The 119,854-nt window shown below is 46.7% G+C and overlaps 1 protein-coding gene across 4 annotated transcripts; it reads right to left on the bottom strand.

The window, feature by feature from the left end:
* Window positions 1–11,790: 11,790 nt before the first annotated feature.
* SH2D3C (SH2 domain containing 3C) lies at window positions 11,791–84,313 on the bottom strand. Of its 4 annotated transcripts, XM_028715005.2 has the most exons (12): window positions 84,188–84,313; window positions 78,307–79,558; window positions 54,990–55,029; window positions 26,002–26,130; window positions 24,293–24,741; window positions 20,934–21,058; window positions 19,539–20,110; window positions 17,293–17,408; window positions 16,756–16,927; window positions 15,991–16,102; window positions 14,054–14,260; window positions 11,791–13,190 (listed from the first exon to the last, which is right to left on the bottom strand). In XM_028715005.2, exons 1-12 carry the CDS (start codon window positions 84,222–84,224, stop codon window positions 13,015–13,017), a joined length of 3,387 nt encoding a protein of 1,128 aa, XP_028570838.2. In that variant the 5' UTR covers window positions 84,225–84,313; the 3' UTR covers window positions 11,791–13,014. The 4 variants fall into 4 exon arrangements, with proteins under 4 accessions (XP_028570838.2, XP_028570840.1, XP_077778212.1 ...); XM_028715006.2 differs by lacking the exons at window positions 78,307–79,558; window positions 84,188–84,313 and adding an exon at window positions 73,918–74,080 and having other exon boundaries at window positions 11,799–13,190; XM_028715007.2 differs by lacking the exons at window positions 54,990–55,029; window positions 78,307–79,558; window positions 84,188–84,313 and adding an exon at window positions 40,359–40,564 and having other exon boundaries at window positions 11,798–13,190.
* Between the last annotated feature and the right edge of the window lie 35,541 nt (window positions 84,314–119,854).

Here is a 119,854-nt window from a genome sequence, read left to right on the forward strand (position 1 = left end):
TGTGCCTTTCATTGTCCCCTTGGTGTCTTCTGAGGTTGGCAGCTGCTGTCCTTGCTCCTCTGGGTCAGAATTGGTGTCCCATGTGTGGCAGCAATTTGCAGCTCAGGACTGTCCTGCTCCTGAGACTCACCTTCCTCCCCTGTGCAATCTTTCTCCTCCCCAGGGGCATAGCTGTCAACTTTCAGATTTGAAAATAAGGGATCAGCAGCCTCGAAAATAAGGGACCAGCTGCCTCACCTGTCCCGGGGACAGTCTACGGGATATCTAACATTCCGGGATAGCAGCGGGAAACGGCGCTGGAATAAGGGAATTTCCTGCAAAAAAGGGGGAGGTTGACAGCTATTCCCAGGGGCTCCCCACCTGTCTGTGTTGCCGTTCCTCCACAGTCCGCTCAGCTCCACTGAGAAGCTCCATCTTTGCTTGGAGCTGCTCTCCATTCTCTGCACTTGCTACAGATGTACTTTTGCGTGTTCTGCAGCAAAAAGACAAACATGGCACAGGTGTTGCAGATCAGCTCCCATAGTCTGTTTCTTGCTATCATGTCAAAAGCAGACTTGAAGTTTATAAAAGCTGTGTAAAGTGCCCCACCATCAGGAGAATATTTTTCTGATGCTGTAAAACCAATCCCTGGTCAATGGATGAGCAGCCAGACCTAAAACATGCTTGCTCTTCCTCCAGGAAATTTTCTTCCTCCATCTAACTAAAAAGTTTCCCAAAAGATGGCTAGCATACAATTTACTGATGATACTTAAGAGACTGATTGGTCTAGAATTCCCTTTTTTGTAAATTGGGATAATGATTGCAAGTCCCCAGTCTGGTGGAGCACATGTAGTATGATCAATAAATGTGAACAGGACAGCAAAAACTGGTGCCCACCACTCCAAGTTTGACTTTAGTAATTTGAGGGGTGGGTGTGGGTATGTAATTACTACCTGGGGGCTTTGCCCAATTTAAGTCCAGAGGTGAACCTGCCAATTTCAGATAATGAAACAGGGCCACAGTATGCTCCCAGAATTTGAAAGTGGTCGACGCCTTTTGGCAAAAAGCTTTTAATCTGACCTCCAAAATTGCCAACAATATATCCTTCCTGATTTGGCACTTGCTTTCTTATCCCTAGATTTGACCCCAAACTCCACCCTTAAATCTAAAGAATTAATTTCCTTCCTGTTCACAACAGTTATTGCCCAGCGATGGAAGGAAACCTCTAATATACCAACTGAGGTTGGGTAATAATATCTGGAACATTGCTCTATCAGGCATGTACAACACATAGATCGCAAGCCCCCAGTTGACCGCGGGGTTGTTTCTGGTCGATCTCAGGGTCTTTCTCTGCAACCTTGAGATCCACATCAGCTGCAAGGCTCCCTTTGATGGGGGGGGGGGGGGGAGAGAGATCACACACTGGTTTGGGGGTGGGGGGAGGAGAGGGACAGCTGTGATCATAGATCGCAGGCTACTTGGAGTTGGACATGCCTGGACTACAGCATTACACTACACAGCATTAGCCTTCATACGAGTAAAACTAAACTGGAGATAAAAAAGATAGCTTCCAAACAGCTACTCATCTTCACGTTACCTGCACCCCTCTCTATGTCTATTGTACAAGAATGCAGAATGTATCATAGCCTAAGAAGAAATCAGGAGGTCTGCAAGAGAGGCTACACACTGGGCTGCCTTCCCCTCCTTTCTCACCTGTCTATAAAGGCTGGCTGGCTCCCTCCCTGACCTAGCTGTGCTCTGGTATCCAGGCAGAGAGGTGGATGCTGGTCAGCAGAACAGGCTCTGTGACCTCAGTGAGTAGCTAAGGGAGGCATTGTGAGTTCCTCATTCAGGGGCTGTTTGAAAGGCCAGGCTGGCACCCTACAAGCTAGCGATGGTGTCCAGGCAGAGAGAGGCTGGTCAGCGGGACAGCCTTTGGTGGGGACAGCCTATGCAATTTTACTGAATGAGACTCTTCTAAGGTCAGGCTGCTGCTGCTGCTGCTGCACCACCAGCACCAGGTAGAGATGCAGGCCCCTGAATGAGTGTCTCTAAGACTTGCCTGCCTGCAAGTTAGGCCCCCACTTGCAGCGAGTGTACCCTGATGCTCTGGTGTCAGTCTGCAGCGGAGAGGTGGGAACTGCTGTTGCTGCCTCTTGCCCTGGCTTAAAGCTTAAAAGTTAGAATATCCATTAGAGGCAGTGCTCAAGGTGAACTCTGCTTCTCCAGCTCCTCCTTTGCAGATGAGGGAATGGTGAGGGGGGGGTGCCCACCCATGTGGATGCGAGCCAGATGGTCCTGCTAACAGCTGGGGTAATCCACATGGGTGAGGAGGGAGAGGGGTGCCAGCCTCTGCCCAAATTGGGCTGCTGGCTTCAGCTGGGGAGGGGGCATCAGCCGAAAGAAGCTTTTGGAGTGTTTTTTAGGCATTTCCTCCAGGGTTATTTTGTTCCCTCGGATGCCTCAGATGCCCCCTTTCTCTGCTTTTGGTGCTTCCTTTTGGGGCTTTTGTATTTTTTTCTTAGGGGGTTCTCTTTTTGGGGGTTAGGTATGCCTATCCCTTTTATGGCCAGGTCTCCCCTATCTTGCTTCCCACGGGTGGGTGGAATTTCTGGATTCCTTTAGGGATAGGTTCCAGGGTCTTCATCCATCTCAGGCATTCACCCAAGTCTGGAAGAAAAGAAATGGAGGTACAATCATTGTTTTCAATGCAACTAGTTTGTCTATAATGGAGAGTCTTAATTTATTCCAATGTTTTATATCCATATTTAGAGCTTTCCAAACTGTACTATAATTAAACTGATACAACTTGTTTGTTCAAGTTTTGGGTAATTTGCACCCCCAGATATCTAAAACTTTTCCTAGCTTTTGGAATCTTCAACATTGCTGTAAAAGTCTACTGCATGTGAATGGGGTGGTGTATGAAAAAGCATTACCTCTGCTTTCTTAAAAGTATCTTGCAATCCTGAGACCCTGGAGAACTGTTCCTACTCTGTACATAGATTTTGCCTGCTGTGATAGGGTCAGTGGTGCATAAAATTATATCCTCTGCAAAGAGGCCTGAATTTTGTTCATTTCTGTTTGCAACCATTCCTGTACGAGTAGGCCCCAGGGTGGTTTGGGGTTCTACCTTCTGGAGGACCAGAAGCATTTCCTTGTTTGTGGCTAATAGCATAGGGACAGAGCTCCCAATCTGGACAGAGGGGTTCCTCTGTTCCTGTGGAATGGGGGCTAAGGTTCCACGATGGTAGAGGCCCACTCTGGCTAAAGATTTAGGCACCGGCTAAATCTTATACCTGTTAAGCTCACCTGTTTCTACAATTCGGTGAGATACAACAGCGACAAAAATCATCATTCCTCTAAGAACAATTACTGTCTCAGGCTCTCAAACAAGAGCAGAATCTAACCAAACAGCTTTTGGTTCTGGATCAATGTGGATCCTTTATGGATATTTACTTATTTATCTACTGTTTTTCCTCCCAAGCTGATGTTTTGTGTTGTTGTTCCCTGGAAACTCTTGGTTCGTAAGCTGCTTTGGACAAACGCAATGTAGTACCAAAAATAAATATGTGATCTTGAAAGAGCCTCAGACTTTATCTGAGGCACATCTACTGAAAGATACATTCAAGACTAAGTCCCACTGAAGGCCATTGAATGGGCCTTAGTCATTGCTTATCTAAACCCCATGGGGGGTACTGGGACCTTGACTAATGTGTGGAGGGTGCCCAGTGGCTTTTTAAGGGAATTTGCTCTTCTCCGTAAGTTATTCAAAGATTTCATCCATTCCCCGGCTATAAATCCTTACCTTCTCAGCTGGCTTCTCTGTCTGCTTCATGGGACAATGAAGCAGAACAGGTGAACATCTAGATGGCACAATTTCCTACCTGCCATGTTGATAGGAATGCTGACACAAAAACCACAATTATCTAATCTGAGAGCACGCCTCACACTGCTTACTGAACGACGTCCGGTAAGAAGTGGGCAACGGAATAGCGATGATGCAAAGTTGTTTCTTGCTGTCTCTACGGTAACCCTGCAGCATGTGAGGAGGGGGCTAGGAGAATATCAGAATGAGATTATGTCATCATGGAAGGTAGAAGAGCAACCCAGGGATGAGAAAAGGGTGATCAGTTCACCCTTCCTGGTTGACCATTCATCTTCACAAATGCTCCCTACACATTTTAAAACATAGTCACCTGAATTTTCCTTTGGAGTTTGTTACTATCTTCCATGGAGACGATGTTGGAGAAAGAGAACTGCACTCTGGAGATGGCCAGCCGAGAGGAAGTTGTAGGAAGTACTCAAACCGTACGGTTCCTGCCTTTGTAACTGATCCCCATGATATCAAAGTAAGCTCCAGTAGACAAGAGGGGAAGACTCAAGAGCAGCAGGTGCAGACTTAGAGCACTCCAAGCAGGCTTTGGAAGGCACAGCACATCGAATGATTCCTGCCCTCCCCAGAGGAGGAGGAGACGAGTGGTGGTGATAGGTGTCTCCCAACTGAGGGGAACAGAGGCAGCAGTGTGCAGAGGAAACAGGATGTCCCGGGAGGTGTGCTGTCTTCCAGGTGCAAAAATTGACGATGTGGCGGAGAAGTTGCCAAGTGTTATCATGCCCACTGACCACTACCCCTTCCTTCAGATTTATGTGGGTACAAATGATACTGCCACACAGAGCCTTTAACGTATAGCAAGGGACTATGAGACTCTGGGCATGGAGCTGAAGAGCCTTGGGGCACAGGTGGTCTTTTCATCACTCCTTCCTGTTGAAGGTCGTGGCCCAGGAAGAGAGAGGGGCTGTGTTGTGAGGCACCAACTGTGTGTCTCGAACCCCACTCACCAATGCTATAAAGGCATCCAGGAGGACAAGGAACACAACTTTGAGGCAGTGTGGCATGACAAAAGCCACCTGAACAAATATTAGCTCCTCAACTAACCAACCAAGGTGTTTATCCCCTGAGTACTGCTAGGATTATAAAATTGTCATCTCCAGCGAGATAAGAAATGTTGTTATCCTGGATGCCAAAAGAATATGAAGAAGTTAGAAGTAACTTATGACTCCGTGGCCCTCCTAAAATCACACCTAAAACTAAACAAGATAGCTTCCAAACAGCTACCCATCTTCACGTTACCTGCACTGCTCTCCATGTCTATTGTACAAGAATGCAGAATGTATCATAGCCTAAGAAGAAATCACAAGGTCTGCAAGAGAGGCTACACACTGGGCTGCCTTCCCCTCCTTTCTCACCTGTCTATAAAGGCTGGCTGGCCCCCTCCCTGACCTAGCTGTGCTCTGGTATCCAGGCAGAGAGGTGGATGCTGGTCAGCAGAACAGGCTCTGTGACCTCAGTGAGTAGCTAAGAGAGGCATTGTGAGCTCATTCAGGGGCTGTTTAAAAGGCCAGGCAGGCACCCTACAAGCTAGCTATGGTGTCCAGGCAGAGAGAGGCTGGTCAGTGGGACAGCCTTTGGTGGAGACATCCTATGCAATTTTACTGAATGAGACTCTCCTAAGGCCAGGCTGCTGCTGCTGCTGCACCACCAGCACCAGGTAGAGATGCAGGCCCCTGAATGACTGTCTCTTAAGAATTGCCTGCCTGCCTACAAGTTAGGCCCCCTCTTGCAGCGAGTGTGCCCTGATGCCCTGGTGTGAGTCTGCAAGGAAGAGGTGGGAACCGCTGTTGTTGCCTCTTGCCCTGGCTTAAAGCTTAAAAGTTAGAATATCCATTAGAGGCAGTGCTCAAGGTGAACTCTGCTCCTCCTTTGCAGGTGGAATGGTGAGAGGGGGTGCCCACCCATGTGGATGCGAGCCAGATTAGCAAGGCCTCTGCTCAAATCCTCTATACCACAATCCAACAGGACGATTTCAGCCTCATTGGCCTTCCCTGGCTCGTTTTCTCCACCTACAGCACCAAATTCCCTCAGCTTGTCCAGGAGACACCCAAAGGAGCCATGTTGGGTTGTCCTCCCCCCGCTCCCAGCGTCCTCAGGATGCTGAGACCAAACCAATGAGCAAGTCTGATACGGGGACGTTTTGCCTGAGGCTGCATCTTGAATTGGGGATGGTGGCAGGTCAGGGTGAACAAGAGTGCCATCAACAGGGACAGGATTGGGGTGAGACACATAAGGGGGAGGGTCATATTCTTCAGGATCAGAAAGTACCGGGGGCAAGGACACAGGGTTTATGCAGTGGAGTCTTTTCTAAGGCTGACAGAAACTTACAAGGCTTCGTCAAAGCAGGTTTCAACATCAAATCATGAAACAATTCTCCATAGTCATGTTCATCCCATTTCCCAGTGTTCCTAAGGAACTCCAACAATTTCAAAATAATGCCGCGATCTATCATTCCGAAATCAGGCCAAACAACAAGTTCACTGAGGTCATAAAGGGGCCATTCTTGCTGGCAAAATTGCCTTAATTTTTGCTTGGTCAAGTTGCCCCCCAGCCCTCCCGCTACAATGGACCAATTATTTAGTGGAATTGCACCCATCCGTGCCGCCCACCCTGCACCCATCCTTGCCCCTTCGGGGGCAGTAGCCAGCGCCCACCCACCCTGTACCCATCCCTGGGTGGTAGATCACTGACTGCTTTTGATATTGGATTGTAGATCACAGGCTACTTGAAGCTGGACATGCCTGCTTTATCAGAACGCCTCACATACCATTGGCGACTAATCAAAGGCATCTGCCAAGAATATACCTTTGATACAATCTGGTCTCCCTTTTTCTCTTTTATTGAAGAGGAACAGGATATTTTAATGCCTTCATTACAGAGGTGTCTGTGGAGGGGATATATTCACTGAAAATGTTAGGTTTTTTTCGTTTCTTTTTCAAAAAAGCCTACCTGTTTGTTAAGTCTGGCACAGAGGTCCTTCTCCGAATAGGCTTAATAAAATGTAGGCTTAATAAAAATTACTATTATTTATAAGCTGCCATGTGACTGGGTTGCCCAGAGAGACATGTTTTAGACATTTAAATATATACCAGTATATATTTCCCAGAATTTTAACTGATTTTATATGTACTGTTTTTGTATTTTTACTGTTGCTACAATAATTGCTTTTATTTCTGATGTTTTTGATATAAAGTGATTCCCAAGATTACTTGCCAACAAAGGTCCGTATAGTTAAAGCTCTGGTTTTCCCAGTAGTGATGTATGGAAGTGAGAGCTGGACCATAAAGAAGGCTGATCGCTGAAGAATTGATGCTTTTGAATTATGGTGCTGGAGGAGACTCTTGAGAGTCCCATGGACTGCAAGAAGATGAAACCTCTCCATTCTGAAGGAAATCAGCCCTGAGTGCTCATTGGAAGGACAGATCCTGAAGCTGAGGCTCCAATGCTTTGGCCACCTCATGAGAAGAGAAGACTCCCTGGAAAAGACCCTGATGTTGGGAAAGATGGAGGGCACAAGGAGAAGGGGAGGACAGAGGACGGGATGGTTGGAGAGTGTTCTAGAATCTACCAGCATGAGTTTGACCAAACTGCGGGAGGCAGTGGAAGACAGGAGTGCCTGGCGTGCTCTGGTCCAGGGGGTCACGAAGAATCAGACATGACTAAACGACTAAAAAACAACAACAATTCCCAAGACTTCACAGGGATATGGGAATCTAATCCATGTGTGCTACTTTGTCAACCTCTGGATCTATTTTCCAGAAAGTAGCTGAGTCATGAGTCTATGATGCAGCAATTAACTTCTGCCAGTTCAATCTTGTCGCAGGACCACCCCCCCCAATCATTCAGTTTGTACAAACTCTGACACACACTCATACATGACATACGCTACGCTTCTGTTATAAATTCATAGAAAATCAACCATACATCGGATCTGCACCGTTCCACTTTTATTTTACTCCATGAAGAAAGGGCTACAAAATGGGGAAGGTTTGATACAGGGCAGCCATAATCTCTTGAGCATACCAGCACATACACAGGAGCCCTGCCCAGTTGCTATGCCAACCCTGATGGTCCTAGACAGAAGACCATCAAGGTCACAAAGGACTTGCATATGGGAGTGGATCTCAACACGGACTGAAACAAAGGACAATGATAAGCTCTTCCCTCTGGGGGCAGGAAACTGCAAACTCCCCTTTGTCACCTGGAAAGGACTCATGGGGAGGGGGAAAGGAGGAACCAGCCAGGTGACAAGATACTCAGGTTACCTCCACAACTCCTCCTTCAACCCCTCCTTTTTGTGATGTGTCAATGATGTAGTCGTGATGTAATTGTGATGTAGTTCTAGGGGTGTAGCTTGGGGGATTAGTAACTAATACAAGTTGTTCTGGGCTTCCATTTTGTTTCACCTGGTGGCAGGTGGGAGTCCTGTCGCAACAGTCTTCAATAAAGTCCAAGCCTACTAGCTACTGTTTTGCTCTGGTATTCCTGGCTGGTGTCCTTGTTTTTTTGTCCAAGGGAGCCCTTGGATTTCTCCGTTAACAATCTCAACGCCTGTTTCTTTTTCCCCTTAATTTAATTTTCATATTCCTTCTTTAGGGACAACCATTCCATAGGTAAAGATGACATATCTAGCTTTCTCAACAAGAGATTTCTTCATATCTAAACACCCTTTGTCAAACTAAGGTTTAGACATGTGGGGGTGGGGGTGTTTAGTGGTTATTGCATAAGAATTTTGCAGATATGTAATTAGGTTCTGATAGGAATGTAAAACATATTCTGGTGATCTTACAGATAGCAGGGAGTCTCTTAAAATGAGGCAGATTTCCAAGTATACCAGGTGGAATGAGGCCTGCTCTAATTTAGCAGTCCCATTGACACAAGCAAATCTTAAATCTGCCTCCAATCTTGACACTGGTTCACAGTCAGCATATAAACCTTGCGCATTAATATTTAAGATTACAATTAAAGGAAAGTGATCACTTTCAGTACTTACAGCCTTCTTAAAACTTGGCACCAGATTTAGAGATACCATTACATGTGGTCGATTGTTGATGCCCCCATGCCAGATGTATATGTAAATTCACCATATTTATCTCCCTCAACGCTCCCCCCTCCCACATTCAATATCACCAAATCTGATTACCATTTATAGATGAGACATTCACCAAAATGTTTATAAATCCTGGAAGAATGGCAGATGCAAGTGATAGACTACATGGAATTGGCAGAAATGACTGGCAGAATCCGAGACCTGGGAGAAGAGTTAGTAGAAGAGGATTGGAAGAAGTTCAAAGACTACCTGCAAACACATTGCAAAATGCATGAATGCTAAAATGATGCACAGGCTGTAAAGATAATATGGCATCAGTGACATAGTTGAAAGGAATATGTAAAAAATGTTTTAAAGAAATAAGGGTGAAAAAATTGAATAATATTATGCCAATTTTAAACTAAATGATACAAAGGGATTAAGTTATAAAGAATAGGTAAAAATGGATTTAAAAGGAAAGGAAAAATTGGAGACATAATAGGTTGAAAAGTATAATATAGAATAAGATTTGAAAGAAGGTAAAGTACTGCTGAATATGAGGGAACACAGAAAAGGGAGGTGTGAGGAAGTCAGAAAAGAAGGTTATAAAAACAAGTAAAAAATTGGATCTTTATGTTTTTTAATGTTCTTTTTCTTTTTACCTTTTTTGTGTTTTCTATTGCATTTTTCTGTTTTTGTCTGATTGTGATGATGTGTTTTTTTTGTTTTGTTTTTTTTTGGTTGATTGTGAAGCTTGTTTTACTATTCAAAATTTCAATAAATATATTTTAAAAAACAAAACAAAATGTTTATAAATCACTTAATCATTGGGGCCCAGTCTGGCATTAATCAATCAATCAATCAATCAATCAGTATTTATTACGGCAAACAGCCAGTATAGTCTGGCATTAAAGTCACCTTCCAAAATCACAGATGCTTCTGGGAAAATATTTTGTACAAAAACTAATATTGCTATTTTGTTCTGTTTTCATATCTTAGCTCAATACATTCTGTTACTTCATGTCTAACACTATTTTAAGCCTCCTATTACACTGCATGAAATTCGTATCAGGATGGACAATCTGGAAAATCGTTCCTCTTTTACATTTCCATCCTAAAAATAATAATAATAAATCATTCTCAAAAATCTGTGTTTGAAAACTATTGGGGGGGATGGGACCAAGAGAACACTGCCACCAATTGGCCAATAATTTGAATTGCAGTGCTGAGGTTTAAAAAAACCCTCTCTTCTGGGGGTGGTCAAACTGCTGTTAGCAGCACCAAAATAACCTCCCTATGGTGCAAGCCTGGGCAGTATGTATGGAGGCCAGGGGCTGTCAATAAGACAAGACCACCCCCTTGGCCTTGCTGATGTGGTCCAAAGGAAAGCAGAGCAATGTTTGGCACCGGCTTGGCTGCAGCAGTTGAGGGAAGGAGGCGTACAAAGCACCATCCAACTATCTTATAGATTTCACTCTATATTTATGTAGAGTTTACTCCTTAGGCTTTTCTTCTCCCGAAGATATCCCACAAGAGAGGCTTAGGATCAGAGTTTTACTCCCTCTCCAATATGTGCTGCCTTCCCAGGTTGATGAGCAGGGACGCGGACTTATAAAAAATATTGGGGGGGGCCCGGGAAAGCTCATGAATAATAAATAAGCTCATGAATATGCAAATAAAGTGGCGCCACCTCCTCGTGAGCGAATAGGGGAGAGCGTGCTGCGCCTATTAATCAGCTCCAAAGGAAATTGGGTGGAGCTTTTGCTCGAGAGGGAGGGCAGGAGGCATGCAGCCCGCCCCTCCCTGTGCATTTTGGGCTGGGGGAGGGGCGGCGATGGCGCTCTGCTGGAGGGGCGCCGGAGATTATTGGGGGGGCAGAGCCCCCCCAAACGAATTTTTGAGGGGGCTCGGGCCCCCTCAAGCCCCATGGAGTCGGCGCCTATGTTGATGAGTCCCATTTGCCCTCTACAGCACATGCAGAAACCACTTTCTTGACTGTTGGACACACTTTTGGTCTCATCCACTCAATCCACCAGAGCCTGTCTTCACATGAAGGGAAAGTCCCTAACTCATCAAGGGTTTGAGATCAAATGCACATGTAGAAATATCAGGGAGCAATTCTAACCTTATTCCCTCCAGACTTTATGGAGTGGCAGAGATCTGCTTGTCCACACAATGGTCTCTTGAAGTAGGTTAAGCTGAGAGAATAGCAACTGGCTCCAGTTCACTAACTGAACATTGCAGTTGAGCAGTGTTATGAACTTGGTCCTAATACAAAATGCTGCACCACCTTTTCAGTCCAAGTTCCCCTTTTGTGGAACGCTCTCTCACCAGGGAAGCACACCTGGTACCACCACACAGGTGTGTGTTTTAAGGCACCAGGCAAAACATTTCCTATTTACTCAGGCGTGTGGTTTTTAATTGGGAGGGTGGTTAGATATGTCAGTGGACTTAGTTATACAGTGGTACCTTGGGTTAAGTACTTAATTCGTTCTGGAGGTCCGTACTTAACCTGAAACTGTTCTTAACCTGAAGCACCGCTTTAGCTAATGGGGCCTCCTGCAGCTGGCGCGCCGCCGGAGCATGATTTCTGTTCTCATCCTGAAGCAAAGTTCTTAACCCGAGGTACTGTTTCTGGGTTAGAGGAGTCTGTAACCTGAAGCATATGTAACCTGAAGTGTATGTAACCTGAGGTACCACTGTACTCATCTTTTAAGCAGGATGAGTTGGACTTGTTCGAATTAAATACATTGTCAGATGAGAAATACTCATTTGTGTGTTGCTGTTATTTTTAAAATGTCTTTTTAATATTTTACTGTGTAAGTCGCTTATGGGCACTTGAGTACAGAAGTGCAATTTAAAAACAATAAAGAAATAAAACAATTTGGAAAAATCTACCAAAGAACATTTCTTGAAGAAAAAAAGCATAAAAGTTTATTGTATGCAAAAATCAAGAGAAGACACTCCATGATATATGTACATTAATTTACAAGGAAAAAAAATAAAGAGGCAAGTAATTATTTACAAGATGTCCCTTTTGAGTACAAATACACACATACACACACTCACACTCCCAACGTGGATCTTTTTATTTACAAGCAGAAAAAGGCCCCGAAACAAACAAACAAACCCTGAAGCAAAGCCAAATAGAACAAAATTTTAAGATGTTAAAAGGTGGAAATGGGGACTCAGGCATATTATAAACTTCAGGGGAGAGAGGCATATGTGAGGGTCTGTCTACACATTATGAGGAATGCTGAATGTAAGGACGTATCACTAGTTGCTTTTACCAAATATTGGAGAGTGGTGGGCAGAATGATGGTCAGCAGCAGCCATGTGTTCCTCATTATGTGTAATTAAAAACCCCTAAGGCCCTTATTTGCTAAATACCTGGAGTTGTGGCCTTGAAGAAACCCCGTGCTTAACTTACTGGACCCAGGAACAGCTGTGAACATTCAAAATAGGGAGTCAGCACTGACTGGATATGCCAGGGGCCTTTTTGCCTTCATTAATTTTGATGGAGGACAAAACAAAGAGCTGACGAGAGACTGGCCATTCTATATTATACTTCAACAGCAAGGTAGCAAAGCGACCAGATTTCTGCTCTGGACTCAAATGCAATTGTGAGGTGTAAAGGTCCGTTTTGACCAGGTGCAAGTTGATGCAAGGTTCTACCTCATACTGATGAGTTTTTGAACCAACCATGAACCGCGCTATAGGCCTTAAATGCTATTTACCAATTGGCTATTAAACCAATCTGAGCAAAGCATCCTTCATACATTGCTTGAAAAGGCGCCTGTGGTAGGTGAGAGGAGCCGTGTCACTGCCAGCCTTTAAAAGGAGGAAACCAGCCCTGTACAGATCGTATGTTGATTGTCAGTAACTCATGCAGGAAAAGGCCCATTTTACTACAGCCAACTTCTGGCTTGGCTACTTTGTTCTTAAGATGTTTTTATGGGCAGAAACTAACCACGGGGCTTCCCCATGCCCAGCCTGAGATGTACTTCCCACAATGGCAACATCCTACCAAGGCTGATGTAGAGAGGAATGTGCTAGCAGCTCTCTGCACCCTGCTCTTCCCTTGCTGTTCGTGCCCAGAGCTCACATAGTTGGGCTACAGCTCACTAGATCGCACTGCCGGTTCCAGTTTGTGGGACAATGCTGTTAGAACCTTGTTGAACTTCTCGTAGCGCTCACTCTGGCTGCTCTCGGCCCCTCGGCTGCCCCACAGGAGGCGCAGCTGGAACTCTGTGCTGAAGATCTCAAGCAGCTCTGGCTGAGGCTGGAAGCCTGTAATGAAAGAACAAGCATGCTTGTAGAGAAGCACGTTTCCAACGCACAGTTCAAAGTGTTGGTGCTGACCTTTAAAGCCCTAAACAGCCTCAGTCCAGTATACCTGAAGGAGCGTCTCTACCCCTATCGTTCAGCCTGGACACTGAGGTCCAGCGCTGAGGGCCTTCTGGCGGTTCCCTCCCTGCGAGAAGCCAAGTTACAGGGAACCAGGCAGAGGGCCTTCTCGGTGGTGGCACCCGCCCTGTGGAACGCCCTCCCAGCAGATGTCAAAGAGAAGAACAACTACCAGACTTTTAGAAGACATCTGAAGGCAGCCCTGTTTAGGGAAGCTTTTAATGTTTAACAGACCACTGTATTTTAATACTTGGTTGGAAGCCGCCCAGAGTGGCTGGGGAAACCCAGCTAGATGGGCGGGGTATAAATAATAAATTTATTTTCTCTCAAAGAGAGAAACCACATGGGAATGCTTAAGGGTCTGAGGGCACAAATATTTCTTATTTTGACAACCATTTCCTTCTGGTTGGTACCCATATAAATATGGGGATTGCTGTTGTTGTTTTGCACCCCCTTTTGACACCTGTAGGGTGGAACCACCTGTACCTCCCTAACTCCAGCACTGACTGGTGATCCAGGAGGACCCCAAACATATTGCTACTCAAGGCAAAGGAGAAGATGCCACCGTCCCCTGCTACATTCCACATGCAGAAGCCAAGTTGACAGGCAGATCAATCTTAGTTCAACATTGGCATTAGGATGCTTGAAGGCTAGTTTAGGGAGTGCAGAACAGGCCACAGGGCACACACTGCTCTCTCTTTCCAACATGCTCTTAGCTGAGCTTTGTTCCACATGTCCTTCCTTACCCTGCAGCTTCATCTCTGCGTTGGTGTGGTATAGTCCGCCATGATGAGCCACCATTCGTGCCGCCTCCAGGTGGGCCATGACTACCTCCACACCATTGTCCAAGTTTTCCCAGGGCTCGGGGTTTTCTGGAACTGCTGCGTCCCGTTCCAGAAGTGTGATGAGGGGCACTATGTGTGGGAAGGTAGTGTTGGACAATGGGGGACCTTCTGGAAGAAGAAAGCAAAAGGATTTATTTATATGAGGAGCTGAGCTGTCACTACATATCTTGCCTTGCACCGTTTCCTTTTGACTAGCTGCAGCCCTTCAAAATTACTCCGTTTACAAGTTTGAGTTCCTGGTCTGCACTATACTAATCCGGCTATGCCCACCAACCCTTCCCTGGCAATATTAAAGAAATTGCACTGCATTAGTCAGACCTCATCTGGAGTACTATGGCCAGTTCTGGGCACTGCTTAAAGAAAAATGTAAAAGTGGTTTAGAGGAAGATAGTGATGATGGTCTAGATTCTAGAAAGGTGCTGCTCATCAGAGCAGATAATGCTGGACAACATGGGCCTGGCATAAAGCAGTTTCCCGTCTCTCACATGCAAGTTCTTTGCTATGCACACTGGACCACAGCATAGAATTAAAAGCAAAACCTTCACTGGAGGTTTTTAGGCAGAGGTTGGCTGCCCATCTGTCATGGATCCCTTTTGCTGAGATTTCTTCATTGCAGGGGGTTGGAATAGGTGACCCTTGGGGTCCCTTCCAATTCTACAGTTCTATGAAATATTTGCCAATGCTCACACAAACACTAGACAGATAAATATACAAGGCTAGTTTCTACATGGTGCCTAGAGAATAACTTGCACCTAAATATTAGCAAGACAAAGGAGATGGTGTTGGACTTTCGGAGGAAGAGAGGGGAACTAGCCCTGTTGTATATCGGGGGGGTTGTGTGGAGAGAGTCTCTTCCTTTAAATTTCTGGGAGTTTGCCTTAGTGAAGACCTCACTTGGAAAATAACTCAGGTGGTTAGGAAAGCCCAACAGAGACTCCATTTCCTCAGGGTCTTGCGAAAGAACAATGTTAAACAACAATTGATGACCTCCTTCTACTGGTCCACAACAGACAGTGTCCTCTCATATTGTATCACAGTGCGGTACGTTGGCTTGACAGCCACAGACAAAGTCTTTACAGAGGGTGGTGAACACAGCGCATATCATGGGCTGTCCCCTGAGCCCGCTAGGGATCGTTGCAAGGGATCGTTGCCTTAGGAGAGTGAGAAAAATTCTCAGGGACGACTCACACCCCGGCCAGCACCTCTTTAATCTTCTACCCTCGGGTAGGAGATATAGAAGTATAATCAGTCGTACCAACAGGCTAAAAAACAGTTTCTATCCGTGGGCTGTTAGACTGCTGAACGGAAAATAATATAGTGGAGCTGACTTTCAGGGTTGGTGTGTTGTGTGACAAGCACACAGAGTGCAATGAGATTGAGTGTTTGTGTGTGTGGGGGGAGGCTCGATTAATTTCATTGTACACAGGTTGTACACTGACAATAAAGGTATTATTTTCAAAACTTAAGCATTTCTTTCATTTTGCTGTCTGAGGCAAAAGACATGATGACACTCTACTCCAAGGCGTATACAGAAGCCAACTGGACTGATAGTTGAACCTTATTTCAGTACTGCTGAAAGGACTGTGCCTTCCAGGGGCAGGCTGCATTGTACTCCCAGCTCAGCCCACTCCCCGCCCCTGAGCAACTGCTGCCTGAGACAGCTGCCTCACTTTGCCTCATCATAGAGCCGGCCATGTCCGTTAAGTAACAAACACAACATGTGAAACTAGATGATGCAGCAGAACAGCAGACTCTGCGTAACCTAACAGGGAGTGAAACCCGAGGGCAGGCTCACCAAGATGGGGGGGGGGGGTGGCTAGCTTACTTCCAAAGCTTACCTTTGCCTTCGTTCAGGCTTTTGAGGAAAGGCTTCAGCTTCTTCTCATAGAGAATAGCTCCCTCCGTGTGACGCTGGCGTAGAACCATCCAGGTCTGCTCCAGACGTGAGATCTGAAAGCCAAGCGGGAAAGGGAAACATAAGGGGAGGGGCACTGAAGCAGAGCTATTTATTTATTTATTAAATTTGTATACCTCCTCTCACACAAAGGTCATGGGGCAGTTCACAACATAAAAATACAAAAAGAGAACAACAAAACACATTGTGGGGGCTGCAGGTGAGCAACCTATGCCTGGAAGGGATACTGGATAAAACCTGGCCTGGCTCACAAAGCCCCTGTACTGAGAGGTTTGCTGGGGTGATTTATGGTGATTTGGGGTGTCTCTCTGGTTCCCTTGGGCTCCTTCTCATGGTTTCTAAAAGGGGCTTTGGATATCATCCAGAAATGCAAATAAGCGTAAGAGCCTGGAAACTCCGCTTTCTTTATTTCTTTGCACATCCACTGCAATGTCTGCCTGGGGCTCATGCTGGGCCAAAACTGCACATCTGTCCTGCTTCAGTTCTTCAGGCCTGACTATGGAAGCACTCAAAAAGCCAGCGAGGGTGTCTTGCACACCTGTTTAATGGAGCTTCTGGTAGTATCCAAAGCCCAATCTCCTTCTACGAGGATGCTGGTAACCCAGTTTGCTGATGGACTGCAGGGGATTCCAGAGATCAGCAAAAATGCAAGCTGTGGGCAGGGGCAGGGCAGTGGCCAAACAAGTACCTGGGTCATTTCAAGGGCATCCATCACAGCAGCAAAACTGAACATGTTGCCCATGGTACTCTTCAGCTCAGCAGCCAGCTGGATGGTCTTGTGAAGAAGGGAAGCCCTCTCTTCCATGCTTCCTGTGCAGCCCAGAATATCCACAGCAATCATTATGGTCATGGTATGGAACCTAAGGAAGGAGAAGAGGGAAGGAAGAAAGTGAGGAAGCCAGCTGGAAGCAAAGACAGGGGTGTAGAAGAAGTGCTTCCAGATTTCTACTTCCCCAGCCAGCACCTTGCGCATTCAGAACCTTCGGGCAATTGGTTTCTTAAGGGCTAGATTTTTTTTTTAAAAGCAAAAGCTCAGAGTGCCAGAATGCTAAACTCTGCACCTAGTTTTGCATTTCCTGCCCTTGAATCTCCACAGTGCTGCCTAACAGGCAGCAGCCCTTATCTCTGCAGGAGAGACAGACATTGCAGGACTGTGCTTAGCAACGAGTGACCTGCCCACCCAGCCCAAAGCATCTCTTTTGTCTGCCTGCCCCTCAAACTCTACCTTTCCAACAAATCAAGCCGAAGTTGATGTCCGTGGGGCAGGGTGAGTAGCTCCATCCCTGAGCTCACTCCCATGAGCCTCTGCATCTCCTTGGTAACGCCCAGTATCCTAGCAACCTGCGACAAAGAGGGGAAAGTGGTTTGATTTCCATCCTTGGATGCAGAAGGAAATCTTCACAATGCAAAGGATTGATGATGATGATAATGATGATGGTGATATTTTTAGTTACTAAAAAAGTCACTGAAGAAACAATTGTTATTTGTTAGAATCTCTGCAACCACAAGTCATCGTTCTGAATTGATGCTATTTCAGCTTTATATCCCACTTATCTGCATTTTTGCACGAACTAAAAATAATTTTGTAAAAAAACAGCAGCAGTGGGCCTAACGCAGAGCCTTGACCCTCCCCTTCACAATTCCTAGGACTAGCTGTGTTGAGCATACAGAATGGCTTGGACAGTGCTGATTTTTCCCTTCCCCAGAGTCCTTCATGCCTGTAAGAGGTAAAGGTACCCCTGCCCGTACGGGCCAGTCGTGACCGACTCTAGGGTTGCGCGCTCATCTCGCTCTAGAAGCCGTGAGCCGGCGCCGTCCGAAGACACTTCCGGGTCACGTGACCAGCGTGATGAAGCTGCATCTGGTGAGCCAGCACCAGCGCAGCACATGGAAACGCCGTTTACCTTCCCGCTATAAAGCGGTCCCTATTTATCTACTTGCACTTAGGGGTGCTTTCGAACTGCTAGGTGGGCAGGAGCTGGGACCGAACGACGGGAGCTCACCCCGCCGCGGGGATTCGAACCGTCGATCATGTGATCGGCAAGTCCTAGGCGCTGAGGTTTAACCCACAGCGCCACCCGCGTCCCTTTCATGCCTGTATAACAGGCAATAATTAAACAGGTCACAGAGCTGGGTCTGTGTCCTCTGGAGCAAGGGGTGTCTCTGAGCAGGAGGAAGGCAAGATGGAGAAAGGCTGTCCTCCTGCAGGTTGTCTCACTCTGGCAACTTCAGCTGCTGTGCAAAACATTTGGGGACGGGCTCAGCAAAATTCTCTTGTGACAGGCTGTCGGCTTCAGGCTGGGAAGAACAGATAAGCGTCTGTTCCGGACCAGCCAAGGACAGGCTTACTCCTGGGACAATTTTGGTAGATCTGCTTGCCAAGCCAGTGAATAAACACTTGGCGCTGACAAGAGATACGGGCATCACAGTGCAAACACTTAAAGCCCAGAGTGTGCCATCCTGTGTAATGAGACTTAAAATAAATTAGCGGCCATTAATTTTCCATGAACCTGTGATTGAAATACGGAGGGGCAGGGAAAATTGGGGCTGGGGGCACAAGCCCCTGGGGGCCCTTGGCATGGCGCTCTCTGGTATGCCCTCTCATAAGTTAGCGCCCCCTTCCCAGCAGGATTGTCCAGTGGAGGTAATCCTCCTTTTGGCTCCACCTTAATTTCCACTTTAATTTCCTACAAGGCCCCAGGCATATCGTCACATCATATCAATGTGGAATATAAGACTGGTGACCAACCTACATGTGCTTTCTCTGAATGTGCAGGTCAGCCCACAGCTGATCACCCAAACAGAATTCCCAGTGTCCAAATGCAATGCACTCTATGTGGGGCTACCTTTGAAGGTGACCTGGAAACTACAACTAATCCAGAAAGTGGCAGCTAGACTGGTGACTGGGAGTGGCCACTGAGACCACATAAGACCTACATTGGCTCCCAGTACGTTTCTGAGCACAATTCAAAGTGTTGGTGCTGACCTTTAAAGCCCTAAACGGCCTCGGTCCTATATGCCTAAAGGACCATCTCCACCCCCATCGTTCTGCCCGGACACTGAGGGCCTTCTGGCGGTTCCCTCGCCGTGAGAAGCCAAGTTACAGGGAACCAGGCAGAGGGCCTTCTCGGTAGTGGCTCCCTCCCTGTGGAATGCCCTCCCACCAGACGTCACAGAGAAGAACAACTACCAGACTTTTGAAGACATCTGAAGGCAGCCCTGTTTAGGGAAGCTTTTAATGTTTAACAGACTACTGTATTTTAATACTTTGTTGGAAGCCACCCAGAGTGGCTGGGAAAACCTAGCCAGATGGGCGGGGTATAAGTAATATATTATTATTATTATTATTATTATTATTATTATTATTATTATTATTATTATTGCAATGCCACCAGCACAGCTGGTACTAACTGGCCCTATCCTGAACGAGAGGCAGCCCAAAGAGGCCACCAGCAACCCAAAATCCCATACCAGGCAATCCACTTGGGTGATATGTTTGGCCAGAGTCTTGGCGTCCACTTCTGCTAGGAGTTCCTTGACCTTCTTGAGCACTGCCATCTCCAGGGGCTTGTTTTCCAGAGGGATAAGGAGCGACTGGAAGATAGCTGGGTTGAAGGAGGAGGTCCTTTCCACAACAGGGACAACAAAGCCCACACTGTTCAGATCCAGCCTCTTCCTGGGCCCCACCTCCACATCAGAACCATTCAGAGCAAGCCCTCTCTGGCCCTCGTCCCCTTTTAGCCTCTCAACGTAGCTCTTGGCTGGCATCTGTTTGCCCTCTGCAGTTGGCCTGTCCCACTGAACTGGGGAAGGAGGGTGGAGCTGGCAGTAATGTCCTGTGTCCGGATCGCTATAGCTGCTGACCGAGGGAGAAGGGGAGGCCCTTGAGTAGCCATGGGAAGGGGTCGAGTGCGGGCTGTCGGACTGGTCAGCCTTGCTACCATTTCCTTGGCACAGCTGTGGTTCACTGGAGCGTCTTATGACAGGGGATGACGGGGTTATGCCACTGCCAGCTTGGCCAGTCTGTGGTTTTAGCCGAGTAACTGCAAACAGAGGTAGAGAAAGGGGTTTTTTTATTGTAAGAGTGGACACAGGCAGCAAAACAAGTATTTGGTTTGCAACGGTAACATGTTATGAGGTCCACGCAATCATCTGTGTGCGCCCATGTTGCCGCTTTATAACAATTTCACCAAAAAACTGACATTATCCAATTCACTCAAAAATGGTGCCAAACTGTTGCAAATTCTCTTCTGAAAGGTTTGGCGGTAGAAACAGAAGGGTTTTTATCATAGGCCAAGAAATCAGCCCTCCTGCAGAAAAAGCATTGTGAAGTGCGGGATAATAATTACTTAACACAGCATAGTATAACCCCACCCCCCACAATCAAATCAGAATGAACGTTCAATAGTTGACATCATATGACCTCCCTGCAAGTTTTGTGCAGACAAATTATCATTTATTTGTATGCTGCCTTTCCAAAGTTAAAACTATGCTCAATGCCGTTTCCAACATAACTATAAACATAACAAAAAGTAGTCATAAACAATAAACAAAGCAACAGAAAGTACACAACCAAACTGAACAATTTCCACATAAATCAAAAGATCCAAAATAAAGATAAAAACTAACAGCAACAACAGCAGCAACCACTGCCAAAAAAGTCCCCTAAACATTTATGTAGGAGGACTTAATAAAAGATAATCTGGAAAGGACTAGAAAGTTTTGGGCTAAAGACCAGGACAAAAAATGCTTTATAAACAGTAGGGAGAAGTTCTCACATGCCATTGTGATTACTCTTTATTATACGTTGAATATTTCTCTCACCCTCCATTTTATTTTTATTTGCTCTTTGAAAACCGTTCCTACCTGTGCTGTAGGCTGCAGTTGCAGGGCTCTCAGAGATGGGAGACATTGAAGAGTGGAGATCTTGGATTTGATCCACACTGACCGCACAATTCCGGATGATGTCTCGGTGATGTGGCAAGGAGACGCTAGGCAAAGGATAAAAGAAGGTGTTGGCACAAAGTCCTCCCAAGAGGACCAAGCAGGGCCAGACTAAGGGGCCAGACCCATGGAATAAGTGGGCATTGTTGCTTTGAGTAAGGCAAAAAGTGCAGCGGCCAGGGACTCTTGCCTGTTTGTAGAAAAGCACAATGCCCACATCAAGTGGACCTGCTTTATCTTCCCTCAATCTTAGTCGCCTCACTTTGCCAATGACATGGGCCTGTCCTATTTGTGAAGTGCTCTAGTCTGGGTCCAGGATGCTAAGGTCTCCATCAGCTGGGACACTTTTTCCGTATGAGATGCGTGGTGGCATCACCCAGCCACAGTCCTCATCATGGAGGGTGGATTACCAAATTGCATAAGCCAGCAAGGGAGTCGGTTCTAATTGAAGGCCACACTACCGTAAAAGTAAAGTATTATTCAAAAGCAGGAGTTCTATTTCACACAGGGGGACTTACGAGCCCCGGGGATATAGAGATGACTGAGTTGCTTCAGACCCAGAGCAGCAAACCTCTTGCTGTCGAGAAGCTTGGTTCAGCTGGAGCTCCACACAAACCTGAGAACCGTGGGTGGTATTCAACTAGGTTCCACTCAAAGCAGACCTACTGAAATTCAATGGACCTAACTTAGTCCTGCTCATTCATTTCAAAGAGTCTACACACAGCTGAATGCTGCCCTTTGTTTATTTTGCACATAGCCAGACAAATGAGTGTGGTGCCATTGCCAAGGAACTGGAGGAAGCTACAGTGGTTTTAATAGGACCTTCTCCATAGTTTCATGTCTTCCCACCTACCCACAATGTAAACAATGATGAGTAAAATAAGCCCACTGCAAGGCGTAATGAGTCCCGAGAAACTTTTGGTATACCTAATGCAAGTGTATCTGATATTTTATTATTTTTATTGATTTCTATTTTGTTTGTTGTTTTACTACATATGAGGTTTTAATGTTTCATGATTGCAAGCTGCTCTGGGATTACCTTCTGTCTGGAAATAGTTTATATAAATAAATAATAAGCAAGTGAAGGTACCTCTATTCAGCTGTTAATTAATTCTGAGAAAGAAATTAAGAGGCTTTCCCCAACAAGCATCTTCCCCTGGTAGTTAAGCCCAAGGACTTATCCACACTTACCTTTTGCAATGCTCTTTCCAGGTACAGGCCCACACTTGAACGCTCCGTACAAGAGCATTGTTGTTGCCCTGGAGTATTTCCCACAAAAACCTACTCTTCAGCGCTCAATCGGAGCAAACATCAATTTGGGTTTTCTGCAGGTTGACATTTGCTCCGATTCGGCTTTAAAGAGCAGATTTTTGGTTCAGAAAGCTCTGGAGCGAAAAGAAGAAAGGGGAGGTTGCGCTTGGACACAGAGCTTTGAAGTGTGGACCATGCCTGGAAATAAGCAGAGGAAAGGTAAGTGTGGAAAAGCCCTCACTTGGGAAATTTCCAGGGAAATGCCTCCATCTTTTCCCCATGAGGGGCACCTCAGTCACCTAGCTGTAGGTTCTGATTCCCCCACACCTTTGTCTGACCTCCCCACTACTCTGTGACAGGAAATGTGAACTGATTTGTAGGACTCAGAGCTAGAGCTCATTAAATTCAGGAGGTAGGGCTGGGGGTAGGATATAAATTTAATGAACAAACTATATATTTGACCTCATCTTTGCTTGATTCTGAACCCTCTTCCTGGATGTTTCTTGTCTTGGCTGCTCTCCAAGATATCCAGGCACTGTCCTCCTACGAGCCCATGCTTGCCTATGCCAGCAACTCTGGACTCTACTAGGGAACTCAGGATATTGCTTCTTTTTGCCTTCCCTTCCTCGGGACAGGTAATTAACAGAGTCTCTCCACCTTCCTCTCCCTCCCTGACTCTGAACCTTCATGTTGACCCCAATGCCTGGTGCACTGCGGTCCATACTGCAACTCTGTCCAGTTCCCAAAACACACTCCATTAGGAGCAATCTCCTAGCCCCCTGCTCCCAACAGGAACCATTTCAGTTTATGGCCCAGGCAATGTGGGCCTGGGTACTTGATGGGATCTGCAATTACAAAATCTCTTGCTATTTTATATTTCTGTACTTGCAGTTCAAGCCGCAAAGCCGTTTCACTCACTTCCTGCCGTCTTTGTGGAAATGAAATTATATTCATTTATATTGGTAATTTGTTGGTTCTTCCCAGTTCCCGCAATTGAGAAAAGCAATACTGGCATTTCTTAAAACAAAAAAAAAATTCCTTCCAGTAGCACCTTAAAGACCAACTAAGTTAGTTCTTGGTATGAGCTTTCGTGTGCATGCACACTTCTTCAGATACCTTTTTCTGAAGTATCTGAAGAAGTGTGCATGCACACGAAAGCTCATACCAAGAACTAACTTAGTTGGTCTTTAAGGTGCTACTGGAAGGAATTTTTTTTGTTTTGACTATGGCAGACCAACACGGCTACCTATCTGTAACTGGCATTTCTTAAGTAACTGTGCCTGTTGTAGTAACCTCAATGCAGTTGTCTCCAGATAAGAACCCTGAAGTTGTATGTCTATGAGCAGGTATTAAAGGATACAAGCTCGTGATCACTGTCTCCCTTGGAGCCAGAGGGTTGTGGCTAACTAGGTTCTACTCAGAACAGACCAATTAAAACTAATGGGCCTAAGTTACCCACGTGCATCATTTTCTACATGTCTCCTCTGAGGCTGAATGCAACCCAGAGCAGAGAAGACAATGGCAACTAGAGGGGCTGAGAGAAATAGGCACGGCCGCTGAGACAACCAGAGGCAGTCCACCACTGAGAGTGGAGTCCACAGTAGAAACTGCACAAGTGCAAAGGTGGTTCTCTAACACTCATAGCTGGTCTCCCTTAACATAGAAAGCTGGATGCACAAGAGGGCTTTGCAACAACCTGTTGCGGGATGCAATATTTTTGGTCAGGGTGCCATCCAGCCAACCACACCCTCTTGCAGGATGCTCCATTCCATTTCCTCTCCCACTGCCTTTCTGCCTACCCTGCCCTGCAACAGTTAGCATTCCATGCCTGTTGAACTTGCTCAGACCTCACTGGTCTGTGTTTGGCAGTCCCCTCCCTAGGGCTCCCTCTGCCACCTGGTTTTGTCTTTCTGTAACTCTTGGGAGTTCCCCCAAGCCTGCTGATGCTGCCTCCTTGTATGTGGACGGTGCCATTCTGGCTACATGCAGACTGGCTGTTGGAGAACAAGTTTGCCATTGTACAGGCTTACCTAGTTGGGCACCCATCACCCCTTGTGATCTTGTCAGCCGTCAATCCGTCAGTCATGGTAATGCTCCTCCTTTTGATGTGCCCCCCTTTCTGGCTGGAGTGGCTGTGCGAGCCGCTGTGCTTCCCATTGGCAAGTCCATAGCTGGCCTCCAAGTAGCGCAACGGGAAAGTGCGGTTGATGGGGCAGTAGAAGATGGCCCCGCTTTGCTCAGAGATTGGCTTGCGGTTGCCCACGTAGAAGCGCACCAAGGCTGGCACATTGTCAAAGCTCTCCTGCTCGAAGAGGTACTGGATGTGAGTGCGGCCTTCGCTGGACTTCACCATCACCTTGTTGATCTTGAAGTGGAGGGGCTCATTCCGCCAACGGCAGGTCAGCACATAATCCCCAAGGCTGGTGAGTGAGTCGCGTATCAGGAAGTCCCCGTTTCTCTGAATCAGGCTCTCAGACACCTGAAAGGCCAGATGGAAGGTTTGTTTAAGCAAATTTGCAATGCCCTGAAAGAAAGTGCTCAGATGACTGGCTTTTTTTAAAAAAAACAACAACTTCTTGTCTTGGAAAGAGAGCAGGATTCCATTCTGAAGGTAAGTTGGGAAGAACTGTGTCTCTGATCGTGTGCAGAGAACACTGTCCTCTCACCACTAACTCAAGTTCAGGAACACAGATTCCTAGGGTACCATGTTTGGACTAATGATGGGTCCTTGGCCTCAAAAGGTTGAGGACTATTGGGCTAAAGGGTGGAGAAACTTGAGCCTTTGGGGCAGGGGTGAGGGATTCCCCAATGGCACGATCATTCTCATGTATCCCACATTAGTCCCATCTATTGGGAGTGCTGCCCTCTTCCAAACACAATTATACTGTTAACTGAAAGTCCTATCTTTTTACAGCAAGTGCCTCAGATTAGTGATGCTAAGCCTGAAGAACAACGAAAGCAGTCTTGTTTCCTATAATTGGCTGTTTATTTAATCTCTCTTGGATTCGTATCTTTCAGGATCCTAATTCTCTCTGTTGGAGAGTGAGCACACAGTGTGCTTGTAAATTCCCAGGTGTGCTCCACCTGTAGGGTGGGCATTGCCATTGCTCCCAATAATTCCTGCAGCGCTGTGGTTGCTCTGTGGGCAATAGCACATCTGTGGCATCTGGTTTACAGCCTTTTCCATTCTAAGGGGGTGATAGCTCCCCACAAATGTCTGGGGTGGGGAAAACCTGTGAGCCTCCAAATGTTGGGACTACAACTCCCATTGTCCCTCATTGGGCTGATGGGAGATGTTTGCCAACAACTACTGGAAGGCCACAGGTTCTCCTCCCCTGAGCTAGTTCTCTGGATGTTTTGCATCAAGCAGGGGATTTGAGTAAATGGTCTACCAGATCTACTCCACGAGTCACAGCCATAGCAACAATCCTGCTGTGGAGGCCAGGTTCCCACAGGTTGGTGGGAACGAGACACTCCTGCCAAAGGGTGAAGCTTGCTTGTGAACAAAGCAAGGGAGGGGCACAGGTGCAGTTGGGGAATCCCATGTATAAAGGAAGGAGCTTTGTGACACTCCTGCTCCAAACCAAGGAGGATGAGGAGACCCAGGCAGCCATGATAGCATCCAGCTAAAGTCAAGGGGGCTCATAGACCACCCCACACCCTTCTTCACTGTTGCACAGACACAGCTCACGGACCCACAGGGCTTCCTATAGCCAGAGATCTTCCAGCTGCCCCTCACCTCTCGGGGGATACGCCCATGATACCAGGCGTGGCTGCGGAGGTCCGTGCTGCTGAGTTTGAGCTCCTCTTCCAACTCTTTGTGAAGCTTCTCTGGTGATGAGTCAAGGATATATTTCTCCTTGGAGAACTGGGGGGAAGGGGAGAGAGAGAGAGAGAGAGAGCCTTAAATGAGGTGCCACCAAGTCAGGCTTCAGTGGTAGACACAATCAGTATCCCAGAGCCAAGCTGTGCCAGGTGTTATCCTGACTCTGGGTGGTAGGTAATAAAATCAACGACAACAATAATAAAAAAATTCAGAATACTACAGTATCCAAAGAAAGGCAATATTTACTGAAGCAGACATATCTGAACCATTTCAATTCTGATAGTCCTGGAATGCACGAGTAGTTTTTAAGCAAGCACTCAGAGCATAGCACAGTGAGCACATGGTGTATTTCTGAAGAAAGGCTGTTCCACGTGGTGGATGTCACTACCAAAAAGACCCTCCTCTCTTCTGAGTAGTGGAAAGAGGGAGCCTTTATGGCTGAGGCACCACTGGGACACTGGCTCTCTTTCTGCACCCTTTAATCAGCTGCTTCAGCTGTCAAGTGATCCAATATCTGAATGATCCCCTGAATCTCTAATCAGTGTTGTTTACACGCGAGAGGAGAACAGTAGAGGCAAGAAAGCAATTCATCCAATTGCCCAGGAGACCAAGTCACAGTCCCGCCCACTCACATCCCCATAAAACTTTGACAAATGATGTAAAAATGAATTGGAATTCCACAAGAATTTACCTCTCTCCTAACACCAGAACTCGTGGGCAACCAATGAAGCTAAATGTTGGAATATTTAGGAAAGCGCTTTTTTCATGCAGCACAGAGTCAAACTAGGGAAGTCGCTCCCCCAAGAGGCAATGGTGGCCATCAACCTGAATGGCATTAAATGAGAATTGGGCAAATCCACAGAGGACAGGGCTATCAATGACTAACAGCCATGACTGCTCTGCTCTGCCTCCATAGTCAGAGGCAGCAATGCTTCTGAATCCTAGTTGCTATAAAAGAGGGGAGAGGTCCTGTTTGTGCATCTGGTTGGCCATTGTGAGAACACAATGCTGGACCTGATGGGCCATTAGCCTCATCCAACAGGCCTCTCCTTATGTTCTTCTGTCTCTCTCATGTAATAATAATAATAATAATAATAATAATAATAAACGGCGTTTCCGTGTGCTGCTCTGGTGCCGGTTCGCTGGAGCAGCTTCGTCACGCTGGCCACGTGACCCGGAAGTGTCTGCGGACAGCGCTGGCTCCCGGCCTCTAGAGTGAGATGAGCGCACAACCCTAGAGTCTGTCAAGACTGGCCCATACGGGCAGGGGTACCTTTACCTTTACCTAATAATAATAATAATAATAAACCTTTTATTTATGCTCTGCCCTCCCCAGCCAGAACCGGGCTCAGGGTGGCTAACACCAATAGAATTACAATAAAATACAATAAAATTACGTAATAGAAAAAGGAAAAAAAAAACAGTTAATTAAAATACAGGTTAAAATACAATTTAAAATGCAGCTTCATTTTAGTAGCTGCCCATAGATCAAAACCGTAAGGGGAAGGGAAACATAAGGGTCAGACTGAGTCCAAACCAAAGACCAGGCGGAACAGCTCTGTCTTGCAGAACCTGCGGAAAGATGTCAAGTCCCGCAGGACCCTGGTCTCTTGTGATAGAGTGTACCACCAAGTCAGGGCCAGTACTGAAAAGGGCCTGGCCCTAGTTGAGACCAATCTAACCTCCTTGCGGCTCGGGACCTCCAAAGTGTTGTTATTTGTGGACCTTAAGGTCCTCCGCGGGGCATACCAGGAGAGGCGGTCCCGTAGGTACGTGGGTCCTAGGCCGCATAGGGCTTTAAAGGTCAAAACCAGCACCTTAAACCTGACCCTGTACTCCACCGGGAGCCAGTGCAGCTGGTAAAGCACTGGATGAATGTGATCCTGTGGCAAGGACCCCGTAAGGAGCCTCACCGTGGCATTCTGCACCCGCTGGAGTTTCTGGGTCAGCTTCAAGGCCAGCCCTGCATAGCGCAAGTTACAATAATCAAGCCTGGAGGTGACCGTCGCATGGGTCACTGTGGCCAGATCAGGGCGGGAAAGGTAAGGGACCAACGGCTTGATATGGCGGAGATGGAAAAATACCACCTTTGCTGTGGCTGCTACCTGCGCCTCCATGGAAAGGGAGGCGTCGAAGCTCTTGACAGAAGGCACTGGCCCCCCAACTCCATGTCCCGACCTAGCCAGAGGACCTTTGTCTTCGAAAGATTTAACTTCAACCAGCTCCCACGCAGCCATCCAGCCACAGCTTCCAAGCATCTGGTCAGTGTGTCCGGGGCAGAGTCAGGGCGGCCGTCCATCAACAGATAAAGCTGGGTGTAATCAGCATATTGATATATGTGGTAAGGGTGGGGAAAGAAGCTGTAATGTAGGCCCTCACTTACAATGTTTATTGTGGAATGATTTCTCAGCTCCCTGGTGTGCTTGTAGCAAGGCCCAAGGGAATGATTTTTTAAAAATGAATAAAACGTGCAAGCAAAATGAAGGGCCGAAGCTTCCCTGAAGGAGGGGTGGTGATCCAGGATGGCAAAGCCTATTAATCGGCAGGCGTCCTGACCCTGGTTAACCAGCCACCGGGAGCAATGCCTCAGTCACTCACACGTGGCTGCCGGCATTGCCACTGGCTGGGAAGCAGGCCAAGTGTAAACAGACTCGTCAGCTAACATGAGCTGTGAAGTGGTTTCTGCTGTGAAAGGCCTGTCGGCAGAGAAGAGTCAGTTGACAGATCAGCTTGGCTAGCCAACTCTGAGGCGATGCACCTTGATTGGTGTGCTTGAGTGCACAAAGGACCCAGTGGTGGAGTTAGGTGATTTTAGACTCATTCAGGGGTGGGGAGCACCTTCTTTAGAGGGAAATGTGTATTATTTCACAGCCTGCTGCATTTCTCTACGCATCCCCCTCCAGTTCTGCTGATTGTGACCCTCGCCTCTGCCCCAAAGTCAGTCCCTGCTTGCACTACTGATGGGAAGACCAGGAACCTCAGGCATGCCTCTTGCCTTCCCCTCGCCCTACTCATTGTCCCAAGAGGGACATTTGCATTAAGCTACCCTTTGGGGAAAGAATGTTCCTTCTGCCTCTCCCATCACTGCAACCAAACACACAGTGCCTGACATTAGGTTATTTCAGTCTGCCTGAAGATTTTCAGCAGGTTAGGGAATTGGTGATGCAAGCTCAGCAAAAGTCATTCAATGGGGTGGCAGGGAGAGTTGGAAACAAAGATCTCGTCAGCGGAAGGGCTCAGGTGGCTGCCACAGAGTCTTCTGCCCTGTTCAACCAAGCAGCAGGTGGTTCTCCCCACCCCTGCTTTCCTGATCTCCTCTCTCATTAGGCAACTCAGTTCAGCAAAGCCACTACCACTTGTAAAGAAACCATGCTGGTTTTGCAGCACTGGGAGCGTGGGGCAACTTAACATGCCTTTGGTTCAAATTAATGGGAAGCAGAAGCCTGTTCTAACCACAACACTCCCATAAGTAACACCCATTTGGACATACTTAAAGCAAGAGTATGGAAGTGAGAGCTGGACCATAATTCGGCTGATCACTGAAGAAATGATGCTTTTGAATTCTGGTGCTGGAGGAGACTCTTGAGAGTCCCATGGACTGCAAGAAGATCAAACCTATCCATTCTAAAGGAAATCAGCCCTGAGTGCTCACTGGAAGGACAGATCCTGAAGCTGAGGCTCCAATACTTTGGCCACCTCATGAGAAGAGAAGACTCCCTGGAAAAGCCCCTGATGTTGGGAAAGATGGAGGGCACAAGGAGAAGGGGACGACAGAGGACGAGATAGTTGGACAGTGTTCTCAAAGCTACCAACATGAGTTTGACCAAGCTGCAGGAGGCAATGGAAGACAGGAGTGCCTGGCATGCTCTGGTCCAGGGGGTCATGAAGAGTCGGACACGACTAAACAACAACAACAACAACAACAAAGCAAGAGTAGCCTCTTATTAGGGTAAATGAAAACACCGCAAGCAGGTTTTTGAACAAAGGTCTTCTTCAGGCTGGGTTGTTACGCAATAAAATGGGGCATAGGACGTGAGAAAAAGACATTGCTCCAGTCTGCAGTCAGTAAGATGATGTGCAGGAAGGTGTTGACTTCAGCATGGAATTCAGTGGGACTTACTTCTGAGTAGACATGGTTGGAATTGCAGGCGAAAGGTTCCTTGTATCCAACGTTAGCCACATTCTGAGCAGACCCATGAACTCAATGGCATGGCTAAGCTATGTATATTAATCCCAATGGGCACAATCAACAGTATTATTAACAATGAATTAATTCCTTATGCCTCATTTATGCACCAACTATTGTATTAAGGTAGCAGAATACCCCCTGACCATTATCTGTATACCAGTTAGATAAAACTCTGTTTTATCTCAATTTCCCCTCAAATATGTGGCTGTGCGAATATTTCAGCTGCCTCTAGGACAGGCATCCCCAAACTCGGCCCTCCAGCTGTTTTGGGACTACGGTTCCCATCATCTCTGACCACTGGTCCTGTCAACTAGGGGTGATGGGAGTTGTAGTCCCAAAACATCTGGAGGGCCGAGTTTGGGGATGCCTGCTCTAGGACATCTGGAAAGAGGAGATACTACAGTATTAAGATACAGTACTACCAATTCCTTTCACGGAAAATGTCCTCAACATTTTCCAAAGGGCTCCTGCTTCCAATGTGCTTTGAAGATAGAACATTAAGGCTCAAAGACAGTGGCTTTCTCAATGGCAAAAGGAAAAAGAAAGAATTTGTGGCTGAGTTTAAGCCAGCTCCGAGCCACACTTTGTTTCCTGATCAACATTGCCTCCAATGCGAAAGATCTGGTATTCAGTGGGGCATCATCTCTTACCTGCCACGCCCATCATGGCCCTTTTCCTGGTGGCCCTGAACATTGACAACAAAATGGCATCCCTCCCCATCCTCGGTCTGGCCCCGTGCTTAATTTTCAAGGAACCTTATACCTTCCATACAGAACTGACGGGATCCAAACTTTGGTGAACGAGCACTGGAATTTCTGCCAGGCTCTGTCCCAAATCACTACAGCGCAGATGGGATTAAGGTGCCAGGCCTGGACTAATCGCGCCTGATCTAGCCTACCTATTAGTTTTCCTTGTTCTTTGCCCTCCAAATCCTTAGCTCCCTGTAGGGATTTAATGAAAGCCCTTCTCTCTCTCTCTCTCTCTCTCTCTCTCTCTCTCTGTGTGTGTGTGTGTGTGTGTATTAGCAAGGTTGCCACTTTCCAACACAGATAAGCTAAGACGACGTATTCTACAGAGGGGTGTAGGGTGTGTGTGTGTGTGTGTGTGTGTGTGTGTGTGTGTGAGAGAGAGAGAGAGAGAGAGAGAGAGAGAGAACAATAACCAACAAGAAGCAGCTGGCAAATCTGAACTGAAATAATGCGCTAGTAGGAAATTGCTAGTCCTTCCACCCCCCCCTCCCCACCCATGCAGTCCCAAAATATTTCTGACAGATTGTGCAGAGAGGCATAAACAAACCCCACAAAGGGTTAGCCCTGCTGCATGTCATGCCGGCTGGTTTAATGAATAATAATGACATATTTAAAAAGGGAATCTTCTGCATAAAGATGAGCTTTCCGCTAATGCCCCATTTCGCTAATGCCCTTGTGCACCTGAGCCTTAAACATACAATCCCACCCTCCCCATTTCCCCTGCTCTCCTCCCCATCGCTGGTTTCCGCTCCCTGGAGGAGAGGAGAGGCAATGATGTAATGTCTCAGCATCGCTGAATCAGGGACTTTGGTGGGTGAGATGTAGCAGGGCGATGCTCTGGGCAGGTGTGGCAGAATGAAAGAGAAGCTCGTTGGCAGAGCACCTGCCTTGCGTGCAGAAGGCTCCAGGTTCCATCACCGGCATCTCCAGGAGGGTCTGGGAGGGACCCCTGCCTGAAACCTTGGAAGGTAGCTGCTAGTCTGTGTGGACAATACTGAGTGAGCGGGATCAAGGGGTCTGCCGCAGTATAAGGCAGCTTCCCATGTCTTTTGCAGAGATGTTTTCAGGTTTTCTAACACCTTCCAGATGCTAGGATCCCCGTTTTAAGAATGCTGGACTAGGTGAGAACTTGACTCAACAACAGATTTCTCCTGAACTTAAACGCAAGGATCACTAAAACTGGACAGCCTTTTGCTTTGTTGAATTTAAGACAGACTGGCACCTGGGATTCTGGGGTTAAAAAGAAGTAAATCACGCTGGGCTAAAATGAAAATAAAGTAGCCACATACCTTACAAGGTTGATTGGTTTGTTGTTGTTCAATTGATTTTCTATACTACCGTATCACAAAGTGCTTTTGCCAGCTTTCAAAAATAGCATCCAGAACACATTAAAACACTCAATAAAACCAGTGCACAACAGAGAGTTAAAAGTGTTAAGAGCAGTTATGAAAGCCTAAGCATAATTTTGTATGGCAGCTAACCCTAAAAATCCAGCCTTGAAAATATTAATAATGAATAGTGAGGAGTCTCTCCTAAGAGCTCCTCCGGTGGGTCGCGCTGGGAATCAAAGAATCATAGAACTGTAGAGCTGGAAGGGACCCAAGCAAAAATCTCAACTAGATCATACATGACAGGTGGCCATCTGACCTCTGCTTTAAAACCTCCAAGGAAGGGGAGACCACCACCTTTTGTGGGAGTCCGTTCCACTGCCAAACAGCTCTTATCATCAGAAAGCTCTTCCTGATGTTTAGTCTGAATCTCCCTCCTTGTAACTGGAATCCATTGGTCCTACCCTCAGGAGCTAGAGAAGACAAGCTTGCTCTATTCTCCATGTGACAGCCCTTTAGATATTTAAAGATGGATTTCATATCTCCTCTCCTCTTTTCCAAGCTAAAAATACTCAACTCCCTCCACTGTTCCTTGTGAGGCTTGGTTTCCAGACCTTTGATCGTCTTGGTCACCTTCCTCTGTACACCTTCCAGCTTGTCAATAACCTTCTTAAGTTGTGGTGCCCAGAACTGGACACAGATATATTGCGATGTGTAGCTGATGATATGTCATGGTGCATTCCCTAGCCCTACTTTTCACGTGTACAGCTAATAAGCCAGGTGTCCCCAAACATATATTTCTGCAGCTGGAAGGGTACTCTGTAATAGGTTTGGATCTGGCAGTCTCTCCACTGAGTTAAATTCTCAGGGACTCTAAAGCAAGCCGTCCCCGTCCCCCATTTTAAGTGATACGAGAGCTTAACAGAATGGGGTGGGGATTTGCCTCAGAGATGCATCCTGAAAATCAGAACTGGATACTGGGGCCTCTGCAAGGTGCACATAACTCTGGTTCATTGCTCACCCTTCACCCCCTCCCACCCCAACGTCCTCCAGTGTGCTTGAACCCTTATTAAAAATAAATAGTAACCCCAGGTCCCGCTCTCTTCCCCTTCGGCACTCCCAGGGGGTGTCCAGGCCAGAGCAGATGCTGTCACCATGGCAACCCCCATGGTGACCATGGGCCACCGATGCTATCACCATAGCGACTGCTGCTGCTGCAGCCCCATATTTCCTCTGCTACAACTTCCTCCCCTGGAACAAACACTCCAAAGGAAGGTGGAGGGAGGACCCCTTCAAGGCTAACTTTTCTCTGTGGTTATGAGAATTGCAGGGTGGGGGGGGGAGGAATCATTTTGGGCCTAGATTGTCCAGACCTGCCCATTCAGGCAGCATTGGGGAGAGGATGGAGTTTTGTGTAGGGAGAGGAGGCAAGATGAGAAGAGGGCAACAAGTAACATACAGCCTTTGCCAACCTGGTGCCTTCTCCAGATGTTTTGGGCCACAAAACCTGCACTGGCTGGGGATGATGGTTGTTGATGCTTGAAAACATCTGGAGGGCTCAAGTCAAATTCTGCCCTATAGCATTTCGCATATGAAAACAGTGTACTCTGATAAAGGGATCAGGGTTTGAGCCCCACATGAATGAATGGTTTTCTTTGCCATCCCCTCATTTTCACTGCAGCTGCCTGCCTGACACTACATCTAAGAGCAAAGAGGATGAGTTTGCTTTTGGTTCAATATATTCACATGAGGGCAGCGGGGTGGTGGCGGAGGAGAGGCATAGTTGCCCTGCATTGCATTATCAACAGTTCACAATAAACCAAAATGGTAGGTGCTACACCTGCCTTTAGAGATCATGGGCATGCATTTACCATACTGAATAGTGATGGATTGTAAGAAGCAAGTGTGTGTCTCTGGCCAAGCCAGATTTGACTTCTAAAAGTCATTGGGGGGATTGATCTCTGGACCCTGGAAAAAAAAATGACAACTCTGTGGCCATTTGTCCTAGTCAGATTTGAACAAGGCAACTCCCAAAAGGCACAACAGGGGGACGCTGATTTATCAAACATCTAGACTGCCAGAACGCATGTTGTTCCATTTGCGCCCCCCTCCTCTCATTCAGCTCAGCTGTCTCTCTGGATTTTTTCTTGCCTGCTCTATTCCCTGCTACCACTCCTCCCCTCCGCCTCACTGATGGACCTCCTGCAGAGAATAATAAGGGAGTCTGGAGGGCAACTGCGACTGAGGGCAAGGCAAGGAACAGGATGACCTTGGCGTAGTAAAGGCCAAGAAGAAAAGAAAAGAAAAGGAGGGAGGAGGGGATGAACAGAGTCCGAGGACACCAGCAACAGAATATAGCTTTTCTGGTAGGGCAGTTTCCTGTACAGTTTGGTACCACTGGTCCATAGACACTCCTGACACTGTGGAACACTGTGGCATGGGTGTGGTACAGGCCTATACCATCTCTTCTGAAATTGGTAAGAAATGGCAACACACACACAGGTCATGAGGGGAAGATTCTTACAATGGGCCAAACAACCACTCAGGATTTAAAAGCATGGAGTTTTATTTCATGATACGGTCTGTGCTTGTTTAAGAGCTCTGTGCATCTGGTATGCGTTACAGAAGGTTTGTAACATGCAGGGAGCAGAGTTGCACATCTGTGGGAGGTGTGGGAGCTCAACCTGGCCCGTCTTATTATCTGTGTGATGAGGAATAAAGAAGTGGCTCCTCCTCTCATTCAGCCAGGTTTCAGAGAGGTCCAGGGAGCAGAAATGGCATGATGAAGAGGCCAGAGTCAACTTTTGGAATATGCAAGTGAACAAAGGCAAAGGGCTTTACATCTTCTTTTTGAACCTGCTAGGGGTGGGGTGGGAAGTGCTGAAGAGGCCTAGAAGCAAGCCAGTTTGGCTACAGCAGCTGCTTTATACAATGTTGAATGCTCAAGGTCCAAGAGAAAATTGGGTGGGGGTGGGAAGGCACCAAACAGCCATGGGTGGGGAAGACAGATATGAGTGAATGTCCTTGGAATGTACTCCTTACTTAAATGCCTTTTTCTTATTTGCATATAAATAAATGCTGACAGCTCACCCCCCCCCAAGATGTTCCAGAGGGGTCTACTAAACTGCAGCAGGGGACAAAGCAATGCCTGCTTTGATGCTGGTGCAATCCCCCCACTCAGCTACCTCAATGCAGGATGGGTGTGTGGGTGGGTGTATGCTGAATATAACGTACATCTATCTATCCATCCCTTATCTCACTCCAAATGCTGCATCCCTTTCCTGGTCTGCTATTGGCTAGCAATGATGTAATTGCTTCAAGCGCCGGGTGCGCTGCCATTGGTAGAAAGAGGCAGAGATGCTGCTGTCAGCTTGAAAGCCCCCAGTCATTCATGCAGAGTTCAGCATGCCAGTTTGGGCACAAAATCTGCACACATAAGCCAGCCAGCCTAGGAGCAGATTGAATGTCTGAGGAGGGGACAGTGGGTGGGGTGTGGCTTTCTCAAGCTCTTGTGCTGTGCGGGAGCAGGGAAGCATGCACACACAAGGACACACACACACACACACACACACACTGAACACTTATCACACCTTTCTTAACCTTTGCATTGCCAGGATGGAGCTCTACAATACTCCATTCAACTCTGAAACCTGGATCAAAATCAAAAGAGACCAATATTTTAAAAACAGGCCCTGGCATGTAATGCTTTGGGCACCTTTGCCCTGGTTGTTGTGACAGGCTTCCAGCACCAGCCTCTTGATCACAATGAAGGATACACAAGGATATATTTCTTGACAGGTTTGGCCGGAGGGTCGTAAGAGGAAAAGAATGTGCAGCTCGCCCAAGCACACCTGCAGCCATAGTAACGTGAGCTTTGTTGGTTGGAGAGATGCACTTTTGCATTCAAGGCACCCCAAATGGGTGAGGTGTTACCCTTATACACAAGGGGGAAACAAACAAAAAAATCAATTGTCTCACATGTACGTAATTCTGCTGGATTCTGGGCAATAGTGGGAGGGGCCATTCAGTAGTACAGCAACTGCTTTGCATGCAGAAGGTCCCAGGTTCAGTGCCTGCAATCTCTACCTTCAAAGGATCTAGAGGAGCCGGGGTGGCAGCAGGGGACCTTCCATCCAAGACCTAGAGGAGTTGCTGCCAGTCAAAGGTCTTGGGAAATATGCTTGGACACCTAAGAGGAGACTGCTGTAGCAATCAGGGCCAGCCCAAGGAATGCTGCTTCCTGGAGCAAGAAGAATGGTGCCACACACCTCCATGTACCAAATCCAGAGGCATTGTTGATGAAACAGCACTCTCCAGCAAACCTGAAGGCTATAGGCTAGCTTTAGTTGTGTAAGGCAGTTGTGTAAGGCACACACAGCTCTGTTCTCCAGCACCTCACCATGGCTGCCCAGTTCCCCACATTTGCTGCTTGAGGCAGCTGACTCACTCTGCCTTATAGTATGACAGGCCCCAAGACCAACCAGATTTTAAGAAGGCCTTCTCCAAAAAACCAAAATAGGGAAAATACTAGCACCTGTGTGCCAGTGCTTATAACTGAGGATCCAAGGGAGCCAATGCATGATAAAGATTTTGCCCAGGTACAGGCCTAAGGTGCAGTCGCAAGGTACATCTAGAGCCAGCCCTACCATTGGGCAAAGTGAAGCAGGGTAGCTTCCAGGACAGCAAGCGGTCAATCATTTTTGGGGGGCAGGCAGCAATTTGGCCTTTTATGCCTCAAAATGCCTTGGAGCCATGTCACTAACTTTTGGTCAAAGTCTCTTGGAATAAGGTGGAGGCTCAAACACAGGACACCTGGTTTTTCCATTTTCTGTTTTAGCACACACAAGATTGTCTCTGCACTTCCAGAACTGAAATGCAAAGGACATAACAGGAGCCTTGCTGGATCAGACCCAAGGTCCACCTAGTCCAGTGTGGTATTTACCACTGCAGCCAATGGGATACCTCCAGGAAGCCCACAAGCAAGACACAAAAGCGCTTTGCATTCAGAAGCAGACTGAAAGTGGAGGCTCCATTTGTATGTGATAGCCTGGCCTCTCCAGCTAGCTCAATAAAAGAATGACACTTTCGACAAGGTCATAGAAACAAAGGAAGGTGGCTTATAGTGAGTCGGACCAATACTGGTCCATTTTGCTCAGTATTGTCTACGTAGCTTGGCAACAGCTCTTCAAGGTTTCAGACAGGGAATTGTTTCCTTTCCTACCTGGAGATGCTGGGGATTGAACCTGGGACCTTCTGCATGCAAAGCAGGTGGTCTGCCTCTGAGCTACACCCCTTCAGTATTCTCAGGGCAAGAGACCCAAGCAAATTCTACAAAATCTGCCTCTCAGCCAGCTGCCTTGGTCTACTTCTCCTTTTGGAAAGCAATAAGAGCTCAGCAGGATTGCACCAACAGTCTGCTTCCCACAGAGTCCAATCAGATACTTCTGGCAAGCACACCCCACCTCCCAGCCAAGCAGGACATGAAGACAACAGCTCCATTCCAGAAACTGCTACCTAGAGGTAGACTGCCTCTGAATCTTGAGGTTCTGTTTAACAACTGTTACCAGACACCCAAGGTGCACTGGGCGCGAATCATTTTCTAAGTGCCCAAAGTGTAATTAGGGGCGAGGAACTGATTTGGGGCCAGGGTGGGCAGTGTTATCTGCCTTAACAAGGCAAAATATTTATTTAGGGGTATAAATCATTTTAAGATGAAAATGTTTAGAGATGACTGGTGGGGTGTATTGGAGTAGGATATTGAAAGACCACCCACCACACCAGGACAAGGGGTGTGTGTGGGTGTAGAAAAAGAACGATGGACACACACGTCATCTAGTAGGACTTGGATTGGAGCGAGGCAAATACCGTAAGCAAATCTAGTGCTGTTGCTTTCTGGTCTTAGGATGACATCATGCTCAAATAATCAATTTCCTCAGAGAGAGAGGCGGGGGGGAATGCTGCAATATTTAAAATACATTTTGAAGTCAGAAAATCAAGTGAAGATGTTGTTGTCAGAAATCCAAATAAAATCAAATGAAGGGGGGGGGGTTGTACAAATAGGTGGGGCCAGGGGACCTTTTATAAAAAGGTCTGAATCCTAGGCAGGTACACAAGCACGCACACCCCAGTCTGGAGAAGAAAAGACTTTTCTCCAAGACCTTCGTCTGTTCCTCCACCTCTACCTCCCTGCTCCATGATCCAAACACTCTTCCTCCTGCTGCAAAGTGGAGGAATCAAAGGTTGCAAAGTACTCTGGATATCTCCAAAGCCAGGAGGTCGCAAAATATTTCCCTCCCACCCCAGTCCTTGCACCCAGGCAGCAAGTGCACAGGAAAGTTAACTGTGGTCTCGGGGCATTACTCCAACCCAAGTGCCTTCCCTGCATCAGAAAGCAAGCTACCTTGGCAGACCCCAGCTGGTCCTGGGCTGGGCAACCTGGTTGTGGGCACCCCAGGGGAGCTGCCCTGCCAGCTGCAATCAGGAATTGTGGATCAGAGAGTCTCTCCACAACCACAAGTACTACTGAGGCAGGCATGATAGCCCACGAGAGCAAAAGAGATGCTCCCTGGAAGCAATTTTGGGGTGGCAGGGGGGAGAGACAAAAAGTCAAAAAATGGGTGTCCCCTAGTGAACTTAAGTGGAGATGGGTGCAATCCTCACACTCTCCTTTATTTGGCACAGAGCAGAAAGATAGATACCTGTGGGGGTGATTCTGACCTACTTTCGCTCACCTTGCGGCAAGAGGCCCCCCCCCCGTTCTCCAGCAGGTGTATCCCCTCAACACGCCCTTGGTTTTGGCAGTGCCAAGAGTTGGGCCTCTTCCACAGAAGGCACCCCCACTCTTCACAGCTGATTGGGACCAGGAGACTGGGGGGGGGGGAGCAGGGAATTCCCTGCTTCTGGGTCCCCAAAGTCCAGGTCAGATCAAGAAAGATGGACCTCCTTGCAAGTCATGACCCATTGCAAGCCTGGAGCAAAGGCAGAATCCTGTCCCTCCCCATACTTTGCACAGATTTCTGTCTCATAGAATGAATGGGGAAAGAATGCAGAAGCAAAGTTTACACACACACACACACACACACACACACACACACACACACACACACACACAATGTGTCACCTAGAGAATATTCAGAGATGCTCATGAATGGAGAGATCAGCTAAAGCAAAGTTAATTTCTTCAGCATGGAAAAGTTCTGCAGCCAGCTGCCCCCATCAGTGCTGCTGTTGCTGGTGGTGGCACTTGGGGGTCCATGTACAATGAACCTCTCTAAAGAGGGTCCCCAATGCTCTGGATCTGGGAGGTCTTGAAAGTTTTCTGTCTGAACTCTACGGGGGGGGGGGGGAGAGGGAGAGTCATGGTGAAAGGGCACCTCATACTTCCTCCCACGCCAAGGAGTATTTCTGGATGTGGTTATTCATTTTGACATATGTAACGCAAGGAGATCAGGAACTGGGGTGGGGTAGGGACACCCCCTCTGCACCTAGAAAGAATGAATAGAAAACACACACCAGGGGATTCCCGAGGGAGTCCTCAATAACAGTAGCCCTGAAGCTAGACAGAGACCCCCACCTGGACCCTCCTTGCGGAGAGGGTTCCTGGCACACACACCCTCAGCGGAGATATTGGTAGCCAGGTGCTGGCGAGGAGACTCCCCTCACATGCCACTCCTTCTGGAAAACACAAAGAATGAAAGGAGCTCCCATGGAAAGAAATTCTCCTCTGCACCCCTGACAGCAGAAGCACCCCGGCTCTGAGCGTGGGGGTTGGGTCCTCATTCACACAGAATGGCCCTGGATAGAAGACCCTGCTTTGTCTACACCCCCTAACCGGTACTGGAGGGGGCGTCCCCCCAACACTGTACTCCCCAAAGCAGAACTAGAGCGAGCCAAAGAGGGGGATCCCCTTCTCGCGCGCACCCTCTGCTTGCGCGCCCACGCCCTCTCACCTACCCTCCGGGTGGTCTGGGGCGGGCGGGCGGGCGGTTGTGGGGCTCCGCTCACCTGCACTTGCATGAAAGACCCCCGGTAGAAGCAGCAGGCGGCTGCAGAAAGGGCGCTCCAGAGGCTGCAGCGGTCCGTCATGGCTCCTCCGTCGGAGATCCGAAGCACCAACACGAGCCGCAGCTTCGGCGCAACCGGCTGATGCTCCAATCGCTCCCGCGGCTGGGCTTTAACTTCAGCCGCGGCGGCTTCCCAGATTACCTCATCCCTTGTCGTGGGGGCGGGGCTGGGAAGAGGGAGGGGAGGGAGCCCAGCCCCCCAGCCCAGCGCCTTCCTCTCCTGGAGGACAGGGGTGCAGGGATGAAGGATGGGGCAGACCCTCCAAAGCAGTTCAAAGGGTCCCCCTCGCCCTTTAATCCGAGACTGCTTTTTTCCTGCTGTCACTGATCTCCAGCCCAACTTTTATTAATTTGTGGTTTTAAACCTGCTTCACAAATGCCCTAGATTGCAGGGCTGTGCATATGAGCAACAAGAGCAACACAGAACAAGTGCACACACACACACCTGAAGTTTATGAACATGGCTAATTTAGGGTCATTCATTTCAATGGGTCGAGGACCTAGAGGCAGGTTTTAAAACAACCTAAGCCAAGCAGGGGGGGACGCGGGTGGCGCTGTGGGTAAAACCTCAGTGCCTACGACTTGCTGATCGTATGGTTGGCGGTTCGAATCCCCGCGGCGGGGCGAGCTCCCGTCGTTCGGTCCCAGCTCCTGCCCACCTAGCAGTTTGAAAGCACCCTTTAAAAGTGCAAGTAGATAAATAGGGACCGCTTTCTAGCGGGAAGGTAAACGGTGTTTCCGTGTGCTGCGCTGGTGCCGGCTCGCCAGCTGCAGCTTTGTCACGCTGGCCACGTGACCCGCAAGTGTCTGCGGCAGCGCCGGCTCCCGGCCTCTAGAGCGAGATGAGCGCGCAACCCTAGAGTCAGACATGACTGGCCCGTACGGGCAGGGGTACCTTTACCTTTTAAGCCAAGCAGGCAGGGTTTCAGGTAGAGGATGCTTCTGGCCCCACCTGGAGATGTCTGGGATTGAACCTGGGGCCTGCGCAAGAAAAGCGGGCGCTCTGCAGCTGAGCCACAGCTGTTTCCCAATAAAGTAAGGTCACAGTCCTCCTCAGGACCAGCCTTCTCATTAGGCAGAGGAAAGCAGCTGCCTCTGGCAGCAGATACTGGAGAGTAAGGTGTCATGGGTGGAGCTGTGACTGCCACCTGGCTTGTCCTGCACCCCCTAAACTAGGCTCCTGTCCTCAGATGTCTTTGGGGACACTGGATATGAGAATGTGGAAGCAAGGGGTCATCCACATGTCCGAGCCGTTTTGCCTTTGCTTTACTGCTCCCCCACCCCCCGGAAAACCCATTCTTTACCTACAGATCGGAACAAACTGCAATCCACAGAAAACCCAATTGCCATTTGTTCTGATGTAGTGCTAAAAATCAGATGTGACTAAGCCCCCCGTTTCGACTGCCAGTCCGCTCAGCTTCCATGTGTGGAAGGGGAGGTGGCACCATCTTGCACTTTGCCTTGAGCATGTCCTGGACAAGAAGAATATGATCCTCAGAGTTCTGAACAAGGGGCTGAGTTAAACTGGAGCAGCTGGAATTGACCAAGTCAGACTTTGTATTCCTCAAGCTCAGCACTGTCTTATCAAATGGCATATCCACAGAGGAGAGGTCTGTCAGATACCTAAATGGATCTTCCAGTTTACTGAATCTCAGTGTATCTCTTTTTTCTGGCATCTTTTTAGCAATGTTGCAATTGATTTGGGAGAGACAACATGGCTCTCACATTTTGGGGTGCAGCAACTGAGAGAGCCTCCTTGCCGACATGGAATGCACTATCCCAGCGTGTTGTGAAGTGAGCCTTTATCCACACTTACCTTTCCTCACAAAAACAAAAAGCTTCGCTATTTAAAGTTCAGAAAACCCAAATTGACATTTGCTCCAATTGAGTACTAAAGAACAGGTTTTCATGGGGAAAGCTCTGGGGTAAAAAACCCCCAAAACCCATTCACAATGAACTTTTAAGTACCGACCTGTGCCTGGAAAAGGTAAGTATGGATAAGCCTATGGAAAGGATTTGGGGGCAGGTGTCCAGAGCCCCACTCAGCAGAATGAGCAAGAGGCCTCCCCCCCCCCCAAAAAAAAATGTTAGCAGAGCTGTCACATTGGCAAGCAAATGAACCCATGACCATCTTCAAAACACAGGAAGCTGCTTTGTACTGAGTCAGATCATTGGCCCATCTACCAGGCGATGGCAGGGACTGAACCTGGAGCCTGCATTCGAAACAGATTTCCAGAGTCTAAAATTACCACACTGCACCACTATTTGCAAGGGCCATTAGCTTAACAGCTTTAAAAGGGGATTAGCCAAACCTTAAGATCTCCTTCATAGGTGTAGGTGCCCCTGCCAAACAAAGTGTGGCAGCTAACCAGAAGGCCTTTTCGATCGCGGCTCCTTCGTTATGGAGCCGCCTTCCCAGGGACGCTTACCTTGCACCACCTTTGCCACCCTTTCGGCGCCAGGTTGAGAGACTTTTCTGCTTTAAACAACTCGTGACATCCTGGCCCTCTCAGTTTCATCCTTCCCCCCTTTCCCCCCCTTTACTTTGGGTGAGTTTTCTAGTTTGTTGCACAGGAGTGCCAAATCCACTTTAGCTGCACGTGCCAAATGTGCTTGAACCCCACCTGAAATACGGCGAGAGTCTGGAAGCATCCCAAGAAACTTGCCATCAACACTCCCCATCTTATTTATCCTGCTGGGCAGAAGGCCACGGTGTACAGGGAAGGATAAACTCTTACCACCCCGCTTTCACAGCTTTAAGCTCTCGTCTTAACTATGAGGCTTGTCCCCTGCCAATCCCACGTATCCTGCCAGATTCATTGGGGGCGCCAATCTTCTAGTAAGCACATCATCGCCTGCTTTTTGGCAGCAGATGCAAAAACTTCTGTGACTCCAAGCTGGATGAAGATTGCAATCTTAAAATTCCATGCATAATGTCAGGCATTAAACTTAATGCAGGGGTTATCCTAGGTTTGCCCTTGAGTAGCTTCTGTCGATGCTGCATAATACATCATGCGCACGCATCAATGTACTTCTTTAGTTTTCCAATCTCTTGCACATATTGCCAATTCCGTCATCTCTTGATTCTGCTGCGAGCTTCCAATAAGCTCAAGCAAGGTGTGTGTGTGTTTGTAGCCTCTATTCCCTAACTGAGGTTTCTTTGTGGGAAAATAACATTTTCTGAACAATGAATTTCAAGGTCACTGTCCTCGTTGATTTCGGTGGGGCCTTCCTGGTAGACTGAGCCAAAGGGAATCAGGTCTGCCTGTTCCTTATTTTGCTGCTCTCTACAAATGGCAGCCTATCTTGATAGGGGCCATGGACATTGTTAGGGGGTGTCTGGGGGGACATTGAGTCCCTGGGGTTTTGCACCAGGCTCTGATATCTTTTCTCTTTGTTCCCTTTTTAGAAAAACTTACCGTATTTTTCGCTCTATAACACGCACCCGATCATAACACGCACATAGTTTTTAGAGGAGGAAAATCCGTAGGCATGCCACCCGTAGGCATTCCCTCCATAACACGCACAGACATTTCCCCTTACTTTTTAGGAGGAAAAAAGTGAGTGTTATGGTGCAAAAAATATGGTACATTCCTAATGCAGTCACACCATAGATTTGTATAATGGCATTACGATACTGGCCATTTTGATTTTCAGTTCTTTTCCTAACTATCTCTAATGTGGAATTTGCCCCTTTCACAGTAGCCGCACACTCAGTTGACACCTTCATTGAACTATCCACTATGACAGGGACCCTGAGAACCTTCTAGTTCAACCCCCTGCAATGAACGGATATGCAGCTGTCCCTTATGGGGGTCAAACTTGCAATCTTGGCATTATCAGTACCACACTCTAACCAGTGGTGCTATCTTAGTCTTGTTCCTGGTCAATCAGTCTCCTTTATTGGCATAGAAAGAATATATATATTTTTTAAAGTCCATAGCACCTTAGAGACCAACTAAGTTTGTTCTTAGGGACCCGGGTGGCGCTGTGGGTAAAAGCCTCAGCGCCTAGGACTTGCCGATCGAAAGGTCGGCGGTTCGAATCCCCGCGGTGGGGTGCGCTCCCGCTGCTCGGTCCCAGCACCTGCCAACCTAGCAGTTCGAAAGCACCTTCGGGTGCAAGTAGATAAATAGGGACCGCTTACTAGCGGGAAGGTAAATGGCGTTTCCGTGTGCTGCGCTGGCTCGTCAGATGCAGCTTGTCATGCTGGCCACGTGACCCGGAAGTGTCTCCGGACAGCGCTGGCTCCCGGCCTCTAGAGTGAGATGAGCGCACAACCCTAGAGTCTGTCAAGACTGGCCCTTACGGGCAGGGGTACCTTTACCTTTACCTTAAGTTTGTTCTTGGTATAAGCTTTCGTGTGCATGCACACTTCTTCAGATACACACGAAAGCTTACACCAAGAACAAACTTAGTTGGTCTTTAAGTTGCTACTGGACAATTTTTTTATTTTTTAAAATATATTTCGACTGCGTCAGACCAACACGGCTACCTACCTAAATCTGGCAAAGAAAGAGTGTGTCATATACCTGGATCAGAACACAAAACAGGTAATGAAACATAGCGGGAGATTTACATTTTCTTCATGTTGTGAGTTGCTTTGAGTGTAGTTTACTATGGAAAGGCGGAGTACAAATGTGTTGTTGTTGATGATGAGAGAAACCAAATCAGCCGCACAACCTTATGCTATTTGTTTTGGGCAAAGCACCTTAAGTTGCCGGAGATGGGGCTGCTCTGTCTTGCCTTCCCCCTTTCCAGGAGCTGTTTCACCACTGCCACCCCCATAGATGCCAGCTCCTTGGGGCCCTGAGCACCCACAAAATTGCCCATGAAAGGGCCAGGCACCCACAAATTCCAGCGCTAGGGCCATGTACGGCACACTTAATATTTGAATAGTACTGCTCATTCCCTTATGTAATTAATTCAAACAAGTCAAGTGCAATTCCTCAGGGGAAAGGACACTGCAAACACACCTGAAAGAGAGATGGAAGCAGAGTATGTCTGATTTGTATACTTTTTTATGTTCAGCACCCAGAAGACCAGTATGGTTTTCACAAGGGACCAGCCAGATGCCCAAGGGGTTCAGAAAGGAATATTAATATTCAGACAGCTGTAGGGAATGGAGCCTATTATAGTCAGTGCTGTGTCGTCTGTGCTAAAAATAGAAGATAGTCTTTGCAGAACAAAAAATTATTTGCAGAACGAATGAAGGCCCACTTGGTCCAGAAACCTGTTTCCCACCATTATCAAAGAGATGCTTCTGGGAAGCCCACAAACAGGGGGTGGTCAACAGCTCTCTCACAGGCTGTTATTCAATGTTAGTCCTTCTCATGAGTAGACCCTTAGTGGACTTGGCTAACTTAGGTTCATTAATTTCAGCAGGTCTGCCCTGAGTAGGACTTGGCTGAAAACAACTTTGCTGTTGTCTGAGGGAGGGCAGTCTTCACAGGTATATATATTTTTTTAACATGGAGGTTCTATTTAGTTTTATAGCTAATACCTGTTGGCAGACCTCCCCTCTTCCCTTTGAAAGGCAGCTAAGCTGGTGGCTGCCACCAACTCTTGTGAATAACTTAAGGAAACGAGTTCCACAGTCTGTACTAATTTTATGCAAATGAGCTTATTGTCACTACTGTTGCTGCCATTATGGACTTTTGTATGGTGTGTGTCAGGTGATGGTGACTGAGCAAAGTCTTCTGCTTTTTGCCAGGATGGGGCATTTTCTTTTTTACTTCTTGCCATGATTGGGATCCATGGTTTTTTATATAAATCCAATCGGCCAAGCACAGAGGTTCTCACTTCTCAAAGGGTGTGTCATGTGCCACACTGCTGTGACAGGAGAAGATGGAAAGTGTGGCAGGAAGATTCAAGGACAATCGGAGAAACATTTATACATTTCAGTATAGTATAGTATAGTATAGTATAGTATAGTATAGTATAGTATAGTATAGTATCAAATTAATTATTTCCCATTTGCAGAATATGGATAGATATATTTTCAAAATGAGAGCAAGAACATCAAGTGATACTAACATAAATGAGATTACTCAGCGAAAGCAAGCTCACACCTCTTAATGAGTTTGTAGACATACTTAATACAGTGGTGCCCCACAAGACGAATGCCTCGCAAGACGGGAAACCCGCTAGACAAAAGGGTTTTCCATTTTGGAGGCGCTTCGCAAAACGAATTTCCCTATGGGCTTGCTTTGCAAGACGAAAATGTCTTGCGAGTCTTGCCATTCCCCCCCCCGCTCCCCCCCCTTTTTCAAAGCCGCTAAGCCGCTAATAGCCTTTTAGCAGCTTAGCCGCTAATCCTTTAATAGCCGCTAAGCCGCTAATAGCGCTAATCCATTTAGCCACTAATAGGGTTGCTTCGCAAGACGAAAAAACCGCTAGACGAAGAGAATCGCGGAACAGATTCTTTTCGTCTTGCAAGGCACCACTGTATACATATGTAAGAGGCTCATTTATAATTATATTTTGGGAAGGATTCATGTTCTTATGTAGCTGCATTGTTTCAACCTTTCTGGATGTCCCATGATCGTGTTATAAAGTAGTTGTGTTCTATGTTATAAATCATGCACTAGGAGTTGTTTCTTTCTGTTTTCCTATGTATTTCTTATCAATAAAAAAATGGTGTGGCATGAGTAAATTTTTATCCTGAAAGTGTGACCCAGAACTGGTATTCAGAGAGCTGGAGAGTTACTGCCTCTTGCTGCTCATCTTTCATCCTGACTGGAGTGTCCTTTAAATGAGGGATGGGAAGAATGTTATTGGCACAAAAATGGAAGCAAGAAGAATTACCGACGAAAAAGAATGGCAGATGAAATTGATGGACTATGCAGAATTATATAAATTAACAGGAAGGATTTGAAACCTGCGGGACCAGAGATTCTTAGAAGACTGGAGTAAATATATGAACTATTTGAAAAGTAACTGTAATGAACAGATTACGCTAGTAGGACTGCAAGAAGTTTTGTAAGGAGGACTATTTGAAATATTGCAAGAAAGATTATGAGAATTATTAGTTAATGATAATTAAGAGTAATAGAGAATTAAGAAATACAGAATAAGTGAGAAAGAACGAAAAATCATCAGAGGTGTTGACGGAAGTCTAAAACATTGTATAAGATAAGAAGTTATGTTATATGATTGTTGGAAATGATATGTTAAAAAACCCCTATAAAAATGTAATTAAAAAAATAAAATAAATGAGGAATGGGAAAGTCCCACAGATGTTGTTGGACTATAACTCCCATCTTCCCAAAGCACTGGCCATTCTGGTTGGGGCTGATGGGAGCTGGAGTCCATCAACAGTCAGAAGGCCACAAATTTCCCATCCCTCCTTTAAACCTTCTGCAACAGCAGCTCCCATGCTCAGTCTCAGCCTAAAATACTTCACAGGGTAGTAAGAATAAGACAGATGGGCAGGGGAAGAACCAGGTGCACTAACCTGAGCTGTTTGGAGGTAAGGTGGCGGCGGGGGGTGGAATATAGAAAATACATGGATGCTGGGACAAACAATGGGGAACGTCATTGCCTGTGTGCTCTGTTAGGGAGTTCCAAACACAAACTCTTCTTTCCATCTATTAATGGGGACAGAGAGATGGCTGAACAGATGATGGTTGAAAGATGGAGAGAGATGTTGGATTGGAAGAATCTGATTGTGATTCTGTCCATGGAGGCGCAGGTCAATTCTGTATCCAGGGCATCTGTCTACCAGCTCCATCTGGTACGCAGGCTGAGACCCTACCTGCCTGCGCACTGTCTCGCCAGAGTGGTGCATGCTCTAGTTATCTCCCACTTGGACTACTGCAATGCACTCTACATGGGGCTACCTTTGAAGGTGACCCGGAAACTACAACTAATCCAGAATGCGGCAGCTAGACTGATGACTGGGGGCGGCCACCGAGACCACATAACACTGGTTTTGAAAGACCTACATTGGTTCCCAGGATGTTTCTGAGCACAATTCAAAGTGTTGGTGTTGACCTTTAAAGCTCTAAACGGCCTCGGCCCGGTAGACCTGAAGGAGTGTCTCCACCCCCATAGTTCTGCCTGGACGCTGACATCCAGCGCCGAGGGCCTTCTGGCGGTTCCCTCGTTGGGAGAAGCAAAGCTACAGGGAACCAGGAGGAGGGCCTTCTTGGTAGTGGCACCCGCCCTGTGGAACGCCCCCCCACCAGATGTCAAAGAGAAAAACAACTGTACAACTTTTAGAAGACATCTGAAGGCAGCCCTGTTTAGGGACGTTTCTAATGTGTGACATTTTAATGTATTTTTAATCTTTGTTGGAAGTCACCCAGAGTGGCTGGGGATGGATGGGTGGGGTACAAATAAATTATTATTATTATTATTATTATTATTATTATTATTATTATTATTATTATTATCTGTTAGAAAAGCACCCCACCTCCTCCCTTGTCGTAGGTGGTTGGTAGGGAGTGGGGTGCTCCTCCTTTGGGGAAAGGCACATTCCAATGTTGGAAAAGGACAGGCCCACCCCTGAAAGGGGGCACCCATGCCCCACCCCATTAACCTGCCTGTCCGTCAAAGGCTGTGTCTGGTTTCACTCAGGCTACAGAACAGTGCCCGGGTTTTTCTGGGCACAGAATAAGATTTCCCCATGTGTACAGCCCTCAGAAACATCAGCTTTCCTCACTTCCTCTCTTCCTAATCCTCCCCCCCCCCCCCGTACCCCTGCCCTCCTGGGACCCACCAACCGGTCTGTTATTTAACATGACAGGACCTGGGAGCAGCCTGTGCTGTCTCTGCCCTGCTTGAGAATCTGAACTTTAGGAAAGAAAGCACAAAGAAAGATGGAGCGAGGGAGGGAGGGAGGGAGGGAGAAGAGGCAGCCTTGAGCCACATGGATTAGGCTTTAATGAAAGAAGCACCCCAACATACAAGTCAGGAGATGTGAATATCACGTATAACTGCACAAGGGAGAGCAAAGGGAAGGTCTATGGGCTAGCTGGAGATAATGGACATAACCTAAGCACATGCATAATTTTGAGGGATCTCAAAAGGCACAGGTTCCACTTCTCCCTCAAAACACAGTTTTTTCCCTTCAAAGCCTTTGCTGTGATATTTGATTCCCAAATACAGCCAGAGTGAAGTACATGCAACTCACTATGTTTCCTCCATGCTCATCCCGCAGTACCCTTGTCTCTCCCTCACCACCATCAAATTTAGCTAGGGTCTTTGTGGCACAGCCCCACTCTCTACTGCTTATTGTTCCCCCTATTTCCAATATTAAGGTTGTGAATGTCATAGCTCATGTAGTTAAACCAGCACCTCACACACAGCAGGTGAAGGCTTCAACAGGCTTGGAGGAACTCTAAAGTTTTCAGAAGTACAAATAAATATTCAGAAGAAACCCAACAGCAGGGATCGGCAAACTAAGGTCCTGGGGCCGGATGCGGCCCCCCAGGCTTGTAAATCCGGCCCGCTGACCCTGCTGCCCGCTTGGTCAGTCCCCGCATGCTTCGGACGCCTCGCCGCACGAGTCTACCTGACGTTCCACGTGCACGGCCTGCCCGCTGACCTGGCCTCGGACACGAGCCACAGCGCATGGTGAAAGCCGCCTGGGAGCTCCGCAGGGACGGGCCGATGGAGCAGCTGCTGCTCGTCAACAATGCCAGTGAGCAGGCGCTGCTGATATGCGCTCCTGAGCGCGTGCAGAGTGTGTTCCTCCGGAGGCAGCTGCGGGACCGGCTTGCAGGGTACTTATTTTTCAAAATATAGTCCAGCCCTCCACAAAGTCTGAGGGACAGTGCACCGGCAACCTGATGAAAAAGTTTGCTGACCCCTGACCCCTGCTTTATAAGGACAGTATGTTCAAGTGGCCAAGGAATGCTGACTCGCATTGGGGGGGGGGGAAGCAGGTGGACAACGTAATAGAACGAAGTACAGTGGACGCTCGGGTTGTGAACATGATCCATGCAGGATGCACGTCCGCAACCCGCAGCGTCCGCAACCTGCAGTGGCGCTTTTGCGCATGCGTGGGTTGTGATTTGGTGCTTCTGCGCATGCGCAACTGCTGAACCCCAGAAGTAACTCGTTCCGGTACTTCCGGGTTTTAGCGGTCCGCAACCTGAAAAAACGCAATCTGAAGCGTCTGTAACCCGAGGTATGACTGTATTGCATGCCTGGCTGGCTGGCTGGCAGCAGAACATTTTGTTGAAGGTCCCATGTGTGGTAACTATTTTACGGATATTGTAGATCTGTATCTGGTGAGCAGAGGGAGAGAGCAAGCTGCACAAGCCCTCCAGGAAGCAATCACTGAACACTGCAGAAAGAGCTCCACAATGAGGAAACAGCAAAGAATCAAAGCGGTAAAGATGAAAATTAAATTAAATTAAAGGTGCCATTGCTGCTGCCATCGCCACTGCTAAATTACATAGGCCTTGGGGAGCTGCAGAAAAAGGGCTGGGAGGAAGCAGATCTTTTGGCTCCCTTTACATCTGAACCAGAAGTCCTGGGTTAGTTTCTCCCCGAGAAGCCACAACTGCTAGCCAGCCTTAAACAATTGTTCATTTGTTTGTTATTTGTTCCAACAATTTATATACTGCTTGACACTTTAAGCAGTGGTGCAGTAAAGTCATTGCCATGGCTTGTTAGGAAGCAACAAACCACAATCTGCTTCAGGTGTAACAGGAGCCCACGGAAGAGCAACTGGACAAGGACTCTGCTTGCATGTGCTTGGTTTGTGGTAAGCCATGATAAGCCAGTAAGGTAAAGGGACCCCTGACCATTAGGTTCAGTTGTGGCCGACTCTGGGGTTGTGGCGCTCATCTCGCTTTATTGGCCGAGGGAGCCGGCGTACAGGTTCCGGGTCATGTGGCCAGCAGGACTAAGCCGCTTCTGGCGAACCAGAGCAGCGCACGGAAACGGCATTTACCTTCCTGCTGGAGAGGTACCTATTTATCTACTTGCACTTTGACATGCTTTCGAACTGCTAAGTTGGCAGGAGCTGGGACCGAGCAACAGGAGCTCACCCCCGTCGTGGGGATTCAAACCGCCAACCTTCTGATCGGCAAGCCCTAGGCTCTGTGGTTTAACCCACAGCGCCACCCGCGTCCCTCGATAAGCCAGTAACCTTGCATTATTGTTCTGTGCCAATAGGGCCATCTTAGCCTAACTACTGCAAAGAGTTGTTTGTGATGATAACATGTGGGAAGTACAAGATACAAATAAAAAATGTAGCAGAAATTTTTCTCTGGCTTTGTTAATATTGCTGTAAGACTAGAATCTGGTTACTGGAGCGGTGCTGGTCTGTTGCTAAAACTTTGCCTTTGAGGCAATACCTGTCTGGAGTCTGGGACTTGACAATGAGGAAAGTAATGGTAAAGGGCACCGGAAAGTGTGTGATAACATTTGCTTTGCAGCACAACATATTCAAAGCTCCCTGCAGAAACGTTCAATAAATAGGTCACCTTGCTCCCTACCTGTAACCCAAAAGATGTTTGAATATTTATTTGCTGGAACGTTTTAAGTTTTAAAAAGACCTGTAAATGGTGGGGTGGGGGTGTTTACATCAGAGAGAAGGCACCTTTTTCTAAGGGATTCTTCCAGCTGACTACATGTTTTGAGCCCCTGGGTGGATTTTCAAGCAATTCCCGGGAAATAACAATGGAAGTTCGGATGCAAGAAACAGCGCTCAGCGACGCTGACCTGCAATAAACTTAGCAGCACAGGCAAACAGCAGAATCAAAGTTTAGCCAGTGCCATTGTGGGCTCCTAACCAACCCTCAGGAATGTTAATAGTTTGCTGGCGGATAAGCAGCAACTTCATGATAGATTTGAGGAGATCTGCATTCCTTTCCATGTGACAGCTGGAGAAAGGGCTGGAGCTTGCCTTCAGCAAACAGGGCCGTTACAAAATCCCCAGGGGTCACCTCCATTGACACCCTGTTGTACACCAACCTTTCCCAAGCTGGTGCTCTCTAGACATTTTGTACTAAAATTCCCAACAGTCCCAGCCAGCACAACACAGGTATGCCAGCTGAGGCCGACAGGAGTTATAGTCCAAAAGATCTAGAAGCCACTAGCTTAGGAAAAGTTGCCATAAACAAATTATTATTATTATTATTATTTATTAAATTTGTGCACTACCCTTCATCCGAAGATCCCAGGGTGATTCACAACAGAAAAGGGTAAGCACAATCTCAGCTAGGCCTTCACCGCCAACTCAGGTGAACAAATGCAAATGTCATTGACTGCCTGGATGATGGGGAGTGGTGGGAGGCATTAGCTGGGGAACCCCCAAGAGGATGAAGGCTCAGAGCCCAAGAGTGTGATGGTGATGAGTGGCTGGAGGGACAAGAGGGAGCAGACTGGGAGGAGGAGGAGCTGTCAGAAGCTGAAGAGGTAACAAGTTTTAGTGAGCAGGAAGAGGCTGTGGCAGAGGGCAGTCCGGAATTGGAGGCAGAAGTGGAGGCTGGAGCAGAGGGACCTGGGCCTGGCGGATCAATGATTTCCCCTGTATGAAACAGCTTGCAGGGTTTCTCATCCCTCTAGACAGGAATGGGTAGCCTGTGCCCCATTCTGTTGCTTATGAAGAGAGCGGGTGGCACTGTGGTCTAAACCACTAAGCGTCTTGGGCTTGCTGATTGGAAGATCAGAGGTTCGAATCCCTGTTGCTCTGTCCCAGCTTCTGCCAATCCTAGCAATTCAAAAGCACACCAGCGCGAGCAGAAAAATTGGTACCACTGCGTTGGGAAGGTAAATGGTGTTTCTGTGCTCTCTGGCTTCCGTCATGGTCCTCCATGCACCGGAAGCGATTTTGTCATGCTGGCCACATGGCCTGGAAATCTGTCTGTGGACAAACGCCAGCTCCCTCAGCCTGAAAGCGAGATGAGCGCCACACCCCATCGTCGCCTTTGGCTGGACTTAACAGTCCAGGGGTCCTTTACTTTTACCTTTACCTCTGTTGTTTGGCTTTGGTTCCCATCATCCCTGACCACTAGTCATGCCAACTGTCTTGACAGTCCAGCAACAGCTTGGTGCGGCTACTTTCTGGGCCCAGCCCTGCCAAGCCTGGAAGCCGATGCTGCCTTGGACGAGCAGCACAGGAAGGCAGAGCCCTCTGGATCTCCACTCTCCCAGTGGTCTGGACATCAAGGACTAGAGACCCCTGCCTCAGTTGTCTTACTCCAGCCCTCTTCCACTTTCTCCCTTCCCTTCCCTGTTTTCTGCTCTTGCCACCCTACCCAACAGTCAGTCACAGTCAGCCTATTCAGGGGCAGTTTTAGGGTAGCACGACTGGTGCAACCATAACAATGCTGTAGAATGGAGCACAAGAGGCATTGGGGGGCACCAAATTTTAGCATCACACAGGGCACCATTGACATTTGAGAGCCCGAAATCCAGCACTGACATATTTTGTTGCTACTGGACATGCTCAGTTCTCATCAGGCTGTTCCGGGGTTCTCCCTCCCTTAGGGTTCCCCCTGTTAATTCCCCCGTGCAAACCTTGTGGTCCCAAGTCTGGTGATACATCTCCCCTTTTTGTGGGCGGTGTTGTTTCAGCTGTTTATGGATTAGGACTGAGAGAACTTAATTTGCTATTAGTATTAATAATAGTTAGCATTATTATTAGTCCAGGAGCATGTCCAAACTGCAGACCTGAGCCCATCCAGCACAGACGGAATTCTTATTTCCTGATCTGCTTTCCAACCGACCAAAATCACCTCTGTCTTGTCTGGATTAAGTTTCAATTTGTTCACCCTCATCCAGTCCATTTCAGGTGACAGACATTGATTTAAAACTGAGACAGCTTCCCTGGATTTAGGTGGAACAGACAAATAGTGTGCTGGGTGTCATCAGCATACTGTTGACACTGAACTCCAAAACTCTGGACAACCACTCCCAGCAGCTTCACGTAGCTCAGTCAGTAGAGCATGAGACTCTTAACCTCAAGAACATGGGTTCAAGCCGCACATTGCAGGGGGTGGGCTAGATGGCCCTTGTAGTCCCTTCCAACTCTGCAATTCTATGATTCTACGTAAATGTTAAATAGCATGGGAGACAGAACAGAACCCCGAGGGACCCCAAGGCATCAAACAGGGGTCCTCCAGCACCACCTTCTGGGTAATAATTTTCTGAGCAATTAACAAATAAAGCAACAGCTAGAAAAATTATGGGACACAATCAAATAAACATGAAAAGCCAATAACTGAAGCCTCATACTATGCAACTGTAGAGATCATGACATCTGTGCTCACACAAGCAGTAATGGTCTTTCCCAACCAAGTTATATTTAAAAGAGCTCCAATGAAGTTGATGGGTATGAGTAACTGAGGTGCTTCATTTTGATGGGTCTACTCCCTATGGGCAAGAGTGATTATGATCAGACCCACATATGCAAATGATATAAATGTCAATAATCATGCATGCGCATTGTTCAACAAACTTTTGATTATTATTTTTTTAAAAGGTTGTTTAAGTGTTGGTGCAGATGGAGATGGGAGTCAAAGATGCTTCTCACCTGGAGTGCTATTTGGTTTAGAGATGGCCCTAGTTTAGGAATGCAAGAAGTGAAGGGAGGTGGCAATTGGTTTCCTACCTTAACGTATTCACTGCCGGACCCCAGTCCATCCTGGTGCCTAGAAAAGGAGAGAGAGAGATCAAAAGTGAGCCTCATTAAAAAGTGGGTGAAAGAAAATGCCAAAACAGAGGTAACATCACTGATGGCTATTCCAGGGCAGGGGAGCAGCAAAGAGATTGCAGGCTGGGAAGTGCATTCACACTATACCATGGACACCATACTGGTAGGGTTGAAGCCTGACTCCTTCAGGATGTGTTTGGCTTATATGAACTCCTTTTTAAATTTAATGGATGTCTAATAGTAAAGTCACTATGATTGTGATTTTTGCTATATGACGTGAGACTATATTTTTATCTTATTGTTATCTACATACACACACACACAGAGAGAGAGAGAGAGAGAGAGAGAGAGAGAGATTTTCCGTATTTATTGGTTGCAATATACTGTTTCCATGCCAAGAGATGCCTTGGGTTAAGTGTGATAAAGAATTGTATAGAAATAATGAAAATAAATATAAACCATTAAAAACTATAAGCTATATCGAGCCATCCCAAATCTAACAAAAGAGGAAGCTTTTCGTATTAAAATAAAAATCAAAATCACCCCTTAATAGTTTTGCATGGTCGTGTATAACTACTTTGCCACATCCCAACTTTTATCAGGCTGTTACATTGATCTTGCTTGTCTTACAGTTTCTAGTTTTGAAGCAGCTAGGAATCCTGCTGAAGGAAATGTGGTTATTACATGAAGATTTAACTGGCAGCTTTGGGGACCATTTTGAACACTAGGTCATATTTTCCTTTCTCTGGAGGCTGTGCATTGCCTGTCTTGAAGTAGACCCTTGCTTCCACGCTACGGCTCTTTGGTGTTGCTGAGGCCTCGCTTTTTGTCAGTTAGCTAGAAAAGGAATTTAAAAACTCTGTGCTCAAATTGTGGTTTTTGCCATTTGCCATTACACTGCCAGAGAGGCAAACTGGATGAAGGCAGCATAGCTGTCAACCGTCCCTTATTTGGCAGGAAACTCCCTTATCCCAGCGCTGTGTCCCGCTGCTGTCCCTTATTGATGATGTCCCTTAAATTTCCTGGGTTTCAAAGGAAGCAGCTCCTCTCCCTCCCTCCCTCCCTCCCTGCCGGCCAGGGAGGAGGGAGGCTCCAACTGTGTTGCCTGGCTGCCCAGCCTGCCCCCCTCCGGCCTCCTCTCACCAGCCTCGGCCCTCGGGAGCCCCTTCCCACCAGGACTGGCGGGAGCCTCGGGTCCTTCCTCCGCCATCCTTCTCTCGGCCGCCGAACTGAGCGTCTCTGCCTGGGGCCTCCCCTCTGCCTGTCGCCACCGCCACTCCCGCTAGGCTGTACTGCGGCTGCGCCGCCAAAGGACTCGGATGGAATGGGCAGCCTGGCGCGGCCTATGAATTGCTGAGAAGCCTTGAGAGGAGAGCAAGGGCAACCATAGAGAAAGCAGTCCAGAGAGAGGAGGAGGAGGAGGAGGAGGTGCGGGCAGGTGTTCCAAGGGCTAACCATGGAGGGGGAAAGCGGAGGAAGGACCACAAGTGCTTCTCCCATAGATTTGTAGTGGTAGACTAGCATAGATGGTCTGATCTGCGGGTTTACTTTGGGCGCTATTCCCCCCCCCCTTCCTCCCACCCCGCCTGATGGAACTGAGAGCTGCAGATGGAGCACGAGAGAAAAGATACCGCAGCATCTTCGTAGCTTGGACTTCATTTTGCGTGAAAAGTGGTTGCTGCTTGTAGTTATTTAATTGCAGTGTTTCATCAGCTGGTGTCTTAAGCAGCAACCTCTGGAAACGAAGGGCTGAAAACCGGCGCTGCTCTCCCAAATTATCTGGTCCCTTTTAACTTCGTATTTCAGCTGGTTGACTAAAATCCCTTATTCTGGCTGCTGATGCCTTATTTTCGAGGCTGCTGGTCCCTTATTTTCAAATCTGTAAGTTGACAGCTATGGGCTGGTGTGACTGGCTGCCCTCAGCATCAAATCTGCTGATCCTGGTGTTCCCAGATCCTACCATTGCACCTTTCCTCCTTCTACCATTTTCTTAGCGCTACCATATCAAGTGCACTGTGGGTGGTACATTTTGAAGTGGGTGAGTCTCATTGGCGTGGGATTGTGTCACAGTGAAGGGCCTCTGGTTGGCCGAAAACCATTATATAAATGTAGTAGTAGTAGTAGTAGTAGTAGTAGTAGTAGTAGTAGTAGTAATAGCAGCTTCTTATCAAGGTAGCATGCCCTTCAACATTTCAGAAATGAATCAACTGTAACTTGAAGAACTTGAAATGAATCAACTGTAACTTGAAGAACTTCTGCTTGAACTTGCTTTCCCCTCCTCCCTCCTATTTCCTTCTTCTTCATGTGTTATATCTTTTAAAATTGTGAGCCTGATTTCATGGGCTGTCTTAATACTGTTTTTTGTAAGCCACTTAAGGGGCCTTTTTGGCTAAACACCAGGGCCAGGTGCTTCAAATAAGTCCATGACACATTTTGCTAGGGTTGCCATATTTCAAAAAATGAAAGTCAGGACACAAAAGTTGTTGAGATTTTCTTAATTTTGCCCAAAGTTGTTGAGCAAAAAAGAAAAATGAAGTTATTTAGCTATTTTTTGAGCAAAATCTAGACTTCCAACATGAGTTGTCATAATCCACATTTTCCCAGACATTTTTAGCGATTTCCGCCCAGACACTGCTTTTGACTGCCATATTCCAGATGTATGGCAACCCTATATTTGCAGATGTTAATTCCTATGCATGATGCAAACTTAGGCTGACTTTAGAGGGAAAGCTGACTTTTTAAAATTTAAGATTGAAGAAAGCAGGGAAAGATCAATAGATCTTGCTACTTGTGCAAAAGATCTGGTCTTAGGTATCCTTGGCTATCCCCTAGTAATACCACACCTTAATATTTTGTGCATGCTTGTTAAACTTCTATTACCCTGTGTTTAAAACCATGATGATGGCATTGGCAAGTTGGGAGCTCTTGGGAGCTCTGAGAAGGAAAACCAAGAGAAGGTGGGACTGGAAGTGGTCTGGATCACCAAACTTCATTTGCAAATTCGGTTTGGATCAGGAGTCCATATCCTGGCCAATTCCACTAAAAAATCCTGTGTTTGTTGTTGTTTAGTCGTTTAGTTGTGTCCGACTCTTCGTGACCCCATGGACCAGAGCACGCCAGGCACTCCTGTCTTCCACTGCCTCCCACAGTTTGGTCAGACTCATGTTTGTAGCTTCAAGAACACTGTCCAACCATCTTGTCCTCTGCCGTCCCCTTTTCCTTGTGCCCTCAATCTTTCCCAACATCAGGGTCTTTTCCAGGGAGTCATCTCTTCTCATGAGGTGGCCAAAGTATTGGAGCCTCAGCTTCATGATCTGTCCTTCCAGTGAGCACTCAGGGCTGATTTCCTTAAGAATGGATGCGTTTGATCTTCTTGCAGTCCATGGGACTCTCAAGAGTCTCCTCCAGCACCATGATTCAAAAGCATCAATTCTTTGACGATCAGCCTTCTTTATGTTTCAGCTCTCCTGTGTTTAGTTGCCTTTAATTACCTCTGCACTTTCCAAGTTTTGGAGAGGGAAGCAGGCAGATGAAGGGACTGGCTTTGTTAGAGGATTGTCTCAGTGCAGGGCAAAGCTCAGTTAAGCCGTTCTTAAATACAGCAAGAATGACAACATAGTTGTGTGAACCTCCCAGAGCTACCTGACTCTATCCAAGTGCCCGATCTTTCCAGAAACTGGTCTTAACATCACTAAGAGGATTGGAGGGGAATTAAGGCTGAAAGGACAGAACACCAAAGCTGAAAGGTCCCAGAGCAGGATTGGCTGTAGTAAATTCTACCCCCGGCAGCTGTGCCCTGTGGACTGCTGTTTTCCTGATGGCTGGTGCCAAGAGACACCACAGCCAGGCATCTGATGAGGGCCCATAGCCCAGCAGACCCCACTGCATCTATTCCCCTTTTCCATGGGGTGGGACCAGCAGAATGCCTGATCTGGCCATGGTGACGCATGCCCTCATTACATGCCCTTGTAGGACTACTGTGACATGAGCTATGTGGGGTTCCCTTTGCAAAGGGTTTGGCAGATTTTGCTAGTCAAGTATGCTGCAGCCATACTGCTGACCAGGGCCAGTTACAGGGAACATGTTACTCCTCTCTTAAAACAACTTCACTGGCTACTGTCCATTCCTGGGCGCCATTCAAAGTGCTGGTTATGACATTTAAAGCCTTATGTGGCTTGGGACCAGGCTACTTGAACAATTATATCTCCTTGCCCAAACCTGCCCAGATGCTAAGATCCTTGGGTGAACACCTTTCCTTGGTCCCATCAACGTCAGAGCCACAGCTGGTGGTGACATGAGAGAGGGGCTTTTCTGTGCCTGCCCCCAAAAAGAGGAATTCCCTCCCATCAGAGGTTAGGCTGGCTCCCTCCTTGTTATCCTTCTGCTGGCAGGCTAAGACCTTCCTCTTCAGACAGGCCTTTGGAGAGGAAGGTGCAGGTGATGATGGCCACTGGGCAGCTGTTAGGACAAACCAAACATTAACCACATGGTTCTAAATGTGTTTGAGATATTCTTTTTAACTAGCTTGTTGTCATTACATTGTATTTTATAATTACATTTCAAAATGTTGGGAGTTGTCTTGAGTCCCAGCTTGGGAGAAAAGCAGGACATAAAAACACCGAAAGAATAAATGGAAGACATGGCCTGAAGACATGGCTCTCTGACTGGCAATGAGCAGGAAAAGCAACAGCTGGGGGAAGAGACGAGCTCCCTGAGGGAAGGTGGCCCATGAGGGGTGCCTAGCGAAAGGCCCCCTTAAAAATAGAGTTGGACCTGGTCATCCTTGTTCCAGGAACCAGGCAGAGTGTGGCAGCCACCTCAAGTGGCGGATGCTGGGGGGACAAGGAACAGCAACAAGATTTTGTAGGACAAGCTGAATGTGCTATGTGACCTGCCCTGAACTCACGAAGACAGGCTGCTGCCCTTGGGTCTGGTAAAAAAAAAGGCTATCCCACAACAGTGTTGATGCAACTGCCAGTCTGCACTACTTTTATATGTGGAATGGGAGGGTGCCATTTCATACTTTGCTTCAGGCAGCAAAATGTATTGATCCAGCCCTGCAAGGACCATTCACGTCAGGCACAGCAAGGACAGGATCTATTTGCTTGCCTTTTCACTCAATAGCTGCCCCCCTGCCATTTCTGGAGCACTTTGATGACAGTATGACTGGTGACTGGGAGCGGCCCCAGAGACCACATAACACTGGTCTTGAAAGACCTGCATTGGCTCCCAGAACGTTTCTGAGCACAATTCAAAGTGTCGGTGCTGATCTTTAAAGCCCTAAAATGCATCAGTCCAGTATACTTGAAGGAGCATCGCCACCCCCATCGTTCAACCAGACACTGAGGCCCAGTGCCGAGGGCCTTCTGGCGGTTCCCTCGCTGCGAGAAGTGAAACAGGGAACCAGGCAGAGAGCCTTCTTGGTGGTGGCGCCCACCCTGTGGAACGGCCTTCCATCAGATGTCAATGAAATAAACAACTATGACTTTCAGAAGACATCTGAAGGCAGCCCTGTTTAGGGAAGTTTTTAATGTTTGATGTTTTATTCTGTTTTTAATCTGTTGGGAGCCTCCCAGAGTGGCTGGGGAAACCCAGCCGGATGTGGGGTATAAATATTAATAAATTATTATTAATTATTGTTGTTGTTGTTGTTGTTGTATCTGTGTTTTCCTCTGGAACCAAGCCAGGGTCAAAACTGAAGGCATTTGTGCTCAGGTCCTGAGAACAGGATGCTGGACCAGATGAGCCATTGGCCTGATCCAGCAGGCTCTTCTTGTGTTCTTATGCTTAGCACTTGCATCCAGTACTCCAGAATCCACAGACCCACAGAGGTCACTTGGCTTAGTGGAGCAAGAAAGGCCATCACCCAGCCTCAGCTCCCTGGAATTTAAGGCTGTTTCTTGCAAGAACTTGCGTCAAATGCAACTTGGAATCAAAAGGGAGTGGGATTAATGCCTACACATCCTGGCCTTGGTGAGTTCAGCTGAGGCCACAACAGCTGCTTGTGAGCCCTCCCTCCAGCAGGGGAAATGGGCAGTCAAACGGTTCCCTCTCTTGCATGAAATACCCCAGGGAGAAAACTTCAGGGATTTAATGGGACCAGTGCTGCTGTTGTGCGGTGACAAATGAGAAGGCCATCCTCAGCTCATCTCCAAAACGATATTGTAGAGCTGAGAAAGGCGTGGAAAAGGTTAGAGCAAAAAGGGAGCAACTTCCCTATGAGGAACGCTTATGATGTTCAGAGTTTGTTTGGAAGAAAATGTGGGTATGGTAGAGGTTTACAAGATTATGCGTGGGTTTGAAAGAAGTGGACAGAGAAAGGTTTTCCGTCCTGAACGCTAGAACCACATGGGGACCACAAAAGACAGCTGAACGTTAGCTGACTACGAACAGGTGGAATGAAGATACACATCTCCAGATAGGGTGGGAGAGGGGGGTTTGTCTGAAATCCTGGAGAGCTTCTACTAGGCCTGGGCGATGTCAGCTTGCCAACAGCCAACAGCGTATCACCAGCCAAACATCACGATCTGGCAATCTGGTGATACACTGTGATGCTGAAAGGGAGGAAGAAACAAGCTACATTGGCCCCCGCCCCACGAGGCGCTGGGTTGAAATCACCGCTGCTCCCACTGAGCAAACTAAGGTGGCTTCATCCCAGTGCCTTGCAGGGCCGGGACCGATGCAGCTTGATCCTCCCACTGGGAGCTTCACCCTCCCAGGCGAAAGTAGCCAAGCGCTCCGTTCACAAGGCTGCCTCTGCCTTCACAAGGGCAGAGGAAGAGGTGCCCCACCAGTGATATGAGGGCAGCTGAGGCAGCTGTGCACAGTGGCTGTTATGTACTGAGTTGAATAGGATTCAAAATGCAGCAGTCTGATTGGTCCTAGAACAATAGGATTCAGAATGCAGCAGTCTGATTGGTCCTAGAACAATGCAGCAGTCTGATTGGTCTGCAGGAGCCACCCAGTCCAGCTCCAGGTGGAAGTGAATCCATAACCTGATTGGCCTACAGGAGAATCCCGGAATTAGCCAATCACGTGCAGACCATTGTGTAAATAATGTATATAAAGCAGATATTTTGGGGGAACTTCCATTCCTCCTCACCACTATGAGCTGAATAAAGAGCATGAAATCCACTCTTGACTGAGTATATTTCAGTGGCCTTGGGCCACTGCCCCCTTGCCATGGGCAGACAGGCTGCCTCTTCCTCCTGGGAACAAGCTACATAGGCCCTGGCCCCAATACACCTTGTTCCTCCCTCAGTTGTATGATGACCAGGGCGTGATGGTGGTTTCACCCAGCACTATATTGCAAGTGATGTCCCTCTGCCTCCAGCACCCAGCTGCAGCTTGGTTTTCCCTCAGCGCGCTGGGCTCTGGTGGCAGAGGGGACTCAGGAACAATGGCAGTTTCACTCGCAATATAGTGCCACGTGAAACAGCCATCATACCAGCCCTGGGTGATGTATCACCCAGGTCCAGCTACTAGCAGTCAGTGCAGACAATATTGAGCTAGATGGCGCAATTGTCTGACTTGTTTATAAGGCTAGAGTAACAAGACTAGAACATGGGTGTTATGTATTGAGTTGAATAGGATCCAGAATGCAGCAGTCTGATTGGTCCTAGAACAATGCAGCAGTATGATTGGTCTGCAGGAGCCACCCAATCCAGCTCCAGATGGAAGTGAATCCACAACCTGATTGGCCTACAGGAGAATTCTGGAATTAGCCAATCACGTGCAGCCCATTGTGTAAATAATGTATATAAAGCAGATACTTTGAGGGGACTCCAGGGTTCAAATCACAGGAAGCATGTGATGTAGGAAATTGCCTTACACTCAGTCAGACACCACGCTCAGTACTGTCTGCACTGACTGGCAGCAGCTCCCTGGGGTTCCAGACAGGGAATCTTCCCCAGCCCTCCCTGGAGGTGCTGCTGGGGACTGAAGCTGTGGCCGTCTGTGTGCACAGCAGATGCTTTGTCACTGAGCTACAGCTCTTCCCCTAAAGCCTGCTCCTTCTCCATGAACAGAGGACAAATCCTGTTCCTTTCACATTTTACTTTTACAGTGGTACCTCGGGATGAGAACGGGATTCGTTCCAGAGCCCTGTTCGCATCCTGAATAGAACGTAAGGTCGCGTTTCGCTGCTTCTGCGCATGAGCGTGATGTCATTTTGAGGGTCTGCGCATGCGCGAGCAGCAAAACCTGGAAGTAACACGCTCCGTTACTTCCGGGTTGTCGCAGAGCGCAACCCGAAAATACTTATCCTGAAGCATATTTATCCCAAGGTATGAATGTAATTTACCCAAAACAATCTGTCCTTGAAATCTACACATTTCCAAATTTTGTGAAGAACTCCTCCAACAACAACAACATAGTGTATACTACAAGAAACGTGCACTAAGACACTGCTGAGTTTCTACGAGGGCTTAAAAACAAACAAATCACAAACTGATGCAGAAATATGATGGTCTCAGTTTAAGACTTGGGCACTTAGAGATAGTGAGCAACTGAAAGTGACAGGTTCTTCCATCCCATTGGCCTAAACTGCTCATAAACAGTTGCACTGAAGCAACGTTTAGTGTTACTGGTCCCCGGGTGACGCATATTTTGACTCAGCATTGGGTGTTTTTTTGTTTTTCCCAGCTTCCCTTGGGAATGGGGAGGAAGCTTGGAGCACACGGATCTAGATGCACATGTTTCCGCTGGCCCTTCCTGTCCTGCTCGGCTCTCTTCCCATCTGTTTCCCTGAAATGTTCCCGAATGGCGGGAACATGAAGGAACACCTTGCAGGGCGGAAAAGGGTGGTTGGTAAAGATGACTGAAAATAACTCACCGGATCTCGGGGTCAGGAGCCAGACAAGGCCTCCATTCACGCTTGCTGGGGCCAAAGGGTGGCTGCTCTCAGCCCCACTACACCTCATCACGGACTAATTTCTTCGCAGGGAAGCAGGTTACGGCTAAACATCAGGAAGAGCTTCCTTCACAGTAAAGCTGCTCAGCTGGGGAACATGGGTGGTTGAGAGGTTTCTTTTACTGGGGCGCTGTGGTTGCAAGATCCCTGGTTTTCATCAGGGGGTGGATTAGACTGCAGTACTTCCAAGGCCCCTCCCCATCCTATGATTATATATAAAGACTATACTATGATAACAAGAGGTGATTTGTTTACGTCCGGCAACAAAGGTTGGCACAGTTGTGCCTTTTAAAAACAGCAACCATTGCATCCAGAGCCTCTTGACCTCATGCTTTACAGGCATGGAACAAGCACAAGTGTGGATGAGCATTAATCTTCACGCCCAATACCACTTTTTGCTTTGAATGGAGCTGAACACTCAGATGGAAGCAAGGGATGTCTGCTTCCAGGGAACAGGGAAACACTAGGCACTAAAGCTGCAAAAGCAACTTTTGAAATGAGGTTGAAATTGGAGAGATCCCTGCGCATCAGAAAGCCAAGTGGACACGGACAGTTTGTCAGGCACAAATGCACCTGATGTTTAAATATTAAAGATTGCACCATCTTATCTTTCTTAGAAGATAAATATACCGGTCAGTTTTTATGATTACAGTGGTACCTCGGGTTACATACACTTCAGGTTACAGACTCCGCTAACCCAGAAATAGTGCTTCAGGTTAAGAACTTTGCTCCAGGATGAAAACAGAAATCGTGCTCCAGCGACGCGGCAGCAGCAGGAGACCCCATTAGCTAAAGTGATGCTTCAGGTTAAGAACAGTTTCAGGTTAAGTACGGACCTCCGGAACAAATTAAGTACGTAACCTGAGGTACCACTATACTACAGCAATAACACCCAGAGCATATCTTTTGACTTTGGGATTCTTAAAATATACATGCCCATGTCTAAAAAACAAATTCAAATCAAATATTTGAGCACAGGGTTATAGTTTAGGATGCAGGTGGTGCTGTGGTCTAAACCACTGAGCCTCAGAGGGTCGACGGTTTGAATCCCCGCAATGGGGTGAGCTCCCGTTGCTCTGTCCCAGCTCCTGCCAACCTAGCAGTTCAAAAGCATACCAGTGCAAGTAGATAAATAGGTACCGCTGTGGCAGGAAGGCGTTTCCGTGTGCTCTGGTTTCCATCATGGTGTCCTGTTGCGCCAGAAGCAGTTTAGTCATGCTGACCACATGACTCGGAAAGCACAAACACTGGCTTCCTTGGCCTGAAAGCAAGATGAGCGCTCCACCCAGTCACCTTTGACTGGACCTAACCGTCCAGGGGTCCTTTACCTTTTACTTTAGTCTAGGGTAGCCATGTGTCCTATTTTGCAAAGGACAGTCCTAGGAAAGGCTGTTGAATCAAAATCAATTTTAAGGCTAAAGAACCGACAGCAGGAGGAGATTTGCCCATCAACCATTGGCATCTGAGGGACAGCACATTCAGCAGGTACTCAGCTCACCTGGTCACAGTCTTCCCCACTAGGATGAGACGTGTTGTATTCCTATTTAAACTTCCTATACATTACCATATGCACATTATAGCTTCTAATCTAGCTACCTCCTCTGTGGGCAGATACCGAGGGCAGATTGCCACCCTGCCAAGTCACTGCTTCCGGGGAAGATCCTCCCTGTGAACTCTTGACATTGCACCTATTTGCAAACTTCTCGCACAGAATTAATGTGAGAATGGCATGGATCGGCTGCCCCAGTACACTGTAGTTTTGGAGCGTTGAATGCACAACACTAGCTCATGACGGGGCTGGGAAAAACATACTGGAGGTGGCTGTGATTGCCAGCTTCAAATGGGTTGATTTTCACAGGATTTACTCTCAGATATGGGCTTTCTGAAGCACCATTTAATTTGGAGCCTCCTCTTTCAGAGCCTGCCAGCTGTTTGGTGGGGGGAATTTGTTTCACACGCTTCGAGGACAGCAACTGGGGAGAACCATGAGAAAAATTCCAGGGCAGGAGGGAGTGAGGGCTCCAGGCAGGAAATTGGGAGCATGAGAGCAACTGGGGAACAGAATTTAAGACGGTCTTAAGGAACTCCCTGTAAAGGCACAAGGCCCCTCAGCTTGTGAAATGCAACAGTTACATCTTAAGTACCAGTGAGCCCCCCTCCGCCCCCACCCCGCAACTTGGACTTCCACTCAGTTGCCACAAGGGAAGAATGAAAATACTATAAATAACCCTTTCCGTCTCCTAACTGTAAGCAGATGTCTTTGGCTGTGACTTCATCCTGAGATGAGGCCGGCTTGTGGCAATGTTCAGGGAGTCATGCGAATGAATGGCCCGTGGGATTCTTGAATGAAACTAAACTTTCTCTCTCTCTTTTTTTTGCAGCCGGTCAAAGTGCCTGGGATAAATTCCAGTGCTCTGTTTGGAAGGAGGCTCTGCAGCCTGGGAGCACCAGCTGGCCAAGTTGCTATGGCCCTGCCTGGGCCCTTTTGGAAGCTCAGGTGTGGAGCTGGGCAAGGATGTGAAAGCCTGTGCAGTTTTCTGAGAGCTCTTCCATATTTGAACTGAAGTGGCAGGGATTGGGGGAGAGCCATCGGTTTTAAGTGTGAGAACACCTGGTTAGGAGGGAGTGTGTTGGTTGGGGGGGGGTGAAAAGAGAGGCTGACTGGGACTTGTTTCCCTTCCTTCCAAAACAAATGCAACAAGTGAAAGCTGGGGGGTGGGGGTGTGTGTGAACCTAATGTTAAGCTTGCTCAGAGTAGTCCCACTGAAATGAATGGGCATGAAGAAAGGCTCGTCCACGCTTCTTTTTGTGCCATCTTTCTAAGCACAGGTCTGAGCTTTCCAGGTCTGCATCCAAGCAGGGGGGTTTTGCTCCGATAGGGAAAAAATTGTTTTACTGCTAATTCGGAACAAAGAGCAATTGGGTTTCCCGCAGACTGCCATTTGCTACGATTCAGTGGTAAAAAAAAAAAGCAGCAGCTCAGACATGGAAAGCCCAGACCTGTGCCTAGAAAGCACAGAGCAAAGGTAAATTTGGATGTGTGATGCATGACAGAGGAACGTGGAAGGCATTTTTCAGCTGCAATGAGAACGGCCTAAATGAAGCTGTTTCATTGGAACAATCAGGGAGATGGGTGCATATTTTTTCTGTATTGCTGTAAGCTGCCTTGAGTTGACTGTGCCACAAAAAGCAGCCTATTATTGTGTATATAAATTAAAAGAAAATAAATAAAAATAAACCTGCATTTTAAGAAGTTGTGCATGATCCATCTCTGAAAGCCCTTTTCTGGTTGGAGGTATAGATTACAACTGCAAGTGGAATAAACCACTTGCCCCAGCATACTGTTTGAAGCTTAGACCTCTTCCTTCTTCTCATACCTAATAACTTGTCAGGGGCTTCTGTCCCTCCCTTGAAATTGAGACCTCTCCATCAGGCAGGAGTGTGATAGAGGTCCCAGCTGAGGAAAGACTCCACCTTTAAACCCTGGCAGCAGATTCATGATCAAGCACTCCCACTTTTACAAAGCACTGCACAACTAATGTTGGGGTAATGCAAGGTCTACACAATTTTGTGTTACTGAGATAAAAACAACAACCTGTTTATCTGAAAGGGCCCTGTTTTGCTTTAGGACTAGCAAATGCTTAATGAATCTTACAGAAAACAAGGGATGAACTGTAGCTGAGAATCATAGAGCATTTTTGCCATGCTAGAAAGTTCCTAGAGAAATTATCTGCCATAATGACTTGGCAAAAATGGAAGAAACCTCTTGTGAGAAAGTTTTGTGAGAAAGGCTGTGTAGCGATTGCAGTAATTTAGAGCCATTTCCTTACAGGAAGCATTGGGATGGGAGTTTTGAGACGAACCCTAGAGAGTCCGGGTGAGAGGGTTGTATATAGCTGCTAACTGATAAGGTCACTGTGTTTAGTCTTGTCTTCAAGAATAAGAGATGCCAAGATTAAGAGAAAGTGCCTATGTCCAAAAAATTCCCCATATTCCAAGAACATATCTCAATATTGTTCCTGGAGAACAGTCTTTTGTTTTGCAAACATTTCGCTCAGGGATGGGGTACCCATGGCCTTCCACAACGCCTATAATCTCTGACCACTGGCTGGGGGCATTCATGCAATCCTCACAACAACGCTGTAAATCAGGTTAGCACATTTCAGACAAAAAAGGCAGTGTTCAGTGCCACTCATGAAGGGGACTAACTTTCCAAAAAAATAATATGTGCGTGTCTTTTGATTACAGAGGGTAAACTGGATTTAGCCACGTGGAGGTTTAACTTTCAAGTTTCACTCTCCCTCCTGCATCTTTCAAATAGCAACCTACAGACTCTTAGCTCTCTCTTGCCCTTCACAACCGATCTCTTTCTTTCTCTGACTCAGACTCGTGTATTTTTTTTAAAAGTTTGAAGCACACAGACACACGCATACAGAGAGATTCTTCAGCCACTCAGCCGTTGGTGGAAGGGAAACCCCAAACGGTCTTGAGATGAAAAGGTGGGTCAGTTCCCCCAGCCCAACATCAGCACATTTCTTTATCAAGCCTTAAGGATATGGTAGAGGGAAAGGGAGAAAGAGCGAGAGAGAGAGCTGCCCTTAAGGGAGCCAGCAGCACAAACTGTCAAAGGAAAAGCACAAATATATCCCCCTAGATGGCTGGGAGAGGACAGGCGGTTGGGCTGCAAGGAGGAGGACAAGGCAGAGAAAGAGGAGCAGGGAAAGGAAAAGGTTAACGTTCCTGTGAGTGATTTTTCAAAATCAAATTACCAGCACTGGGGAGGGAGGTGAATTGGGGCTGTGGCACTAGGGAACTGGGTGAGTCAGCGGGCTTTAACTGGAACCAACTGCCAAAAACCTGCTATCTGCTGTGGATAAAAATACCCCTGAGCGATAGCCCTGATCTGGCTCAGAGTCCCCAGAACCAGCTTAAAAAGATAATGCCCACAAGGGCTAGATACTGGAATATAATCAAATCTAGTTCAGCCTTTAACGTCAGAAGTTTATTTATTAATTGACATTTATATCCTGCCCTTCCCAGATAGTTTTGCAAACTATAGAGATGTGCACCTATCCCCTTGCACGGGCAATTAAAAGTGGCCTTGAATTCCACCTGACCATGCCTTTAAAACACTCTCATAACACTACGATGCACCCATGGCTTCACCAAAAGAATCCTGGAAATGGTAGATGGTTAAGAATGCTGTGAACTGTGGCTCTGTGAAAGGTCTCCTAACAATGCTCAGCACCCTTAACAAACTACAGTTCCCAGGACTGGTTTTTCTGTGCTGCTTTATTGCCATCTGGAGGGGCACTCTTGTGCCATAGCCCAAAAAAATCCTGTGACAGAACAACAGCAACAACCTAGAACATTTGTGGTATGAAAAGTTACAGGATTTTGGTAGGAAATGACAGGGCATGCACTGATTGGAAATGAAGCAGTCTATCAACCCCCAAACCTCTGCGTGTGCAAGCACAAAAGTCGGATCAATCTAGTGCAATACTATCATGATGAGCACAAACCATCACAAATGGACAACTGGAGGTTCTATTAAATTGAGAGCGTTTAGTAAAACCCTCTTTCACCTTTGTACCAACCATCTTCAGAAACATTCTGTTGCCCTGCTCCTGCTACAGCTTCCCCCATGTGATGTGGCTGAAAAGCCATTGATGGACTATATGGAACTTGCCGAACTGACCGGGAGACTCCAAGAGCAGAGAGAAGAGACAGTGGAAGAAGACTGGAAGAAGTTTAAGGATTATTTGAAAAAATATGTTAATATCTAAACCTTAGAATAGCTTTGGAAGTGAATATAGGCTGTAGCGTTAGAAGTAGAAGATAGGGTATTTTAAAATAGTATTATTTGTAAGTGATAAAATGTGAAGTTATTTTAAATATGATAAAAAAAAGATGGTTAGAAATTATGATATATGTAAACTGCTAAAGATGAAGTAAAATGAAAATCAGATAGGTGGGACTTGGGGAAGCCAACTTAACAATGTTTAGGAAAATAAGGGTATGACAAGAATTTGTGCGTATTGTTTGTCTTTTCTGTCTGTGTTTTTTATTTGTGTTATAAAATGAATAATTTTTTTTGGGGGGGGAGAAAAACCATTGAGTAGCTAAAGAAAGCTACTCATTACACACAAGTGTGCACAGCAAAACTCCCACAGTCCCCTTCCTTCAAGGAACAGCTGACTTAGAACTGAGAAGAGGTGCTGGCGTGGGAAGAATGAGTGCTTAACCCTTTTGCTTAATGCTTTTCCCTTCTGCCATCTTCCTGCTGCAATTCCCCCTCCCCCACACTGAAGTACAATACCTGTGTTTACCTTCACAGGGTTCCAGATGTTGTATTTGCAATTATTCATGTAGTTCAGTTCTCAGTTACGGTAAACCACGAGCTAAGCGTCAGCTCTTCATATTCAATATGGAAATACATAACAATACTGGCCTACTTTACGGAGAGGGCTGTTGTAAAGATTAATACTGAGACAAGATAAAGACGAAGTTATTGGGTCACTGGGGAGAAATATACCATGAGTTGACTCCAGGTTTAGGGTTGTAGCAAATGTTAATCCTATTCAGAGTAGATCCACAGAAGTTAATGCACATAGCAAGTATTGGATACAGTGCAAAGTTGTACTTAGCACAGATCCACTGAAACCAAAGGGATTTAAGGTAATAATGAATAGGTCTTAGATAGGAGTGAAGCTCAGTCAGTACAGCATGAGACCCTTAATCTCAGAGTTGTGGGTTTGAACCCCACATTGGGCAAAAGATTCCAGCATTGAACTGGACCCTTGTGGTTCCTTCCATCTCTACAATTCTTGATTCACCCCCCATGTAAATTTTAAATGTACAGTATTGCACTTTATGGTGACACTGTAGCTTCGCACAGATCTTACCTGATGATGGTGTGAAGATAAGCCGGCTAAGGAGGAAACAGTATACCTCCCTTCAGGGCAGGAGGTTAGTTTAACTTAGTGACTTTCTGCCCCTGTTTCCAGGAAGTCTGCACTTCCTCAAAAATTTAGTAGAGAATGTAAACCGGGGGGGGGGGGGCAAGTTGGCACTCCTGGATACCACAGAAACTAGGCAACACCCTCCGCTACTCAACTTTACTTAGCAGGGTGAGTTTGGATGTCCTTAAGGGGCCACAAAAAACCCAAGAGCCACTCCCACCTGGCCCAGCATGAACTGAGAATCCAATAACAACCACAGATCTAACAGCTTCCTCAGCCCATAGGTTGTAATAGATCTTTAGGAGGAAAACTCAGCTATACGGTGTTAGCGGGCAAAATCCTACATGGGAACATTGCTCAGCTATGCACGCTGCTCACTAACATCAGCTCAACATGCAGCTGAAACCGGTGTGCAAAAGATTAGCTGACTCACGAATGCACCTCACTCCATCTTTCACTGCTTTATTACTCAGCAGCTTGATGACTCCAGTGTACAAACTGTCTCTGCTGGAAAAAGAAATGGCTGTGAGCCAGTGAAATGTTAGCTGCATGACAGGAGTCCTATTGGAGTGGGTGGATGAAGTTAGTTGCTGCTAGCTCAGGTCCCACTGCTTTTCATGGGACTTAGAAGTGGCGAATTTCACCTGGATTGCATTAGAATTCTACCTGTGGTGAATGATCCACAATGACTCCACCCACACATAAGTCACTTAATGCTACATATTTAACAGTTACATTTAGGCATGACCCAGGCTGGATCTAGACCAGGGGTGGGCAACCTAAGGTCCGTGGGCTGGATGCGGCCCAATCGCCTTTTCAATCCGGCCCGCCGATGGTCCAGGAATCAGTGTGTTTTTACATGAGTAGAATGTGTCCTTTTATTTAAAATGCATCTCTGGGTTATTTGTGGGGCCTGCCTGGTGTTTTTACATGAGTAAAATGTGTCCTTTTGTTTAAAATGCATCTCTGGGTTATTTGTGGGCCACAGGAATTCCTTCATTCCCCCCCCCAAAAAAAAATATAGTCCAGCCCCCCACATGGTCTGAGGGACAGTGGACCGGCCCCCTGCTGAAAAAGTTTGCTGACCCCTGATCTAGACACATGAAAGAAGCATTTCAGTTAAACGCATTGTAACTAGAAACAGGGAAATCTGGTAGGGAAAGATGGGACTCCACAGTGCCATCTGGTGGCACAGTGTTCTATCGTATATACAACACATATAAATCGCTATGATAACTGCTTTTGTTTCTGATGTTTTTGATCTGTTTTATATTTGTTTTATGATTCTCTTTTGTAGGCTGCCTTGGAAATCTAGATTAATAAAATTATGTTATTGTTTTTAAAATGGCTTTTTCTTTACCAACCCAGCTAAGTCCCCAGATTACGACCAAAGACCAATTTGGGACGCACAAAAGGACCAACAACATGTCTACAACATCACTTTTTAAGGTCTATTTTCAGTGACACTTATCAAAAGATATACAAAAGTTCATACCCAATACAAAGTATCTTTTTATAATACACCAGAATAAAATAAATACTTTAAAAATCTAATATAAAAGGGAACAGGAACAAAGAGGGAGGGGGAGAGAAGAGAGAGGGGAGAGAGAGAGAGAGAGAGAGAGAGAAGGAAATGGGAAAAGATAAAAAAAAAAAATCCAATTCTGGCTGTCAGCTAAATACAGTATTTACCCATTAACATTCAGCTATTCTATTTTTTATAAGCCAGTATTTTTTCAATCTTCAAATCCAAGTTCATTTTCTCTTTCACATGAAAAGTCCAAAAGAAATTTCCAATTCTTAATAAATATCAATAATGATTTTTATCTAATTAAACATGTTAACTTTGCCATTTCAGCTACAGTAAGTCCAATAGTTTTATCAACCATTCCTCCGTAATAGGTAGAGCTGTATCTACCCATCTTTATGCATATCTACACATCACTTTTCCAAGAATCTAGATTTGCACCTTATCCAGCTATTAGACATCCATCCCATCCAAACGTTGTAAGAAAAACATTATCCACACATATCCCAAGATTAAGGAAGGGTGGAAGTCAGCAGCCCACAACTCTCTCGCACAATGTGGTGCCTTCATTTAGGGCAGACATGTTCCCACTCTGCCAGTTTTGCCAAACCAAGACCTTTGACCTTCAGATTGAGAAGTATACCAACACCAAATTCCTTTGCAACTCCTCTTTCTCTCAACCATTGCCACTTTTCTACCCTGAGAGCGAAGTTAAGTGTGGGCATTAATATTCTACAAACACCTCTGACAAAGTAGACTTTTGCCTGGTAATGTTTATGCCACCACAGATCAGTCTCGAATATGCCAGAAAACTTTATTGTCCTTCCTGATACAGCTGAAAAGCAGAGGCAGTCTATATAAATGGGAACAGGCGGAAGCTCACCGGTACAGCAGCCCACATACTTTGCAAGTTCAGTCTGTGGCCTCTGTAGAAGAGACCCCTGTTGGAAACTTTAGAGAGCTGTAGAACAGAAGACGATATTGAGCTAGGTGGGACAGTGGTCTGACTCGGGTTATATCCCTGGCTTTAAACACAGCTAGGTTGTTCTTTTGTCCAGTTCAGAGTGAAACTGAATCGTGGGGAAATGCATCAAAATGCTGTAATTCATTTTAAAAAACAACAATGAAAACAGGATAGATATGGGCTGCAACTAACATTGTATATATACATCTTCTTGAGCCAGCGGTGGGAGCGCACTGGATGCAGAGCAAACAGGAACGCGGTTGCCTATGTCACTAAGTGGGGGTGCTACGTAGCTCGGTGGCAGCCAGACCACATCCTTTACATGCCCAATACCCCTTGAATCCCCAGCATCTCTGGGTAGAACTAGGAAAGGCCCTTTTCCGCTAGAAATGCTGGAGGGATTTTGCCGGTCCGTGTGGACAATGACAAGTGGAAGAGGTCCATAAGGCAGCTTCCCGTGTTCCTATATTCCAAGTCTGACCAACTCCCTCTTCCTTCTCAGGATGGCTGGTCTTACTTACCGGGTGTGATATCGCCTGCCCACTTCTGTCATCATCTGTCCTGTGCTGTTGAACCTCGAGAGGAAAATATGCTTTTCTCCCTCACTGTCTTGACCGCACAGGTTTCTCAGCCGCTCTGGTCTCTCGCTCTGCCGGCAGTGAACTTGTGGAAGTGTGAACAGGAGTCCCTCCCTCTTGGTCTCTGTCTCTCCTCCCCAAAGCCCATGTCCTTCCTTCCTCCCTCCCTCCCTGGAATGCAGAGCCAAGCAGAGGCCTGAGAACTGAGAGAAATTCCTCTTCATTAGCACACTTCTGGCATCTGCTGCCTGCGTGGAGGCTTTTCCATAACATGAACCGCCTGAGAAAACAAACCTCAAACTGTCTGTCTCTCTGAGAGAGCTGTTAGGAAGGGGCATGTTATGATAGTTTGCTGCAGGACAGGAGCGTATTAAAAAGTAATGGGTGTTGTTAGGGGGTGAGCAGGGGTCTCTGCATCTACTGCCCCTTCCTACCCTTTTTAAACACACACACACACACTTTGCACAGTTAAATTTAACCTTGTGCAATTAAAATATATCAAAGCACTCTGGCATAACTAGGGATGCAAGAAGGCATATATTTCCATTCATATTTGCTGCACATGCCATTGTTTCTGTTTCTGCTGCAGTTTGACTTCTGACAACAACAAAAAACTACGTTATTCATCTCTCTGTTCACTATGGTGAAATTTTATGTAATTGATTGCATAATTAACTATGTTATAACTACATTATTCCACACTATTCATTTCACTGCAAAAGAAACATAATGCAAATGGGGGAGCAATTAATGGGCATATCATTATGATGACAGAAAACAGTGACTATGGATCATATTCACTGGACTACTTTCCTTCCAGACATGGGACAAATAAGCAAACACCAACAATGCTCACTCCTTTTTCTGTCAAAATCCCCTGACGACCCTATCCATGATAAATCAATCTTTTAAAAAACAAAATAAAAAAAACCCCAAAACTTTTTCTGGTTATGAATGGGATGGGGAAATGAACTCAAAATGCTGGATAATAATTGATTGGTGGGGAGGCATACGAACATTCATGCAAACAAATCAGGAAAAATTACCATAATCTTCCTCCTCATCAAATTTATTATCTCCCTTCACCTGCTGGTCCCAGGGAAGGTTACAACAACTTAAAATTAAAAATTAAAAACAATTAAAACATAATTACAATTACAGGAATAGGGCAGTCCCTGAAAACGCACCTCTCAGATCCAAACACCGGGGTAAAGAGGTGCATGTTCAGTATTCAAGGGAAGCTGTATTGTGAAGAAGACAGATATGTCTCTCACACCGGGAATTCCATCTAGCCCCAGACTTCCAAGGGAGGTGGACCTACCAAGGGGGTTCCCTCTGTTGATCTTAAAACCTGGGAGAAACTGTAGGGAAGGAGGCTGTCTTTCAGGTATTTGGGGCCGCCTCAGTCATTTAGGGCTTTAAGCACTAACAGGAGCACTTTAAATTGGGCATGGAACTCAACTGGTAGTCAATGCCGCTGTTTTAGAACAGGGTTCTATGGGTTCTAAAGGCAACTCAAGCCAATAATCTAGCTCAGAGGTCAGCAAACTTACCACGCCTCGGGCCGGTGTCTCCAGTACCGATTGCGTGGAGGGCAGGGGAGCGTGTGCCCATACGTGTGTGCACACGCTATTTCCAGCGCACTTCTGGTTCGGAGGAGCACCGGAAATAGCTTGTGTGCATGTGCATGAGCCTCCTCCAACCCGGATGTGCACCGGAAATAACACCTGCACATGCGCAAATAATGCTTGTGCATGTGCACAAGCTATTTCCGGTGCTCCTCCAACCCGGAAGTGGGCAGCCACGCAGCGCAGTGCCAGTAAGAGAGGGCGGGGGCAGCGGGTGGCAAGGGTCGTCGTGGGCCGGTTAAACGAGTCCCTTGGGCCTTATCCGGCCCGCAGGCCTTAGTTTGGGGACCCCTGATCTAGCCACTGCATTTTAATCCAGTTGAAGTTTCTGAGTTGTCCTCAAGGATAGCCCCATGCAGAGTGCTCTGCAACAATCCAATCTGAAAGTTACTAGAGCATGGAGCACTGAATGCTTGATGAGGAGCAGACATCGTGTGACCTCTGCACAAACCTTGTGCAAAATGAATACACGCAAAGCACATACCACGAAGGAGTCCGGACACACCATTGTCACACACCTACCTCTCACAGTCAGTTATGTAGAAAATAAGAACCATCCAGAAATCACACAGAATAAGCTTGGTCCCTGAATCTCCAGTGAACAACATTTGCGATTCCCGGCTCATGATAAGTATTACAGAAGCACTCACAACTCTGGCTTCAGGATGCACGGTCCATATTTGTCTCATAATCTGACATCTGGGCATGAATGATAAGAAATCCACATTCTACACACTACCAAAAATATTATCTCTGGATGAGAACAGAAATTGGGCTCCGGCGTCACCACCACAGAATCTGTTTTGATGAAGGGCAGTTTGAAATAAAGAAAAGCCAGCCCTGATGTTAACTCTGTTTCCATCATGTAGGGACCAAGTCAAGTATACCAAGTCACAGCATTGGTCTGCCCAGTTTAGCACTGTCAACCCTGATTTCCAGCAGTAATCCAGGGTTTAAGCTGGGGCGTCTCCCAGCCCTGCGTCAGGGATTGAACCTGACAGCTTTTGCAGGCAAAGCATGTTCTCTGCTACTGAGCTATGTTCTTACCCATCTTTTATGAGCATATTCATCTATACACAGAGCCGTCTTCCCCATTGGTGTTAGTGGTTCGTTGCGCCAGGGCACTGGCCTCTTGGGGCGCCCTAGCGAGTGGGGGAGCTGCGTGGCTTTGCCAGCAGCCTCCCTTTCCCCTGCACGCCCGCCAGCTGCGCCCTGCAAACTATATGGCTCGCGAGCGTGCAGCTTCCTTCCCAAGCCTCCGCAGGAAGAGAGCACCACGGCGTCGGATATGCTTAAGACTGCCCTGTCTATACCAGCCAATTCTCACACAGTTCCTTCAAATATATGCCATTGGTATCTGGAGTGATTGGCTCCTAATCAGTACCTTTCCCCCAGTTTTATATTCTACTTCCAGTTTATGCCACTTAGTTCCAGAGCAAGCTAAGCCATTAAATGGATTGAGGGGGCTGCCACAGGCAGCTGAAACCCCCAGGGGGGCGGCCCCCCACCCCCCCCTGCACCAACACTGGTGCAGAAGTGGCTCCATTATTGGTTGAAATGTTTCAGAGTGCTCAGGATTTCTTGCAATTTCAGTGAGATATTGCCGAAAATTGGTGCCACTGTGCCGCTTCTCCACCAGTGACAAATGTGCATGTATGGGCAGGGGACAGGGTTTTTATAATAAAAGAGGTTTGGGTGTCTCCTCCCCAATCACCTCCCGACCCCTGAGGCAGTTTTCCAATATCAGAGCTGGCCTGAAAGGAAAACGTCTGAGGTGATGAATGGGAAGGGAAGGAAGGTGGGAAAGAGGTTCAGCTTTCCTCACCTGTGCCCACGTTTGAGAAGAAAAATTTACAGCCACCCCATGCTTTAAACATGTACAGTCATACCTCATGTTACGTTTGCTTCATTTTATGTTTTTTCAGGTTGCATCCCGTGGCGACCCAGAAGTACCGGAAAGGGTTACTTCCATGTTTCGCCGCTCGCGCATGCGCAGACATGCAAAATGCCATCACGCGCATGTGCAGAAGCAGCGAATCGCAACCCGTGCGTGTGCAGACGCACTGCTGCGGGCTGCATTCCTTTCATGTTGTGAACGGGCCTCCGAAACGGATCCTGTTTGCAGCCAGAGGTACCACTGTACAGGACAAAAATTGTAACAACAAACATGGTAGCTCCCATCTTAAGTAATATTCTGTCCCCGAGAACAGCAAAGGAGTGAACTGAATGCACCACAGACTCACAAGAACTGAACTGCAGCATTCAAAAACACGGCATGCAGTGAAGGTGTGCCACTGCGGACACACACGCTAAGATCTAATCTACTGCATCCTGATATTGTAACAGTGCCCACTTCTAAAGCCAGGAAAAAGATCTGCAAAAACTAAGCCCCTTCCCTATTATCTGAGTGTATGGTGAGCTTTCAAACAGCACTTTCTGCCTTTGGAGGTTACCTGCTTCTGTTTTGCCCCACAACAGGGCTAGCCAATGTAGTGCCCCTAGGTGTTTTTGGGCTACGACTCCCACAATCCTGTTATTGGCCATGCTGGCTGGGGCTGATGAGAGACAGAAGCCAGTCACATGTGGAAGGAGCCACTTTGGCAGCCCCTGTCCAAGAGAAATACAACCTGAGTGCTGCAGCGTTCACACCAACACTGTTCCTTGAATGCAGTTCTTCAGCCACAGATTATTTCTCTTGCCTTACCTCTTGTCTAAGTGTTCTCGAAGGGCTTCCTCTCCAGGCGCTCGCCCTCCAGACAGGATAGGTTCTTTGGGAGCTTCCGTATTGGCAGCTTTTCGAGGGACCTGAACAGAATCCTGCTCACACCTCACTGATTCCTCTTTGGACTGCCTCCTTGAGCACCCAGAGTTGGCTCTTGGCAAGGTCCCTATGTGGCTGTGCATATCGCCTGAGTAGGCATATGGGGACTGGCTTTTTGGCACAGTATTCAAGTCGTCCCGCACAGTTTCAGAGCTGAGCTTCCTGGGCACATGGGGAGAGTCCTTGTTCCTCTTCGTCTTCTCTTTGAGTCCCTCAGGAGTCTGCCTGGGCTCAGGAAGAGAGTCTGAGGTGTTGACCACGACAGCCTGCCTCAGGGTTTGGGAGCAGGCCTGGCTGTGTTTGGGTTCAGATGAGGGCATTTTTGCTTTCTGCTCTGCGTCTTCAGCTATCATAGGGGTATCTTTTCTGGAAGAAGGTGCCACAGCTATCAAGCTGGGCTCTGGGTCAGTGGTTGGCTCAGCCTCCTGAGGGGCCCCTTTGCCTTTGGCCTTTTCCCTCAACTTTCCAGAACTGCTTCGTGGAATGGTCCCCACGTGGCTGGACATATCGCATGAGCGGGCATGTGGCGATGGGCTTTTGGGTGCAGGATTCAAGTCGTCCTGCGCTCTCTTGGGGGAGGACTTCCCAGGCACCTGAAGAAAGTCCTCCTTTCTCCTCACTGTTTCCTTTGGGAGTCCTGCAGCAGAAGCTTGGCTGTGCTCTGGAAAAGAGTTTGAGGAGTTGACCATGGTGGTGGGCCTCACATATTGGGTGTGGGCCTGACTGTGGTCCGCTTTGGATGGAGGCAATTTTTGCTTCTGCTTTGCTTCCTTAGCTACGAAAGGAGAGTTTTTGTGGGGAGCAGGTGCCAGGCCAATTTGTGACCCTGCATCTTGATCCTTCTCCTTGGGCGTGCCTTTGTCTTTGGCCTTAGCCTTCAACTTCCTGGAGCTGCCCCGTGGCATAGTCCCCATGTGGCTGTACATGTCGCATGACCGAGCGTATGGGGACGGGCTTTTGGGAACAGTATTCAAGTCGTCCTGCGTGCCTTCAATGGTGGTTGCCATGAAGCCATTTGAGGACAGGAGCCCTCCTCCAGGGGCCTGTGGAGTGCTGGGGGCAACAGAGACACGCCGCAAGGTGAACGTCCGTGGAATGCTACTCAAGCTCCCAAATCCTTTAAACCTAAATAATTCTGGGAGAAAACAAAACAAGGAGACAGTTGGTGGTTTTGAGAGGGCACATTCCATAAGACTCTGTACAGTGGTACCTCGGGTTAAGTACTTCATTCGTTCCGGAGGTCCGCTCTTAACCTGAAACTGTTCTTAACCTGAAGCACCATTTTAGCTAATGGGGCCTCCCACTGCTGCCGTGCCGCCGGAGCCCGATTTCTGTTCTCATCCGGAAGCAAAGTTCTTAACCTGAAGCACTATTTCTGGGTTAGCGGAGTCTGTAACCTGAAGCGTATGTAACCTGAGGTACCACTGTATTAGTTAGTGCCAATGAGAATATCAAACTAGGATTGAGGTTTGGAAGACCCACATTCAAAGTTCCCTAGGTCACCTTGGACCAATTAGAACTTGGGAGACCAGGGTCCATGTCATAGCAACGTAGGAAGCAAATGACATAGGAAATGGCATTATACTGAGTCAGACCATTGGGGTTTGTCTAGGTCAGTATTGTCTACACTGACTGTCAGCAGCTCCCCAGGGTTTAAGGAAGGGGCAGAGGTGGCCCAGCCATTTGGCAGGGTGAGGCAGCCCCCCCAAACAGGGGCAAAGCCAGGATTAGGGGGATGTTAGGGGAGCAGGCTTTATGTTAGGGGGGGGGGCAGAACCGAATTATTTTTAACCGAAATAAGTATTTTTATTTATTTACTTGGTTTAGGAAGGCAGTTGCCCTCCTGGCTATGCCCATGCCCCCAGGTGGCATTCCTGTGGCCTGCCCCGCCACCCCCATCACTGACAGGGAAACACCACTGCCACTGGCTCCTATTTTGGGTGAGATTTGGGTGCGATCTTGCCTGAATTTGGTGCCACCCAGCAGGGCACAGGGTGGTGGCAGTGGCTGGGACTTCCTGTTTCACCTCAAGTAGTGAAACGGGCACCACCGCTCTGAGTTGTATCCAAGTAAGCCCCACTCAGAGTAGGCCTACCGAAATCAATTAAGTTAGCCATGGCCATTGATTTCAGCACATCTGCTCTTGAGAGCAATAGGAGCCTCCCCATAACATTTGTTAACATTTTAATAAATAAAAAAAATGCTAACACTTGTATTGTTTTAATGCAGTGTGGAATATTGGGTGAACTTGGACCAGTTGTTATTGTTCAGCCTAACTTACATCACAGGGTTGTTGTGAGGATTATAATTATAATTTATTATTTATACCCCGCCCATCTGGCTGGGTTTCCCCAGCCACTCTGGGCGGCTTCCAACAGAACACTAAAATACAATAACCTAATAAACATTAAAAGCTTCCCTAAACAGGACTGCCTTCAGATGTCTTCTAAAAGTCTGGTAGTTGTTCTTTTCTTTGACATCTGATGGGAGGGTGTTCCACAGGGCAGGTGCCACTACCGAGAAGGCCCTCTGCCTGGTTCCCTGTAACTTGGCTTCTCACAGCGAGGGAACCGCCAGAAGGCCTCAGAGCTGGACCTCAGTGTCCGGGCAGAACGAATGAAACATGGGGAAAGGTGGGAGAAGTTTACATGCCACGTTGAGCTCTTGGGAAGAAAGGTAGGATATGAAATGCAATAAACCAGTGTTTGGGGATATACAAGACCACAACACAATTTCATATACTAACTCTCCCTATTTACCAGGGACAGTCTGTTCATTCCTCCTAGTGAATTAGAATCCTAAAGCGGTAGAATGACTTGTGTTGTTTCTGACTACAGGAAAGGAATCATAGAATGATAGAGTTGGAAGGGACCCTGAGGGTCATCTATATCAACCCCTTGCAATACAGGAATCCTGCCCAGTGCCATCCCTGGGTGGACTTGAACCAGCAGCCAGGCACACTGAACAATTGCACCACAGGGGGGTCCCTCCGCCACTGATCCCCTACATTTCAAAAACCTCCCTGCAAGTAAATAATTAAACACACTGTTCATTCCCATGCTAGTTTTCTACTTATGGGGATGTGTGTTTTGGGGTTGTTTGTACAGAAACGGTAAAATAAATGTGATTCTCTTGCTGGCATGAAGTGCTTCATTCCACCCTGAACTCAGCTGGGCAAGAGAGATACCAGAATCAAGAAGCCTAAGAAGGGAGACCAAACTGGCAAGAGATGAGAGACTGGGGGGGGGGGTGCTGTTAAAGTGGTTTGTGTCGGGTGGAGACACAGGCATAAACAATCCCTCAGGGAGGGCTGGGAAGAAATTTCCAGGCCAACCAGCCTCAGAAATCTATGCAAAGGGACACCTGCTGCCGCTGCCCTCCCTCTTCTCACAGCAAAACACAAACAGCTGCGAAGGAAAAGTGTGGTTCTTGGCCCAGCTGCAGAGAACAACTGATTACATGCCGATATAGTCACGAGGAGTGACTCCTTCAATCTCCGCAGTGATGTTCAGAGGCATCGAGTGCAGCTGCTGTGCCTCAGGGCAGGTCTTTGGGGGGGGGGAGGTCAGCAGGAGGTGCAGGAGGAGCCCCCCAGGTGCAGCAGGCCATGAAGAGATGCATACTGTCTTCTAAAAAGGGACTCCCGTCCTTCCCCATAAACCATTAACTGCACCCCTGTCTCTTTCCATGCTAGCTATTCCAGTAATTGCATGTTAACATCTTCCACCTCCTACCAGCTGCTGGTGCAATCTGTGCTAAGGGGATCAGCATTTCTGCAGAAACAGGTGCCCTTGGGACCACAATTCAGCTTCTGCTCTGATTAGCCCCATTATTTAGTTTCTAGTCCTCAAGAAGCTCAAGACAGCCTTGAAAGAGCAGGGCAATAAAACCTGGTAAAAACTGAAAGGGAGAGGAGGTGGATCAATTTTTGAAGGCTGAGGCTGGGCTGCAACATGCTTCTTTGCTCCTACGCCTTGTGCAAGTGCACATAATCCTGCCCTTGCCGGCCCAGTACATGCCAACTTTTAAATGCCCTCCAACATTTCTCCAATGAAAATAGCAACATCCTATTCCATTATAATAATTTTATCATTTATATGACACAAATCCCTACACAGGACTGCCATCAGATGTCTTATAAAAGGTTGTATAGTTACTTATTTATTTGGTTTGGGGGTTGCATTATTCCATACACCCCAACATTTCTCCGATGAAAATAGGGGTGTCCTAAGGAAAAGCGGGACATTGTGGGTTAAATAAGAAACTCGGACGGCTTCTGTAAACCCAGGACTGTCCCGGGAAAATAGGAGCACTTGGAGGGTCTGCTTTTATTAGTCACAGAATGTGGGTTGCCTGGGCAAAGAAGCTTTAGGCATTTGTTTGTTTATTGCAAAATCTGCACAGCACTATATCTGCTCTTTGTTCTGATGGAGTTCAAAAAACTTTAACTCCAAAAAGTAGATCACACATTAAAGCAGGAAGCAGGAAATGTGCTCCCCCCCTCCAAAAAAAAAAAAAAGAAAAAGAAAGGCACTGAAAGTGGCATAAGGCACACAGTTTTGTCTCAATGAGATCCAGTAGACTGAGATGCCTTCATCCAGGGCATGGGTAGATAATATCTGAGCTGTAGTGTGTGCTGCTGTCTAACAGTGACATGGATGCATTGCCCGCCCCGCCCCACCGGACATAATGTGGAGACTGTCAGCTGTGTGTGGCGGTGCATCTAGACCACTGTAAGAAAACAAACGACAGCTCATATATTATCTACCCACTTCCTAGATGAAGGCATCAGACCCCTGTGCATCGTCTCTTGAGCTAGCAGCTGACACCTGCTCATGTCAAATACAATGAGTTTGCTCGAGTTACATTTGCAATAGCCCCAAAACAGTATGGGCTCGCCTCTCACAGAAGGACTGCAGCTCAGCGGCAGAGCAAAAGTGTTGCATGCAAAAGGTCCCCCGTTCAATCTCCAGCATTTTCAGGTGCAGCCGATAAATCTCCTTCTCCGTCTAAAACCCTGGGCAGCCACTGCCAGTCAGGGAAGACAACACTAGTCTACTAGATTGGCTCTGGTTTGATTTGGTATAAAGCAGCCTTCCTTTGTTCATATTTACATCAGCCCTGATGAGGACTGGAACCTTAATGAGTGCAACTCAGTGACAGAGCACCTGTGTTGCCAGCAGAAATTGCGAGGTTCAGCCCCTGAGCCTCATCTGAAAACCTGGAGAGCCTCCGCTAGTCAGTGTAGACCAGGTGCTGTCCAGATGTTCCTGGACTCCAGACCTTATCACCCCCAGTAGCAAAGGGATGATGGGAGCCATAAGCAGCAGAATTTAGAAGGTGCCACACGGGACACTCATGGTGTAGGCAAGGCTGAACTAGATGGGCCAGAGGCCAGGCTTCATATAAAGCAGATTCCTACGTTCATGCAGCCTTTTATTGTTTCAGAGCCGCTTTTCAGGAGTCCTGTGCCTTTAAACAGGTGAAAATGCAACAGGTGCAGCAAGCGTTTCCAGGATGGGTGAAAACTTCTCTTGTTGATTTCCACATGCTATGCACTGGTTTTCAAAAGCACAGGAGCCCTATTGGTGGGTGGGGGAAAAGTTGGCAACTTAGCCACCACACAGGTTTGGGGACAAGCGACCCTTACACACCTCCTGCACGACCCCTCTTTCCTGATGTCTTTTGCAAGCTCAGCCTCCAAGGCACTCAGATTTAAGAAAGCACCAGTGTCCAAATCTGTGCTGCTCTGCCGGCTACTTACTTTTAAAGCCTCCTCCTTTCTTCTGGCTTTCAGCCATCTTTCAGGTTCTTCTTCTGTCAGGCTTCTGCTAGAAGGAGAAGTGTGCAAAAAGTTGTAAACGTTCATCAAGCTTTCCCTTCCGCACTGAGCCTCCCTTCCTTTCCCACACCCTCCCCTACTTCTCTTGCTTTCTATTTTGCTCACATTTCCTCAGTCATTGCACAACACCCGCCTACACAGACACACAGAAACACACACACAGAGGGGCCTATTCAGCATCTTTTCCTCACCTCCTTTTTTTTCAGCTGCACAGAACAAAACCCTGCACTTGTGACTTTCAAAAGCATTTGTTTCACATGCAAAGGTCTCAGACTCAGTCCTCAGCATCTCCAGGCAGGGTTACAGAGACACTGCCTAATGATGATGATGATGATGATGATTTATTATTTATACCCCACCCATCTGGCTGGGCTTCCCCAGCCACTCTGGGCGGCTTCCAACAAAATATTAAAATATAATAATGCATCAAGCATTAAAAGCTTCCCTAAATAGGGCTGCCTTCAGATGTCTTCTTAAAGTCTGATAGTTGTTTTTCTCTTTGACATCTGATGGGAGGGCGTTGCACAGGGCCGGTGCCACTACCAAGAAGGCCCTCTGCCTGGTTCCCTGTAACTTGGCTTCTTGCAGTGAAGGAACTGCCAGAAGGCCCTCGGCGCTGGACCTCAGTGTCCAGGCTGAACGATAGGGGTAGGGACGCTCTTTCAGGTATACTGGACTGAGGCCGTTTAGGGCTTTAAAGGTCAGCACCAACACTTTGAACTGTGCTCGGAAACGTACTGGGAGTCAATGAAGATCTTTCAGGACCAGTGTTATATGGCCTTGGCGGCCGCTCCCAATCACCAGTCTAGCTGCCGCATTCTGATACCCTGTATAGCTGCTGCCAGTCAGTGTACAGAAGGTCCAGGACAGAGAACTTAGAATCAACACTGTTGAGTTGGAAGAGATCCATAGGGTCATCTTTTCCATGCCCCTACAATGCAGGAATAACAGCTAGCAAAAAAAACAACCTAAAATGAGGAAGAGCCCACCATCTTCTGAGATAGTCCATTCCACTGCCCAACAGCTGTTACTGTCAGAAAATTCTTCCTAATGTTTAGTCAGAATCTCCCCTCTTGTCATTTGAATCCATTGATTTGGGTTCTCCCCTCTGGAGGAGAAAGCAAGCTTGCTCCGTCCTCCATGTGACAGCCTTTCTGCTTCTTTCCATCAGCGCTGGTAGATGTAAAAGGAACTAGACCCAAACATGGATGGAATCCCAACATTACAGGATTATAGCATTTATCTTTGTGATGATTCCAACTGTCATCAGCTCAGCTGTGTGAGAGGACAACTGCATGGCAGGAGTTATAAAGGAAACTGCCTTATGCCAAGTCAGAACGCTGGTGCATGTACCTCAATATTGTCCACTCTGACTGGCAGCAGCTCTCAAAGGTTTCATAATAACATCAGAAGCACCTGTTGGATCAGGCCAGTGGTCCACCTAGTCCAGCATCCTGTTCTCACAGTGGCTGAACAGCTGCCTGTGGGAAACCAGCAAGAAGGATTTGAGCGCAAGTGCCCTCTCTCTTCCCTCTTGTGGTCTCCAGCAACTGGTATTCAGAAGCGCTGCTGCCTCCAACTGTGGAAGCAGAGCAAAACCACAACTGCCCCTGAGGCAAGAGGGTAACTCCATCAAGTCCCCTCCTGTGGGGATTCTAACTGCTTTCAAGACTCAGGCTCCATCATGGCAGGAGCTGGCCTCTCTTCCTGGAGTGGATGCTCTTGGATCTGATCAGCTGTGGAGGTGGGTGGGTGGGGGCGGAGAGGATGCTTGTGTGGGGAGGGACTGCTCAGGAACAAGGCAGCCAGAGCCACTGGCATGGGTTGCAACTTTAAGGACTGTAAGCAGTAAGGAGAGCCAGTGTGGTGTAGTGGTTAAGAGCAGTAGTCTCGTAATCTGGTGAACCGGGTTTGCTTCCCTGCTCCTCCACATGCAGCTGCTGGGTGACCTTGGGTTACTCACACTTCTCTGAAGTCTCTCAGCCCCACTCACCTCACAGAGTGTTTGTTGTGGGGGAGGAAGGGAAAGGAGAATGTTAGCCGCTTTGAGACTCCTTAGGGTAGTGATAAAGCGGGATATCAAATCCAAACTCTTCTCTTCTTCTTCTTCTTCTTCTTCTTCTTCAGTGCCGGATTTATGTATAGGCTAAGTAGGGTGAAGCCTAGGGCCTCTAAATCTACGGGGCCTTCCCAGCCCACCTGCCCCCCAGCAGGCAGCCTCCCCTCTCCCAAAATTGCAAACCCAAGACTTCACGCAAGGGCAGGTCAACTCAGGCCCAGCAACTATAAGACTCAGAGCCAGCCAGTGGGGCCCAATGTGAACTCTGGGGCCCAACTTAAATAAATAATAATTGTGGGGCCCCAGTTCACAGCCCAAGTCTGCAGAATCTTAGAGATATAAATAAAATCCATCTAGATTGCCCTGGTGCAGGGGGGGGCCTTAGGAGTGGCCTGCAGGGCCCAGTTTGGCCCCATTGCTCCTACTGCCTTCAGGCCAGCCCTGATGAGACTGTGCAGCGGTTGGACGGACAAGTCCTGCCCCTTTAGGTCCCTGGTGCCACTATTCAGAGTACAAACTCCAGGACTCCAGAGCTAGCAGGCCCAGAGTCAACAACCAGCTGCACAGCCTCAAGGGTCAGGTCTGTAGTGGTCAGTGGGAGAGTCGGAGTGGGGGGCCGGCTGGGGCAGATAGACCAGGCAAGCAAGCTCGGCCAAGTCCCTTCCATTCCTTCCCTCCTCCTTGTCTTGAACAGAGCAAGGCAAGCACATGTGACTGGCACTGGCCTCACCCCTCCCAGGCAAGGAAGTCTATGTTTCACGCTGCACAGAGCCCTGTCTGTGCCTGCAGCATGCACTGCAGATTGCCCACAGGCAGAGAGAGGCCTTGGGGATCAGGGAAGGCAGCAGTGGGAAGGGATCCTCGGAGGGATCCAGAACTACCTGTAGAAGGCAGGAGGCCAGGCTGCAGGTTGGTAACTGAACCTCATCCCGAGGGAAAATAAGTATAGGGATCAGTTCAGGGACAGAGGAACTGTGCTTTTTGTCTTATTTTATTTGTGCCTGGTGGTGTTTTCCTTTCTGTGTTTGGTTTAAAGTGCCTTTTTGTGTTTAAAATCCTGTTACTTGTAAATAGTCAATGAAATCTTTATTCTTTGTTTAAAAGCCTAGTCTGGAGCTCTGACCACGGAGTCTCCCCCGCTCTGTCCAGTGCCTTGAGAAGGGTCCTGGGAGGGGGAAAGCCCAAAAATGTGCAGGTGCCAACCCTCCAGGAGAAACCCAAAGGGGTTTTCATCTCCAAACCCCAAGTGTCAGCCAGAAGGATCTCACTGCCCCTCAAGAAAGACATAGGGAAGTCAGTGAGTGGTGGCAGCTACTGAAGAGTGATAGAAGCCCACCAAGTTTATCCAGTTGATTTTTTTTTTTTAATTTTTAGATTCTAACCTGAGCAAGAGTAAAAGATTTGAAAGTGGTGCTAGCAAGTGCAAGAGACAGAGACTCAAAAATGCTATGGTGGTGAAGACCAATCCATGCTTTTCTGCATCAACCACCCATTGAAGCAACAAGAGTGAGCAGTGAAGCTATCCAGCCTGAGCCAAGTACAGTGGTGACCCGCAAGACGAATGCCTCACAAGACGAAAAACCCGCTAGACGAAAGGGTTTTCCGTTTTTGAGTTGCTTTGCAAGACGATTTTCCCTATGGGCTTGCTTCGCAAGACGAAAACGTCTTGCGATTTTTTTTCGCTCCCCCCCCCTTTTTCTAAGCCACTAATAGCCTTTTAGCCGCTAAGCAGCTAAGCCTTTAATAGCCGCTAAACCGCTAATAGCGCTAAGCCGCTAATAGGGTTGCTTCGCAAGACGAAAAAACCGCTAGACGAAGAGACTCGCGGAACGGATTATTTTCGTCTTGCGAGGCACCACTGTACTAGCAACCAGAAAAAACCTCCCTGAAAGACTTAGCTGGATATATATTACCTTGAGTAATATCCCCATGTATGACTTATCTCGTGGGTAGGCAAACTAAGGCCCAGGGGCTGGATCCGGCCCAATCGACTTCTCAATCTGGCCTGTGGACGGTCCAGGAATGAGCGTGTTTTTACATGAGTAGAATGTGTCCTTTTATTTGAAATGCATCTCTGGGTTATTTGTGGGGCATAGGAATTCATTTTTTTTGTTTGTTTTTTCAAAATATAGTCTGGCTATAAGGTCTGAGGGACAGTGGACCAGCCCCCTGCTGAAAAAGTTTGCTGACCCCTGACTTAGCTGGATATATTATATTAGCTTGAGTATGACTGAAGTGTTAGTTCACCCTATAATTCTACATGGGAATATTATACATTGGTACCTCTGGTTACGGGACGCGGGTGGCGCTGTGGGTAAAAGCCTCAGTGCCTAGGGCTTGCCGATCGAAAGGTCGGCGGTTCGAATCCCCGCGGCGGGGTGCGCTCCTGTTGTTCGGTCCCAGCGCCTGCCAACCTAGCAGTTCGAAAGCACTCCTGGGTGCAAGTAGATAAATAGGGACCGCTTACTAGCGGGAAGGTAAACGGCGTTTCCGTGTGCGGCTCTGGCTCGCCAGAGCAGCGATGTCACGCTGGCCACGTGACCCGGAAGTGTCTCCGGACAGCGCTGGCCCCCGGCCTCTTGAGTGAGATGGGCGCACAACCCTAGAGTCTGTCAAGACTGGCCCGTACGGGCAGGGGTACCTTTACCTTACCTTACCTCTGGTTACATACTTAATTCGTTCCGGAGGTCCGTTCTTAACCTGAAACCGTTCTTAACCTGAAGCACCACTTTAGCTAATGGGGCCTCCTGCTGCCACTGTGCCGCCGGAGCACGATTTTTGTTCTCATCCTGAAGCAAAGTTCTTAACCCGAGGTACTATTTCTGGGTTAGCGGAGTCTGTAACCTGAAGCATATGTAACCTGAAGCGTCTGTAATCCGAGGTACCACTACATCTCACTGTAGTGGGGAAGACTGTGGCCTGTGTGTTTGTGCTTAGTCTGCTGCCAAGATGATATCTGTTGATGGGCAACTTCAGTGCCCCGCTCTTCCTTCTGTATCTACCAGACCTGAAATGCACAGCCATTCAAATAGAGGACACCTTCATACAGAGAATGGTCACCTGTCCACATCCTCTGATAGCCCTGAAAACTGACAACTGTCTTCTGTAAAATAGGACACCTGAGCATCTTATATTTGCTGCTCTTCTTCTGCTGATGAGTGAACGTGATGCCATTTCTCTTTCATCCCGGCTTTTTCCACATTCTGCATAATCTAAATAGGATCCATTTGTTTGTATATTTAGGTTACTTCCTAAACAAACAATGCAAATTAAGAGACAGGGGGGAGAGATAGATAAAGATATAGAGAGATAGAGAGAGAGGTTGCATTGGAAGTAAGAAAGGGCACCGCAGGGACTTGAACCCCGTCCTGGAAACCAGGAGTGCCAACCACCAGTGCCTTTTGCTTTTTTTCTTTTTCTTTTTTTGGCAATGCAACAAGGTGAAAAGCAAAACCTGAGCGAACACTCTGAATACTGAATGTTCTCTCAGGAAAAAGAAAACCCTTAAGAGTTATGAAGTTGCAGACAGAACACAATCGAGGTTTTATCCCTTGCCAAGCAAGGGATATTCTTTTTTTTAAAAAAATATTTTTTATTCATTTTACAATACAAGAATATAAAAACACATAACACAGTTTTTCACAAATACATTTTTTGGAGTTCCCTCAGCTCCTCTGCAAATCCTCCGTTTTAATCCTTCTTCCGCATTTCTTAATCTATTATTGCCTTTTATTAAAAGCCTCCTCCCTCTTATTCCCTTTTTTACAATATTTCTAATATTATTTTCACAGAGCCTCTTGCAAACCTACAAACGTTAATTGTTCATTGCAAATACTTTTCAAATAGTCTACAAATTTACTCCAGTCTTCAGTGAATCTGTGGTCTCGTAGGCCTCAGATCCTTCCTGTTAATTTATCAAGTTCTGCGTATTCCATTAACTTCATTCTCCATTCTTCCATCGATTGTAATTCTTCTTGTTTCCATTTTTGGGCTAGCAGTATTCTTGCCAGCCAAGCAAGGGATATTCACCTAGATGTGTTTAAGTCACAGAGTGTCATTTTGACTGCCATTAATTTGCAGGGGAGAACAGAGAGAGAGGCTGGTTCCAGTCTTAAAACTCACCTTTTTGTTTGTCCCTCTGAAGTGTGAATTGATGGGCCTGGAAGTTCCTTCTGCTGGTCTGTGAAAAGCAATCTGGACTCATTAGCTTGTCGCCAGCCCATTCCCGCCAGTTCTAGAGAAATGGAACACAGCTGTTCTTACCAACCTGACTTCTGCAGGAGGAGCTGGCTTCCCCTGAGTGTGGTGGGCTCTTGGACAGAACTGTGAAGAGATCAAGCAAACGGAAATGGAGAGGCCAGCACAAAAGGATTGTACTGAAAAAGATCACTGAATTGTGGAGTGTGAAGTTCACTTGCCGTTAAGTTTCCTGAAGGCTTGCAAAATTCCATTTCTTGTGGCACTGAGATGTACCTGGAAGAGACTAGGGTCTTCAGCAGCCCTCCCCTCCAGACACAGAGGAGCAAAAACAGCAGGTTACCTAAAGCAGCGCAGTCAAGACGCAGGTATCTCTCAGTCCTATGTTGCAGATGTTCACTTGATATATCAAGAGCTCTGACGCTGCCTCTACTTGTCAATTGAGCATATCTGCTTCAGGCACAGGTAGCTTTGTGAGGTCTGTAAAAAAAAAAAGAGCTGGAACAAAGCAAGGTTGGCTGTCCCACCAAAAGATGTACCTTATTGTGTGGTGATGGCACAGGAAAGGGCCTCCCTTGCAGTGGCGTCTCGACAAGAGAAGTCCCTCCAGGTAGAAGCACGGAGAGTGACTGCATTAGGCTTTCGAGGTTGCAGCTCTTCTGAAAAAGTGATTGAATAACCAACATTGCTCAATACAAGCTCTTTGGAATATTTAGTTTGCATATTTGATGTATTATTCCATTTGGAGCCTACCTTTTCTCTAACGGGCTCAGGGTGCTTGAATGGTCCCCCTCACTGCGACCTGAAAGAATCTTTGTACAAAGAGTTGCAGGCAGAACACAACACATATTTTCTCCTCAGCCAAGCACAAGATACTCACCTAGTTGACCTTCAGCCAGAAGACACACAACTGTATTGCTGGTATAATTACAATAGAGCAGTTAGAGATTAAAGGTAAAGGGACCCCTGACCATTAGGTCCAGTCGTGACCGACTCTGGGGTTGCTGTGCTCATCTCGCTTTATTGGCTGAGGGAGCCAGCGTACAGCTTCTGGGTCATGTGGCCAGCATGACTAAGCTGCGTCTGGCGAACCAGAGCAGTGCACTGAAACTCTATTTACCTTCCTACCGGAGCAGTACCTATTTATCTACTTGCACTTTGACGGGCTTTCGAACTGCTAGGTTGACAGGAGCAGGGATTGAGCAACGGGAGCTCACCCTGTCATGGGGATTTGAACCACCGACCTTCTGATTGGCAAGTCCTAGGCTCTGTGGTTTACCCACAGCGCCACTCGCGTCCCACTTAGAGATTACTTGTTAGTTATTATCGCCGCCTCTGATAATACAAATGTATTGCAGCTGAAGGTAACTAAGTGAGACGTTACAGACAAAGGAAGAAGTTTGCTACACCAGGTTTTTTAATATATTACCTTAGGAACAGAACTACTGGCAAGAATCAAAGTTTTAGTATTTGTCAGAAACCCAAAAACTATCAACCCTATCATGCAAGTTTTCACCAAAAAGCCAGTAATACAATTTTTGACAAATTAAATTTCTAATAAAGTCTCAGCATTAATGGATCGTGTTTCCCACATTAAACAGCCCTATTTGCACCCCAGGCAAAGAAAATAGGGAGCTACATGCCTCCTTTATCTACAGGATATAGGGGTACAGATCTCTATTCCAAAATGTTTCACAAATGTGGTTTGTTATGATTTTGCTTGCCCCATCTGGTCATTAGTGGAACCATCAGCCACCCTCTTATTTACGAGTGAAAATGGCCAGTCAGGATTCCTAAGCTTTCAATAACTTCTCAGTCAATTCAGCCTTATCTTGTGAGCCCCACCACACCCCTCTGGTCATTAGTGGAACGTTCAGCCACCCTCTTATGTATGAGTGAAAATGGCCAGAGAGTTTCAAATATTTGCACCCCATGCAAAGAAAATTGGGAGCTACATGCCTCCTTTATCTACAGGATATAGGGGTACAGATCTCTATTCCAAAATGTTTCAGAAATGTGGGTTGTTATGATTTTGCGTGCAACATCTGGTCATTAGTGGAACAATCAGCCACCCTCTTATTTACGAGTGAAAATGGCCAGTCAGGATTCCTAAGCTTTCAAGACCTTCTCAGTCATTTCAGCCTTATCCTGTGTGCCCCACCACACCCCTCTGGTCATTAGTGGAACGTTCAGCCACCCTCTTATGTATGAGTGAAAATGGCCAGAGAGTTTCAAATATTTCAGCCTTTGCATAAGCAGACAAAGTTTTCTGCCCTTTATGTACAGGAAAATATGGTCAAGGCTCATTCCTACTAATTATGAATTTGTAGGTGCTTAAACGTTTGCTGGACTTTAGCATGTTTGTAGTTTTGCTTACAAATGGCTGACAAAATGGTGGAAACCCCCTAAATACCCACTCCAATCCTTGCAGACACATTTCCTTCCATACAGCCACAGAATCACATGGTGGCAAGGGACCCTAGGGTCACCTAGTCCAACTCTCTGAAATACAAGAAACCCAGTAGCTATCTACCCTATCATGCAAGTTTTCACCAAAAAGCCAGTAACACAATTTTGGTCAAATTAAATTTCTAATGAAGGCCTAGCGTTAATGGATCGTGTTTCCCAAATTAAACAGCCCTATATGCACCCCAGGCAAAGAAAATTGGGAGCTACATGCTTCCTTTATCTACAGGCTATAGGGGTTCAGATCTCTATTCCAAATGTTTCACAAATGTGGGGTGTTATGATTTTGCGTGCCCCATCTGGTCATTAGTGGAACCATCAGCCACCCTCTTATTTACGAGTGAAAATGGCCAGTCAGGATTCCTAAGCTTTCAATAACTTCTCAGTCAATTCAGCCTTATCTTGTGTGCCCCACCACACCCCTCTGGTCATTAGTGGAACATTCCGCCACCCTCTTATGTATGAGTGAAAATGGCCAGAGAGTTTCAAATATTTGCACCCCAGGCAAAGAAAATTGGGAGCTACATGCCTCCTTTATAGGGGTACAGATCTCTATTCCAAAATGTTTCACAAATGTGGCTTGTTATGATTTTGCTTGCCCTATCTGGTCATTAGTGGAACAATCAGCCACCCTCTTATTTACGAGTGAAAATGGCCAGTCAGGATTCCTAAGCTTTCAATAACTTCTCAGTCAATTCAGCCTTATCTTGTGTGCCCCACCACACCCCTCTGGTCATTAGTGGAACGATCAGCCACCCTCTTATGTATGAGTGAAAATGGCCAGAGAGTTTCAAATATTTGCACCCCAGGCAAAGAAAATTGGGAGCTACATGCCTCCTTTATCTACAGGATAGAGGGGTACAGATCTCTATTCCAAATGTTTCACAAATGTGGCTTGTTATGATTTTGCGTGCCCCATCTGGTCATTAGTGGAACAACCAGCCACCCTCTTATTTACGAGTGAAAATGGCCAGTCAGGATTCCTAAGCTTTCAATAACTTCTCAGTCAATTCAGCCTTATCTTGTGTGCCCCACCACACCCCTCTGGTCATTAGTGGAACGTTCCGCCACCCTCTTATGTATGAGTGAAAATGGCCAGAGAGTTTCAAATATTTGCACCCCCGGCAAAGAAAATTGGGAGCTACATGCCTCCTTTATCTACAGGATATAGGGGTACAGATCTCTATTCCAAAATGTTTCACAAATGTGGTTTGTTATGATTTTGCTTGCCCCATCTGGTCATTAGTGGAACAACCAGCCACCCTCTTATTTACGAGTGAAAATGGCCAGTCAGGATTCCTAAGCTTTCAACTATTTTCGCAGTCATTTCATCCTTATCTTGTGTTCCCCACCACACCCCTCTGGTCATTAGTGGAACGTTCCGCCACACTCTTATGTATGAGTGAAAATGGCCAGAGAGTTTCAAATATTTGCACCCCAGGCAAAGAAAATTGGGAGCTACATGCCTCCTTTATCTACATGATATAGGGGTACAGATCTCTATTCCAAAATGTTTCACAAATGTGCGTTGTTATGATTTTGTGTGCCCCATCTGGTCATTAGTGGAACAATCAGCCACCCTCTTATTTATGAGTGAAAATGGCCAGTCAGGATTCCTAAGCTTTAAATAATTTCTCAGTCAATTCAGCCTTATCTTATGTGCCCCAACACACCCCTCTGGTCATTAGTGGAACGTTCAGCCACCCTCTTATGTATGAGTGAAAATGACCTGAGAGTTTCAAATATTTCAGCCTTACCATTAGCAGACAAAGTTTTCTGCCCTTTATGTACAGGAAAATATGGTCAAGGCTCATTCCTACTAATTATGAATTTGTAAGTGCTTAAACGTTTGCTGGACTTTAGCATGTTTGAAGTTTTGCTTACAAATGGCTGACAAAATGGTGGAAACCCCTAAATACCCACTCCAATCCTTGCAGACACATTTCCTTCCATACAGCCACAGATTCGCAGGGTTGGAAGAGACCCTAGGGTCACCTAGTCCAACTCTCTGAAATACAAGAAACCCAGTAGCTCTCTACCCTATCATGCAAGTTTTCACCAAAAAGCCAGTAACACAATTTTGGTCAAATTAAATTTCTAATAAAGTCTCAGCATTACTGGATCGTGTTTCCCACATTAAACAGCCCTATTTGCACCCCATGCAAAGAAAATTGGGAGCTGCATGCCTCCTTTATCTACAGGATATAGGGGTACAGATCTCTATTCCAAAATGTTTCAAAAATGTGGTTTGTTATGATTTTGCGTGCCCCATCTGGTCATTAGTGGAACGTTCAGCCACCCTCTTATTTACGAGTGAAAATGGCCAGTCAGGATTCCTAAGCTTTCAATAACTTCTCAGTCAATTCAGCCTTATCTTGTGTGCCCCACCACACCCCTCTGGTCATTAGTGGAACGTTCAGCCACCCTCTTATGTATGAGTGAAAATGGCCAGAGAGTTTCAAATATTTGCACCCCATGCAAAGAAAATTGGGAGCTACATGCCTCCTTTATCTACAGGATATAGGGGTACAGATCTCTATTCCAAAATGTTTCAAAAATGTGGTTTGTTATGATTTTGCGTGCCCCATCTGGTCATTAGTGGAACGTTCAGCCACCCTCTTATTTACGAGTGAAAATGGCCAGTCAGGATTCCTAAGCTTTCAATAACTTCTCAGTCAATTCAGCCTTATCTTGTGAGCCCCACCACACCCCTCTGGTCATTAGTGGAACGTTCAGCCACCCTCTTATGTATGAGTGAAAATGGCCAGAGAGTTTCAAATATTTGCACCCCTGGCAAAGAAAATTGGGAGCTACATGCCTCCTTTATCTACAGGATATAGGGGTACAGATCTCTATTCCAAAATGTTTCAGAAATGTGGGTTGTTATGATTTTGCGTGCAACATCTGGTCATTAGTGGAACAATCAGCCACCCTCTTATTTACGAGTGAAAATGGCCAGTCAGGATTCCTAAGCTTTCAAGACCTTCTCAGTCATTTCAGCCTTATCCTGTGTGCCCCACCACACCCCTCTGGTCATTAGTGGAACGTTCAGCCACCCTCTTATGTATGAGTGAAAATGGCCAGAGAGTTTCAAATATTTCAGCCTTTGCATAAGCAGACAAAGTTTTCTGCCCTTTATGTACAGGAAAATATGGTCAAGGCTCATTCCTACTAATTATGAATTTGTAGGTGCTTAAACGTTTGCTGGACTTTAGCATGTTTGTAGTTTTGCTTACAAATGGCTGACAAAATGGTGGAAACCCCCTAAATACCCACTCCAATCCTTGCAGACACATTTCCTTCCATACAGCCACAAAATCACATGGTTGGAAGGGACCCTAGGGTCACCTAGTCCAACTCTCTGAAATACAAGAAACCCAGTAGCTATCTACCCTATCATGCAAGTTTTCACCAAAAAGCCAGTAACACAATTTTGGTCAAATTAAATTTCTAATAAAGTCTCAGCATTACTGGATCGTGTTTCCCACATTAAACAGCCCTATATGCACCCCAGGCAAAGAAAATAGGGAGCTACATGCCTCCTTTATCTACAGGATATAGGGGTACAGATCTCTATTCCAAAATGTTTCACAAATGTGGGTTGTTATGATTTTGCTTGCCCCATCTGGTCATTAGTGGAACCATCAGCCACCCTCTTATTTACGAGTGAAAATGGCCAGTCAGGATTCCTAAGCTTTCAACTATTTTCGCAGTCATTTCAGCCTTATCTTGTGTGCCCCACCACACCCACTCTGGTCATTAGTGGAACGTTCAGCCACCCTCTTATGTATGAGTGAAAATGACCGGAGAGTTTCAAATATTTGCACCCCCGGCAAAGAAAATAGGGAGCTACATGCCTCCTTTATCTACAGGATATAGGGGTACAGATCTCTATTCCAAAATGTTTTACAAATGTGGGTTGTTATGATTTTGCTTGCCCCATCTGGTCATTAGTGGAACAATCAGCCACCCTCTTATTTACGAGTGAAAATGGCCAGTCAGGATTCCTAAGCTTTCAATAACTTCTCAGTCAATTCAGCCTTATCTTGTGAGCCCCACCACACCCCTCTGGTCATTAGTGGAACGTTCAGCCACCCTCTTATGTATGAGTGAAAATGGCCAGAGAGTTTCAAATATTTGCACCCCTGGCAAAGAAAATTGGGAGCTACATGCCTCCTTTATCTACAGGATATAGGGGTACAGATCTCTATTCCAAAATGTTTCACAAATGTGGGTTGTTATGATTTTGCGTGCAACATCTGGTCATTAGTGGAACAATCAGCCACCCTCTTATTTACGAGTGAAAATGGCCAGTCAGGATTCCTAAGCTTTCAACTATTTTCGCAGTCAATTCAGCCTTATCTTGTGTGCCCCACCACACCCCTCTGGTCATTAGTGGAACGTTCAGTCACCCTCTTATGTATGAGTGAAAATGGCCAGAGAGTTTCAAATATTTCAGCCTTACCATAAGCAGACAAAGTTTTCTGCCCTTTATGTACAGGAAAATATGGTCAAGGCTCATTCCTACTAATTATGAATTTGTAGGTGCTTAAACGTTTGCTGGACTTTAGCATGTTTGTAGTTTTGCTTACAAATGGCTGACAAAATGGTGGAAACCCCCTAAATACCCACTCCAATCCTTGCAGACACATTTCCTTCCATACAGCCACAGAATCACATGGTTGGAAGGGACCCTAGGGTCACCTAGTCCAACTCTCTGAAATACAAGAAACCCAGTAGCTATCTACCCTATCATGCAAGTTTTCACCAAAAAGCCAGTAACACAATTTTGGTCAAATTAAATATCTAATGAAGGCCTAGCGTTAATGGATCGTGTTTCCCAAATTAAACAGCCCTATATGCACCCCAGGCAAAGAAAATTGGGAGCTACATGCTTCCTTTATCTACAGGCTATAGGGGTTCAGATCTCTATTCCAAATGTTTCACAAATGTGGGGTGTTATGATTTTGCTTGCCCCATCTGGTCATTAGTGGAACCATCAGCCACCCTCTTATTTACGAGTGAAAATGGCCAGTCAGGATTCCTAAGCTTTCAATAACTTCTCAGTCAATTCAGCCTTATCTTGTGTGCCCCACCACACCCCTCTGGTCATTAGTGGAACATTCCGCCACCCTCTTATGTATGAGTGAAAATGGCCAGAGAGTTTCAAATATTTGCACCCCAGGCAAAGAAAATTGGGAGCTACATGCCTCCTTTATAGGGGTACAGATCTCTATTCCAAAATGTTTCACAAATGTGGCTTGTTATGATTTTGCTTGCCCTATCTGGTCATTAGTGGAACAATCAGCCACCCTCTTATTTACGAGTGAAAATGGCCAGTCAGGATTCCTAAGCTTTCAATAACTTCTCAGTCAATTCAGCCTTATCTTGTGTGCCCCACCACACCCCTCTGGTCATTAGTGGAACGATCAGCCACCCTCTTATGTATGAGTGAAAATGGCCAGAGAGTTTCAAATATTTGCACCCCAGGCAAAGAAAATTGGGAGCTACATGCCTCCTTTATCTACAGGATAGAGGGGTACAGATCTCTATTCCAAATGTTTCACAAATGTGGCTTGTTATGATTTTGCGTGCCCCATCTGGTCATTAGTGGAACAACCAGCCACCCTCTTATTTACGAGTGAAAATGGCCAGTCAGGATTCCTAAGCTTTCAATAACTTCTCAGTCAATTCAGCCTTATCTTGTGTGCCCCACCACACCCCTCTGGTCATTAGTGGAACGTTCCGCCACCCTCTTATGTATGAGTGAAAATGGCCAGAGAGTTTCAAATATTTGCACCCCCGGCAAAGAAAATTGGGAGCTACATGCCTCCTTTATCTACAGGATATAGGGGTACAGATCTCTATTCCAAAATGTTTCACAAATGTGGTTTGTTATGATTTTGCTTGCCCCATCTGGTCATTAGTGGAACAACCAGCCACCCTCTTATTTACGAGTGAAAATGGCCAGTCAGGATTCCTAAGCTTTCAACTATTTTCGCAGTCATTTCATCCTTATCTTGTGTTCCCCACCACACCCCTCTGGTCATTAGTGGAACGTTCCGCCACACTCTTATGTATGAGTGAAAATGGCCAGAGAGTTTCAAATATTTGCACCCCAGGCAAAGAAAATTGGGAGCTACATGCCTCCTTTATCTACATGATATAGGGGTACAGATCTCTATTCCAAAATGTTTCACAAATGTGCGTTGTTATGATTTTGTGTGCCCCATCTGGTCATTAGTGGAACAATCAGCCACCCTCTTATTTATGAGTGAAAATGGCCAGTCAGGATTCCTAAGCTTTAAATAATTTCTCAGTCAATTCAGCCTTATCTTATGTGCCCCAACACACCCCTCTGGTCATTAGTGGAACGTTCAGCCACCCTCTTATGTATGAGTGAAAATGACCTGAGAGTTTCAAATATTTCAGCCTTACCATTAGCAGACAAAGTTTTCTGCCCTTTATGTACAGGAAAATATGGTCAAGGCTCATTCCTACTAATTATGAATTTGTAAGTGCTTAAACGTTTGCTGGACTTTAGCATGTTTGAAGTTTTGCTTACAAATGGCTGACAAAATGGTGGAAACCCCTAAATACCCACTCCAATCCTTGCAGACACATTTCCTTCCATACAGCCACAGATTCGCAGGGTTGGAAGAGACCCTAGGGTCACCTAGTCCAACTCTCTGAAATACAAGAAACCCAGTAGCTCTCTACCCTATCATGCAAGTTTTCACCAAAAAGCCAGTAACACAATTTTGGTCAAATTAAATTTCTAATAAAGTCTCAGCATTACTGGATCGTGTTTCCCACATTAAACAGCCCTATTTGCACCCCATGCAAAGAAAATTGGGAGCTGCATGCCTCCTTTATCTACAGGATATAGGGGTACAGATCTCTATTCCAAAATGTTTCAAAAATGTGGTTTGTTATGATTTTGCGTGCCCCATCTGGTCATTAGTGGAACGTTCAGCCACCCTCTTATTTACGAGTGAAAATGGCCAGTCAGGATTCCTAAGCTTTCAATAACTTCTCAGTCAATTCAGCCTTATCTTGTGTGCCCCACCACACCCCTCTGGTCATTAGTGGAACGTTCAGCCACCCTCTTATGTATGAGTGAAAATGGCCAGAGAGTTTCAAATATTTGCACCCCATGCAAAGAAAATTGGGAGCTACATGCCTCCTTTATCTACAGGATATAGGGGTACAGATCTCTATTCCAAAATGTTTCAAAAATGTGGTTTGTTATGATTTTGCGTGCCCCATCTGGTCATTAGTGGAACGTTCAGCCACCCTCTTATTTACGAGTGAAAATGGCCAGTCAGGATTCCTAAGCTTTCAATAACTTCTCAGTCAATTCAGCCTTATCTTGTGTGCCCCACCACACCCCTCTGGTCATTAATGGAACGTTCAGCCACCCTCTTATGTATGAGTGAAAATGGCCAGAGAGTTTCAAATATTTGCACCCCATGCAAAGAAAATTGGGAGCTACATGCCTCCTTTATCTACAGGATATAGGGGTACAGATCTCTATTCCAAAATGTTTCACAAATGTGGTTTGTTATGATTTTGCGTGCCCCATCTGGTCATTAGTGGAAAAACCAGCCACCCTCTTATTTACGAGTGAAAATGGCCAGCCAGGATTCCTAAGCTTTCAAGAACTTCTCAGTCATTTCAGCCTTATCTTGTGAGCCCCACCACACCCCTCTGGTCATTAGTGGAACGTTCAGCCACCCTCTTATGTATGAGTGAAAATGACCGGAGAGTTTCAAATATTTCAGCCTTACCATTAGCAGACAAAGTTTTCTGCCCTTTATGTACAGGAAAATATGGTCAAGGCTCATTCCTACTAATTATGAATTTGTAAGTGCTTAAACGTTTGCTGGACTTTCGCATGTTTGAAGTTTTGCTTACAAATGGCTGACAAAATGGTGGAAACCCCTAAATACCCACTCCAATCCTTGCAGACACATTTCCTTCCACACAGCCACAGATCCGCAGGGTTGGAAGGGACCCTAGGGTCACCTAGTCCAACTCTCTGAAATACAAGAAACCCAGTAGCTATCAACCCTATCATGCAAGTTTTCACCAAAAAGCCAGTAACACAATTTTGGTCAAATTAAATTTCTAATGAAGTCCCAGCGTTAATGGATCGTGTTTCCCACATTAAACAGCCCTATTTGCACCCCAGGCAAAGAAAATTGGGAGCTACATGCTTCCTTTATCTACAGGCTATAGGGGTACAGATCTCTATTCCAAAATGTTTCAAAAATGTGGGTTATTATTATTTTGCGTGCCCCATCTGGTCATTAGTGGAACAACCAGCCACCCTCTTATTTACGAGTGAAAATGGCCAGTCAGGATTCCTAAGCTTTCAATAACTTCTCAGTCAATTCAGCCTTATCTTGTGTGCCCCACCACACCCCTCTGGTCATTAGTGGAACGTTCAGCCACCCTCTTATGTATGAGTGAAAATGGCCAGAGAGTTTCAAATATTTGCACCCCATGCAAAGAAAATTGGGAGCTACATGCCTCCTTTATCTACAGGATATAGGGGTACAGATCTCTATTCCAAAATGTTTCAGAAATGTGCGTTGTTATGATTTTGTGTGCCCCATCTGGTCATTAGTGGAACAATCAGCCACCCTCTTATTTACGAGTGAAAATGGCCAGTCAGCATTCCTAAGCTTTCAATAACTTCTCAGTCAATTCAGCCTTATCTTGTGTGCCCCACCACACCCCTCTGGTCATTAGTGGAACGTTCAGCCACCCTCTTATGTATGAGTGAAAATGGCCAGAGAGTTTCAAATATTTGCACCCCAGGCAAAGAAAATTGGGAGCTACATGCCTCCTTTATCTACAGGATATAGGGGTACAGATCTCTATTCCAAAATGTTTCACAAATGTGGTTTGTTATGATTTTGTGTGCCCCATCTGGTCATTAGTGGAACAATCAGCCACCCTCTTATTTATGAGTGAAAATGGCCAGTCAGGATTCCTAAGCTTTAAATAATTTCTCAGTCATTTCAGCCTTATCTTATGTGCCCCACCACACCCCTCTGGTCATTAGTGGAACGTTCAGCCACCCTCTTATGTATGAGTGAAAATTACCGGAGAGTTTCAAATATTTCAGCCTTACCATAAGCAGACAAAGTTTTCTGCCCTTTATGTACAGGAAAATATGGTCAAGGCTCATTCCTACTAATTATGAATTTGTAGGTGCTTAAACGTTTGCTGGACTTTAGCATGTTTGTAGTTTTGCTTACAAATGGCTGACAAAATGGTGGAAACCCCCTAAATACCCACTCCAATCCTTGCAGACACATTTCCTTCCACACAGCCACAGATCCGCAGGGTTGGAAGGGACCGTAGGGTCACCTAGTCCAACTCTCTGAAATACAAGAAACCCAGTAGCTATCTACCCTATCATGCAAGTTTTCACCAAAAAGCCAGTAACACAATTTTGGTCAAATTAAATTTCTAATAAAGTCTCAGCATTACTGGATCGTGTTTCCCACATTAAACAGACCTGTTTGCACCCCAGGCAAAGAAAATTTGGAGCTACATGCCTCCTTTATCTACAGGATATAGGGGTACAGAACTCTATTCCAAAATGTTTCACAAATGTGGTTTGTTATGATTTTGCTTGCCCCATCTGGTCATTAGTGGAACAATCAGCCACCCTCTTATTTACGAGTGAAAATGGCCAGTCAGGATTCCTAAGCTTTCAATAACTTCTCAGTCAATTTAGCCTTATCTTGTGTGCCCCACCACACCCCTCTGGTCATTAGTGGAACGTTCAGCCACCCTCTTATGTATGAGTGAAAATGGCCAGAGAGTTTCAAATATTTGCACCCCATGCAAAGAAAATTGGGAGCTACATGCCTCCTTTATCTACAGGATATAGGGGTACAGATCTCTATTCCAAAATGTTTCACAAATGTGCGTTGTTATGATTTTGCGTGCCCCATCTGGTCATTAGTGGAACCATCAGCCACCCTCTTATTTACGAGTGAAAATGGCCAGTCAGGATTCCTAAGCTTTCAAGAACTTCTCAGTCATTTCAGCCTTATCTTGTGAGCCCCACCACACCCCTCTGGTCATTAGTGGAACGTTCAGCCACCCTCTTATGTATGAGTGAAAATGGCCAGAGAGTTTCAAATATTTTAGCCTTACCATTAGCAGACAAAGTTTTCTGCCCTTTATGTACAGGAAAATATGGTCAAGGCTCATTCCTACTAATTATGAATTTGTATGTGCTTTAACGTTTGCTGGACTTTAGCATGTCTGAAGTTTTGCTTTTAAATGGCCGAAAATATGGTGAAAACCTCACCATACTCACTCCAATGCCTCTACCAAGCCGCCTCTACCATTGCTATCAGTAGGTTCATCCTCAAAATGCCTTATTTGTTTTTTTCACACTGAAATCAGCAAGGCAACTCTTACAAGACAAAGGAAGCAGTTTGATGCATCAGATTTTAAAATGGCTATTCTAAATGTATTACCTTGAGAGCAGAAGTGCTTGTGAGGATCCAAACCATGTTTGGATCCTTCTGGGTTCATACACATCTGAAGGAATAAAAACTCAACAATATTTTGGTGAGCCTCTTCTGCAGTTGCCCAGTAACTACAATTAGGTATAATACTCTCACCCTTAGTTGGTTGCTTTTTGCTGCTGCTTCTTTTGGCTTTCTCAGTTATTTCCTCCTTTTTTTGCTTCCCCCAGAACCAATTCTTGATCCTAGTGGCTTCCAAATCTTTTCTTGTTCAAAATTTTCGTGCCTTCATTCTGTTCTAACTTCAACAGTCTGAAGTGGCTCCTGAAATGCTTGTCAGTTGCCTTGATTCCCATCAGGGAAAAGGGTGGGGTATTAATAATAACAATAACAATAATAATAATGCCTCTTCCTAGCTTCATATGCCAAATGCCACCACTTTTAAGCCAGCTGCTCAAGAGGGTTTGTTATTCTATTCCTTGGAAGCCACATTATAAATAAAATGAAGTTCTGCCCATTAGCAAAGGAGCTTATCTATAGTCCCCAAGAAGGTATCACAAAATGGCTGCAAAGCATTTTTGTCAACAAGGCAACCTGAGATAACATAAAATTAAAAGGAACTATGTTGTCTTCTCCTCCTCTGCTTTGTTCTTTATCACATGCACAGCCTTCTTTTCCCCCTGGATCCACCTACCCTTCTCACTTCTAAGTCTTACCTATGTTAAAATCTTCCCAATCTTGGTTTTTCTAACTTCTGGAGTGAAGTTCTGGAGCGAATGGTCACAGACCAGATCCAGGTGTTCTTGGAAGAAACTGATTTTCTGGATCCATTTCAATCAGGGTTTAGGCCTGGTTTTGGCACAGAAACTGTCTTGGTCACCCTGTGTGATGACCTGTCAAGAGAGAGACAAGGGAAACATGTCCCTGTTAATTCTTCTCAACCTCTCAGCGGCTTTCGATGCCATCGACCACAGTATTCTTCTGGAGCAACTCTCTGAACTAGGAGTAAGTGGCACCAATTTGCGGTGGTTCCAGTCCTACTTGGATGGTCGCTCCCGGAGGGCGTTACTTTTCAGCCCCATGGAACCTCCAACAGGGGTTCCGCAAGCCTCAATTCTATCCCCCATGTTGTTTAACCCTGGGAGGTCGCCTGCTCTGGATGGGGTTACACCGCCCCTGAAGGAGTAGGTTTGTAGCTTGGGGGTACTCCTGGATCCTTTGCTGTTGCTTGATGCTTAGATCACCTCAGTGGCCCAGAGTGCCTTCCATCAGCTTCGGCTGGTGGCCCAGCTACACCTCTATCTGGACAGGGATAGCCTAACTACTGTTGTCTATGCTCTGGTAACCTCAAGGTTAGATTACTGCAATGCGTTATGCATAGGGCTGCCTTTGAAGAAGGTTCAGAAACTTCAGCTGGTGCAGAATACAGTGGCCAGGTTGCTCACTGCAGCAAGACGGTTTGAGCATATTACATCAATCCTGGTCCAACTGCACTGGCTACCAATTAGTTTCTGCGCCCAATTCAAAGTGCTGGTGTTGACCTATAAAGCCTTAAACAGCTCAGGACCACAATACTTCAAGGAAAGCCTCCTCCCATATGAATCTACCCGGACCCTGAGATCATCTTCTGAGGCCCTTCTTTGTGTGCCTCACCCATGTGAGGTCCAGAGGGTGGCAACACAAGAAGGGGCCTTCTCTGTAGTGGCTCCCCAACTGTGGAATGCTCTCCCCAGTGAGGTTTGCCTGGCGCCTTCACTATATACTTTAGGCACGAGGCAAAAACGTCCCTTTTTTAACAAGGCCTTTGCCTGACCTGATCTACATCCTATAACCTTTTTAAAATGCTGGCTCTTTTTGGGGGGTGGGGTTATTGGGTTGTTATTGTTTTGATTTTGTGTATTTGATATTTTATGTGAACAGCCCTGAGACCTTCAAGTATAGGGCAGTATAGAAAAGATGTTCTTGTTCCTCCCATAATTTCTACCCAGTTGTAATTGAAAGTGGCACCATCAACAAACATCTCCCAAGGGATCACAGGTAGAAAATTGTCTTTCTTGCTTTTATTTTTTAAAATCAAAATCAAAGACTTTTCAATTCCGAAATTGGAAATATTATTTAACACAATATGAAGAGGTGTTGATGTGCCAGGTACAGGGAAACATTTTTGTATTGGATTAATTCCCAAACCCAGATAAAATAAAGTAACGGTTTCAATTCCTTTTGCCTTCTTAATCTCCGGAATCAAGATCAAAAAATGTTCACAGCAGTCCTGGTCAAAAGTTTGAGTAGTAGCGCTCCAACTATAGGAACATCGCCCGGCTGTGGGGCATGGAGGCCTCTCCCTACAAGGCCCTTTCTACTTAGCCTAAGGGGCAGGGCCCACACTCACCAGCCCCACTGAAGAGGCTCCTCATGAGGCCGGAGGAACATCGCCCGGCTGTGAGGCGTGAAGGCCACTCCCTGCAAGGCCCTTTCCACCTGGCCTAGGGGGCTGGGCCCAGACTCACCAGCCCCACTGAAGAGGCTCCTCATGAGGCCAGAGGAACATCGCCCGGCTGTGAGGCGTGAAGGCCACTCCCTGCAAGGCCCTTTCCACCTGGCCTAGGGGGCTGGGCCCAGACTCACCAAACCCACTGAAGAGGCTCCTCATGAGGCCGGAGGAACATCGCCCGGCTGTGAGGCGTGAAGGCCGCTCCCTGCAAGGCCCTTTCCTCCTGGCCTAGGGGGCTGGGCCCAGACTCACCAGCCCCACTGAAGAGGCTCCTCATGAGGCCAGAGGAACATCGCCCGGCTGTGAGGCCTGAAGGCCGCTCCCTGCAAGGCCCTTTCCATCTGGCCTAGGGGGCTGGGCCCAGACTCACCAGCCCCACTGAAGAGGCTCCTCATGAGGCTAGAGGAACATCGCCCGGCTGTGAGGCATGAAGGCCACTCCCTGCAAGGCCCTTTCCTCCTGGCCTAGGGGGCTGGGCCCAGACTCACCAGCCCCACTGAAGAGGCTCCTCATGAGGCCAGAGGAACATCGCCCGGCTGTGAGGCGTGAAGGCCGCTCCCTGCAAGGCCCTTTCCTCCTGGCCTAGTGGGCTGGGCCCAGACTCACCAGCCCTACTATGTTAAATATGTATTCTGTAGTTGACCTCCTTTGTAATGTTCTATTTTGAAATCTTTAAGATAATATTTAAGTTTTCTGTTATGTTGCTTTAACTTTATTCTCTACATTTGACTTTCTTCAGACTGTCTTATTTATGTTTTATTGATTTAATATGCTGTAAACCACTTTGAGATTTTTCTTAAAAATATAAAGCGGTATAGAAATTTATAAAATAAAGATCTGCCCACTTCCAGGCTTGTGGTTCTTGAAGATTTTCCAAAAAGTGTAACTAACCTCTGACATAATATCTGCAAGTTCCTTTAGTACCCTAGGGTGCAATTCACCAGGCCCTGAAGACTTGAATTAGTTTCAGTGGGCTAAGGCTTCCTTTATCACCTCTTCACCTATCTTGGGATGCAACTCTCCATTTATCACTTAATCTGCTTTTATGAGGTCAAGCACAGTTTCCATTGTGTGAGAAGACTGAAGCAATCCTGTCTGCTCCCTGTCACCTGCTAACACTTCTCTGTCCTTCACAGCATGAACCTACCACTTCCTGAACACAGCAAAACACACACACACACACACACACACACACAGACACAACTACCCTCCTTTTGGTTATTTTGAACACTTCTAATAAGCCTTACACACATTGTGAGCTTTAGCCCTGCTGATAATCTGTACAAGCTTTGGCTATTTATCTGAAATTGTCCTCAGTGATTTTCCCTTTCAGAACTCTTTCTTTCTGAAGCTCAAGAGAATACAGTCATGCAAGGGTGTCGGGCCTACAGGTAAATTTTACAAAGTCAGAAGCTATGTGCTTCAACACCCCTCCTCACACCCAAAAAGAACTCATGAAGGTCACCAAAATAAAACTTTGTCACACCAAGTTCAGATACCTAGGGGTACAAATAACCAGAAACCTCAATAAATTGTACCTCTACAACTACAAGCCCCTGTGGCGACAAATTAACAAAGACCTAAAGAGATGGAATAACATGAATTTCACTCTCTCAGACAAAATAGCCATGATCAAAATGACCACACTCCCAAAACTAACCTACCTATTCCAAACCCTCCCAATCTGGATCCCCTCAACCCAACTCTACAGTTGGCAGAGAAAACTACACTCTTTTATCTTCTCACATAAAAAACCAAGAATAAGCCCCAAATACCTGCACCTCCCCACCTCAGAAGGAGGATGGGGAATCCCCAACATAGAAGCATATTACATTGCCAACCAAATACGCCATATAATCCCATATATACTAGAAGATGAGACAAAACAATGGGTACACCTAGAGAGGGACACAATTGAAAATACCTACACTACAACATATCCACTCCTCCCAAACAAACTAAAGAAAATTCCCACAACACTTAACAGGTACACACAGACCATGCTCAAAGCATGGAAAACACAAATAGGCAAACTATCCCCAACCCCATCCCCACTAATCCCCCTGGCGTACCACCCATTAACCCACCATGCAGCACAAAACCTCCAGATAAAAACCTGACAAACCAAAGGCTTATATTGCCTAATAGACTTTTATAAAAATAACAAACCTTTGTCAACACAAGAAATACAAGACAAACTAGAAGACACCCAAATGCCCTGGTTAACACAACACCAACTACACGCCCTCTTAAACAACCCAACAGTAAAATCAGCAGCAACTAGGCCCCTGACAACCTTTGAAAACCTCCTCCTAACAACTAAGGGAAACGGTAAAGGGACGGTATCCACAATATACAAAATACTACTCCAAAATCCCACAAACCCCCTAGAAGCAATCAAAAAACAATGGGAGAATGACATAGGCTATGAGATTAACCCCACTCAATGGACCAGAATGTGGTCTAAACCCCCCTTTAAATCCATATCAACGAAAAGAAAAGAACTCACTCTGAAACTCACCTACAGGTGGTACCTAACACCAAGAAAACTAGCGCTAATACGCCCAGGAACCTCACCAAAATGCTGGAGTGGGTGCACCTCCACAGGCACATACCTCCACATGCGGTGGGAGTGTCCCAAAATCCAACTATTCTGGACAACAGCCATATGAGAAATATGTAAAATAACTAAGCAAGTATTAGACATCACCCCAGAATTGGCCCTACTAAACATGTTCCAAGACAACAATGCCCATTTACACCACAAAGAACTCGTAACCCACCTACTTTCAGCAGCCAGAAACACCATAACCAGACACTGGAGAGACCTGTCAGGAGTAAGCATGGACCAATACCAAATAGTATGGGAAACAGCCCTACTAGAAAAATTAACCAATAAACTGAAACTGACACGGGGACAAACGGAAGAAGACGCCTTTTCCCCAGTATGGCTCCCCTTTATCACACACACAGCCCAACAAGACAATGACAATAATCCGCCAACAGCATATAAATCAATATGGCTAACCTGATCCAAAACACCCACCCACCCCACTCACACATGAAAACAAATATCACCACAGCCAATCACAAAAAAACAACCACACCCTAGGCCAACCCCAACCTCTCTCACCACCAAAGGAACACAAGTGAACAACACAAGCAATGCTGACACCAAACTCTACACACATTAAACATAATAGAAACACTGCCACCCGACCCCACCCCCACCCATATTCCCTCCCTCCACCCCCCTTTTTTCTTCTTCTCCCCCTAATGTCTCAACAAATGAAACGGATTTGTAAAAATGTTACATGGAAAAAATACGAGGCATTACACTTACTTCTGTAAAACAAGAAAATCTTTAATAAAGAGAGAGAGAGAGAGAGAATACAGTGATACCTCGGGTTACAGACAATCCAGGTTGCACATTTTCGGGTTGTGCACTGTGCTGAACTCGGAAGTACCAGAATGGGTTACTTCTGGGTTTTGGCGCATGCACAGAAGCGCTAAATCGCGCTTTGCGCATGCACAGAAGTGCCGAATCACGGCCCGCACATGCACAGATGTGGCGCTGCGGGTTGCGAACGTGCCTCCCACACGGATCACATTCGCAACCCAAGCGTCCACTGTAAAGTGGTACCTCAGGTTACAGAAGTTTCAGGTTACATATGGTTCAGGTTACAGACTCCGCTAACCCAGAAATAGTACCTCAGGTTAAGAACTTTGCTTCAGGGTAAGAACAGAAATCACACGGCAGCTGCATGGCGGCAGTGGGAGGCCCCATTAGCTAAAGTGGTACCTCAGGTTAATAACAATTTCAGGTTAAGAACGGACCTCTGGAACAAATTAAGTTCTTAACCCGAGGTACCACTGTAAATATGTTTGGGCTGATCATATTCAGGGTGTTCCTTGAGTGGTCTCCCTGCTCTAAAAATCTCCTAGAAAAATATAATTGTCCATCAATAGACAGTTAAGAATGAATCCCAGACTGTTTTATATGGTTGTATCTACATAGATCCTCACTTTAGCCAAGATGCTTCTGTTCCACCCTAGAGATTAAACCTCTGCTTCCTGATGTTAATCTGAAGGTTTAACAAATTTATTAAGACTCCTTCAAAGGGGAAATGGGGGCATATCAATTATTGCTCTGGGGTTGTGCTCTGGGGCAGGGAGAGGCAGTTCTGCAAGTTTGCAGCCCAAACTGGCTGTGGATGAGGGCACACAGCACCCATCCCACTGGCATGGCTGTGAGAAAGAAGGTGGAAGCTTTTGCTTCTGTTTCAGATTAAGCACAGCTTGCCATGTTGTTCAAACCAGTCAAACTAGGCTATTTGAAACAGGCCAACATCAACCCAGAGTTTACCAAGTTAGCTTGTTTCAACTAGCCATAAAGGTAAAGGGACCATTAGGTCCAGTCATGGCCAACTCTGGGGTTGCGGTGCTCATCTCGCTTTATTGGCCGAGGGTGCTGGCATGCAGCTTCCAAGTCATGTGGCCAGCATGACTAAGCCGCTTCTGGCGAACCAGAGCAGTGCATGGAAACGCCGTTTACCTTCCCGCCGGAGCGGTACCTATTTATCTACTTGCACTTTGACATGCTTTCGAACTGCTAGGTTGGCAGCAGCAGGGAGCGAGCAACGGGAGCTCACCCCATCGCGGGGTTTCGAACCGCTGACTTTCTGATCAGCAAGTCTTAGGCTCTGTGGTTTAACCCACAGCGCTACCTGCGTCCCTCAACTAGCCATAGTTAGGGTTAATTATGCTGTGTTCACACAACAGGCGAAACTGGAGGTAATCTGAAATGGGTGTTTATGATCTCTTATTTGTGGCTGCCCTGGAGAGGAGCATGGAAGAAGCCAGGGCTCAATGGGGCTCATTCTTGTTCTGTTAAGCCATCTGTAGCGCATGAAGGGAATGGAGTAGCAGTGGCATCCTTTTGTTATTGGTGATGCACTCACTGGGATGAAGTGTGGCAAGGTGGCAGCAAGGCTCAGGGTGTGTGTGGCATGTATGCTTGCAGGACGCCAAAACTATCAGGCTGCAGCTCTCCAATTTCTCTGTCTCTGTCCCAGTAAACTCAATGTTGCCACCAGGAGGGTGCCATTGCCACCCCACCCTGTTCACATGCCACTGCTATGCTAAACTGTGGTTTACTGCTTTATCTGAACACACTTGTTATGCCTATCTTTGCCCTATATCTAAAATGTACTAAGTGCTGAGGAACATATGTGCAGCAAATAAACATGAATGCACGTCTACTGCAGGAAGGTACTGTTTCTGTTGAAAGTCTCTCAACATATTTCTGTCCATGAACCAATACAGTTGGAGAGAAATAACAAGTCTTTTTGGAGAGCTGAAAGCAGTTTGAAAGAGGATCACTGTTTATCGCAAGCTTCCTCAACCTCGGCCCTCCAGATGTTTTGAGACTACAATTCCCATCATCCCTGACCACTGGTCCTGCTAGCTAGGGATCATGGGAGTTGTAGGCCAAAAACATCTGGAGGGCCGAGGTTGAGGATGCCTGGTTTACCGTGTACACTATCATAAGAATATACCCTCCAACATTTCTTCGATGAAAATAGGGACATCCTATTCAATAATAATAATGTTATTATTTATATGCACACACCATGTTACCTCTCAGCTGTTTAACTACAGTGGCAAATAGTTTATACCGTATTTTTCACTCTATAGGACGCACCAGATGATAGGACACACCTAGTTTGGGGGGGGGGGAGGAAACAAGAAAAAAAAAAATGAATCCCAGAAGCCAGAACAGCAAGAGGGATCTGGTTTCTGGGATAGCCGCAGGGATAGCTGGTCTAGCTTTGCGCGAAGCCTCCGCAGGGCACGGGGAGCCTTCATCCCCATGCCCTGCGGAGGCTTCGTTGGGCTATCCAAAAGCCAGAATAGCTAGAGGGAGCACTGCACAGCGCTCCCTCTAGCTGTTCTAGCTTCGTGCAAAGCCTCCGCAGGGCACGGGGAGCCTTCATCCCTGTGCCCTGCGGAGGCTTCTGGGACAGCCTGTGAAGCCCCCGGAGGGCAGCGGGATGAAGGCACCCCGCTGCCCTGCGGAGACTTTGCGCCGCTAAACCCGAAGCTAAAATAGCGAGACGGAGCGCTACGCAGCGCTCCGTCTCGCTGTTCTGGCTTCGGGGACAGCCTTTGAAGCCTCCGCAGCTTACCCCAAAGCCTTTGGAGCGCAGCAGGAGTTCCCGCTGCGCTCCAAAGGCTTCAGGGATAGCCACCCGAAGCCTTTGGAGCACAGCGCTCTCCAGGCTTCAGCGAAAGCAACGCCTAGCCTCCGGAGCGCGGAGGGAGCGCTCCCTCTGAGCTTTGGAGGCTTCGCGTCGCTTTTGCGCAAGCCAAGGAGCCTGCATTTGCTCCATAGGACGCATAAACATTTCCCCTTAATTTTTGGAGGGGAAAAAGTGTGTCCTATAGAGCGAAAAATACGGTAATTGATCCATTCTCCATTGACTTAGGCCTGAAGTCTTCAAAGCCCTCCTCAGCTACCAGTTACCACCTCCTCTTGGATCAGTGAATCAAATAATGCATTATGTGAAATGTTCCCAGTGGAGGACTGCAGCATCATATTAACAAAACTGTTTGTGGCTGGTGGTCAAAAGCAATGTAAACCATGGGTTGGCATTACATCTGAACCAGCTCCAAGAAAGCCAGGGGGAAGAGTGAAGGGATCTCCATCAACTGAGTTAAAAGATACTGACAATATTTGCAGATAGATTAGATGGCATTTGTACCACACTTTCCAATGCATTATCCCAGTGCTTTTATCTGGGTGTACGCAGGGGTGCGCATACCCCTAAACATTTTGTGAATCTTTGTACTTTTGTCCATTTACTGTATTTATTTTCCCCGATTTGAACTATAAAATGGTGATTTTCTTGAGTCAAAATGAGAGTACCCCTAAACATTTCTTAAGAAAAAAAGCACTGCATTATCCCATCACTTCACTTATCGCCAAAAGTCCAATCTTTTGGAAAAGAAGGTTGTTACGCAAGACCTACCAATCAACTACAATTGCACAGCTTGAATTTGCCAATACAGTGGTACCTCGGGATGCGAACGGGATCTGTTCCGGAGCCCCGTTCGCATCCCGAACAGAACGTAAGATGCGACAGCGCGTATATGCATGCGCTGGTCGCATTTCGCCGCTTCCGTGCATGCACATGACATCATTTTGACTGTCTGCACATGCGCAAGCGGCAAAACCCGGAAGTAACGTGCTCCGTTACTTCCGGGTCGCCGCAGAGCACAACCTGAAAGCGTTCAACCTGAAGCCTATTTATCCCGAGGTATGACTGTAGGTATTTGTTCCTATTTTGGGGTGGGATTCTATCTGGAAGCACCCTAAAAGTCTATCAAATTCTACAGTAGGTTCAATAGTCCCTCCTCCTCAGCGAACTTTGGGAACTGTAGCTCTGGTGAACAGATTAAGAGTCCCCTAACAGCTCTCATGGGACACGGGTGGCGCTGTGGGTTAAACCACAGAGCCTAGGACTTGCCTATCAGAAGGTCGGCGGTTCGAAACCCCGCAATGGGGTGAGCTCCCGTTGCTCGGTCCCTGCTCCTGCAAGTCAAAGTGCAAGTAGATAAATAGGTACCGCTTCGGTGGGAAGGTAAAAGGCGTTTCCGTGCACTGCTCTGGTTCGCCAGAAGCGGCTTAGTCATGCTGGCCACATGACCCGGAAGCTGTACGCCGGCTCCCTCGGCCAATAAAGCGAGATGAGCGCCGCAACCCCAGAGTCGGCCACGACTAGACCTAATGGTCAGGGGCCCTTTACCTTTACCTTTTAACAGCTCTCATTGCAAGCTACAGTTCCCAGAATTATTTTGGGGGAAGCTCTCACTGTTTAATAATAATAATAATAATAATAATTTTATTATCTATACCCACATCTGGTATCATAGTGTTTTAAATGCATGGTGCAGATGAGGCCTGTGATTGTGGGGGCCAGATAACAGAATGCACTTGATGATCCCGTTCCTTGAATATGGTAGTTATTATGCCTTGTTTGCTGATAGCACAGATAATCCTCCTTTGTGGAAGTATGGAGCTATTATGGTGATTTGTGTTTTTAACTACTTCCCCTCTCTTTTACCAGCATAGACAATGAGGCCTATGAGGCACCAGCATATGAGAAGGTTACTTATTGGGACCAACTATCAGCAAACCTTTTCAGCAGGGGGCCAGTCATAGCTGTCAACGTTTCCCCCTTTTTTAAGGGAAATTCCCTTATTCCGAATAGGATTCCTCTCAAGAAAAGGGAAAAGTTGACAGCTATGGGGCCAGCCCACTGTCCCTCAGGCCTTATGGGGAGGCCGGACTACAGTGGTACCTTAGGATGCGAACGGGATCCGTTCCGGAGCCCCATTCGCATCCAGAAGCGAACACAACTTGCGTCCGCGGGTCGCGATTCGCCACTTCTGCGCATGCACGTGACATCATTTTGATCGTCTGCGCATGCACGAGCGGCAAAACCCGGAAATAACGCACTCTGTTACTTCTGGGTTGGCGCAGCGCGCAACCCGAAAATACTTATCCGGAAGCTACTTCAACCCGAGGTATATTTTTTGGGGGGGCGGCGGGGGGGAATGAACGAATTCCTATGCCCCACAAATAACCCAGAGATGCATTTTAAATAAAAGGACACATTCTACTCGTGTCAAAACACGCTGATTCCTGGACTGTCCACGGGCCAGATTTAGAAGGCGATTGGACCGCATCCGGCCCCTGGGCCTTAGTTTGCCTACCTATGATCTGGACCATCACATCCAGTCCAGGAAGAACCCCAGTGGAGCCCCCTCCGTGCAGCGTTGTCATTGAGCCTCCTGCCCACAGAGAGACTGTGGTCGAGACATTCAGTGTCTCGCTGGCCCCAGGCACACGGCTGCCTCGGAGGCAGATCTGCAGTCGAGGTTCCGGCTCAGGTTACTCATACCGCCAAAACTGCAGCGATTTGTCTCGGATACCCATGAACTCAAAGGTGTTGAAGAGCAGGTGGGATGCCTGGAGCCCCTCACACCCCCTCCTGCTTATGAAAACGCAACTGTGGAGGTCTTTGAAAAAGAATTTCAGCCCCCCAGGCTATGAGAACAGTGCACCGTGGACACTTTTTTTATCAGACTTCATTCAGTGGTCATCTTGTTGCAATCCATATAAATTCAGTAAATAAATAAAATAAACAAACAGTGGATTTGTCCTGGGAAAGTGGCAGGGCAAATGGCAAAAGCCGCTCTCAAGACCCTTGATGAACTTTTGCGCTTTCACCTATAGGCTTACAGCAGAGCACTCTCTGTCTCATACGGACCTTTATCAAATTACATACAACAAAAAAATTCAGACGGCCTTTCCTAACGTGGAAGCAATCTTGCGGCTATTTCTTAGCTTTATGGTCACTAACTGCTTGGGAGAGAGGAGTTTTTCAAGACTCAAAATAATTTAAAATCAATTAATGGCCACGATGTCTGAAGAGAGGTCCGCACTGAGCATTCTGTACACTGAAAGTGACAAACTTAGACAAACAACTTTTGACGAAGTTTTGGATGATTTTGCTACGAGGAAGGCGAGGAAAAAACATTTATGTCTTACTGTATTTGATGGTTGTAGTTTACTTCTTAATATGTATTTTAAAACTGACTGTTTAATGAGAACCTATAGTAGAATCTAAAAGTGCCGCACTGTCAAGCAATGATGATCATATTATTTACACTTCTCAGGCAATATAATTTGTAAACTCAATGTTTTTTTTTTAAAAATAATAACATTACAACTTCATTTTCCTAAAAAGTAATGCTGATTCCACAAAAGGTTTACAAAGTTCGGTTAGTGCAGAAGTTTTTCAGTGCTAATTTTAACATTTATGCATTTATTTATTTTAAATCACCATGGTATTTAACAATAACATCTTATGTCCTTTAGAGGAGAAAAAGGTAAATTGCAAAATTTTAAATACCTGTCATCATCCTTGGCTTCATTCAATTTTGTTTATAACACTCTTCCATTTTCTTCTAGCCGTGAGCGTGTGGAGCAGCCTAGGACCTCTCTCCATCTAGATCCAGCCCTGACTGAGGGAAGCGGAGTTGTGTATAAACCACCTGGACAGCCTTTTCAGCTAAAGGGTGGGGTATAAATTCTGTAAACAAATAAGCTGCAAGTAAGGGTGGAAGAGCAGTACCTCTTCAGACTGCAGACCAGGTTGCGGCTCATATCTTCCCCGCCACAAACACACACAGAGAGAGAAAATCAAGGTTGTCCTTGACATTTTGAGATGTAGGGGATTTAGTACAGGTAGGAACATTTGCTCATGTTTTCCTTCACTTGGCATTGGGCGAGTGATTATCATGAGTGGATCTGTGTGCATTGCTGTTCTTAATTATGTTTAGAAATTGCCTCTTCTCTGAGGAGTTGAGAGTGCAGTATGTAGCTGCCATTCCTCCCCTTTTATTCTAACAACGTGAGTGTGTGGCCAGTCCAAGAACACTCTGAAATCTTCATGGCTGAGTGGGATCTTTTTTTCTTTTTACAGGTTTTTATTAGGAATATCAACATAACATTTTATCAAAACACTTATCATCCTTAATTCCCCCCTATTTTTTCCCTCCTCCCTCTCCATAAAAAGAGCCCACCGTCCCCTCCCCCCGACTTCTCTCAGCTCCTCCCTCTGATTTTTTCAATACATGTACTTCTCTGCATATTATAAAATTATAAAGATCCTTAATTTATCTATCTATGTTTTATTAAAAATAAATTTGTATATGTTTATTCAAAACCTGCCAAGGAGTCCAATTCATTTTGTTGTTTCTTTAAGTACTTTGTAAAAGGTTCCCATTCTTCTTTAAAGTCACAGTTGTCCTTGTCACACAGTTTGTGTGTCAGTTTCGCCAGTTCCACATAATCCATCAGTTTCTCTTGCCACAGTTCTTTAGTCAGGATTTCTTCCTTCTTCCATCCTTGTGCTATTAAGACTCTTGCCGCTGTTGTTGCATACATAAAAATGTTCTTAAATTTCCTTGGCAGGTCTTTTCCTACAATCCCTAACAAAAATGCTTCAGGTTTTTAAACAAATGTTAATTGGAACATTTTCTTCAACTCATTATATATCATTTCCCAGAATTTTCTAATTTTACTGCAATCCCACCACATAGGATAAAAAGTCCCTTCTTTTTCCTTACATATCCAAAACATGTTTGAACCAGTTTTGTACATTCTTTCTATCTGCACTGGTGTTATATACCATCTATACTTCGTTTTCATATAGTTTTCTTTCAACAAAGAGCAATCTGTAAATTTTAAGTCGGTTTTCCACAATCTTTCCCAGTCTTCAAACATTATATTATGACCTACCGTATTTTTCACCCTATAGGATGCACTTTTTCCCCTCCAAAAATGAAGGGGAAATCTGGGTGCGTCCTATGGGATGAATGCAGGCTTTCGCTGAAGCTTGGAGAGCGAGAGGGGTCGGTGCGCACCGACCCCTCTCGCTCTCCAGGCTTCGGGAACACATCCGCAGCCTAGGCAGCCCAGCGGGAGGTCCCGCAGGGCTGTCTAGGCTGCGGATAGCAGCCTGCTTCCCGGAGCGTTGTGTGCCCTGAAAGCAGAGCGCCCCTCGCGCCGGGCATACATCCGCAGTGTGGGGAGCCCTGCAGGAGTTCCCCACAGGGCTCCCCACGCTGCGGATAGCAGCCTGGCACCCGGGGCGTGGGGCACCCTGAAGCAGAGCGCCCCGCGCACCGGACAGACATCCGCAGCATGGGGAGCCCTGCAGGAGTTCCCCGCAGGGCTCCCCACGCTGCGGAGAGCAGCCTGCTTCCCGGAGCGTTGTGTGCCCTGAAAGCAGGGCGCCCCTCGCACCGGGCAGACATCGGCCAGCCCCACAAGCTCGGGGGACAGAAGGGAGGCACAGTGCCGCCATCCCGCTGTTCCTCGACCTGGTTCGGTTTCCCCTACCTGCTTTTGGAGGGGAAATAAAGGGAAATTTCCCCCCCTTTATTTCCCCCCCAAAAAACTAGGTGCGTCCTATGGGACGGAGCGTCCTATGGGACGAAAAATACGGTATATCTTGTGCCCATTTAATCATGACTGATTTCACCTCTTCATCTTTTGTTTCCCATTCTAGCAGAATACTATATGCACCTTTCAATAGCTTTACTTTCCCTTCTACAACTTCCTTCTGAAATCTAGATGTGGTATAACTAAATCCTTTCTTTTGGTCTTCTTTATAGATCTCATGTAGTTGCCAATAGTGTAACCAACTCTGAAAATGGTCTTTTATTTCTTCATAATCTCTTAATTGGGACATGGGTGGCGCTGTGAGTTAAACCACAGAGCCTAGGACTTGCCGATCAGAAGGTCGGTGGTTCGAATCCCTGGGATGGGATGAGCTCCCGTTGCTCGGTCCCTGCTCCTGCCAACCTAGCAGTTTGAAAGCACGTCAAAGTGCAAGTAGATAAATAGGTACCGCTCTGGCGGGAAGGTAAACGGTGTTTCCATGTGCTGCTCTGGTTCGCCAGAAGCGGCTTAGTCATGCTGGCCACATGACCTGGAAGCTGTACACCGGCTCCCTCGGCCAATAAAGCGAGATGAGCGCCGCAACCCCAGAGTCGGCCACGACTGGACCTAATGGTCAGGGGTCCCTTTACCTTACCCTTTTTAATCTCTTAATTTTCCTTCTTGATCCTTTAACAGGTCAACATATGTAAGCCACTTTCCTTTCTTTCCAAGTGGTTTGATGAACCTGGATCTCCCCTCTTCTACTCAAATGCTCTGATCACTACACCCCACTGCTGTTACAGATTGCAGTGTCCCCATCATGCCAACTCTCTGAATAAATACCCCTGGGACTTGAAACACAATGCTTCACTATGGAAGGCTCTGTGTTCAGGATTCTGGCCTCGCATACCACCCCCTGCCCATCCACTTGCTCTGGTCTCACTCCCCCACCCACCTTTTTCCTCCCTTAATGATGTTATAGATTGAGAGAGGAGGAGACCCCCAAACCCTAGAAATTAATGAATGGTAGAATTTTGATTATTTGGGATGTGAAGGGTGTGATGCAAACTGCAAAGGAATTCCTGGGCTAGCCTATGCCAAATGACCTGACCAAGCTAAGGCCATTGAGAAACAGTAGTCATTGAGGGCTATTGGAAATGTAAGAGAACTGTGTTCCCCCCTTGCCCTGAGGTGTAAACAGAGATGGGGGAATGGAAGGTTGCCAGGGTAGGTGGACCTGAGGGGACAGGAAAAGAGAGGTTTGGGCAAGGGTTCCTGGGAAGAAGAAGTGGGGGGAGACTGGGATCCATCTTTGGGCAGGTTGGCTGAAGGCTGGCTGCACTGCTGTGGGGAACAAGCCCCTCTCGAAATGACTATGCGGTAAGGTCTGGACTCCCTCCAGGTGTAAATATGTGAATAAACCTCATTTCTCAAACGTATGACAGTCCCCGTCATTTCTCGATCCTCCAAAGGAACACAGACCTTGCATGAGTGCCTAGAGCCCCATGGACTCTTGCCACCACGAAGCAGAAAGAGGGGGAGGCATCCAAATTTAGTAATAACAATATTTTTGGTACTTCTGCAAATCTTGGGATTTCCCCCAAGTCTGCTGATATCTCCCTCTTTTGTGCTGATGGTGCTGTTTCATCTGCACAGCCATCACCACTCCACAGCCTGAACCGCAGAAACAGTGGGAATGGCAACCTAACTTCCTGACTGGCTTCCATCAAGAGTGGCTGCTGCGGCTGCCTTCTTTTATTTTATCAGACATAAAACAAAACAAAACCTCCAAGCTCTGTCAAAAGCATTGCTAGGACATTAAAAGGGTTGGGGCATAGTGCCATGACACAAATTTGCACAA

Source organism: Podarcis muralis, chromosome Z (assembly GCF_964188315.1).
Source record: "Podarcis muralis chromosome Z, rPodMur119.hap1.1, whole genome shotgun sequence".
In the NCBI taxonomy this organism is placed as follows: domain Eukaryota; kingdom Metazoa; phylum Chordata; class Lepidosauria; order Squamata; family Lacertidae; genus Podarcis; species Podarcis muralis.

Coding starts and splice junctions, on each gene's coding strand:
- SH2D3C (XM_028715005.2), bottom strand. CDS start 84,224: ATGGCTGAAAGCCAGAAGAAAGGAGGAGGCTTTAAAA. Junction 21,059..24,292: donor GGTGATGGGTGCCCAACTAG/GTAAGCCTGTAC, acceptor TCCTTTGCCTAG/CGTCTCCTTGCCACATCACC. Junction 16,928..17,292: donor CGGCTTGATTTGTTGGAAAG/GTAGAGTTTGAG, acceptor CTCCTTCCTTAG/GTTCCATACCATGACCATAA.